The sequence below is a fragment of the Coregonus clupeaformis genome, chromosome 6 (genome assembly GCF_020615455.1).
Source record: "Coregonus clupeaformis isolate EN_2021a chromosome 6, ASM2061545v1, whole genome shotgun sequence".
In the NCBI taxonomy this organism is placed as follows: domain Eukaryota; kingdom Metazoa; phylum Chordata; class Actinopteri; order Salmoniformes; family Salmonidae; genus Coregonus; species Coregonus clupeaformis.
In genome coordinates, this window is record NC_059197.1 from 9840359 (window position 1) to 9972507 (window position 132149).

Below are 132149 nucleotides of genomic sequence, written 5' to 3' on the forward strand. Positions count from 1 at the left end.
TCAAACCATCGGTTATTGGCCCAACGCTCGAACCCCTAGGTTACCTGCCACCCTAATGATAATAATCCTGACTAGATTCCAGCCATTTTGAGTAAGTTGAAATGTTGATACATCGAGAGACCTAAGCCTTATTATAAGACATTATTAAGGATCATGCTTATAACAAGTTATAAGTGCGCCTGTGTGTCTGTCCACCTGTGTGTGCACGGCAACATACTTTGTGAGAAGGTTTGACAGCTGCTGAGTGATAGCTCTCTGCGTCTGGTCAAACAGCACCTAAAGACAGGAGAGAGCCACTAGGAGAGTAAAACCTGTGCTGACTAAAGCACATAACAAGTGGACAACAATCATCCGTCTCAAGTGGAACTCAACTCACTGTATGAAAGTTGATCATCTCCTGTAGTCCTTGGATGAATTGACTCATGCAGTTCTGGAGAACAGAAGAGTAGAACGTCAACAGACATCAATTTAGTGATAATAAAACACAACCAAACTCTAATTTTAGCCTAATGATTTGTGTCCCTTATCATTGCCCCAAACCCTTCTTTCCCACATTTTAACCCTCTCCCTGTCCATACATACCATGATGACACTGTCACGTTTGTGATATGTTGAGAACTCAGCCACTCCGGCGAGGAAATTCTGATTTGCTGTGTTGTATGCTTGCCCTGATTCAACCATCTTGCCACAGAGCTTCATCACCTGCGTGGGGAGGTATCCACACTCAGGTATTTATCACTTACAATTGACATGATTGCAGAAGCAAGATCATCATGCTGATACATTTTCAGAGCACAAATAACTTTGCACCTTTTCCACGTGACTCTGCAGCTCTGCAACATCGGTCTGACACTTATCCAGGGTAAGCCTGAAGAAAACCAATAAAAACGGATTATTCTCCAGTCTCCAGAAACTCAACATCAGAGCTATGAAATGCACCATACTGTCATATTGTTTAAAATCAACCAGACCAGTGTTGTGACAGGTATAGGGGCAATGAGTTTTTCCGTAAATACTGAGCAGGAAAAACTCCAGGCCCTAGTGAAGGTTACCAACCTGAATGCAGGTGAGTCCTTGATGCATTCTTTATAGTCCATGAATGTATCCATTTCGGCTATGATTTCTCTTCAGTAGAACGGTAGCTAGCTAATAGTTTTTACAAAATAATGAAATGCAATTGGAAACCCTAGATAGTATTAAGCTAGCTAATAACATTAAGCTAGCTATGTTTAAAAACTGTGTAGGCTATTCATGATACAGATTTAAAGCCACAACTTGCATCACCAACAGTGACAATAACATAACAAGTATTTTCAGTAGCTAGTGCATTAGTGGCATGCCTATCATTAGCCTTCGAGTAAGGGATAGCCTACAGCTAACCGGTTAGCTATCCTTCCTTGCAAGAGGATCGATGGGATCTCAAAGACTGTTGTTCTGAGCACGAGCGGCAATAAGCGCTTACAACAAGTTATGGAACGGATGAGTGTATAACAGCTAAACAGAATTTTTTGATTTGTCTCTTTGTAATAGCTAAGTATAAATTCCAGTCTCAACCAGCTTCCTCCGCATCCATGCAAAGTGTTGTCAACCGCTTCTTCTTCTAAATATCCGGATGATGACTACTATTCTGCTAGCGGCACTAACGATGACGTCATTTTCCTATGGTAATGAGAAAACCTTCAAAATAAAAGTCCCCACTTCGAAACATTGCAAGAAGGATAACTCGTTCAAAAGATACTACATTTTAATCAATGTAGATTTTTATTGTGCTTATAAGCAAATCCAAGAAGGAATATATGTTTTTAAAAACATTATTTTAAGACCACTATTGAAAAGTACAATGTTCAGACTGGTATGTGAAAATATTGCTCTTATAGTGTAAAAACGATTCTTTGTGCCAGTTTAAAAGTGGGGTTGGGAGTACTCAGTAGGGCAGGGTTCTTCAATTCCGGTCCTGGAGGGCCGAAACACCTCTGTTTTTCATCCTCTCCTTCTAATCAGGGGCTATTTCAGACCTGGGACACCAGGTGAGTGCAATTAACTACCAGTGGCTTGCGAAAGTATTCACCCCCCTTGGTATTTTTCCTATTTTGTTGCATTACAACCTGGAATTAAAATGGATTTTGGGGGGGGTTGTATCATTTGATTTACACAACATGCCTACCACTTTGAAGATGCAAAATATGTTTTATTGTGAAACAAACAAGAAATAAGACAAAAAAAACAGAAAACTTGACCGTGCATAACTATTCGCCCCGCCAAAGTCAATACTTTGTAGAGCCACCTTTTGCAGCAATTACAGCTGCAAGTCTCTTGTGGTATGTCTCTATAAGCTTGGCACATCTAGCCACTGGGATTTTTGCCCTTTCTTCAAGGCAAAACTGCTACAGCTCCTTCAAGTTGGATGGGTTCCGCTGGTGTACAGCAATCTTTAAGTCATACCACAGATTCTCAATTGGATTGAGGTCTGGGCTTTGACTAGGCCATTCCAAGACATTTAAATGTTTCCCCTTAAACCACTCGAGTGTTGCTTTAGCAGTATGCTTAGGGTCATTGTCCTGCTGTAAGGTGAACCTCCGTCCCAGTCTCAGATTTCTGGAAGACTGAAACAGGTTTCCTTCAAGAATTTCCCTGTATTTAGCGCCATCCATCATTCCTTCAATTCTGACCAGTTTCCCAGTCCCTACCGATGGAAAAACATCCCCACAGCATGATGCTGCCACCACCATGCTTCACTGTGGGGATGGTGTTCTCGGGTGATGAGAGGTGTTGGGTTTGCGCCAGACATAACATTTTCCTTGATGGCCAAATAGCTCAATTTTAGTCTCATCTGACCAGAGTACCTTCTTCCATATGTTTGGGGAGTCTCCCACATGCCTTTTGGCGAACACCAAACGTGTTTGCTTATTATTTTCTTTAAGCAATGGCTTTTTTCTGGCCACTCTTCCATAAAGCCCAGCTCTGTGGAGTGTACGGCTTAAAGTGGTCCTATGGACAGATACTCCAATCTCCGCTGTGGAGCTTTGCAGCTCCTTCAGGGTTGTCTTTGGTCTCTTTGTTGCCTCTGATGAATGCCCTCCTTGCCTGGTCCGTGAGTTTTGGTGGGAGGCCCTCTCTTGGCAGGTTTGTTGTGGTGCCATATTCTTTCAATTTTTTGATAATGGATTTAAAATGGTGCTCCGTGGGATGTTCAAAGTTTCAGATATTTTTTTATAACCCAACCCTGATCTGTACTTCTCCACAACTTTGTCCCTGACCTGTTTGGAGAGCTCCTTGGTCTTCATGGTGCCCCTTGCTTAGTGGTGTTGCAGACTCTGGGGCCTTTCAGAACAGATGTATATATACTGAGATCATGTGACACTTAAATATAGTCCACCTGTGTGCAATCTAACTAATTATGTGACTTCTGAAGGTAATTGGTTGCACCAGATCTTATTTAGGGGCTTCATAGCAAAGGGGGTGAATACATATGCACGCACCACTTTTCCGTTATTTATTGTTTTGAAGTATTTTTTTTCATTTCACTTCACCAATTTGGACTATTTTGTGTATGTCCATTACATGAAATCCAAATAAAAATCAATTTAAATTACAGGTTGTAATGCAACAAAATAGGAAAAAACGCCAAGGGGGATGAATACTTTTGCAAGGCACTGTAAATGCCTGTAAATGCCAACTGTAGCTCAGTTGGTAGAGCATGGCGCTTGCAACGCCAGGGTTGTGGGTTCGTTTCCCACGGGGTGCCAGTATGAAAATGTATGCACTCACTAACTGTAAGTCGCTCTGGATAAGAGCGTCTGCTAAATGACTAAAATGTAAAAAAAAAAAAAAAAAAGTAAATAGTCCGGGTGGCCATTTGATTCATTGTTCAGCAGTCGTGCGGTAGCAGAGAGAACAGTCTATGACTTGGGTGACTGGAGTCTTTGACAATTTTTGTCAATCAAAATTCAGTCGATGACCACCGGAATCTACAGTAAGGGAAAAAAGTATTTGATCCCCTGCTGATTTTGTACGTTTGCACACTGACATTATGGTAGGTTTATTTGAACAGTGAGAGACAGAATAACAACAACAAAATCCAGAAAAACGCATGTCAAAAATGTAATAAATTGATTTGCTTTTTAATGAGGGAAATAAGTATTTGACCCCCTCTCAATAAGAAAGATTTCTGGCTCCCAGGTGTCTTTTATACAGGTAACGAGCTGAGATTAGGAGCACACTCTTAAAGAGAGTATAAAAGACACCTGTCCACAGAAGCAATCAATCAATCAGATTCCAAACTCTCCACCATGGCCAAGACCAAAGAGCTCTCCAAGGATGTCAGGGACAAGATTGTAGACCTACACAAGGCTGGAATGGGCTACAAGACCATCGCCAAGCAGCTTGGTGAGAAGGTGACAACAGTTGGTGCGATTATTCGCAAATGGAAGAAACACAAAATAACTGTCCATCTCCCTCGGCCTGGGGCTCCATGCAAGATCTCACCTCGTGGAGTTGCAATGATCATGAGAACGGTGAAGAATCAGCCCAGAACTACACGGGAGGATCTTGTCAATGATCTCAAGGCAGCTGGGACCATAGTCACCAAGAAAACAATTGGTAACACACTACTCCGTGAAGGACTGAAATCCTGCAGCGCCCGCAAGGTCCCTCTGCTCAAGAAAGCACATATACAGGGCCGTCTGAAGTTTGCCAAAGAACATCTGAATGATTCAGAGGAGAACTGGGTGAAACTGTTGTGGTCAGATGAGACCAAAATTGAGCTCTTTGGCATCAACTCAACTCGCCATGTTTGGAGGAGGAGGAATGCTGCCTATGACCCCAAGAACACCATCCCCACCGTCAAACATGGAGGTGGAAACATTATGATTTGGGGGTGTTTTTCTGCTAAGGGGACAGGACAACTTCACCGCATCAAAGGGACGATGGATGGGGCCATGTACCGTCAAATCTTGGGTGAGAACCTCCAGGGCATTGAAAATGGGTCGTGGATGGGTATTCCAGCATGACAATGACCCAAAACACACGGCCAAGGCAACAAAGGAGTGGCTCAAGAAGAACCACATTAAGGTCCTGGAGTGGCCTAGCCAGTCTCCAGACCTTAATCCCATAGAAAATATGTAGAGGGAGCTGAAGGTTCGAGTTGCCAAATGTTAGCCTCAAAACCTTAATGACTTGGAGAAGATCTGCAAACAGGAGTGGGACAAAATCCCTCCTGAGATGTGTGCAAACCTGGTGGCCAACTACAAGAAACGTCTGACCTCTGTGATTGCCAACAAGGGTTTTGCCACCAAGTACTAAGTCATGTTTTGCAGAGGGGTCAAATACTTATTTCCCTCATAAATTGATTTGAATTTTAATAACATTTGTTACATGATTTTTTCTGGATTTTTTTGTTGTTATTCTGTCTCTCACTGTTCAAATAAACCTACCATTAAAATTATAGACTGATCATGTATTTGTCAGTGGGCAAACATACAAAATCAGCAGGGGATCAAATACTTTTTTTCCCCTCACTGTATGTTGACCTGATCTTAGGAATTATTATTTTCTTAGCCTGACTTCCATAAGATTCTATGAATAACCACTCATATATATCGCTATCCTCTTCTACGTCAATACTGTAAGCTGGAGGCTGAATAGAGTTCGCTAACTGTGGATAAATTCCTTTCATACTTTCAGATTCTGTAGTACCTACTCTTTTCATAAAGTACATTATGTTGAACCATTACCAAATTACGTAGTTTCCTAACCGACTTTTCCTCCTTCCTACTTATATTCACTCATTAAATCCCATGCTTTATACACCTCTTTCATATAATCTAAATCCCATTTCGGGTTGCTTATTGCTGTATTATCAATTATATACTGTTGTGCTACTTGTAATTTATCCCCATCTGCTCCCTCTGCTGGTTGTTTTGAGTAATTCACAAAATACTAATTCTCTCTTCATCACAGTACTCTACTTATGGCTTATTTTAACTGTAACCCTCTACCAAGGACTTTAACCTTAAACCAAGTACTACCAAGGATTTTAACTTTCAACCAAGTACTACCAAGGATTTTAACCTTCAATCTAGTACTACCAAGGATTTTAACCTTCAACCAAGTACTACCAAGTATTTTAACCTTCAATCAAGTACCACCAAGGATTTTAACCTTCAACCAAGTACTACCAAGGATTTTAACCTTCAATCAAGTACCACCAAGGATTTTAACCTTCAACCAAGTACTACCAAGGATTTTAACCTTCAACCTAGTACTACCAAGGATTTTAACCTTCAACCAAGTACTACCAAGTATTTTAACCTTCAATCAAGTACCACCAAGGATTTTAACCTTCAACCAAGCGGCAGGTAGCTTAGTGGGTAAGAGCGTTGTGCCAGTAACCGAAAGGTCGCTGGTTCTAATCCCCGAGCCGACTAGGTGAAAAAACTGTCTGTGCCCTTGAGCAAGGCACTTAACCCTAATTGCTCCTGTAAGTCGCTCTGGATAAGAGCGTCTGCTAAATGACCAATTTATTTTATTTTTTTATTTTTACCAAGGATTTAACCTTCAACCAAGGACTTGAACCTTAATATCTATATTCTTTCGTCACAGGACTTGAACCTATGAACAATGTTTATTCCTTCGTCACAGGACTTGAACCTATGAACAATGTTTATTCCTTCGTCACAGTACTTGATCTAGGACTTGAACCTACTTTGTCTACCTTATAATCTAGTCATTTTGAGGATTGAACCTATGACCAATTTTCGTACACATTAAAGGACCCTACGCCCAATCTTGTTAAACCCACTCTACTTCTTCTGTTTTGTGTTTTGGTCCTTACTCTGACCAAACCCTCTTTGAATAATAGCTTAAACGTTCGTCACAGTTTAGCTTTACCACAGATAAGCAGAATTTGACATAATAAAAAAAAAAAAAGTATGCTTACCTGTTAGTTCGGCTGTAAACTGCATCCATTTCGTGACGCCAGTTTCTGGCATTGAGAAGTTCAGAATGCAAGAGAGTATGTTACACAGATGGAGATTGGATTCAGTCATTATTTAATGGTCACAATATTGGATTCAATCACAGGGGGTACGTGCTTCCTCCTGCCATCTGAATGACTTCCATACCAAATCTCTCAGCTTATAAAATGCCCTTCCAATCTACTTTTATCATACCCAGCTAACTATTACTAAGTGTCTCTCATCAAACACCATATAATTCACCTCCTTGGTGTCGTGTGGCACCCTAGCCAGGCCATTCCATCACGCACCCATCCTAAGGTTAGCACCAGTGGCCCCCAATCTATCTTGGCACACTGACCTTCTGTTACTCACTCATGACACCACTAACACATGGCTTGTCCTTGTTCTCTATCCACATACAGATGATGATTTCTCCATACATTAATGAATGTTGTATCACAAATCATCATAACAAAGAGTCACTGACAATGACCAAAACGAGACCGGTGGGGTTCTAGGAGGGGTTCTTTAAGACACTCACGGGGGTGTCTACTGGAAGTTGACTAGAAACAACAACTGGGACCTAAAAGTCCCCACCATGAGCGCCCACTAAATTTGCCCAAGAGGCAAACAAAATTAAAACCTACACCAAACTTAAAGACAGGAAGCAAACCAGAAAGTGGAGCAAAATGAAAACAGGGAAGATCAGATAAAGGATTTATCCTAGAAATCAATATAGGGAGAGCCAACTAAAGGTGTTAACCCTTCACATCTCTCAAACCAACTCGAGCACTGGGCCAGCCGCTCTTAAATATAGGCGGAAACGCCTTCTGACTAACGAGATGACAAACCAGCACAGGTGCAAAAACATACTGACTAACAAGGTGACACCAATCGGTGCGGCTAACGTCCAATCTCGAAATACACTGCTCAAAAAAATAAAGGGAACACTTAAACAACACAATGTAACTCCAAGTCAATCACACTTCTGTGAAATCAAACTGTCCACTTAGGAAGCAACACTGATTGACAATACATTTCACATGCTGTTGTGCAAATGGAATAGACAACAGGTGGAAATTATAGGCAATTAGCAAGACACCCCCAATAAAGGACTGGTTTTGCAGGTGGTGACCACAGACCACTTCTCAGTTCCTATGCTTCCTGGCTGATGTTTTGGTCACTTTTGAATGCTGGCGGTGCTTTCACTCTAGTGGTAGCATGAGACGGAGTCTACAACCCACACAAGTAGCTCAGGTAGTGCAGCTCATCCAGGATGGCACATCAATGCGAGCTGTGGCAAGAAGGTTTGCTGTGTCTGTCAGCGTAGTGTCCAGAGCATGGAGGCGCTACCAGGAGACAGGCCAGTACATCAGGAGACGTGGAGGAGGCCGTAGGAGGGCAACAACCCAGCAGCAGGACTGCTACCTCCACCTTTGTGCAAGGAGGAGCACTGACAGAGCCCTGCAAAATGACCTCCAGCAGGCCACAAATGTGCATGTGTCTGCTCAAACGGTCAGAAACAGACTCCATGAGGGTGGTATGAGGGCCCGACGTCCACAGGTGGGGGTTGTGCTTACAGCCCAACACCGTGCAGGACGTTTGGCATTTGCCAGAGAACACCAAGATTGGCAAATTCGCCACTGGCGCCCTGTGCTCTTCACAGATGAAAGCAGGTTCACACTGAGCACACGTGACAGAGTCTGGAGACACCGTGGAGAACGTTCTGCTGCCTGCAACATCCTCCAGCATGACCGGTTTGGTGGTGGGTCAGTCATGGTGTGGGGTGGCATTTCTTTGGGGGGCCGCATAGCCCTCCATGGGCTCGCCAGAGGTAGCCTGACTGCCATTAGGTACCGAGATGAGATCCTCAGACCCCTTGTGAGACCATATGCTGGTGCGGTTGGCCCTGGGTTCCTCCTAATGCAAGACAATGCTAGACCTCATGTGGCTGGAGTGTCAGCAGTTCCTGCAAGAGGAAGGCATTGATGCTATGGACTGGCCCGCCCGTTCCCCAGACCTGAATCCAATTGAGCACATCTGGGACATCATGTCTCGCTCCATCCACCAACGCCATGTTGCACCACAGACTGTCCAGGAGTTGGCGGATGCTTTAGTCCAGGTCTGGGAGGAGATCCCTCAGGAGACCATCCGCCACCTCATCAGGAGCATGCCCAGGCGTTGTAGGGAGGTCATACAGGCACGTGGAGGCCACACACACTACTGAGCCTCATTTTGACTTGTTTTAAGGACATTACATCAAAGTTGGATCAGCCTGTAGTGTGGATTTCCACTTTAATTTTGAGGGTGACTCCAAATCCAGACCTCCATGGGTTGATACATTTGATTTCCATTGATAATTTGTGTGATTTTGTTGTCAGCACATTCAACTATGTAAAGAAAAAAGTATTTAATAGGATTATTTCATTCATTCAGATCTAGGATGTGTTATTTTAGTGTTCCCTTAATTTTTTTGAGCAGTGTATAAATGGAAAAACCAAAGCCTGATATTTATGCCTCTAACTTTCTCACTCATCATTATTCACGATTCATTCAGGATGATCCGTAATCATGGTAACATCCACATTAATGTAGAAGTGTTTAGAAACATTATATTCTTATTTACAATAAAAGTGACTCAAAAATGACAATACATTATTTAGCATTCATTTCTATTGGGAACAAAATAATCTGAAACACAACGAAAACAAACAGCAAATGCATCCAACAAATAGTGTCACAAGCTCAATGTAGTCATTGCGTGCTATTATTTTGGGATCAAATACTTAACCTTTTACTACACATAAGTGAATTTGTCCCATTACTTTTGGTCCCCTAAAATGGGGGGACTATGTACAAAGAGTGCTGTAATTTCTAAACGGTTCCCCTGAGTGGCGCAGCGGTCTAAGGCACTGCATCTCAGTGCTTGAGGTTACAGACCCCCTGGTTCGATTCCAGGCTGTATCACAACCGGCCGTGATTCGGAGTCCCATAGGGCGGTGCACAATTGGCCCAGCGTCGTCCGGGTTTGGCCGGTGTAGGCCGTCATTGTAAATAAGAATTTGTTCTTAACTGACTTGCCTAGTTAAATAAAGGTAAAAATATGGATGAAAATACTATCAAGCTGACAGTCTGCACTTTAACCTCAGTCATTGTATCATTTCAAGTGCTGGAGTACAGAGTCAAAACAACAACAAAAATGTCACTGTCCAAATACTTTTGAAGCTCACTGTATTTAGCATACCCCACCCTAACATCTATATATTCATCACTGAAAAAAATACTGTTGAGTTTGATATCATTTGAAAGTTTACAAACAGGGTTGTCAGTATGAAAAATGTATGCACTCACTAACTGTAAGTCGCTCTGGATAAGAGCGTCTGCTAAATAACTAACTTGTAATTGTAATTGTCAAACGGTTGTATAATTTCTTAAATTAGAAATATAAAATGTAATTTATTAACCTTTGACATCAATTATCTAAACGCGTAAATTACAATTATTTTCATTTTCCTGGTAAAAATTAGTGCACTATATAGGGAGCCATTTGGGACGCATCTGAGGAAAGGACGCATCCCTGGACATGAAACCGAATACATGTATAGTATTAAAGAGAATCATTGACTTGAGCAATGTCAGTTCTGAGGATAGGACGCATCCCTGGACATGAAACCGAATACATGTATAGTATTACAGAGAATCATTGACTTGAGCAATGTCAGTTCTGAGGATAGCCAGTGAGCTTAAAGGCATTATGCATTCCACGTTTTCTCCCACAATCAGTTTTAGTTTTTGCCCTAATGTAAAGGACGTCACGGTCAAGCCGCTTGCTTAGAGTACCGACTTCCCCCTAATCGGCTCATACCGAGACTAGAACAGGACCTATGTGACGCCCTCCTGAAGCGTTCAAACCCATTGCAAAGGGCCTTCTTCAATGGTGCAAGGGTCGACACTTCAGGCTGAGGAGTGAGTTTCACAGATCCCCATCTGCTACATTCACACCCCAAACTCACTCCACAGCGACTCAAGTAGTTGAGCGGAGTGTAGATCCGAGTCTAGCGGCACCATTGTAAAGGACGTTATGCTGCTTGCTTAGCGAGTAACCCTGATTCAGCTCATACCGAGACTCGGACTCAGGACCTCAGCCTCGCAAACACACATGACCGCCCTCCTAAAGCGTTCCAACCCATCGCGCTATAAAAAAATGAGGAGTGAATTTCACAGATCCCCAGCTACACTAGCACTAACACACTTGATTCAACTAATCAACTCAACATCAAGCCTTTATTTGAATCAGGTGTGTTAGTGCTAGTGTAAAAGTATTGCCCCAACTTGGGCTCGACCCAGGGACCTTCTGCACACATCGATAACTGCCTTCCCACAAAGCATCGTTACCTGTCGCTCCTCAAAAGCCATGGCCCTTGCAGAGCAAGAGAAAAAACTACTTCAAGGTCTCAGAGCGAGTGACTTCACCAATTGAAACGCTACTAGCACACACCACTAACTAGCTAGCCATTTCACACTGGTTACACTATTTTTATTTAACTAGGCAAGTCAGTTAAGAACAAAAATATGCACCTCTTTGGGTTACCATGACCAGGATTGGGAAACACTAAGTTAGATAAAACGAAAGAAATATAGAAAACGCACAATGGTGTGTAACATTTAATTTAACGGAAACATTGCTGTTCTGAACGACCAGTTGAAGAATGTTGTGATTATGGTCGGCCAGAGGGTGATTGTGTCCCTACGGAGTGCTGCATGAGTTTTGTGATTTCAAATGGTCACACCTATATTGATCAGGCCACACCCACCAAACGGGTGTAAATATACCTCAGACTGTTGAACTACTGTGTGCACCGATGTAGTCATTTAATGAACTGAACGCACCCCTGGTGTTCAATGCTGTTGTTTCTTTGACAGGTCTTTACAATAGGGACCTGTATGTGATGTACCTGTATGTGAAAGGCAGTGATGGACAGAGGTGTTCCGGTTATAGGAGAAGGCTATTCCAAAGAAGTCGACAAGTCAGCTACTCAGGTCAGACACTCGCTAGTCCAATAACCAGGTCAGACACTAGTCCACTACTCTGGTGATGAATTGTTTAGTCCACGGAGTACCTGAGACACTCCACTGTCCACTACCCAGGACAGCCACTAGTCCAGACAAGTATCAGAGCATATCTCTGACACTGAGTCCAAATGGTTAAACTACTGTTCCTTTCCTTTCAGTTATGGAGAGAACAGAGGATGTAACTCCATGGTTTTACCTGAGGCTCAAGAGAACCCAGAGAGCATTAATCTTCACTAGTTATGTTTATCAATGTAAGGACGTATACAATGCAAAGTATTTTTAATCACATTAATATCTTGTGTTTCAGGGCTACATTAAACGGATGCATCACTCGTGAATTACATCAATATTATAAACTATCAATAGTACAAATAGAACAACTTGGGGTGCAACAATGAAAACTACCTTGAATGGAAGTCTATATAAAGATTGCCATTTGTTTTCGTAATAAAGCATTCTTACATGCTACTGATTTGGGTCATTTTGGTAAAATCTTGCATGTGATGTAGACTAGGTTTAGCTACCTCACTCAACCCTTTTGAGCTGCGCCAAACTGAGCCAAGCCAATACTTCGCTAGCCTTGACCGCGATTCAATCCGACCGCGCTTGTAGAGAATACAGCTTTTAAAAAGGCAATTGCATTTAAGGTAATGTCGGCTCAGTTAGTGCGGTTTTGGATTGAATCCCGACACTTGAAACTGTACTGCAAAGGACAATGTGAAAGGAAAATATCCAAGCCACCACGATATTTTGCATCATTCCACTCTGAACTGTGGTATACTAAACTACATAACTGTAATGTATGTCGTTCCCTGGCTTGCCATAGGATGGCACTACCAGTATTATGTAGTGTAGTCTATTAAATGTCTGACAGACAGTAAATGTTGTTCTGTACCTGCATCCCTGGCCTCTGTGTATCAGGAGATTGAGTACATTGGTAGAATAAACATTTGATTAGGACCAGTAAATCAATCACAAGGAGGAGATTCATAAAAATTATTTATTAATGGGGTAAACAAAAACATACACTGACAAATTATTTTAAGAAATGTCCATTTTAAAAGTAAACCTTAAAACATTTTTTTACAAAAATAATGTAGCTAGGTGAGATATCAATCTCTATACCAGTAACAGTAGTGGGTCTAGACATGTTGCACTGCATTGACAGGCTTATGCAACCGCCCTGGTTCAATGACTACAGAAATGTTTCAAGTTTTCCGAGAGTTATTCATGTTCGAACCGCTGACATTCAGCAAGCAGCAACATACCTACAGTGCAACGTTTCACAGTATCATCTAGGATGTGTGTCTGTTCATTTGGCCCAAAAATTACATTGGTTTAGTTCAACCGGACAAAATATTAACACCAAATCACATACACAGCATTAAAATTATAGCACTTGCCTTAAGCGTTCTTAATAACAGCACATGGCTCCTTAGAACATGACCCATTATTCACAGGTGGTCCATAGAAAGGGATACCAACACATCACAGAACATTGCTGCAAGGTTGGTTCCTCTTATATATTGCGGAACATTTGAAGACAAATACAGGCAGAATTTGCATATGAGACCCATTCCACCACTAATGGTCAATGGTTAGTCTAAAGGGCTGATGGAAGGGGGGGGGGGGGGTATCCTATAAGTTCCTCTGTGGCTAAAAACAGAAAAGCAAAATCTAGAGGGGGAAAACTGAAATGACGCGACTCCTTAGCGGACATTTTTCATAGTTATTGGTGGTCCATTGACAGCAGCATTGGAACAGAGGATAGAAGTCTAGGGAATAGGGTGCCATTTGGGACACAGCCAGATATACCCTGGCCCTGGGTCCCTGGATACTGCTTATTAGGTGCTATTCATTTGCAAAACACAGTAACTCTTAAAACACTGTAAGAATGTGAACAGTACCTTCAACATCTCTCAACATTTTTTTCTATATATATTTGAAGCGCAAGATGAATAAATCATGATACAAAATAAAATAAAACTTGTTAAAACCAAGTCATACCTTCCAAACCTGGACCTTCTCGGCCACCACGCACCAGTTGGCGTGGTCAGAGCAGGAGTAAAGGACGTGGAGCTCCTCGACGTGGCTCTCGATCAGCTCCGCCAGCTCGCCCTCCCGGAACACGTGGTAATAGCGCAGACACGAGGCGGCCGCCGGCTCCCCTTCACTGTCCTGGGGGCACTGACTGCTGTTCTGTCCCTGTTTGAGGTCTCCTGGTGGGCCTGCATCCCTCTCCCCTGGCTGCCCTGGTCCCTCTGTGTGCTCCATCTGGTAGGAGGAGACCAGGTCAGGCAGGGCCACAGAGCCACACTCCTGGACCAAGGCGGTAGAGACACTGGTCATCTCTGTGGAGGGGGAGTGGTTGTCGTTGCTGCACACCCCATGATCTCTCTGGCTCTTGACTAAGTCTGTGGCCGAGTCAAAGACGTCTTCCTCCGAGCTGTTCCTAGATAAGCCAGAAAAGAGGCTGGAAACCTGCTTGATGAGGCCCGCTCCCCTGCCTCTGCGGCCGACCTTGCCTCCCTCCCCAAGCCGGGAGGAGAAGGTGCTGATGAGCTCCCTGGAGGTGGACCTGGAGATGGTCAGGCTGCCAAAGTCAAAGACCGAGTCCAGGGAGCGCGAGAAGAACCACAGCCTCTGGCTCTGCTGGGGACTACAGGCAATCTCCTCTTCGTCCAGCATGAACGATGTGCTTTTCACCTTCCTGTGCTCGTCTTTGTTGTCGCTGTAGAGGCATTCTTGGATAGATAAGAATAGAATAGTACTTGGTTAGTCCAAACACACACACGTGCGCATGCACACACATTCACACACACATTATTTTAGTGCCTTGCTCAAGGGCACAACAGCAGGAGATTGTATCTGGGATCAACAACATAAAACAGCAGCCTTCCAGATATTGCCAGCTTATCTCTTATATTGCCCTGCCTGGTATTTGAACCAGCAACCTTCTGGCACCTCCCTAACCCCTAAACAGCTACCTACCGCTTACACTCTGTGCTGCGCCCCTCCTCCGGGGTGTGGGCCTCTCCCTGTCCAGGGTGGGGGACGGGGGGTTGGGGTTCCAGGGCACGAAGATGTCCTGCTTCTGAAACTTCCGCCGTGTCTGCTCCATGGCCCACACGTAGATCATGATGCGCCCGCCCACACGCAGGGTCCTTGCCATTTCCTTTATTGCTCGAATACGACGCTCTTTGGTGGACAGATGATGGATGACTAGTAGGAGAAAAAAAACAGGACAGTGGTGGGCGTTGGAGCTTCTTGTACAAAATTGTGTCACATGTTCAACAGATCTTTCTGAATGGCCAGTTCAGAATAGGCCGGGGGGGGTGGTTGAGATAGTGAAGAGGGACAAGAGGGTTGCTAAAGGGCATAAGGCTACAAGGTTGGGTTCAATTCGAATTGAGGTAATCAACTCAGGAAGTCAACTGAAATTCCAGTTCAATAATAGCATAAGGGGCATCTATTTATTTATTTCAAAAGTTGATGGTCAATTTTAAATTCAAAATGGACTTCATGAGTTGACTTCTTTCAATTTGATTTGACCCCAACCCTGATGGGCTGGATTTAAACCCACGCCAACACCGCTCTACCTGTGCTCTGAAGGCAGCGGCAGTAACTGTTCGACCACCTGAGGCCACTGAAGGGCCAGTGTTTGTGTTTATTAATACTGTCCTAGGGCAAATGAGCACCCGAATCCTGCCTACTCACGCGTTGGTAATTAGACACCACTTTACCTTGCAATAAAACCACTGATTATTTCCCAACATACTCTTGTTACCTTGGTGACCCGGCTGCCTAGGCAACTAGGGCGGCTGTGCCAGGAAGTGCTTATCTCATGTCACCTGTATTGGGTATATGTTGTGAAATTGTTAGATATTACTGCACTGTCGGAGCTAGAAGCACATGCATTTCGCTACACCCGCAATAACATCTGCTAAACACGTTTATGTGACCAATCAAATTTGATTTGACCCGCTTGGTTTTCATCATTTCATTCATGTCACTCAACCACTTTGATTTGAAGTGAAGCACTGAACATGAACAGCTGCATGATACCCAAGCAGAGGCAGTTGCCAGTATGTTAAATGAGCAATCTGGGATTCAAACAACTAAATGGCACCAGACATTTCTTTGGGTAAAACAGCAGTGGGATGGGACTGGAGAAATGTAACCACTCAAATTCAGACAGAGCTATGGTTGCAAGGACTGACCAAAAATTAGATCAAAATGATTTTCAACCATGTTGTGAAGCTGTACAGTGTTTGTTTACAAATTACAACATTTACAAACAATGGAGTAAACCAGCTTATAAATATAAATGGGTGATGGGGTAAGACAGTTGAACTAAACTCATGAGGCATGCACATGTTATATTCATCAATAATCAATGGCTATATATCATTACATTTAAAAGTCCAAAAATGTATGTACCAATCCCACATTGCCCCCTTAATTGAAGAGAGATGGATAAATGTGTTGCATGTGAGCCTCATGCCAAAGAAAACGGTCTAATATAAATTGGATATACAAAGCTTTTTTAATTGAATTGAATCAAGTGCCCCGTCAGTCTAACACTTGGTCCCAATTCACTCCCTACACAGTGCTAGACTTGGGCCAGAGCTGTCTGGAGCGCTGTACCTACACTTCTACATTTGGGGGAAACGCTCATCAGCTCTTCTATAAAAGAAAGTAGCCTATCACACACCGAGGCAAAAAAGGTTGCTCAAACGGAATGAAGGCGGGATCTGCATTGAATAGCAAATGGCAAGTGGGCATTAATTTCCTGATTCCGTTTTGTTCAAGTTTATTTGCCCCTAGTCGGTGAATCTGCGTGACAATAGGCTGTCCGAGATTGTGCAGATTGAAAATGCGCCAGCCTGAATGAGCATGATGCTCTGTTCCAAATTGTCAAATTAGGGTTCGTAAAGTCATGGAAATTAGTTTCATAATTTTTGAAAATGTAATTCATGAACGCACACTATCACTATCTACATATCAGTCATTATCGTAATGACCCTTCAGTGCATGTATGTGTGTGCCAGGAACATAATTACAAATAATTTGTAGAAGAATCCCAAACAGATATATTTGACAAAAGCATGATCATTTCAAACCTTGCTTACATACAATCACGTGTCTCTCTATTATGCGTGGGATTACTTGGGAACATATTTCTTAAATTGAAATAACTGGTGTTTTTACAGTCTTTTATGTCCAACAATGTAAAACATATATTTTCTAGTTTTTTTGCTCCGAAAACTTGGGCCGCCAGTTGGGGAATCCTGGCCTAAATAAATCTGCACAGTTGGAATGCTGGGATTCCCCTCTATTAAACAGTATCCATGTAATTGCAACAATGTCAAAAAATATATTCTAAGAATAGCCTAATTGAAAAATATCTTTAAGTGCATAGATCTACCCCGAAACATGAATATTTGAGCCTCATACTGTAGGCTATGTAAACATGTCTAGTTAGATAAGGTAGGCTACTTCAAAGCAAGTTATCTATTTGATCCCTGATTCATTGAATGAGTTAATCATTTTATAAAAGACAAAAGTATTGTTGTAATGTTGCAATATTTTATATCAAGGGTGGCAACCATCCTCCAGGATAGCTACTGGGTGTGCAGGCTTTTGTTCAAGCCCTGGTCTAACCACATTGTAGCCTAAACATCAGCTGCTCAACAGGACCTTGATAAGCAGACTTGGGTGTTTCAAGGCTGGATCAAAAGCAAAGCCAGCACACCCAGGAGCTCTCCAGATGGCGTGTTGACCACATGTTGAACACATGTGACTAACAGTGCAGTTATACTTTGTGGGGGGTTAAGTGCCTTGATCTAGGGCACAATGGCAGGAGATGGTAGGCCTACATGGGATCAGACACAGCAACCTTCCAGTGTCAAATCAAATCAAATGTTATTTGCCACATGCGCCGAATACAATAGGTGTAGACCTTACAGTGAAATGCTTACTTACAAGCCCTTAACCAACAATGCAGTTAAGAAAAATAAGTGTTAAGTAAAAAAATAGATACAGTGAGGGGAAAAAGTATTTGATCCCCTGCTGATTTTGTACGTTTGCCCACTGACAAAGAAATTATCAGTCTATAATTTTAATGGTAGGTTTATTTGAACAGTGAGAGACAGAATAACAACAAAAAAATCCAGAAAAACGCATGTCAAAAATGTTATAAATTGATTTGCATTTTAATGAGGGAAATAAGTATTTGACCCCCTATTAATCAGAAAGATTTCTGGCTCCCAGGTGTCTTGTATACAGGTAATGAGCTGAGATTAGGAGCACACTCTTAAAGGGAGTGCTCCTAATCTCAGCTTGTTACCTGTATAAAAGACACCTGTCCACAGAAGCAATCAATCAATCAGATTCCAAACTCTCCACCATGGCCAAGACCAAAGAGCTCTCCAAGGATGTCAGGGACAAGATTGTAGACCTACACAAGGCTGGAATGGGCTACAAGACCATCGCCAAGCAGCTTGGTGAGAAGGTGACAACAGTTGGTGCGATTATTCGCAAATGGAAGAAACACAAAATATCTGTCAATCTTCCTCGGCCTGGGGCTCCATGCAAGATCTTACCTCGTGGAGTTGCAATGATCATGAGAACGGTGAGGAATCAGCCCAGAACTACACGGGAGGATCTTGTCAATGATCTCAAGGCAGCTGGGACCATAGTCACCAAGAAAACAATTGGTAACACACTACGCCGTGAAGGACTGAAATCCTGCAGCGCCCGCAAGGTCCACCTGCTCAAGAAAGCACATATACAGGCCCGTCTGAAGTTTGCCAATGAACATCTGAATGATTCAGAGGAGAACTGGGTGAAAGTGTTGTGGTCAGATGAGACCAAACTCGAGCTCTTTGGCATCAACTCAACTCGCCGTGTTTGGAGGAGGAGGAATGCTGCCTATGACCCCAAGAACACCATCCCAACCGTCAAACATGGAGGTGGAAACATTATGCTTTGGGGGTGTTTTTCTGCTAAGGGGACAGGAAAACTTCACCACATCAAAGGGACGATGGACGGGGCCATGTACCGTCAAATCTTGGGTGAGAACCTCCTTCCCTCAGCCAGGGCATTGAAAATGGGTTGTGGATGGGTATTCCAGCATGACAATGACCCAAAAAACACGGCCAAGGCAACAAAGGAGTGGCTCAAGAAGAAGCACATTAAGGTCCTGGAGTGGCCTAGCCAGTCTCCAGACCTTAATCCCATAGAAAATCTGTGGAGGGAGCTGAAGGTTCGAGTTGCCAAACGTCAGGCTCGAAACCTTAATGACTTGGAGAAGATCTGCAAAGAGGAGTGGGACAAAATCCCTCCTGAGGTGTGTGCAAACCTGGTGGCCAACTACAAGAAACGTCTGACCTCTGTGATTGCCAACAAGGGTTTTGCCACCAAGTACTAAGTCATGTTTTGCAGAGGGGTCAAATACTTATTTCCCTCATTAAAATTCAAATCAATTTATAACATTTTTGACATGCGTCTCTCACTGTTCAAATAAACCTACCATTAAAATTATAGACTGATCATGTCTTTGTCAGTGGGTTAAACGTACAAAATCAGCAGGGGATCAAATACTTTTTTCCCTCACTGTAAGTAAAAAATATAAACAACAAATAATTAAAGAGCAGCAGTAAAATAAAATAACAGTAGGAAGGCTATATACAGGTACAGAGTCAATGTGCGGGGGCACCAGTTAGTTGAGGTAATATGTACATGTGGGTAGAGTTAAAGTGACTAGGCATAGATAATAAACTGAGTAGCAGCAGCGTAAAAGAGGGGGTGGGGTGGGGGGTACAATGCAAATAGTCCGGGTAGCCATGATTAGCTGTTCAGGAGTCTTCTGGCTTGGGGGTAGAAGCTGTTAAGAAGCCTTTTGGACCTAGACTTGGCGCTCCAGTACCGCTTGCCGTGTGGTAGCAGAGAGAACAGTCTATGACTAGGGTGGCTGGAATCTGACAATATTAGGGCTTTCCTCTGACACCGCCTGGTATAGAGGTCCTGGATGGCAGGTAGCTTGGCCCCAGTGATGTACTGGGCCGTACGTACTACCCTCTGTAGTGCCTTGCGGTCAGAGGCAGAGCAGTTGCCATACCAGGCGGTGATGCAACCAGTCAGGATGCTCTCGATGGTGCAGCTGTAGAACTTTTTGAGGATCTGAGGACCCATGCAAAATCTTTTCAGTCTCCTGAGCAGGAATAGGCCTTGTCGTGCCTTCTTCACGGCTGTCTTGGTGTGTTTGAACCATGATAGTTTGTTGGTGATGTGGACACCAAGGAACTTGAAGCTCTCAACCTGTTCCACTACAACCCCGTCGATGCGATTGGGGGCGTGCTCAGTTGTCTTTTTTTTCCTGTAGTCCACAATCATCTCCTTTGTCTTGATCACGTTCAGGGAAAGGTTGTTATCCTGGTACAACACGGCCAGGTCTCTGACCTCTTCCCTATAGGCTGTTTCATCTTTGTCTGTGATCAGGACTACCACTGTTGTGTTGTCGGCAAGCTTAATGATGGTGTTGGAGTCATGCCTGGCCATGCAGTCATGGGTGAACAGGGAGTACAGGAAGGGACTGAGTACACACCCGTGTTGAGGATTAGCGTGGCAGATGTGTTGTTACCTAACCTTCCTGACGGGGCCGCCCGTCAGGAAGTCCAGGATCCAGTTGCAGAGGGAGGTGTTTAGTCCCAGGGTCCTTAGCTTAGTGATGAGCTTTGAGGGCACTATGGTGTTGAACGCTGAGCTGTAGTCCATGAATAGCATTCTCACATAGGTGTTCCTCTTGTCCAGGTGGGAAAGGGCAGTGTGGAGTGCAATAGAGATTGCATCATCTGTGGATCTGTTGGGGCGGTATGCAAATTGGAGTGGGTCTAGGGTTTCTGGGATAATGGTGTTGATGTGAGCCATGACCAGCCTTTCAAAGCAATAATGCTTACTTTTTCATGTAGGCTATAATAATAGTCATGAACGTTTGGTTTAAAGTCATGGAGAAGTCATGGAAAATGTGTATAAACCCTTAACAGTGAAAAATCAGATGTCTCTATAGCATAATGTCATTTGAGAATTTCAGTGAACATACAGTATTCTAATGGACCGACTTCGAAAAAGACAGCTCCTGCACTTCTTTCATCCCAAGTCAAGCACTGCTTATACCTATCCAGACCCTTCCGATATGCAAAAATCATAGGGTTAGGCCCGAGGGGGAGTGAGAGGGACAGTGAAAATAAGACCGTAATGGTAGCAGGAGTGTGAGTCAAAATGCAAGCCAGTTGGCCGGATTCAAATCCATTCCGATTGAACCGGGGTCAGACACACTAACCGCTAGACCACACAGGCCCCTACCCTCCCATGTTGAGTGAAATATAGGCCAACCTGCGATGGAGAGGACGCCGTCAAAGCAGCTGTCCCTGTAGGGCAGCCTGAGGCAGTCACACAGCTGCACCTCGTGGCCCTGGCTCCAGGCAGAGTCCACCAGGGGGCGACACACGTCACAGCCCAGCTTAAACACACTGCCGTTGATGTGCAAGTACTTGCCATTGCCACAGCCTGTGGTAGGGATGAGGGCACACAATCAACAACAAACACCAGGTCCCAGTCCCGATTCTTCACCATTCTCCCAGTGTGCACTTGCTCACTTGCCATCATGGATTTCAAATAATTGGATTGGTGTAAACATTGTCTGGAGGGAGTTTCCAACATTGTTTAATCCATGTGCACCCTTTGGGAGAAGGGCGGAGAATTAGGATGCAGATGTAAACCCCAGGAGGACAATACAAAATGGCACCCTATTAACTTGCCTCATGAAATCAATCAACAGCAGGTAGAAAACCTTTGGCAGAGTATGTTATTGGCCTTTTTGTTCGTTTCAATTAAACTCAGGCCACCACAGATAGTCAGTGGTAGGACAGAGAGGCCAGTAATAAGATAGAGACACATACCCACTTAATGCATGTCCATCAGTAGTAGAACAGACACAGTACATACCCACTTAATGCATGTCCATCAGCAGTAGAACAGACACAGCACATACCCACTTAATGCATGTCCAGCAGCAGTAGAACAGACACAGTACATACCCACTTAATGCATGTCCAGCAGCAGTAGAACAGACACAGTACATACCCACTTAATGCATGTCCATCAGCAGTAGAACAGACACAGCACATACCCACTTAATGCATGTCCAGCAGCAGTAGAACAGACACAGTACATACCCACTTAATGCATGTCCAGCAGCAGTAGAACAGACACAGTACATACCCACTTAATGCATGTCCAGCAGCAGTAGAACAGACACAGTACATACCCACTTAATGCATGTCCAGCAGCAGTAGTAAAGACACAGTACATACCCACTTAATGCATGTCCAGCAGCAGTAGAACAGACACAGTACATACCCACTTAATGCATGTCCAGCAGCAGTAGAACAGACACAGTACATACCCACTTAATGCATGTCCAGCAGCAGTAGAACAGACACAGTACATACCCACTTAATGCATGTCCATCATCAGTAGAACAGACACAGTACATACCCACTTAATGCATGTCCATCAGTAGTAGAACAGACACAGTACATACCCACTTAACGCATGTCCATCAGTAGTAGAACAGACACAGCACATACCCACTTAATGCATGTCCAGCAGCAGTAGAACAGACACAGTACATACCCACTTAATGCATGTCCAGCAGCAGTAGAACAGACATAGTACATACCCACTTAATGCATGTCCATCAGCAGTAGAACAGACACAGTACATACCCACTTAATGCATGTCCAGCAGCAGTAGAACAGACACAGTACATACCCACTTAATGCATGTCCAGCAGCAGTAGAACAGACACAGTACATACCCACTTAATGCATGTCCATCAGCAGTAGAACAGAGACAGTACATACCCACTTAATGCATGTCCATCAGCAGTAGAACAGACACAGTACATACCCACTTAATGCATGTCCAGCAGCAGTAGAACAGACACAGTACATACCCACTTAACGCATGTCCATCAGTAGTAGAACAGACACAGTACATACCCACTTAATGCATGTCCAGCAGCAGTAGAACAGACACAGTACATACCCACTTAACGCATGTCCATCAGTAGTAGAACAGACACAGTACATACCCACTTAATGCATGTCCAGCAGCAGTAGAACAGACACAGTACATACCCACTTAATGCATGTCCAGCAGCAGTAGAACAGACACAGTACATACCCACTTAATGCATGTCCAGCAGCAGTAGAACAGACACAGTATATACCCACTTAATGCATGTCCAGCAGCAGTAGAACAGACACAGTACATACCCACTTAATGCATGTCCAGCAGCAGTAGAACAGACACAGTACATACCCACTTAATGCATGTCCAGCAGCAGTAGAACAGACACAGTACATACCCACTTAATGCATGTCCATCAGCAGTAGAACAGAGACAGTACATACCCACTTAACGCATGTCCATCAGTAGTAGAACAGACACAGTACATACCCACTTAATGCATGTCCAGCAGCAGTAGAACAGACACAGTACATACCCACGTCAGCGATGATACTTCCAGGCTCATGCTCCAGTAGGAACTGGCGCACCTTGGGCCAGGCCTTGTAGCGGCTGTCGTTAAAATAGGGAGCAATCTTCTCGTAGACGCTGTGCACATGCTCCCTCTCCAGCCGAGTGGCAGCCTCCTCCATCACGGTCATCCAGGCTCGCTCATAAACCAGCACAGCTACAGGGAAGACAATAACAACCCGTTGGATTTTCAAGGCAGAGGCTAGCGCACTATATAGTAAATAAGGTGGCATTTGGGACACAACCAGTGTTCTTATGGGATAAGTACAGGACAGGTAGTCCCTTGTCCCATTTCACCCCCAAACCCTGGCCTTTTAGTACAGGACAGGTAGTCCCTTGTCCCATTTCACCCCCAAACCCTGGCCTTTTAGTACAGGACAGGTAGTCCCTTGTCCCATTTCCGCCCCCAAACACAACCCTGGCCTTTTAGTTAAGGACAGGTAGTCCCTTGTCCCATTTCCACCCCCAAAATCTGCTGTTTTGTGAACAAAACACAACCCTGGCCTTTTAGTTCAGGACAGGTAGTCACTTGTCCCATTTCCACCCCCAAAATCTGCTGTTTTGTGAACAAAACACAACCCTGGCCTTTTAGTTCAGGACAGGTAGTCCCTTGTTCCATTTCAAAACATTTTCTGCCATTTCTTTCCTACAGAACACGACCCTTGCCTTTTAATGTCTCTACATGATTAACAAAATTATTCTTAAATCATTCAATATAATGATCGGTGTGAGAATTACAATATCAGTACGGATGTCAAACCCAGCATCATCACAGCAGATTTAGCATGATTGCTAGAGGTCAAGCAAGGCTAAAGGACAACCAAAAGAGAGGATCCTTATGTCATTAGGGACAGATCGAAATTTACAGAATGGTTACCTGGAGGAAAATGGGGGAGGGTCATGCTTTTTCAATTTCAGTCAAGTGGAGGGTTTAGCATTCAAAAAATATATAATCTAGTCCAGGGGAGGGTCATGTAATTTGTAATTGATGACATTTCTATATTACTCAGTGTTTTAGAATTAGATGTTTATTAGGCTATACAGTGGGGGAAAAAAGTATTTAGTCAGCCACCAATTGTGCAAGTTCTCCCACTTAAAAAGATGAGAGAGGCCTGTAATTTTCATCATAGGTACACGTCAACTATGACAGACAAATTGAGGAAAAAAAATCCAGAAAATCACATTGTAGGATTTTTTATGAATTTATTTGCAAATTATGGTGGAAAATAAGTATTTGGTCACCTACAAACAAGCAAGATTTCTGGCAGACCTGTAACTTCTTCTTTAAGAGGCTCCTCTGTACTCCACTCGTTACCTGTATTAATGGCACCTGTTTGAACTTGTTATCAGTATAAAAGACACCTGTCCACAACCTCAAACAGTCACACTCCAAACTCCACTATGGCCAAGACCAAAGAGCTGTCAAAGGACACCAGAAACAAAATTGTAGACCTGCACCAGGCTGGGAAGACTGAATCTGCAATAGGTAAGCAGCTTGGTTTAAAGAAATCAACTGTGGGAGCAATTATTAGGAAATGGAAGACATACAAGACCACTGATAATCTCCCTCGATCTGGGGCTCCACGCAAGATCTCACCCCGTGGGGTCAAAATGATCACAAGAACGGTGAGCAAAAATCCCAGAACCACACGGGGGGACCTAATGAATGACCTACAGAGAGCTGGGACCAAAGTAACAAAGCCTACCATCAGTAACACACTACGCCGCCAGGGACTCAAATCCTGCAGTGCCAGACGTGTCCCCCTGCTTAAGCCAGTACATGTCCAGGCCCGTCTGAAGTTTGCTAGAGTGCATTTGGATGATCCAGAAGAGGATTGGGAGAATGTCATATGGTCAGATGAAACCAAAATATAACTTTTTGGTAAAAACTCAACTCGTCGTGTTTGGAGGACAAAGAATGCTGAGTTGCATCCAAAGAACACCATACCTACTGTGAAGCATGGGGGTGGAAACATCATGCTTTGGGGCTGTTTTTCTGCAAAGGGACCAGGACGACTGATCCGTGTAAAGGAAAGAATGAATGGGGCCATGTATTGTGAGATTTTGAGTGAAAACCTCCTTCCATCAGCAAGGGCATTGAAGATGAAACGTGGCTGGGTCTTTCAGCATGACAATGATCCCAAACACACCGCCCGGGCAACGAAGGAGTGGCTTCGTAAGAAGCATTTCAAGGTCCTGGAGTGGCCTAGCCAGTCTCCAGATCTCAACCCCATAGAAAATCTTTGGAGGGAGTTGAAAGTCCGTGTTGCCCAGCGACAGCCCCCAAAACATCACTGCTCTAGAGGAGATCTGCATGGAGGAATGGGCCAAAATACCAGCAACAGTGTGTGAAAACCTTGTGAAGACTTACAGAAAACGTTTGACCTGTGTCATTGCCAACAAAGGGTATATAACAAAGTATTGAGAAACTTTTGTTATTGACCAAATACTTATTTTCCACCATAATTTGCAAATAAATTCATTAAAAATCCTACAATGTGATTTTCTGGATTTTTTTTCCTCATTTTGTCTGTCATAGTTGACGTGTACCTATGATGAAAATTACAGGCCTCTCTCATCTTTTTAAGTGGGAGAACTTGCACAATTGGTGGCTGACTAAATACTTTTTTCCCCCACTGTATATCGCTGTGTGCCTGATGCTGCCCCACATCTCTGATGCTCCACAATATTTACATTTACATTTACGTCATTTAGCAGACGCTCTTATCCAGAGCGACTTACAATATCAAATGCGCCTGTAGGCTATTTAGTGTGGTCTCAAGCAAATGATCCATAGCCTATAGGCTATGAAGTACATGCTTGGAGAAGCACGGACAAAGTTATATTTCTAAGATAGCTGTTGGGAAGGTGTAAATAAAACTAGGTTGCATTACACACCGCAATAGATATTCCAACCCTGAGCCCCGGCCTGCTCTGCTCTTGCTGATCAAAAAACGTTTTGTGTGCTGCTTAACCAATGGTTGTGCTGTGTAGGGCTACAGTGGCAGTTCAGGAGGAGAGTCAAAGGTTTCTTCTGAAAATACATTTTGATTAGGCCTAGTCCAAAAAAATGCACTCTTGCAACTTTTGAATCTCAAGAGTTACCCGTTCACAGGATTGGTTTAGGCAACTCAGGTGTCTATACTTCAACAGCAAAGTTAGATAAGACGGAAGATTATGAAGTAGGGCCTTGTAAACAAAAAGGGAGTAATGTAGAGATCTATGGGTCTTTGGCGAAGTCCAGCCAACCTTTTGATACAGGATGCAGTGATGAGTATCCAAACTGTCACCTGTATCAAAACAAAGGGCACTATAGTAGATGGCATCCAGAAGTTTAAGAGTAGTAGCAGCTGCACTTTGATAAGTAATATCACCATAATCAAGAACTCATAAAAAGGTTGACTGAATAATCTGCTTCCCACTGCTTAGAGAAAGGCACAATCTTTCTGTAGAAAAAGCCAACTTTAAATCTTAGCTTCTTAACCTGCTCATCTATATGTTTTTTAAACGTCAAATCCATATCAATCCAAATTAGTTTTAATAGTGTGATTTCTGCAAATGGCGGACTGAAGACAGCGGTGCAGAATGCCTCAAGATAAAAACGTAATATTCAATATCAGTAAGTTTGACTAAATATTAGCACTTCACTCCACAAACTCGTGGGCAATAACCTTCAATCTGGATAACACCACAAAACAAATAAGGCTAGAGAAATGTACCGACCAATATCACCAATACAATCAACACCAAAACATGTCGGAGAGTAAGCATGGAGAACAAATCCCCAAAAGAAAACGAGATTCCGACGGACACGAACGATTTACGCTTTTCACCACCGGGAATGGTAAGTGTAGAAAGCGACTTGCTAAACTCGATAAATGATAAATTGGGCATACTTGAACTAGTCAGTAAAGATATAAAGGAGATGATGGCGCGCCTCGAGATGAGTGAGGAAAAAGCTGCCATAATGGAGAAAGAAACAAGCTAAAAAGGTAGACAACACTACTGAAACGGATGTTAAAGAACTTTAAAAGGATAACTTGTTTCTGAGAGAAGCCTTACTTGAAATACAGACTAGATCAATGATCAGACTAGATCTGGTACTTACCGGTATTAAAGAAAATTAAACTGAAGATCCTGAGAGTGTGGTGAATAAATTCCTTCTTAAAGTGCTACAGATCCCAGGTGATACTGTCGACAAAATCAAACTTTTGATTTGTTTAACACTTTTTTGGCTACTACATGAATCCATATGTGTTATTTCATAGTTTTGATTTCTTCACTATTATTCTACAATGTAAAAAAATAAAAAGAAAGAAAGAAAAACCCTTGAATGAGTAGGTGTTCTAAAACCTTTGACCGGTAGAGTCTGTGTGTGTATGTGTGTATGTGTGTACTGTGCCTTGCAAAAGTATTCATCCCCCTTCGAGTTTTTCCTATTTTGTTGCATTACAACCTGTAATTTAAATTGATTTTTATTTGAATTTCATGTAATGGACATACACAAAATAGTCAAAATTGGTGAAGTGAAATGAAAAAAAGAACTTGTTTTAATGGACATACACAAAATAGTCCAAAGTGGTGCGTGCATATGTATTCACCCCCTTTGCTATGAAGCCCCTAAATAAGATCTGGTGCTTATGCACGCTCAAGTTCGCAGTTTTTTTGTCTTATTTTTTGTTTGTTTCACAAGAAAAAAAAATTTTCATCTTCAAAGTGCTAGGCATGTTGTGTAAATCAAATGATTAAAAATAAAATAAAAAATCCAGGTTGTAAGGCAACAAAATAGGAAAAATGCCAAGGGGGGTGAATACTTTCGCAAGCCACTGTATGTATGTATGTATGTATATGTACACACACACGGTCCAACTTTTTAGAACACCTACTAATTCAAGGGTTTTTCTTTATTTTTACTATTTTCTACATTGTAGAATATAGTGAAGACATCAAAACTATGAAATAACACATATGGAATTATGTCGTAACCAAAAAAGTGTTAAACGAATCAAAATATATTTTATATTTGAGATTCTTCAAATAGCCACCCTTTGCCAATCAGTTGTGTTGTGACAAGGTAGGGGGGTGTATACAGAAGATAGCCCTATTTGGTAAAAGACCAAGTCCATATTATGGCAAGAACAGCTCAAATAAGCAAAGAGAAACGACAGTCCATCATTACTTTAAGACATGAAGGTCAGTCAATACGGAACATTAAGAACTTTGAAAGTTTCTTCAAGTGCAGTCGCAAAAACCATCAAGCGCTATGATGAAACTGGCTCTCATGAGGACCGCCACAGGAATGAAGACCCAAAGTTACCTCTGCTGCAGAGGATAAGTTCATTAGAGTTACCAGCCTCAGAAATTGCAGCCCAAATAAATGCTTCAGTGTTCAAGTAACAGATATCTCAACATCAACTGTTCAGAGGAGAATGTGTGAATCAGGCCATGGTCGAATTGCTGCAAAGAAACCACTACTAAAGGACACCAATAAGAAGAAGAGACTTGCTTGGGCCAAGAAACATGAGCAATGGACATTAGACTGGTGGAAATCTGTCCTTTGGTATGGAGTCCAATTTGGAGATGTTTGGTTCCAACCGCCGTGTCTTTGTGAGGCGGTGTGGGTGAATGTATGATCTCCGCATGTGTATTTCCCACCGTAAAGCATGGAGGAGGAGATGTTATGGGGGTGCTTTGCTGGTGACACTATCTGTGATTTATTTAGAATTCAAGGCACATTTAACCAGAATGGCTACCACAGCATTCTGTAGCGATACGCCATGCCATCTGGTTTGGGCTTAGTGGGACTATAATTTGTTTTACAACAGGACAATGACCCAACACACCTCCAGGCTGTGTAAGGGCTATTTTACCAAGAAGGAGAGTGATGGAGTGCTGCATCAGATGACCTGGCCTCCACAATCCCCTGATCTCAACCAAATTGTGATGGTTTGGGATGTGTCGGACCGCAGAGTGAAGGAAAAGCAGCCAACAAGTGCTCAGCATATGTGAGAACTCCTTCAAGACTGTTGGAAAAGTATTCCAGGTGAAACTGGTTGAGAGAATGCCAAGAGTGTGCAAAGCTGTCATCAAGGCAAAGGGTGGCTATTTGAAGAATCACAAATATAAAACATATTTTGATTTGTTGAGCACCTTTTTGGTTACTACATGATTCCATATATGTTATATCATAGTTTTGATGTCTTCACTATTATTCTACAATGTAGAAAATAGTAAAAATAAGAAAAACCCTTGAATGAGTAGGTGTACTAAAACTTCTGACCGGTAGTGTATATATATTTTAAATAACTGTATACAATACAATCAAGGTGAGGGCGTTGGAAATGCTTTGAGCAGTTAATCTGCTTCTGTTCTGTGGGTGGCACTGTGTGCTCTTTTTAAAGGGTTGATGATATTAATTAACAATATATCATTTTTATCAGAATTTGCAAAATTGTCCAAAACAGATATGCAAGGTAGATGGATTATTTTAAATATGTTATTGGACCATAAAACAGATTTGTCTCATTAATCTATACGTTCCAAATAATGATGATCCAAGCTTCTTTGAAAATATATATAATAATTTATCAAGCCTACAAGCAATACAATACTATTATGGTGGGAGATTATAATACGGTTTTAAATACCTCAATGGACCGTAAAGGAAATCACACAGCAAACTATCACCCCTATGCACTTAAGAAAATCACAAATATCATGGATATATTGGAACTAGTGGATATATGGAGGCTTAAATATCCTGACTTAGTGAGATATACAGTGCATTTGGAAAGAATTCAGACCCCTTGACTTCTTCCACATTTTGTTACGTTACAGCCTTATTCTAAAATGGATGAAATAAAAAAAACATCCTCATCAATCTACACACACAACACCCCATAATGACAAAGCAAAAACAGGTTTAGATATTTTCGCAAATTTATTAAAATTAAAACACTGTATTTACATAAGGAGTCTGACCCCTTGAGATGTCTGCAGCATTGAAGGTCCCCAAGAACACAGTGGTCTCCATCATTCTTAAAAATGGAAGAAGTTTGGAACCACCAAGACTTTTCCTAGAGCTGGCCGTCCGGCCAAACTGAGCAAACGGGGGAGAAGGGCCTTGGTCAGGGAGGTGACCAAGAATCCAATGGTCACTGACAGAGCTCTAGAGTTCCTCTGTGGAAATGGGAGAACCTTCCAGAATGACAACCATCTCTACAGCACTCCATCAATCAGGTGGAGTGGCCAGACAGAAGCCACTCCTCAATAAAAGGTACATGACAGCCCGCTTGGAGAATGCCAAAAGGCAACGCAGGAGTGGCTTCAGGACAAGTCTCTGAATGTCCTTGAGTGGCCCAGCCAGAGCCCGAACTTGAACCCGATCTAACATCTCTGGAGAGACCTGAAAATAGCTGTGCAGCGACGCTCCCCATCTAACCTGGGCTGGGCTACAGGACAATAGGCAAGCAGCTTGGTGAGAAGGCAACAACTGTCGGCGCAATGGGTATTATGTAAGCAGCTGTAAGATGTAAAGCTCCCGCCCGGCGCTCAACCTCTGAATGACAATAGAGACTAAAATTAGATCACAGGAAACACATTACAAAAAGATCAGCTCCAAAATGAATAACAAATGCAGCGACTTCTGTGTTTGGGAGAAACTGTGTTCTTCTTTCTTTTCTCTTTGGTAGTCAAGAGAATTTTAACAGTACTTCATGTTATGTTGCCCTCTCCCACTTGTTGCAATTCAATAATACAGGCAACAGGATTTTATATATAATGAAAATACACTCAAACACAAATTGTATAGTAATTAAGAACAAATGAGGTGACTCCAACTTTCCTGATAAGGCAATTTGAGAGAGTGATCTTGTGTAGCCCTATGGGTTGATTGATTGAACGACAGAGGGATTTTAGAACATAATGGTTGTAATTGAATTGACAAGATTCAACTGAACTGAAGGAAATAGGATACACATGCATGTCATAAGAAGATGCATTTCTGTAGCTATTAACACAACATGTGTGATATGGCTGTTCCAGGTCAGTGCTCTGATCAATTTCCCACATTTATTTTCCATTGAATGAATCTGCCATACAGAGACTGTTCAATGGGATTCTATGCAGTGTCAACTGTGGCCTGTGGTGGTCTAGCAGTTAGTGCCACCACCCCTAGTGTACACATGTAGTCTGCCGTGTTAGTGTGGGTAGCCTTCCAATCCTTCCCACTGCCTATTTGAGACAATGTCTTTTCCTGTCTTTCATGTAAACAATGAGCTGTAATCAACAGAGGTTTACTTCTAGGCCAGCGAGCCAACTGCATCACCATCCCCATCATCAACCCTACATCATCCAACTCTAGTAGGTCGCCACTACCAGCAGAAGCAGTATTCACCATGGGCACTAAGCAGACACACTCCGTTGTGAAGGAACCCTCTGAAGCTGGCTAGACCCTTCATCGCTGCCCTTTTCCCCCCTCTATCTGTAGGCCTATACCGTAATTCCACATTTAGCAGTGAATGTGCACAAGATTAAATAAACATTCAACCCCAACTCTCAGTACATACAGTTCCAAATATGATATGATATTCCTCTCAGAATCAAGGGTTTCATTATTTGAACAATAGAGAATGATAGAGGCCTCTAGTGACCAAAAGGCTATTTGAGCATGGGCAGTGTCATTGAGGGCTTCCGCCATGCTTCCACCATTTTAAAGTTGCCAAAATAGGTAACTGGGTGTGGATTCCTATGGGTTGTAACCTCAATGGCGCTGCCCAAGCTGTCACAGATGCTATAAGACTCCCGAGTGGCGCAGTGGTCTAAGGCACTGCATCGCAGTGCTAGCTGTGCCACTAGAGATCCTGGTTCGAGTCCAGGCTCTGTCGCAGCCGGCCGCGACCGGGAGACCCATGGGCGGCGCACAATTGGTCCAGCGTCATCCAAGGTAGGGGAGGGTTTGGCCGGCAGCGATGCGGGTTCGTTTCCCACGGGGAGCCAGTATGAAAAAAAACATGTATGCATTCACTAACTCTAAGTCGTTCTGGATAAGAGCGTCTGCTAAATGACTAAAATGTATAATGGTACAGATATAAAGATGAGCCCTCCATCAATCTCTATGATTTGAACAGACAGCCTACTGACCTTTAAATCTCAGCAGTTGCTAAAGGCTTTCTGCTGTGCGATGCGAGTCAGGTAGGCTAATGACGATACAAGGCCATTCACTGCCAGGTAGTGTTAATTTCCTGCAGAGTAGCGATTAAAGAGTTACAGCCGGAGCGGGGCTTGAGCCAGCAATCCTGCAGTTATAGGGAACATGCACAACATCTACCACCTGTGCTATAAGGGCTGGTTTCCTGGACACAGATTAAACCTAGTTCTGGACTAAAAGCTATGTCAATGGATATTCTCCATTGAGCATGCTTTTTAGTCCAGGACTAGATTTAATCTGTATCCAGGAAACCAACCCTAAATGTTCAGACCTTTTGGTAGAGGCTACACACTCACATTAGAGAGGCTACACAAATCCCTGGAAGCGGGAGAGCACAATACTAAGTCTCATGAACCACAACAGAACCGGTTTTTCAGTGAAGCATGCCACTTAGATACAGACAGTTGGTGACTCATTACTCAACAGTTGACCGTGGTCCCTAGAGTGCCATAGGGCAATTGCAAAGTTAAACAAACCATACAACTCTATGCAGGACAACTTTTAACAATTTTCACTGAACATTTTACAAAAATACATTTACTTGAACAGTGCAGATACAAAGTTTGGTAACAGAATGATGGTTTGTGCCATTATTTTCTTACCAAAATTTGCATCTGAGCAGAAAAATCTGAGTCTCAGTGTCACTGTTACCGTGGAATTTCCCCATACAGTACTTACAGACTGATTTTATTACTTATATTAGGCTGATAATGCTATAAAAAGGGCCTCAGGGGCCAGAATAGATATTATGCCGTTAGATCAGGGTTGATTACATTGACATACCCTACGAAAATATGCTTAATTCTTTTCCAAATGCCTAACCCCGTCAGAAATTTGTAAAAATGAAATAATAAATAAAACATTTAAATAGTGCTTTAACACAATAACGTATTAAGCCTAATATCTATTCTAGACAATACACATGCTCCAATACTTTGACCGGAAAGTTATACCACAAGGCACATAAGTAATTGTTGTCCTTTTTTAGACTAATAAAGGGGGAAACTTCCCTTTCTCAATAATAACGCATACATTAGTACAGTGGTACTAATCGATCATAACTCTCAGTTCCATTACACATTTGAGTCATTGCACTAAGGCGTCTTCTGTACGGGGCAGTTTTGTTAAGAGCCTTGATGCTCAGTCTTAACATTGATACGCATCGCTTGCGGTAAGGTTTTGGAAGCATAAGAACCTTATTTTTCAGATCAGCGAAAATAATCATAATTGTGATACACACCTTTATAGGATTAGTGTTCCCACAAGGCCATTTCTCCATGTTACAGCGCGTTTCCAGAAGACAGAGGGACCACCTCTGCTAATCAGCACGCGCTGAACACGCTCTGAACAGCTGTGTGTAATGGAACAATGCCGCCAGACACGTGTTGTCACTGAGAAATACTGTGATAAAGCCGGTTAAAACAGTGTACACAGTAAGTGCATATTTAGCATTTGTGAAATTATTTTCATGTAATATGAAAGTAAAGGGATTTATGTTTCTAGAACCATATCGCAATTGATAATTTGTTCACGTTTAGATGGAGTGTTTTGGCTGCCAGAGCCAGTCTACCTCTGAACATAACATACGGTCCTTGGACCTTAAATTAAAGACACATAAGAGTACATCTTGGCTAAGTGGTTCCTAACCTTTTTTGGTTACTGTACCACTGTTGGGTAACTGAATTTTGTTCTGTAACCCCTCAAGTGCATTTTACCAGTAGGCCTATGGTTTTATGAGACTTCTCAATTAACATCTGTGGCTGGGCCAAGTACCCCCAAGGGTCCTAGTACCCCTGGTTGGGAACCACTGCATTCGTACATATACCCTAGCTAGCCTAAAGAAACAGCTCTACTGAAAACCTATAACCACAAATTCAACAGAGAACGATTCTTCGCGTAGCATACTCCCTTAAATGTGTATCCCGTTCAATCGGCAACATTGTAACAACTTAACATGCATCATAATTACCGTATATACTTCTGCCGGCCAATTTTTCGTTTCGGCTACATGTCAGTAACAACAGCAAGATGTACAAATAGGTAGGCTACGTTGATAAACGCTGAGTGAAACCGGCGTTCTGATTCTGTCCCGTTTTCACTAGATGGGATACAGTTAGTCAGAATTGACTTTCTGTAGCTGGTTAGGATAATTTACGCCGCAGGTTAAGCGAAAGAAGATAGCAGGTTAGGACAAGGGTTCTGGTTAGCTAAAACGCAAACTACACCGGCGGCGTCTAATCCACGGTTGCCATTGGTTAACTGTCTCACATGACCAACACACAATAAACACACATACAGGGACGAAAGTCTACACCCCTTGAATTTTTTTCACATTTTCTTGCGTTACAAAATGGGATTGAAATAGATTTAATTGTAATTTCTTGTCATTGATCTACACAAAATACTCCATAATGTCAGAGTGAAAATAAAATCATACACATTTTTACAAATTAATATATAATATTCTGTGAACATGGCAACAATGTTCTGTGTATGTTTGGTGGGATGTTGATGGAATATTCTCCTAACTCTCAGAACTGGACACATGAATGTTCTTACAACATTCCCATGGAACATGTCTAAATCATTAATATTTATGTTCTGAGAACATGGCAAACATGTTCTGTGTATTGTTGGTGGGACGTTGATGGAATATTCTCAGAACACACAGAAAACTGGACACATGAATGTTCTTGCAACGTTCCCATGAAACTTGTCCAGAACATTAATATCTTAAATTCTGATAACAATGTAACCACGTTCTGGGTAAGTTCTAATTGACATTAAGGGGATGGTCTCTCTTGGAAACATTCCTTGCACATCACGGGAACATTCCTATGAAAACGATAGTTAATGACCTAATGAGACTCATAAATGAATGTTCTCTAAAGTTGTGGGAACATTTGTTAACTGGGCACTCACCTATAGTCCTGTCAGACAAAACTGTTCAAAGGAGCATGGTGCATGCTCTCGCTCTCTCTCAAATGCACACTGATCGGCATGCACAATCATCACAGTACTACAGGGCCAAAATACCAGCAACAGTGTGTGAAAACCTTGTGAAGACTTACAGAAAACGTTTGACCTGTGTCATTGCCAACAAAGGGTATATAACAAAGTATTGAGAAACTTTTGTTATTGACCAAATACTTATTTTCCACCATAATTTGCAAATAAATTCATAAAAAATCCTACAATGTGATTTTCTGGATTTTTTTTCCTCATTTTGTCTGTCATAGTTGACGTGTACCTATGATGAAAATTACAGGCCTCATCTTTTTAAGTGGGAGAACTTGCACAATTGGTGGCTGACTAAATACTTTTTTCCCCCACTGTACCTGGCTGGTTAAGGAGACTCCATTAAGATGTCCCAGAATTTGAGCTATGCACAGTCTGGGGTGTTAGTTTTATATTCAAGAAGGCAAGATATATCTGCAGCAACTGGGGCAGTGATTACATGTTGTGTCCCTTGTAAATTGCACCCTATATACACTGAGTATACCAAACATTTGGAACACATTTACATTTTAGTCATTTAGCAGACGCTCTTATCCAGAGCGACTTACAGTTAGTGAGTGCATACATTTTCATACTGGCCCCCCGTGAGAACACCTTCTTAATATTGAGTTGCACACCCGTCCCCTCCCCTCCCCCCTCTCTTTTGCCCTCAGAACAGCCTCAATTCGTCAGGGCATGGACTTTAGAAGGTGTCGAAAGCGTTCCACAGGGATGCTGACCCATTTTTACTCCAATGCTTCCCACAGTTGTGTCAAGTTGGCTGAATGTCCTTTGGGTGGTGGACTATTCTTGACACACACGGGAAACTGTTGAGCGTGAAAAACCCAGCAGCGTTGCAGTTCTTTACACAAACCGGTGAGTCTGGCACCTACTACCATACCCAGTTCAAAAAGACTTACGTTTTTTGTCTTCACCCTCTGAATGGCACACACACAATCCAAATACAGTGGGGAAAAAAAGTATTTAGTCAGCCACCAATTGTGCAAGTTCTCCCACTTAAAAAGATGAGAGAGGCCTGTAATTTTCATCATAGGTACACGTCAACTATGACAGACAAAATGAGAAAAATTTATCCAGAAAATCACATTATAGGATTTTTAATAAATTTATTTGCAAATTATGGTGGAAAATAAGTATTTGGTCACCTACAAACAAGCAAGATTTCTGGCTCTCAGAGACCTGTAACTGCTTCTTTAAGAGGCTCCTCTGTCCTCCACTCGTTACCTGTATTAATGACACCTGTTTGAACTTGTTATCAGTATAAAAGACACCTGTCCACAACCTCAAACAGTCACACTCCAAACTCCACTATGGCCAAGACCAAAGAGCTGTCAAAGGACACCAGAAACAAAATTGTAGACCTGCACCAGGCTGGGAAGACTGAATCTGCAATAGGTAAGCAGCTTGGTTTGAAGAAATCAACTGTGGGAGCAATTATTAGGAAATGGAAGACATACAAGACCACTGATAATCTCCCTCGATCTGGGGCTCCACGCAAGATCTCACCCCGTGGGGGTCAAAATGATCACAAGAACGGTGAGCAAAAATCCCAGAACCACACGGGGGGACCTAGTGAATGACCTGCAGAGAGCTGGGACCAAAGTAACAAAGCCTACCATCAGTAACACACTACGCCGCCAGGGACTCAAATCCTGCAGTGACAGACGTGTCCCCCTGCTTAAGCCAGTACATGTCCAGGCCCGTCTGAAGTTTGCTAGAGTGCATTTGGATGATCCAGAAGAGGATTGGGAGAATGTCATATGGTCAGATGAAATCAAAATATAACTTTTTGGTAAAAACTCAACTCGTCGTGTTTGGAGGACAAAGAATGCTGAGTTGCATCCAAAGAACACCATACCTACTGTGAAGCATGGGGGTGGAAATATCATGCTTTGGGGCTGTTTTACTGCAAAGGGACCAGGACGACTGATCCGTGTAAAGGAAAGAATGAATGGGGCCATGTATCGTGAGATTTTGAGTGAAAACCTCCTTCCATCAGCAAGGGCATTGAAGATGAAACGTGGCTGGGTCTTTCAGCATGACAATGATCCCAAACACACCGCCCGGGCAACGAAGGATTGGCTTCGTAAGAAGCATTTCAAGGTCCTGGAGTGGCCTAGCCAGTCTCCAGATCTCAACCCCATAGAAAATCTTTGGAGGGAGTTGAAAGTCCGTGTTGCCCTAGCGACAGCCCCAAAACATCACTGCTCTAGAGGAGACCTGCATGGAGGAATGGGCCAAAATACCAGCAACAGTGTGTGAAAACCTTGTGAAGACTTACAGAAAACGTTTGACCTGTGTCATTGCCAACAAAGGGTATATAACAAAGTATTGAGAAACTTTTGTTATTGACCAAATACTTATTTTCCACCATAATTTGCAAATAAATTCATTAAAAATCCTACAATGTGATTTTCTTGATTTTTTTTCCTCATTTTGTTTGTCATAGTTGACGTGTACCTATGATGAAAATCACAGGCCTCTCTCATCTTTTTAAGTGGGAGAACTTGCACAATTGGTGGCTGACTAAATACTTTTTTTCCCCACTGTATCAATCATCTCAAGGCTTAAAAATCCTTCTTTAACCTGTCGGCTCCCCTTCATCTACACTGATTGAAGTGGATTTAACAGGTAACATCAATAAGGGATCATAGCTTTCACCTGGATTCACCTGGCCAGTCTATGTCATGGAAAGAGTTCTTAATATTTTGTATACTCAGTGCACTACTTTTGACAGAGACCTGGCAGTGTGGTGCCAAGACAACCACCTCTCCCTCAACGTTAGCAAGACAAAGGAGCTGATCGTGGGCTACAAGAAATGGAGGGGCGAGCACACCCCCATCCACATCGATGGGGCTGTAGTGGAGCGGGTCGAGAGCTTCAAGTTCCTCGTTTCCACATCACTAAGGAATTAACTTCGTCCACACACACACTTGTGAAGAGGGCACGACAGCGCCACCCAAGCCATAGACTGTTCTCTCTGCTACCGCAAGGCAAGTGGTACCAGTGCACCAAGTCTGTGAACCAACAGGACACTGAACAGTTTCTACCCCCAAGCCATAAGACTGCTAAATAGCTAATGAAATAGCTACCCGGACTACTTGCATTGACCCTTTTTTGCACTAACTCTCTTGCACTGACTCTATGCACACACACTGGATTCTACTCACACACTCACACTGACACCCCCACACACACATAACATGCATACGGACACCACACACACTCACCACATACGCTGCTGCTACAGTCTTATCTATCCTGTACTGATATGTACTGTACATAGCTACCTCAATTACCTCATACCCCTGCACATCGACTTGGTACTGGTACTCCCTGTATATACAGTTGAAGTCGGAAGTTTACATACACCGTAGCCAAATACATTTAAACTCAGTTTTTCACAATTCCTGACATTTAATCCTAGTAAAAATTCCCTGTCTCAGGTCAGTTAGGATCACCACTTTATTTTAAGAATTTGAAATGTGAGAATAATTGTAGAGAGTGATTTATTTAAGCTTTTATTTCTTTCATCGGGTAACCTTCCACAAGCTTCCCACAATAAGTTGGGTGAATTTTGGCCCATTCCTCCCGACAGAGCTGGTGTAACTGAGTCAGGTTTGTAGGCCTCCTTGCTCGCACACGCTTTTTCAGTTTTGCCCACAAATTTGGAAGTATGCTTGGGGTCATTGTCCATTTGGAAGACCCATTTGCGACCAAGCTTTAACTTCCTGACTGATGTCTTGAGATGTTGCTTCAATATATCCACATAATTTTCCTTCCTCATGATGCCATCTATTTTGTGAAGTGCACCAGTCCCTCCTGCAGCAAAGCAAACCCCCACAGCATGATGCTGCCACCCCCGTGCTTCACGGTTGGGATGGTGTTCTTCGGCTTGCAAGCATCCCCCTTTTCCCTCCAAACACAACAATGGTCATTATGGCCAAACAGTTCTATTTTTGTTTAATCAGACCAAAGGACATTTCTCCAAAAAGTACGATCTTTGTCCCCATGTGCAGTTGCAAACCGTAGTCTGGCTTTTTTATGGCGGTTTTGGAGTAGTGGCTTCTTCCTTGCTGAGCGGCCTTTCAGGTTATGTCGATATAGGACTCATTTTACTGTGGATATAGATACTTTTGTACCTGTTTCCTCCAGCATCTTCACAAGGTCCTTTGCTGCTGTTCTGGGATTGATTTGCACTTTTCGCACCAAAGTACGTTCATCTCTAGGAGACAGAACACGTCTCCTTCCTGAGCGGTATGACGGCTGCGTGGTCCCATGGTGTTTATACTTATGAACGTGGTACCTTCAGGCATTTGGAAAGGATGAACCAGACTTGTGGAGGTCTACAATTATTTTTCTGAGGTCTTGGCTGATTTCTTTTGATTTTCCCATGATGTCAAGCAAAGAGGCACTGAGTTTGAAGGTAGGCCTTGAAATTCATCCACAGGTACACCTCCATATGATGTCAATTAGCCTATCAGAAGCTTCTAAAGCCATGACATCATTTTCTGGAATTTTCCAAGCTGTTTAAAGGCACAGTCAACTTAGTGTATGTAAACTTCTGACCCACTGGAATTGTGATACAGTTAATTATAAGTTAAATAATCTGTCTGTAAACAATTGTTGGAAAAATTACTTGTGTTATGCACAAAGTAGATGTCCTAACCGACTTGCCAAAACTATAGTTTGTTAACAAGAAATTTGTGGAGTGGTTGAAAAACAAGTTTTAATGACTCCAACCTAAGTGTATGTAAACTTCCGACTTCAACTGTACTTGGGTCATTTTACTGTGTTCTCCACACCACCTCAAACATTTTAATTAATCATTTGGCTGTATGTACCAATTATTTACGGAGATATGGCAATGTAAATCCTGTCCAATTAGAACCAATGTAGCTGGTTGGCGGTCATTTTGGAAAACTGGTATTTTAGAGTATAATAGGTTATTAAATCTGCAATGGCACAGTGGCTAGACATCTTTATGTAGTAGTTTACTCACTTTGTGTAAAGACTGAAAGGTCTCCTCATATTGGGTTAACCGTATCTCAGATGGACATTATGCATTCTTATTTCATTTTTTAAAAGTTAATTAATTATTTATTTTATTTGTATATATATTTTTTGTTGTTGTACTTTTTACCCCTTTTTCTCCCCAATTTCGTGATATCCAATTGGTAGTTACACTCTTATCCCATCGCTGCAACTCCCGTACAGACTCGGGAGATGCGAAGGTCGAGAGCCATGCGTCCTCTGAAACACAACCCTGCCAAGCCGCACTGCTTCTTGACACACTGCTCGCTTAACCCAGAAGCCAGCCGCACCAATGTGTCGGAGGAAACACCGTACAACTGGCGACCGTGTCAGCGTGCATGCGCCCAGCCCGCCACAAGGAGTCGCTAGAGCGCGATGGGACAAGGACATCCTTGCCGGCCAAACCCTCCCCTAACCCGGACGACGCTGGGACAATTGTGCACCGCCTCATGGGTCGCCCGGTCGCGACACAGCCTGGGATCGAACCTGGGTCTGTAGTGACGCCTCTATACAATGCATTCTTATGGGATTTTACCTAAAGTGACGTGTACAGGCAAGGTTTCCTGTCACATTTCTTAAAATTGACAACAGAATATCATATTATACAGTGGGGAGAACAAGTATTTGATACACCGACGATTTTGCTGTTTTTCCTACTTACAAAGCATGTAGAGGTCTGTAATTTTTATCATAGGTACACTTCAACTGTGAGAGACGGAATCTAAAACAAAAATCCAGAAAATCACATTGTATGATTTTTAAGTAATTCATTTGCATTTTATTGCATGACATAAGTATTTGATACATCAGAAAAGCAGAACTTAATATTTGGTACAGAAACCTTTGTTTGCAATTACTGAGATCATACGTTTCCTGTAGGTCTTGACCAAGTTTGCACACACTGCAGCAGGGATTTTGGCCCACTCCTCCATACAGACCTTCTCCAGATCCTTCAGGTTTCGGGGCTGTCGCTGGGCAATACGGACTTTCAGCTCCTTCCAAAGATTTTCTATTGGGTTCAGGTCTGGAGACTGGCTAGACCACTCCAGGACCTTGAGATGCTTCTTATGGAGCCACTCCTTAGTTGCCCTGGCTGTGTGTTTCGGGTCGTTGTCATGCTGGAAGACCCAGCCACGACCCATCTTCAATGCTCTTACTGAGGGAAGGAGGTTGTTGGCCAAGATCTCGCGATACGTAGCCCCATCCATCCTCCCCTCAATACGGTGCAGTCGTCCTTTCCCCTTTGCAGAAAAGCATCCCCAAAGAATGATGTTTCCACCACCATGCTTCACGGTTGGGATGGTGTTCTTGGGGTTGTACTCATTCTTCTTCTTCCTCCAAACACGGCGAGTGGAGTTTAGACCAAAAAGCTATATTTTTGTCTCATTACACCACATGACCTTCTCCCATTCCTCCTCTGGATCATCCAGATGGTCATTGGCAAACTTCAGACGGGCCTGGACATGCGCCGGCTTGAGCAGGGGGACCTTGCGTGCGCTGCAGGATTTTAATCCATGACGGCGTAGTGTGTTACTAATGGTTTTCTTTGAGACTGTGGTCCCAGCTCTCTTCAGGTCATTGACCAGGTCCTGCCGTGTAGTTCTGGGCTGATCCCTCACATTCCTTATGATCATTGATGCCCCACGAGGTGAGATCTTGCATGGAGCCCCAGACCAAGGTTGATTGACCGTCATCTTGAACTTCTTCCATTTTCTAATAATTGCGCCAACAGTTGTTGCCTTCTCACCAAGCTGCTTGCCTATTGTCCTGTAGCCCATCCCAGCCTTGTGCAGGTCTACAATTTTATCCCTGATGTCCTTACACAGCTCTCTGGTCTTGGCCATTGTGGAGAGGTTGGAGTCTGTTTGATTGAGTGTGTGGACAGGTGTCTTGTATACAGGTAACGAGTTCAAACAGGTGCAGTTAATACAGGCAATGAGTGGAGAACAGGAGGGCTTCTTAAAGAAAAACGAACAGGTCTGTGAGAGCCGGAATTCTTACTGGTTGGTAGGTGATCAAATACTTATGTCATGCAATAAAATGCAAATTAATTACTTAAAAATCATACAATGTGATTTTCTGGATTTTTGTTTTAGATTCCGTCTCTCACAGTTGAAGTGTACCTATGATAACAGACCTCTACATGCTTTGTAAGTAGGAAAACCTGCAAAATCGGCAGTGTATCAAATACTTGTTCTCCCCACTGTATATCACTGCAATCAGCATACGTCTGAGATGAACTTGATCAACCAAGTTGATTTCACACACTTGTCACTAATTATCAGGAATGCCCTGATAAGCTCATTCGCACCTTTAGTTTGTGTTTAAATCCTGTCAAGCCATTCTTCAGTTTCTTTCCAGTTAAGAGCAAGGGTTGGAACCGGTTCAAGGAACAGAAAAAAATAATTATTTGAGGAACAGAACCTGCTCTGTTATTTTAAAAGCTTGGAAACCGGTTAAAAGCGTTTTTTCTTGTCTCACATAATTGCAAAAAGGCACCTATGCAAAGGTGTCACTCAGAAGGCTACCTGCCCCTCCCCTCTGAAGCATAGGTTACTGTAGCCTACTGACGACGTTACAAGCGTAATTCAGAAATTAGGGAGAGATGTTTAATTAGAGAAGAATGGATTGACTTTTTCAATGCTAGTTAAGGACACTATAGTTATCACGTTTCACGTTGGATTTATTAACTACAAAAAGGTAAGATGTGTTTTTAATTATAGTGCTGCTCTGCACACACAAGCTTGTTAGCTAGCTAACGTTTGCTCTGGTCCTACGTTAAATCAACACGGTATTCCAAAGACATTCAAAGTTCCTCCATAGGTATGTGTTTGTATTTCATTATGTTTAAACCATGCTGTTACGGCAAAATACAATTTGCTCATAACGACTTTCCTATACAGATTAAATCGCTTACCCCCTCCACAGCAAGCTGCTCTATCCGCACTGATTGAAGTAAGAAAAGGAACGATATAAACCAGTACTTTTTTTGTTGTTCAAACCGGTTCAGAACTTTATTTTGCTGGTCAGAACAGTGGAACGGAACGAAAAAAATTATGGTTATGTTCAGAACGAAACGATTGGAAATAATTTCAGTTCCAACCCTGGTTAAGAGTACGTTTGTTTCCTATTTTCCATGTACACTCACCGGCCAGTTTTAGGTACACCACCCCGTTCACCAAAATGGATCGCTCTTACAGACAGTGAGTCACGTGGCCATGGCTTGCTACATAAAGCAGGCAGACAGCCATTGAGGCATTCAGTTACTGTTAGATTAAAAGCTAGAATGGGCAAAACGAGTGACCTAAGTGACTTTGAGTGTGATATGATCGTCAGTGTCAAGCACGCCGGATCCAGTATCTCAGAAATGGCCGCCCTCCTGGGCTTTTCACGCACAGCAGTGTCTAGGATTTCCTGAGAATGGTGCGACAAACAAAACACATCCAGTCAGCGGCAGTCCTGTGGGTGAAAACAGCTTGTTGATGAGAGAGGCCGAAGGATAATGGCAAGAATTGTGCAAGCTAACATGCGGGCCACAAACAGACAAATAATGGTGCAATACAACAGTGGTGTGCAGAATGGCATTTCAGAATGCACAACTTGTCCATCCTCGTCATGGATGGGCTATTGCAGCAGACGACCACACCGGGTTCCACTCCTATCAAATAAAAACAAGAAGAATCGGCTTCACCAACACTGGACAATTGCGAGTCAGGACTTGGCGTAAGCAGCATGAGTCCATGGACCCATCCTGCCTGGTGTCAACAGTACAGGCTGGTGGCGGTGGTGTACCGCTGTCCAATCTGCAGCAACTGCATGATGCCATCGCGTCAGCATGGACCAACATCCCTGTGGAACGTTTACAACTTGTAGAAGCCATGCCCTGAAGAATCCAGGCTATTCTGGAGGCAAAGGGGGGTCCGACTAGGGCTGGGCAATATGGCCTAAAAGTAATATCTCCATTTCTTTCAAAAATCTGGACAATTTACTATATATATATATATATATATTCATCTGTATTTTTCTTGTTTTTCTCTAAACAAACAAAAAAAGACTAAGACATAATTCAAATAAGTGTTTTCTTTATTAAAACAAACAAATGAACAACACCACTTGCCAGGCTGTCATCATTGTACATAAGATTTTTTAAAATAAGAATTAAAACATGCCTCATATATCCCTGAAAATGTGCAAAATAACAAAACAAATATTGAATTGCTGTCAAACAAAACAATGTTATTTTACTTTGCTCCTATAGGTTTCTGGAGAGGAACACAAGCCTGTCTACTGACCCTGCTACATATTACACCTGTGCTGAATACCCTCTCTGAAGGGGCACTTGTAGCAGGACTGCATAGGTACTTCAGTCTTGGGAAGACCGGCCTCATGGAGCTTCCACCACTCAAGTGGGTCTGTGTCTGTGTCAGGGGACATCAAGTACAGTAGCTTGGCAGCTCAGTTTTGATGGTGTCCTCCTCTGACTGGGAGGCAGACGGCACTGTCTTCTTGAAGAAGCTTGCGAAGTGTTTTCTTGCTCTTCTTAGCCACAGGTTCAGCTTCTTCTTCTTGGCGCATGCGCACAGCTGTGCCAGGCTGAGGTGTGCTTTTCTCAGCTATTAGAGACTGGAGCTCCAAAACAACTCTTTGTTTGATGCCCTCAACCTTGTCATCTGCTATGTATGTTGTCCTGAACCGGGGATCCATCAGTGAAGCCATATTCAGGAGGTCATCTGTGGCAGGGTCATCGTACTTGTCGTTTAGATACTCCAGTGTGACGCTTTTGATTTGTTTTGTGAGATCGTTCTCACCCTCTGGCTGCAGGAGGCTGGTGTTGGACAGATGTAGCACAGGCTTGAGGTAAGAGAAGCTAACGTAGTCCTCACCAGACAGAACATCAGTGAATTCTTGTAGTGGGCTTATGGCTTTAGTCACTGACTCCAAAACGTCTATCCAGCCAGCTGGGCACCAGGTGCCTGCTTTTCTTCTCGGAGCCCAGGACCTGGGCTATAGCCTTCTCCTGCTCCAGGACTCGTTCAACCATCTTCTGTCTTGAACCTCACCTGGTTGGGGCCTCTGTGATGAGCTGGTGAGTGGGTAGACTGAGCTCAGCCTGTGCCAAAACCATATCTCTCCTCTTCTTCCATCTGAAGGAGAAGCTGCTGACAACCTTCTTGCATACCCCGATGGCACGGTCTATCTGAGGTTCTTTCACACCATTCTCTGTAAAATAAAAAATAAATAAAAATGAATAAACAAAGAAAGGATATTTAGAATAGCACCATTTTCAGTAATATGACAAATACATCATTCCCACACATTTGCTATTGGATTAGTAGAATTACAACCAGCTACTAATGGTCTGAAGATTAATTTTTTTGAATGCATTTTCATTATCCAATGGCACACTTACCGATGGCGAGGTGAAGCCTGTGTCCAAAGCACTGAAGGCGGGTCTACTTGTTCAAGCGCAATGCTTTTATTATGTTGCTCCCGCTGACGGTTGTCATGCACACCTGTCTGTTATCGCTCAGCTTCCACGATGCCAGTGCGTCTTTGAGACCCTGGGCTATTATTTCACTCGTATGGTCATAAGGGAAGTGTGATGTCTGGAGGCATACATTTAGCAATGTCCATTCTTCATCTATATAGTGGACTGTCAAGCTTAGGTATGGCTCCGATGTTCTGCTCGACCATAGATTGGTTGTGGTAGAAAAGTAAGACACATTAGCCAGCTTCTCGGTGACTCTTTCGCGGGTAGCAATGTATAACCGTGGCATTGCTTCTTCCGCAAAATACTTGCAGCTTGATAGCTGATATTTGGGGTCAAGTGTGTTTAGCAGCTTGTTGCTATGTGATAGGTCACCGCATCTGTTTTCTCCTTCCACCTCAAACTTTTCTTGTCATATGGGATGAAGTTTGAAAATGATGCGGCTATGGTAAATTGTCTTTGGAATGATTGTAGACCATTTTCTTCCAACAGGAAATCCAGATGGCAGCCATTTTATTAAAATGGCCGCCCTGGTTGACTGACAGGCTTCCCAGACTGCCACCAATCTTAAATGTTCCTGAAGGTATTTTTTCTGCATTTTATTAGGACCCCCATTAGCTGTTGCGAAAGCAGCAGCTACCCTTCCTGGGGTCCACACAAAACATGAAACATGACATAATACAGAACATTAATAGACAAGAACAGCTCAAGGACAGAACTACATGGCACACGTAGCCTACATATCAATACATACACACAAACTATCTAGGTCAAATAGGGGAGAGGTGTTCATTTATCTGTTTGTTTTTTTAACCAGGTTTGCTGTTCATTTGAGCAATATGAGATGGAAGGGAGTTCCATGCAATACTGGCTCTATATAATACTGTACGCTTTCTTGAATTTGTTCTGGAATTGGGGGACTGTGAAAAGACCCTTGGTGGCATGTCTGGTGGGGTAAGTGTGTGTGTCAGAGCTGTGTGTAAGTTGACTATGCAAACTATTTGGAATTTTCAACACATTAATGTTTCTTAAATACTAGGTATCTAGTATTAGTGTACGAAGTCTGATACTTGTATCATAAAATGGAACAATTATTTAATCTATCCCCTAGACTATATGGCCTACTTTGTGAGAATGCTTAATGCTGCTTAATTGTATGAGCAATTGTATACTGTATCTGAAATACCAGTGACTTCAATTTTGTATTTTAATTAGTTAATTTATTTACTTACTTATATAGGCTTATGTATGCTATTTAGTTGCAAATTTTTTATGTCACCATTACAATTTGGCCTTCAATGTATGATATCAATTTGTTATCTCATGAAACCACACTGATCCTTTGTTTAAGGTAAACAATACATGCTTTTGCTCATTGGTGTGCCCCTTTTTGTGCAATGAAGTCATTTCTGAGCAATTTGTCTGTCCATTTTTCCATTTAGAAAATGGGCACCCCAGAGGAAAAAGTTCTGTATAGTCAGATTAGCCACTCACTCCTTTGAGCTGCTCGATGTCCTGCACCTTGACGTAGTCTGGGTCATGGACTAGAAGGTGGATGGCGTACGGCACCACGTACTCTGGCAGCAGCGAGAACAGCTTCTCTACAAGAAAAACACACACGAGCACAAACATGCACACAAACACATGAGGACCATACCACACAGCGCTATGGCAGACTGCTAACTACAGTGACAAGGCAATCAACAATTACGATGTTTGATCCATCCCTAGGGTCAAGAGTTTTTCCTGACAACATAACGAGTCCAGGAAAAACCCCAGGCCCTAGTTAGAGCCGTTTAAAGAGATAGTTAACTTTTTTTGTTGTTTACGTTTATTTAAATTTACCTAGGCTGTTCTCATTTCATTTGAACAGCTTTTAAGTTTGTTATTTAGCAATGTCCAGAATCTCCTGGCTAGCAATTTTTAAGTATGTAGCAATGCTTGTGGAAATGTAATGTGGTGCATTCATTTAAAAACTGTGAACTATCACTTTAAAACTCCAGGCCCTAAACTGTCATTTCTCCTGACCATGTCTTACCACTGATGGCGGCATGCTGTTTCAGGTACTCCCTCCTGAGGTTTATGTTTTTGACCAGACACTGACGTGAATGCGCCCGCCGCTCATTCATGGGGTCCATGGCACACAGAGTGAACAATGCCAGGTACTCCAGGGGCAGACGCAGACGACATAGACCCCGGTGGAGCTTCTGGGCAAAGGTCTGCCGCACCTGATAACACTCGTCCTGGAGGAACAAAAAGAGACGAGAACAGGATCATGTTCAGTACGCACGAAACAGGATAAAAAACTGTCCAAAACAGTGAAACAGGAAGATATTTTCTAAACTTTGAAAATAAGCAATTGTTTTCTGCTGCAAAACCTTTTGCCACAGTGTGCCCTAATAAACACAACCCAGATAAAGCATGGTCAACTGGCCCCGCTTAGAGGAGACAATGCTGCAAGCACTAAAATATACATTTATATAGACAATTAAATTAAGAACTAGGCCTAAACATGAACTGCAATACAGAGCTAAGTACAGAATGCACTACAAAGAACCAGGCTAGAATGACGGCAGCCAGGGGCTGCCCGTATGGTAATAATGTAAGCACAGAGTTGGTACTGTGTGTGTGTGTGTGTGTTCTTACGGCTGGTATTGCTCCAAGGTGATGATCTCATGGTAGCAGGAATCCTCTGTTACGTTGATGACCAGAGAATAGAGCTGGTATTGCTCTAAGGTGATGATATCGTGGTAGCAGGGCTCCTGAGCCAGCTTCAGGACAGCACACCCCGCGACAAGACGCAGCCGGGACATATCAGGCTTCCTACAACACACACACAAACACAAAACAAGGGGTTAGTTCACCTCACTCACAGAACATGGTCCTGAACATAGATTTCAAATAAAATGTTCATAGTGGTTACATGATACAGACAGAAAGCAAAGCAGTCAGCAAAGTTGACCCTACTGTAAACACACCCAGACGATCAGATTCAATAAAGAATGAGTGCCTATCTCTGGTCCAGGTCGTTACTCACTTAGTGAAGGCACGCGCACTAACGACATGGACCAGAGCTTATGAGTGCAGTCCCTGATCTTGCCCTGCTCTGTAAGGTCCCAGTCACTGTTCAGTATGGCTGTTAGCATCCTCAGAGTGGAGTTGCCCGATTTACTCTGGTTGTTCTTCACTCCGAGAAGCCACCGCACCATCAGCTTGATGCCCTGGATCTGCATGGACTCAGAGAAAGAGACAGACACACAGACAGACAGGTTTTGTTAAGTGTTGGGGGATGGTTTTACACTATTGTACAGTCTAGGTATGGCTTGCTATATAGCATTTGGAAAGTATTCAGACCAGTTGACTTTTTCCACATTTTGCTACAGCCTTATTCTAAAACGGATTCAATAAAAAAAAATCCTCATCAATTTACACACAATACCCCATAATGACAAAGCTAAAACAGGTTTTTAGAAATTTTAGCTAAATAAAATAAAATAAATACCTTATTTAGACAAGTATTCAGAGCCTTTGCAATGAGACTTGAAATTGAGTTCAGGTGCATCCTGTAAACGACAGCACCTGGGGGAGGAAGCGAGAAGGGTGAGTAAACGACCGCACCTGGGGGAGGAGGAAGAGAGGATGGTGAGTAAACGACAGCACCTGGGGGAGGAAGAAGAGAGGATGGTGAGTAAACGACAGCACCTGGGGGAGGAAGAGAGAAGGGTGAGTAAACGACAGCACCTGGGGGAGGAAGAAGAGAGGATGGTGAGTAAACGACCGCACCTGGGGAGGAAGAAGAGAGGATGGTGAGTAAACGACAGCACCTGGGGGAGGAAGAAGAGAGGATGGTGAGTAAATGACAGCACCTGGGGGAGGAAGAGAGGATGGTGAGTAAACGACAGCACCTGGGGGAGGAAGAAGAGAGAAGGGTGAGTAAACGACAGCACCTGGGGGAGGAAGAAGAGAGGATGGTGAGTAAACGACAGCACCTGGGGGAGGAAGAAGAGAGGATGGTGAGTAAACGACAGCACCTGGGGGAGGAAGAAGAGAGGATGGTGAGTAAACGACAGCACCTGGGGGAGGAAGAAGAGAGGATGGTGAGTAAACGACAGCACCTGGGGGAGGAAGAGAGAAAAAAGAGAGTATAGTGAGAAGTTACCTCATTGCTAAGACATGAGCAACATAGACAGCAATCCTTCTTCAGGGTCGTGTTCATTACGGAACACCGTAGAAATAAATGCTTGGAACGGAAAAAGAAAACAGGCATTTCTATGGGCATCCCCTGAGCAAGGCAGCAGCCAAAACTGCGGGGATGGCTTAGATATTGAATTCAATAAATGCAAAAATAAGCAATAAAAAACGTATTCTAATATTTGATCTACAGTTTACAATACTTTTTTGGGTAGGCACAGTAGCTCATTTAATTCTTTAACTCAACCTTTTGCTTGTTGCGGGGACTCCTGAACTGAATGGGTGACTATGGAAAAGTACAGATAGTACTAGGACTGGGAATTGCCTGGGACATCACAATACAATATTAGGTATAGGTATCACGATTCAATATGAATGCGATTCAATACTGCGATTTTATTCCGATTCGATGTTCCAAACATATTGCTCACTATATGTCTGCTGCAGAGGGACAAGAGAGAGCCATGAGAAAACGAGTTTTGATCAGTCATGGAAATAAAAGTGCTGAAAACATATTGGCTCACCATTTAAAAAGAAGATGGAAGCCATAGAAGGAAAAATACTTGAGTTTTGTCGCCGACTAAGTGGAAAAATAATATTGCGATATCGTAAAAATAATATTGCGATATATCGTCAAATTATGTCCCGATATCGATTTTCACCTCCATCACTACTAGATAGTACCTCCTTGTTTCACTACATTTCTGAGTGATTATTCCGATTCATGCCTAATGAACACAACCCAGATTTAACACAGCCTAGGGCAGGGGTATTCAACTCTTACCATAAGAGGTCTGGAGCCTGCTGGTTTTCAGTTCTACCTGATAATAATTGCACCCACCTGGTGTCCCAGGTCTAAATCAATCCCTGATTAGAGGGGAACAATGAAAAAGCGCAGTGGAACTGGCTTCGAGATCCAGAGTTGAGTTTGATGGGCCTAAGGGGTAGAACAATGTTCATTCACAACAGTGAGTTAGTCCAATTATCATAACACAAGACAGAGGATTCTCTAGGAGAAATGCCTCTACCAAGTTAAAAATGTATCTTGCGGTTTAGCCCTGGTGGGTTTGTGCCTGTGAGTGTGTGCTTTTTATTATGATTATTTTGACCCTTATTTTACCAAGTAAGCTCACTGAGAACACATTCTCATTTACAGCAACGACCTGGGGAAGACGTACAGGGGAGAGGTGTGTGTGTGTGCACGCAGGTATATGTCAGGGTTTCCATTAGGAAAATGTGGCACCGGACAACGTGACCAGGAAGATAAAAATTAACCTGCCATTTGAGAGATTTACCGGACCCATATGCATTGGGTGCATAACTCATCAGTGCGTCCACCCACGATATTCAGAATGACAGAAATCACATGTATTTTTTACTTTTAAACTCGAACAAAACAGAGATGCTAGTTCTAGGTCCCAAGAAACAAAGAGATCTTCTGTTGGATCTGACAATTAATCTTGATGGTTATACAGTCGTCTAAAAAAAAACTGAAGGACCTCGGTGTTACTCTGGACCCTGATCTCTCTTTTGACAAACATATCAAGAATATTTCAAGGACAGCTTTTTTTCATCTTCGTAACATTGCAAAAATGAGAAACGTTTTGTTAAAAAATGATGCAGAAAAGCTAATCCATGCTTTTGTCACTTCTAGATTAGACTACTGCAATGCTCTACTCTCCGGCTACCAGGATAAAGCACTAAATAAACTTCAGTTAGTGGTAAACATGGCTGCTAGAATCTTGACTAGAACCAAAAAACGTGATCATATTACTCCAGTGCTAGCCTCTGGCTTCCTGTTAAGGCTAGGGCTGATTTCAAGGTTTTTCTGCTAACCTACAAAGCATTACATGGGCTTGCTCCTACCTATCTCTCCGATTTGGTCCTGCCGTACATACCTACACGTACGCTACGGTCACAAAACGCAGGCCTCGAATTTCTAAGCAAACAGCTGGAGGCAGGGCTTTCTCCTATGGAGCTCAATTTTTATGGAATGGTCTGCCTATCCATGTGAGAGATGCAGACTCGGTCTCGACCTTTAAGTCTTTAATGAAACTCATCTCTTCAGTAGGTCCTATGATTGGGTGTAGTCTGGCCCATGGGAGCGAAGGTGAACGGAAAGGCACTGGAGCGACAAACCGCCCTTGCTGTCTCTGCCTGGTCGGTTCCTGTCTCTCCATTGGGATTCTCTGCCTCTGACCCTATTACGGGGGCTGAGTCACTGGCTTACTGGTGCTTTCCATGCCGTCCCTAGGAGGAGTGCGTCACTTGAGTGGGTTGAGTCACTGACGTGATCTTCCTGTCCGGTTTGTCGCCCCCTCGGGTTTGTGCAGTGGAGGAGATCTTTGTGGGCTATACTCAGCCTTGTCTCAGGGTAGTAGGTTGGTGGTCTGTTGATATCCCTCTGGTGGTGTGGGGGCTGTGCTTTGGCAAAGTGGGTGGGGTTATATCCTGCCTGGTTGGCCCTGTCCGGGGGTATCGTCGGACGAGGCCACAGTGTCTCCCGACCCTCCCCTGTCTCAGCCTCCAGTATCTATGCTGCAATAGTCTATGTGCCGGGGGGCTAGGGTCAGTCTGTTATATCTGATGTTATTCTCCTGTCTTATCCGGTGTCCTGTGTGAATTTAAGTATGCTCCCTCTAATTCTCTCTCTCTCCCTCTCTCCCTCCCCTCCCGGAGGACCTGAGCCCTAGAACCATGCCTCAGGACTACCTGGCCTGATGACTCCTAGCTGTCCCCAGTCCACCTGGTCGTGCTGCTGCTCCAGTTTCCACTCTTCTGCCAGCGGCTATGGAACCCTGACCTGTTCACCGGACGTGCTACCTTGTCCCAGACCTGCTGTTTTCAACTCTCTCTCTCTACCGCACCTGCTATTTCAACCTCTAAATGCCTGGCTATGAAAAGCCAAGTGACATTTACTCCTAATGTACTGACCTGTTGCAACCTCTACAACCGCTGTGATTATTATTTGACCCTGTTGGTCATCTATGAACATTTGAACATCTTGGAGAAAAATCTGGCCTTAATGGCCATGTACTGTTATAATCTCCAACTGGCACAGCCAGAAGGGGACTGGCCACCCCTCAGAGCCTGGTTCCTCTCTAGGTTTCTTCCTAGGTTTCTGCCTTTCTAGGGAGTTTTTCCTAGCCACCGTGCTTCTACATCTGCATTGCTTGCTGTTTGGGGTTTTAGGCTGGGTTTCTGTACAGCACTTTGTGACATCTGAAGATGTAAAAAGGGCTTTATAAATACATTTGATTGATTTAGATTATGGCAATGCATCTTAACAGAACATGCAACTCATGTAATGAAGCAGCCAATAAAACATCATTTTCAAACATTTGCCAAAATGCAATTAGCGGGAAAACACCATTCTAAACAGCGCACCTGATAGCGGTTCCCTATGTGACAGAGATTAAAATCTCTGTTAGAAATTTAGAAAGAGGGGGAATCTAAAGATGCAACATGGAATCTTTAAGATGTAACTGCCTTAATTTTGCAGGACCCCAGGAAGAGTAATGGGGATCCATAATAAATACAAATACAAACAACTAGGATGGGTTGCTAATATGACTAGGATTGTGCCTTTGGCTTCTGGACAACGAAATAAAGTTGATATGAAAACCAATAGAACAGGAGAGAAACGGCATAGCGGTGGGTCCAAAAGGGAAGTAAAGGGAAATACATTTTCCAAAATTATATACTTACTCCGGTCTATACAGAAATAAAATAATTCAAAATACTTCACCAGAAAGCATGACTTAGCCACAGAGGAATCGAGGATCATTCTTGAAAAATAATTGCTGTGGATTGTTTCAAATCACAAGCTCGCAATTTGGCCAGCACGAGTGGCCTGATTATTGAGTTGCGGCTGTCAGTGAAAAGCATCCAAAATACAGTGAGGGAAAGAAGTATTTGATCCCCTGCTGATTTTGTACGTTTGCCCACTGACAAACACATGATCAGTCTATAATTTTAATGGTAGGTTTATTTGAACAGTGAGAGACAGAATAACAACAAAAAAATCCAGAAAAACGCATGTCAAAAATGTTATAAATTGATTAGCATTTTAATGAGGGAAATAAGTATTTGACCCCTCTGCAAAACATGACATAGTACTTGGTGGCAAAACCCTTGTTGGCAATCACAGAGGTCAGACGTTTCTTGTAGTTGGCCACCAGGTTTGCACACATCTCAGGAGGGATTTTGTTCCACCCCTCTTTGCAGATCTTCTCCAAGTCATTAAGGTTTCGAGGCTGACGTTTGGCAACTCGAAACCTTCAGCTCCCCTCCACAGATTTTCTATGGGATTAAGGTCTGGAGACTGGCTAGGCCACTCCAGGACCTTAATGTGCTTCTTCTTGAGCCACTCCTTTGTTGCCTTTGCCGTGTGTTTTGGGTCATTGTCATGCTGGAATACCCATCCACGACCCATTTTCAATGCCCTGGCTGAGGGGAAGGAGGTTTTCACCCAAGATTTGACGGTACATGGCCCCGTCCATCGTCCCTTTGATGCGGTGAAGTTGTCCTGTCCCCTTAGCAGAAAAAACACCCCAAAGAATAATGTTTCCACCTCCATGTTTGACGGTGGGGATGGTGTTCTTGGGGTCATAGGCAGCATTCCTCCTCCTCCAAACACGGCGAGTTGAGTTGATGCCAAAGAGCTCGATTTTGGTCTCATCTGACCACAACACTTTCACCCAGTTCTCCTCTGAATCATTCAGATGTTCATTGGCAAACTTCAGACGGGCATGTATATGTGCTTTCTTGAGCAGGGGGACCTTGCAGGCGCTGCAGGATTTTAGTCCTTCACGGCGTAGTGTGTTACCAATTGTTTTCTTGGTGACTATGGTCCCAGCTGCCTTGTGATCATTGACAAGATCCTCCCGTGTAGTTCTGGGCTGATTCCTCACCGTTCTCATGATCATTGCAACTCCACGAGGTGAGATCTTGCATGGAGCCCCAGGCCGAGGGAGATTGACAGTTATTTTGTGTTTCTTCCATTTGCGAATAATCGCACCAACTGTTGTCACCTTCTCACCAAGCTGCTTGGCAATGGTCTTGTAGCCCATTTCAGTCTTGTGTAGGTCTACAATCTTGTCCCTTACATCCTTGGAGAGCTCTTTGGTCTTGGCCATGGTGGAGAGTTTGGAATGTGATTGATTGATTGCTTCTGTGGACAGGTGTCTTTTATACAGGTAATAAAATGAGATTAGGAGCACTCCCTTTAAGAGTGTGCTCCTAATCTCAGCTCGTTACCTGTATAAAAGACACCTGGGAGCCAGAAATCTTTCTGATTGAGAGGGGGTCAAATACTTATTTCCCTCATTAAAATGCAAATATATTTATAAAATTTTTGACATGCATTTTTCTGGATTTTTTTGTTATTCTGTCTATCACTGATCAAAGTATAATTTAAAATGTTGAGACAGGAAGGGGAGGGGTGTGTGGCGAAGATGTAGGAAAGTGTTTTTTCAAACATCCATTGCGAATGATAATATATTAAAACTATAGTTCCTCACAGTAAACTATTTGAAAAACCTTTCCAACAATCTCCCCCATCGATCATCACCAATCCTCGGTGTGAAAGAGCAATGGAAGTTCTAGTCCTACTGCTGCATTGGCCTATAGGCTATGAGTTCCATGCGCTCATTTCTTTATCCGACAATGGATCACGGTGTATCAATGTGTCCACATGGCAGAGGCTGGTGATCTCACATTAGTTTACTTTTAACTTAGAGACATTTTTTATCATTTGTAAAAAATATTTGTATTGTATTTTACCCCCTTTTTTCATCTTGTCTCATCGCTGCAACTCCCCAACGTGCTCGGGAGGTGAAGATCGAGTCATGCGTCCTCTGAAACATGACCAGCCAAACCGCGCTTCTTAACACCTGTCCGCTTAACCTGGAAGCCAGCCGCACCAATGTGTCAGAGGAAACACCGTTCACCTGACAACCGAGGTCAGCCGCCTGCAGGCGCCCAGCTTGCTACAAGGCGTCGCTAGAGCCCCCCGCCCAAACCCTCCCCTAACCCGGACGACGCTGGGCCAATTGTGCGCCGCCCTATGGGACTCTCGATCACGGCCGGTTGTGATATAGCCCGGGAACAAACCAGGGTCTGTAGTGATGCCTCTAGCACTGCGATTCAGTGCCTTAGACCGCTGCGCCACAATGGAGCCCAGATTTCTATCATTTTAATTCAGATTTGTATTATTAACCACGTGATTTTGAGAAACTAAAACGTTATTATTGAAATGAAATACTTCCACGAAAATGTGCATATGAAAATCATAACTGCCACACAGAACGGTAGAAATGGTAGGATAAATTGTAAGCTTCCCCAAACTTGAAACTCACACGCCGCCTATGAAATCTTTATAAAATAATTGCCTTCACGTTTCCATGGTCAGATTTTGCCTATAGGCTACTTTGAAGCAAGGTAAGACATGCCTCATAATATGTAATAAAACATTCAGGTTTGAAACAATTAAGTATGTTTTCAAAATGCATACTGCCTCCAGCTCACATTGTAAAGTGGTGTGTGACGCACTGATAGCCTGTTGCCTGCACTTGAATGGTGAATGGGAGGCATGCTTCAATTACCAGTTGAGAAAAAATAGTAGCTCTTTTTAATTGTGCACCAAAACTGCGATTGCATTTAGAATTGTTGCGCAATGAATGGGCTTTTAAAAGCACATGTTTTACTCCAGCAGCAACCAGCTGAGGAGCTTCAGGAGAAATCCTGCATAAAATAGGCTGTGTATGTGTGATAGTTCTGTTGGATATATAAGATACATGATTTTTTACTTTAGTTTATTGTATTTTGTATAAAAATTTTTAGCAAATGTTTTCTTTCTTACTTACTTAAAAATAAACTGCATTGTTGGTTAAGGGCTTGTAAGTAAGCATTTCACTGTAAGGTCTACTACACCTGTTGTATTCGGCGCATGTGACAAATAAAAATAGATTTGATTTTGACTGCTGAAAATACACACAGGCCAATTTAATTCCACTCAATTATTCCATTGAACCCGCGGTTTCACGCATTGGACAGTGGGAGGAGCTTAGGCTGCATTTCACAGTCACCAAGTCCAGTGAACACTGCTACATGGCTGAGGTTTCATACTCCATGTACAGTGATCCTCAAAACATATTGTATCTGACTTTTTTGAAGTCAGTGCTGGGTGAGGTACAGTTGGCCATCAAGGCTTTTAAGGGAGAGCAAGTAGATCCTCTTAAGCTACTTGACAGCTTGGTTAGCCTGATCAAGTCTGTGAGCAGCAGGGTGCTGAATCCACTGGCAAATGTTGATGTACTCAAAGGGCCAATAGATGGATACATCAGTCCCAAACCGTACCTTGGTTACCTTTTTGAGTCAAAGGCAGCTGAGCTCCACCTTGCGCCTGAGGATGAAAACAATGTCCAAAAGCGGTGTGTAGCCTTCACCATCTCCCTCACTAATGAGTTGAGTGTGAGACTGCCGGACAACATCGAAGCATTGCAGTACATGTCAGTTTTCAATGTGGAGGAAACTCTAAAGCACAATAAGAGCCCTGGAGAAATAGAAAAAATAGCCAAGCTCCTTGGCTACTCCCCTGCAGAGATAGACGAGATTGTCCAGCAATGGACAAAAAACACTCTGGGCCTCTGGAGTGAGATTTGGAAGTTCAGGGATGCAGCTGATATCAACCCGTTTCAAGAACTTGCCATGGCTGCTGTGTCTGTGTTGTCCTTGCCACACTTGAATGCTGAAGTCGAGAGAGTATTCAGCCAGATGAGTGTGGTAAAAAGCAAACTTACAAATCGGATGTCCTTGCAGAACCTTAACTCCATCCTGTACATTCGATATGGACTGCCTGATAATGTTTTGCAGCTTTTTGGCACATCAGCTGCTTACTAATTTCACTCAGCTCCCTCAGTTGCTGAACCTGCCATAGAGAGCCTTGACCAAAATGACGATGACCCACTCTTTCTGTGAGCCAGCACAGCCTGTGTGTGTGTGGAGGGGGGTCTGGAAACAATTAACCTGAATTAGGGCCAGACTAGTTACCATCATTTTCTCACATTGCCATTGACAGTTTTTTCTATTGTCTCTTTTTGGTCCATTTAGATTGTTAATGTAGATTGTATACCAATTTTCTTTTTTAAATGTTATGGTTAAAATTGTTCATGTTTTACTGTGACTTGTTGTAGGCTCCTAAGTGGACCATAAGGTTAAAAACCAAACCAAACTTAAGAAAAATAAAATAAAATAAATAAAATATGAAATATATATATAACAAAAAATAAAATAAATAACTAAGTAACTCCGCCAGAGTGTCTCTTTTGGGTCACTTTTGCCGGTCCCAAGCCCGGATAAAGGAGGAGGGTTGGAATTGTGACATAAAAAAACAAGAATCGACAGAAGAAAGTTCATTTGTAGTTCTAAACATATTTAGGGTGTTTTTTACTCACTTTTTGTCTCTCCCACGACGTTATTCCTCTCTCCTACAGCGTCCATCACAATTACAGTGAGGGAAAAAAGTATTTGATCCCCTGCTGATTTTGTACGTTTGCCCACTGACAAAGAAATTATCAGTCTATAATTTTAATGGTAGGTTTATTTGAACAGTGAGAGACAGAATAACAAAACAAAAATCCAGAAAAACGCATGTTATAAATTGATTTGCATTTTAATGAGGGAAATAATTATTTGACCCCCTCTCAATCAGAAAGATTTCTGGCTCCCAGGTGTCTTTTATACAGGAGGAACCACAGAGATAAAGTACATGCATACACACACATATAAAAGTGTTCTAATATTATTTATATGGGAACATAACTATTCTCCTGCATCAAGAGTGTCTGTACTGAGTGGGACAGTAAGACAGACTTACGTGTGATGATCATGACTTTGGCAAACACTGCTTTCTGGTAGGACTCGCTCTGAAAAGAAACATTTTACCTGTCATTTCAATCCACAATCCTGTAATTCAGCCCACTTTATACCATTTGGTTTGGTATACAGGTTGAGAATTGTAACCACTTTCAAATTCATAGACACAGCTTTGGATGCAAGGACTGACAGTCCGTAAGATCGACATAGTTTTAAACATATTTTGAAGCTATACACCAGTGTTTCCCAACCGGGGGTACGCGTACCCCTAGGGGTACTTGGGCATTCCCCACGGTGTACATGGGAAGATATTCAAAAATGTGAGCAAATAAAAAATATTGGGAAAAATATTACCCCCCCAAAATATATTCAATTTAATTCAAATTTAATAGGCAGGAAAACATTTACTGAGTCACTGGTGTGAAATCTGTAGTCATTTTATATTTATAGGCCTACTTTTTTACTTTAGTTTTGGTCTGTGCGCATTTCTCTGTCTACCTGGCCCACCCGTTGGCTCAATGTTTGATCCTCTGCTCATGCCAAGTGCACGTGATCCTTTGCTCCGCGCGCTAGAGTGCCTGCTGCTGTTATCCTTACAGAAACTATGAATGATAAGACAGCAGCTGATGCACTGAAGACTGTACCATTGTCAATTAACACGGTGTGCCGTAGGATCGATGACATGGTCATTGATATTGTTGATCAATTGGTGCAAAAAATCAAATAAAATATGGTCCATTTTCTCTGCAGTTGGACGAATCGACTTATGTCAGTGGACGAATCGACTTATGTCAGTTGAGTGCGTTTGTGAGATACAGCGACATTTCGGAAATTAACGAGCACATTCTGTTCTGCAAGAAGCTAACGGGGAGAACTACAGGTGAGGATGTGTTTCAGGTTATTGACAGCTTTTTCTCAGAGCACAATCTGGATCGGAAATCCTGTGTTCATGTGTGCACGGATCGTGGTGCATCAATGCCTGGGAGAGTGAAACGATTAATTGCCCACATAAAGAAGTTAAATCCCAATATATCATTCACAGGGAGGCATTGACCAGCAAGAGAATGAGTCCTGAGTTACATTATGTTTTGAATGACGCAGTGAAAGTTCTTCACTTTATCATGTCCAGGCCTCTGAATCGCCGACTGTTTGAAAGGCTTTGTGATGACAGTGGGACAGAGAACCAGCAGCTACGGCTTCACACCGATGTCCGGTTGCTATCCAGAGGGAAAACGCTACAGAGGCTTTTTGAGCTGCGTGCCGAAGTAAGTGATTTTCTGTCTGAGCACTCACACCCCCTTGCCTTGCCTATCTTGCTGATGTGTTCAGCAAACTGAACAACCTGAATCTAACTCTGCAAGGTAAAGACACACATTATAAAAATGTATGACAAAGTGTGTGGATTCATGAAGAAGATCAAACTCTTGGAGAGAAAATGTGAAGATTGGGAAAAAAGTTGTTTCCAGCAGCTCGAAGTGATGTTGACAGAGCTCCTATGGTGCAAATGGTAAGCTCACATTTATCCAAACTCAACAGTGAGTTCAACTCCTACTTCCCTGACATTGAAAACAAGTCTGCCAAACTTGACTGGGTGCGTAAAACACATTTTTGTCAAATTTACACCTAATCTAGGAATCACGCTGGTCGCACGCGCATGAGGGGGTACTTCAGCCAGGTCAAAGTGTTTTAGGGGTACAGTACCCAAAAAAGGTTGGGAACCACTGCTATACACTTTGTTTTCAATGGAGTAATACAACCTTATATTTGGGGTTATGATATGATAAAACAGCTCATGAGGCATTTATAAGTTATATTCTTCAAGAATAAATGGATATACATAATTATTAATTGAAATTACCCAGGAAATCTTGAGTGAAAGACAACTTATATACCATCTATAGTAAAAACTGTTGGATTCTAGCTTGAAATATACTTCTTCATGTTACCATACTAGAACTTATTGATTATTTTATGTATAAGGAATGTATTTGTTGGGGTCAATGGAGGGTGGATAAGAACTAGGTGTATGGAAAGTTACTGAGTGAGGAAGGGGGAGTAAAGAAAGTTTACATTCTGTCAAAACATGGTATTGTTAAATCTCATGGCTCCTAAGGAGGGAGACAAAGGGTAACATTCTGCTTTCAGTCACAGATAAGGTAGGACAGTTGTGGATTAGGGAGGAGCGAGAAATTCGACCCAATGTCAGATCAGATGAAGTGAGAAGGAACAGTCCTATCCCACACACATACATTTCCATGCCCACGAAGGTTCTAGCAGGAGGCAGGGCCATGACTACACCAGTGAGAGGAACCAATTAAGTTCCTGACTAGCAACAGAGATGCATTGGCTGTCTAGATGTGCAAGGAGTTGACTCAGCCTAGCAGGAAGGTATAAATATATGTGCTTGTGTAAACATGTCTTTGTCTTTGCAGCTGTTTGACCCAGTGGGTGAATAAACTTGGTTTGAGCTTTTTCTAGTTGTCCGTGAGTTTACTCTTTGTCAGAACCTAACAAAACAAAAATCGATGACACAAACATATTCCTTACTTTGTTCTGTTTGACCAGATCCAGGAGATATTTGACGTGATGCAGGATCATGTCCTGACACAGAGCTCTGGTAGATACACAGAAAACAGGTCAAAGGCACAATTCAAAACAACTCAGCAACTGTATAGCTGCAGCAAAAACTGGGTGCCAATTCAATGATCATACAAAATATGTAAGTCAAAATGTAATGCATATCATGGTTATGTTCATTAAGGACCAAATGGAGGAAAAGTTTGAAACAGGGAGGGACTACCTGGACTAATTAGAAATGCATTTTTTTTTTTTTAGCAAAACATTGAAAAATGTTTCCTGTTGCTTGTCCTAATGAGCACGGCCGTGATGTAGGTGTAGTGAACTCACTTCACAGCGTTGTCGTCCAACGTGGCGTAGAGGTAATACAGACAATTCATCCTCTCCGTTGTGTAGGTGTAGTGAACTCACTTCACAGCGTTGTCGTCCAACGTGGCGCGGAGGTAATACAGACACTTCATCCTCTCCGTTGTGTAGGTGTAGTGAACTCACTTCACAGCGTTGTCGTCCAACGTGGCGTAGAGGTAATACAGACAATTCATCCTCTCCGTTGTGTAGGTGTAGTGAACTCACTTCACAGCGTTGTCGTCCAACGTGGCGTAGAGGTAATACAGACACTTCATCCTCTCCGTTGTGTAGGTGTAGTGAACTCACTTCACAGCGTTGTCGTCCAACGTGGCGCGGAGGTAATACAGACAATTCATCCTCTCCGTTGTGTAGGTGTAGTGAACTCACTTCACAGCGTTGTCGTCCAACGTGGCGTAGAGGTAATACAGACAATTCATCCTCTCCGTTGTGTAGGTGTAGTGAACTCACTTCACAGCGTTGTCGTCCAACGTGGCATAGAGGTAATAGAGACAATTCATCCTCTCCGTTGTGTAGGTGTAGTGAACTCACTTCACAGCGTTGTCGTCCAACGTGGCATAGAGGTAATACAGACACTTCATCCTCTCCGTTGTGTAGGTGTAGTGAACTCACTTCACAGCGTTGTCGTCCAACGTGGCATAGAGGTAATACAGACAATTCATCCTCTCTGTGTTGTAGGTGCAATGACCTCACTTCACAGCGTTGTCGTCCAACGTGGCATAGAGGTAATACAGACACTTCATCCTATCCGTGGTGTCCAGGTTGTGAGAAATTATGTACTGGGCAAAGATACGCTCCACCAACAATCTGCGGCAGAAACACAGGAACAAAGAACGTTGTCTTGTCAAAATGAAGCTCAACCAACGTGTTGCTCTTTTGCAAGAAATACTCTTCATTTTGTTCTTTTAAGGACGCATTTCTGTTCTTCTTTTTGATTTTTACAACGTTTTTGTAAGAGGGAATGAAATGAGGAGACACATTCTCTACATTCCCTGTAGTCTAAGGCAAAATCGGGGCTTGAACCCCTGCCGCTGGTTGGCATTTGTAGTCTGGGGTCAGTAGTGCTACCACTACACCAGACTCAATCAATTACCTCAGAATGGCTGGTAAATCCAATTTGGCCCATCTGAAATTGACTCCTAAACGTGTCTGTGCTATGCTCTAATCAGATCCTCTCTCACTGGGAGGCTGTGGTCTCTCTCAGTAAGAGCTGTTTAATGAGCTTATCCATCTTTAGCTACTAACAGGCAAGAATTGTAAAAAAAAAAAAAAAAAAAACTCAAAAAGTCAGCTTGGATGTCTGACTACGAGATCTCATCAACCGTCTGTATTCTGCATCCAGACTGCCTGGCTGTGTAGTGCAGTCGATGGCAAAAGGGAGCAGGTCGAAAACATGTCCTTGAGATGAATGCAATCACAGCCTCTGCTCTCCCTGAGAAACAGCTACTTGAGGCGAGTGCATCGGAGCCATTTCACAGCACACTAGTAACGCCAGCCGATATTCCTTTTCCATTGGCATTGTCCTCAGGGATGGAGTATTATTTCAGTAATGCAAAATCAAACTGACCTTTCATCTATGCTGTTTTGGTAGTATATGTTTTATATATCAACCAGTCATTGATGCTGTTCTGGTAGTAGATGTGTTATAGAGATGTTATAAACCAACCTGTCATCGATGTTGTTCTGGTAGTAGATGTGTTATAGACATGTAATATACCAACTGACTTGTCATCGATGCTGTTCTGGTAGTAGATGTGTTATAGATGTGTTGTGGATGTGTTATAGATGGACATGTCGTCGATGCTGTTCTGGTAGTAGATGGGTTATAGATGTGTTGTGGATGTGTTATAGATGGACATGTCATCGATGCTGTTCTGGTAGTAGATGTGGAGAATTTTGTCCTTGATCCAGGAGATCTGTTTGGAGGCTTCCTTCCCTCCCTCTGCCTGGAAAGTGTACTTCTTGTAGATCTGAGCCAGACCCATCATGGCCTCTTTACGCACCCTCCACTGGAGAAGAACACAGGAAGTTGACTCACTGAGCACAGTGGACTGGCTAAGGCTACTATACAAGTCTAGGGTGAGTCTGAAATGGCACCTATTTTGGAGCGTTTAGAAAATGGAGGGGCCGTCCTGGAGGGCAGGGTGAACACAGGTCGCATATCCAATTAGTTCCCTATATAGTGCATTACTTTGGCCAAAAGTTGAACCCTATTCTCTTGTACCATACAGCCTACTCCCTATCTAGTGCACTATATTTGGCCAAAGTAATGCACTATATAGGGAATAGGGTGTCATGTCAGACACAGCCCTAATGTTACAGACAATAGATGGCATTCAACGATGTGTTAATAATCCCCCAGCAGACAGACAGAGAGTTGAAGAAGAGAAGGCTGGGTAATTCACACGTCGGGACAGAGTGAATCCTCTCGGGAGTGCTCTTTGGGAAATACATACGCTATGAGGAGATATGAGTTATGGTTTAACTTATTCATTTCTGCTCCAGCGTCTGCTTTGGCTAGCCGAATGATTTCAGTCAGTCTGGATTGTATTAGAGATAGAAATGGAGTGTGTCGATTGAGAAGACCTGAGGTAACATTAGTCTTTACATGCAAATGAAAGTCTGTGCTGCAAAATTCAAACATATCCAAAGAGGTGAACGTTTGCAGTGCTATAGGCCTTATCCCAAACAATCAGGCAAGAGACAATATACCGAAATACAGAATATTGCGAAAAGACAATGTACCGCAACACTATATATCACATGACTGCCCATATAATAGAATAGGACTTTATGATTTGCCCTTGTTGAGTAAACTTAGGAATGTTTTTAAATAAAATGTTTTTTTTTTGTGTCTTGTCTGAATATGATTTCTTATGTCAGGACAATACGGTTTAAAAAACGTAGCCAGGACACTGTAAAGTCCATGGAGAATAAGAGCACCTCCTCCCAGCTGCCCACTGTGCTGAGGCTAGGAAACACTGTCACCACTGATAAATCTACGATAATCGAGAATTTCAATAAGCATTTTGCTACGGCTGGCCATGCTTTCCACCTGGCTACCCCTACCCCGGCCACCAGCTCTGCCCCCCCGCTGAAACTTGCCCATAGCCCCCCCCCCGCATCTCCTTCACCATCTCAAATTCAGATAGCTGATGTTCTGAAAGAGCTGCAAAATCTGGACCCCGACAAATCAGCTGGGCTAGACAATCGGGACCCTTTCTTTCTAAAATTAGCCGTCGAAATTGTAGCAACCCCTATTACTAGCCTGTTCAACCTCTCTTTCGTATCATCTGAGAACCCCAGAGATTGGAAAGCTGGGGGTATACAGACCTATATCCATCCTGCCCTGCCTTTCGAAAGTATTTGAAAGCCAAGTTAACAAACAGATCACCGTCCATTTCGAATCCCACCGTACCTTCTCCGCTATGCAATCTGGTTTCCGAGCTGGTCATGGGTGCACCTCAGCCACGCTAAAGGTCCTAAACGATATTATAACCGCGATCGATAAATGACAGTACTGTGCAGCCATCTTCATGGATCTGGCCAAGGCTTTCGACTCTGTCAACCACCGCATTCTTATTGGCAGACTAAATAGCCTTGGTTTCTCAAATGACTGCCTCGCCTGGTTCACCAACTACTTCTCAGATAGAGTTCAATGTGTCAAATCGGAGGGCCTGTTGTCTGGACCTCTGGCAGTCGATGGGGGTGCCACAGGGTTCAATTCTCGGGCCGACTCTATTCTCTGTGTATATCAATGATGTCGCTCTTGCTGCTGGTGACTCTCAGATCCACCTCTATGCAGACGACACCATTTTGTATACATCTGGCCCTTCTTTGGACACTGTGTTAACAAACCTCCAAATGAGCTTCAATGCCATACAACACTCCTTCTGTAGCCTCCAACTGCTCTTAAACGCTAGTAAAACTAAATGCATACTCTTCAATCGAACGCTGCTTGCACCCGCCTGCCCGACTAGAATCACTACTCTCGGTGGGTCTGACATAGAATATGTGGACAACTACAAATACCTAGGTGTCTGGTTAGACCATAAACTCTCCTTCCAGACTCATATTAAGCATCTCCAATCCAAAGTTAAATCTAGAATCGGTTTCCTATTTCACAACAAAGCCTCCTTCACTCATGCTGCCAAACATGCCTTCGTAAAACTGACTATCCTACCAATCCTTGACTTCGGCGATGTCATTTACAAAATAGCCTCCAACACTCTACTCAGCAAATTGGATGTAGTATATCACAGTGCCATCCGTTTTGTCACCAAAGCCCCATATACTACCCACCATTGTGACCTGTACGCTCTCGTTGGCTGGCCCTCACTACATATTCGTCGCCAAACCCACTGGCTCCAGGTCATCTATAAATCACTGCTAGGCAAATCCCCGCCTTATCTTAGCTCATTGGTCACAATAGCAACACCCACCCGTAGTATACGCTCCATTAGGTATATCTCACTGGTCATCCCCAAAGCCAACACCTCCTTTGGCCGCCATTCCTTCCAGTTCTCCGCTGCTAATGACTGGAACGAACTGCAAAAGTCTCTGAAGCTGGAGACTCTTATCTCCCTCACTAACTTTAAGCATCAGTTGTCAGAGCATCTTACCGATCACTGCACCTGTACCTCATCCCCATATTGTTCTTTATTTTGCTAATTTGCACCCCAGTATCTCTATTTGCACATCTTCTTCTGCACATCTATCACTCCAGTGTTAATACTAAATTGTTATTATTTTGCACTATGGCCTCTTTATTGCCTTACCTCCATAACTTACTACATTTGCACACACTGTATGAATATTTTCTATTGTGTTATTGACTGTATGTTTTGTTTTATCCCATATGTAACTCTGTGTTGTTGTTGTTTTTAAATCGCACTGCTTTGCTTTATCTTGGCCAGGTCGCAGTTGTAAATGAGAACTTGTTCTCAACTGGCTTACCTGGTTAAATAAATTTGAAGAAAAAAAAAAACAATAAACATGTTTTGACCATGACAGTTTACAATCCAGGGTTACTACAAGCAACTTGCTCAATTTCCACATTATTTATTACAAGATTTAGTTGAGGTTTAGGGTTTAGTGAATGATTTGTCCCAAATACAATGCTTTTAGTTTTTGAAATATTTAGGACTAACTTATTCCTTGCCACCCATTCTGAAACTAACTGCAGCTGTTTGTTAAGTGTTGCAGTGGTTTCACTCGCTGTAGTAGCTGACATGTATAGTGTTGAGTCATCCACATACATAGAAACACTGGCTTTACTCAAAGCCAGTGGCATGTCATTAGTAAAGATAGAAAAAAGTAAGGGGCCTAGACAACTGCCTTGGGGAATTCCTGATTCTACCTGGATTATGTTGGAGTGGCTTCCATTAAAGAACACCCTCTGTGTTCTATTAAGACAGGTAACTCTTTATCCACAATATAGCAGGGGGTGTAAAGCCATAACGCATACATCTTTCCATCAGCAGACTATGATCGATAATGTCAAAAGCCGCACTGAAGTCTAACAAAACAGCTCCCACAATCTTTTTATCAATTTCTCTCAGCCAATCATCAGTCATTTGTGTAAAGTGCTGTGCTTGATGAATGTCCTTCCCTATAAGCGTGCTGAAAGTCTGTTGTCAATTGGTTTACAGTAAAATAGCATTGTATCTGGTCAAACACAATTTTTTCCAAAAATTTACTAAGGGTTGGTAACAGGCTGATTGGTCGGCTATTTGAGCCAGTAAAGGGGGCTTTACTTTTCTTGGGTAGCGGAATTACTTTCTCTTCCCTCCAGGCCTAACTTTCTAGTAGGCTTAGATTGAAGATGTGGCAATATTGTCCGCTATTATCCTCAGTAATTTTCCATCCAAGTTGTCAGACCCCGATGGCTTGTCATTGTTGATAGACAACACTTTTTTCACCTCTTCCACACTCACTTTACAGAATTCAAAATTACAATGCTTGTCTTTCATAATTTGATCAGTTATATTTGGATGTCTAGTGTCAGCGTTTGTTGCTGGCATGTCATGCCTAAGTTTGCTAATATTGCCAATGAAAAAATCATTAAAGTTATTGGCAGTATCAGTGGGTTTAGTGATGAATGAGCCATCTAGTTAAATGAATGATGGAACTGAGTTTGCCTTTTTGCCCAAAGTTAAATTTAAGGTGCTCTAAAGCTTTTTACAATCATTCTATATATAATTTGTTTTTGTTTCATAGTATAGTTCCTTCTTCTTTTTATTCAGTTTAGTCATATGTTTTCTCAATTTGCAGTACGTTTGCCAATCGGTTGTACAGCCAGACTTATTTGACATTATTTTTGCCTCATCCCTCTCAACCTCGATCTAGATACTGCTTTCAAGCAAATTTCTGCAGCATTAGTAAAGATGTGATCAATACATGTTGATGATTTCATTCCTGTGCTGTTTGCAACTACCCTGGTAGGTTGACTGATAACCTGAACCAGGTTGCAGGCACTGGTTACAGTTTGAAGCTTTTTCTTGAGTGGGCAGCTTGATGAAAGCCAGTCAGTATTTAAATCACCCAGAAAATATACCTCTCTGTTGATATCACAAACACTATCGGTCAAAGGTTTTAGAACACCTACTCATTCTAGGGTTTTTCTTTATTTTTTACTATTTTCTACATTGTAAAATAATAGTGAAGACATCAAAACTATGAAATAACACATATGGAATCATGTAGTAAACAAAAAAGTGTTAAACAAATCAAAATAAATATATTTTGTATTTGAGATTCTTCAAATAGCCAGCCTTTGCCTTGATGACAGCTTTGCACACTCTAAACATTCTCTCAACCAGCTTCCTGAGGTAGTTACCTGGAATGCAATTCAATTAACAGGTGTGCCTTCTTAAAAATTAATTTGTGGAATTTCTTTCCTTCTTAATGCTTTTGAGACAATCAGTTGTGTTGTGACAAGGTAGAGGTGGTATACAGAAGATAGCCCTATTTGGTAAAAGACCAAGTCCATATTATGGCAAGAACAGCTCAAATAATCAAAGAGAAACGACAATCCAACATTACTTTAAGACATGAAGATCAGTCAATACGGAAAATATCAAGAACTTTGAACGTTTCTTCAAGTGCAGTCGCAAAAACCATCAAGTGCTATGATGAAACTGGCGCTCATGAGGACCGCCACAGGAATGGAAGACCCAGAGTTACCTCTGCTGCAGAAGATAAGTTCATTAGAGTTACCAGCCTCAGAAATTGCAGCCCAAATAAATGCTTCACAGAGTTCAAGTAACAGACACATCTCAACATCAACTGTTCAGAGGAGACTGTGAATCAGGCCTTCATGGTCGAATTGCTGCAAAGAAACCACTACTAACGGACACCAATAAGACGACAAGACTTGCTTGGGCCAAGAAACACGAGCAATCTTCGTGAGACGCGGTGTGGGTGAACGGATGATCTCTGCATGTGTAGTTCCCACCGTAAAGCATGGAGGAGGAGGTGTAATGGTGTGGGGGTGCTTTGCTGGTGACACTGTCTGTGATTTATTTAGAATTCAAGGCACACTTAACCAGCATGCCTACCACAGCAATCTGCAGCGATACGCCATCCCATCTGGTTTGGGCTTAGTGGGACTATCATTTGTTTTTCAACAGGACAATGACCTAACACACCTCCAGGCTGTGTAAGGGCTATTTTACCAAGAAGGAGAGTGATGGAGTGCTGCATCAAATGACCTGGCTCCACAATCTGCCGACCTCAACCAAATTGAGATGGTTTGGGATGAGTCGGACGGCAGAGTGAAGGAAAAGCAGCCAACAAGTGCTCAGCATATGTGGGAACTCCTTCAAGACTGTTGGAAAAGCATTCAAATTGAAGCTGGTTGAGAGAATGCCAAGAGTGTGCAAAGCTGTAAATCAAGGCAAAGGGTGGCTATTTGTTTAACACTTTTTTGGTTACTACATGATTCCAAATGTGTTACTTCATAGTTTTGATGTCTTCACTATTATTCTACAATGTAGAAAATAGTAAAATAAAGAAAACCCTTGAATGAGTAGGTGTCCAAAACTTTTGACCGGTAGTGTACATTATAAAGCATTTCACACATGCTATCCAGATACTGACTGTTAGCACTTGGTGGTCTATAGCAGCTTCCCACAAGAATGGGCTTTAGGTGAGGCAGATGAACCTGTAGCCATATTACTTCAACAGTATTTAACAGGAGATCCTCTCTAAGCTTTACAGGAATGTGTTTCTGAATATAAACAGCAACACCTCCACCATTGGCAATTCTGTCTTTTCTGTAAATGTTATAACCTTGTATTGCTACCACTGTATCATCAAAGGTATTATCTGAGTGAGTTTCAGAGATAGTCAGAATATGAATGTCATCTGTTACTAGCAAGTTATTAATTTCATGAACCTTATTTCATAAGCTACATACAGTGCATTTGGAAAGTATTCAGACCCCTTTCTTACGTTACAGTCTTATTCTAAAATTGATAAAATTAATGTTTTTCCTCATCAATCTACACACAATACTCCATAATGACAAAGCGAAAACAGGTTAACACATTTTTGTATATTTATAAAAAATAAAAAACAGAAATACCTCATTTACATAAGTATTCAGACCCTTTGCTATGAGACTCGAAATTTAGCTCAGGTGCATCCTGTTTCTGGAGGTTCTGGATAAAAAGGTAAAAGAATGTTGATACAATCGTAGCTAAGATGGGGAGAAGTCTGTCCATAATAAAGCGCTACTCAGCCTTTTTAACAACACTATCAACAATGCAGGTCCTACAGGCCCTAGTTTTGTCTCACCTGGACTACTGTTCAGTTGTGTGGTCAGGTGCCAAAAAGAGGGACCCCGGAAAATGACAATTGGCTTAGAACAGGGCAGCACGTCTGGCCCTTAAAATGTGCACGGAGAGCTAACATTAATAATATGCATGTCAATCTCTCATGCCTCAAAGTGGAGGAGAGATTGACTTCATCACTACTTGTTTTTGTAAGAAGTGTTGACATGCTGAATGCACTGAGATGTCTGTTTAAACTACTAGCACAAGCTCAGAGACACATGCATACCCCACAAGACATGCCACCAGAGGTCTCTTCACAATCCCCAAGTCAAGAACAGACTATGGGAGGTGCACAGTACTACATAGAGCCATGTCTACATGGAACTCTATTCCACATCAGGTAACTGATGCAAACAGTAGAATCAGATTAAAAAAAACAGATAAAAATACACCTTAAGGAACAGTGAGGACTGTTAAGAGACACAGACACACATACACATGGATTTTGTATTGTAGATATGTGATAGTAGAGTAGTGGCCTGAGGGCACACACTTAATATGTTGTGAAAAGTGTTTTGAAATGTAATGTCATGTAATATTTTAAATTGTATATAACTGCCTTAATGTTGCTGAACCCCAGGAAGAGTAGCTGCTGCCTTGGGAGTAGCTAATCATGATCCTTAATAAATACAAATACATTTTTAAAAACGTATAATAAATCAATGTAATATACACCATCACAATAAATCCATTTTTTATTTTAGTCAGATCTAAAGAAGCATTGATATGAAGAAAATGTATTTCAGAAGAACAGAATATGAGTTGGCCTACTGGAGGCTTATGTTATCTGGCTATGCTCCATGCCATAGGCTGTAGGCTTGTTCATTTAGCTGACAAGATATGCTTATATGCTGTGCCATTATTTTATATGATTTTATAGTAAAAACAATATAATTTAACTTACCTGAATAAAATATAAAATATATTTTTCCCATTACGGAGCAACTGCGCATATGAAGTGGCTATGTTGAGCGTAAAAGTCCTACAGATCTTATCTTCGGAAAGTATTCAGACACCTTCACTTTTTCTAGATTTTGTTACATTACAGCCATATTCTGAAATTTATTAAATAAATAAAAATCCACATCAATCTACACACAATACCCCATAATGACAAAGCGAAAACAGGTTTTTAGAAATGTTTGCAAATGTATGAAAAATTAAGAACAGAAATACCTCATTTACATAAGTGTTCAGACCCTTTGCTATGAGACTCGAAATTTAGCTCAGGTGCATCCTGTTTCCATTGATCCATTGGAGTCCACCTGTGGTAAATTCAATTGATTGGACATGATTTGGAAAGGCACACACCTGTCTATATAAGGTCCCACAGTTGACAGTGCATGTCAAAGCAAAAACCAAGCCATGAGGTCGAAGGAATTGTCCGTAGAGCTCAGAGACCGGTTTGTGTCGAGGCACAGATATGGGGAAGGGTACCAAAACATTTCTGCAGCATTGAATGGCCCTAAGAACACAGTGGCCTCCATCATTCTTAAATGGAAGAAGTTTGGAACAGGAATGGCTTCGGGACAAGTCTCTGAATGTCCTTGAGTGGCCCAGCCAGAGCCCAGACTTGAACACAATCGAACACCTCTGGAGAGACCTGAAATTAGCTGTGCAGCGACGCTCCCCATCCAACCTGACAGAGCTTGAGAATATCTGCAGAGATATTCACACCTCCCCAAATACAGGTGTGCTAAACTTGTAGCGTCATACCCAAGAAGACTTGAGAATATAATCGCTGCCAAAGGTGCATCAACAAAGCACTGAGTAAAGGATCTGAATACTTATGTAAATGTCATTTCAGTTTTTTAATACATTTGCAAAAATTTTGAAAAACCTTTTTTGCTTTGTCATTATGGGGTACTGTGTGTAGATTGATGAGGGAAAAAAACAATTTAATCCATTTTAGAATAAGGCTGTAACGTAACAAAATGTGGAAAAAGTCAAGGGGTCTGAATACTTTCCGAATGCACTGTAAATTGGCCTGTTGTAAAATAAATATCATTAGCCTATTGCTGTCATTTGTTGGGTACGGTAGGCACTAGCCTTTCTTGGTAATTGCTGCAATATAGCCTGTTCAAAACTTTTGTGAAGGTTTAAACCAGTTCGCAAGTGTTTTGCTTTATTCTGTTGAGCCATTTTCTTTGGCCAAATTATGTTCCAACTGTAATGTTGTGTTTGCCGAGTTATAATATCCTGGTCATATTTTCTCTATAAACAGTGGCTTGACTTGCTTTTGATATTACTCTAATGAAGTTTAGAAATGTTTGTGAAGGTTTGGTGTGGCTATTAGCCTATCATACTGCAGGCCTATGATATGAAGGCAGTGTGGACCGGCGCTCCAACTCTACAAAAGTTGAACGTTTCAGGCCTACCAGAGTTACTCCTATAATCTAACAATATAATCCTCATCTTTATAAAAAATATTCAGATTGAAAATGTCACGCCCTGGCTCTGGGGGACTTTTAAATGTTGAGCCAGGGTGTGGATTTTTCTATGTTTAGTTTTCTATGTTTTTTGTTCTAGATCGTTTAGATCCATGTTGGCCAGGGTGGTTCCCAATCAGAGGCAGCTGTAGCTCGTTGTCTCTGATTGGGGACCATACTTAGGCAGCCTGTTGGCACCAGTTAGTTTGTGGGATCTTGTTCCGTAAAGGTTTGTGTTGTTGTAACCTCAGGACTTCACGTATCGTTCATTTTGTTCGTGTGTTGTGTACTAAATAAAATGTACGCTTATCACGCTGCGCCTTGGTTCCACGAGTCATCAGTCAACGTTCGTGACAGAAAATGAATGAATTAGCCTCTGTATAGCAGATGCAGTAGCCTATATGACAAGGATAAAGAAATGCATGTCAGAGTTAAAAAATAAAATAAAACATGAGACAAACCAGGGATCAACATTCACTCCCAACACACCCCTGTTCTGATAACTGTATCCTTTTTAGGATAACAGCATTCTGTTAGCTGATGGTGTACACCCGCCATGTGTTTGATCATATTTTCCTTCATGGCTGTTAAACGTATAGCCTGTTAGGGGTAAAGATTTTGGTTGTTTCTTGTGGGTCTTCTTTTGCAAAAGCCATCTGGTCTTTTTACAGTGAACAACATCAATAACGACACTAACACTAATAACACTTTAATAACACAATACTATTCACTGAGCTGGTTGGTCTCCCTCTGTCTGCATCTCCTTTTATCAACCATTTCATAGTACAGGATACTGAATCTATGGCATCATAGGTAAACTCTAGATAGAGAATGAATCAATCTCCTCATATTCACTGCCCAATTACCCTGTATTCCCAGTTATTTTGACCTGATTATTTGACGAATGAGGTACCATGTAGATTGTGTATTCCCCATGGTTTCTCCACTCACCTTGAGCCTGCGGACCATTTCCTCCTTGGAGATGTTGTCCGAGATCTCCTTCACCCCGGGCGGATAGGTGATCTTTCCCTTTGAGTGAGCCATGCTCTCCTCTGGCTGCTAGCTGGAATATAACCACACAAAACATATTGACTATCACTTGATGAGTGTTTTGAAATATTCAACCTCAAACTGGCAACGTGGGCATCCAATACATTATTAAATTACTAATATCTTGTACTTCCTGCAGGGCCTTTTTGGTGAACCTGCCAGTCTCTGGTGGATTAAAAAAGATATACCTATTCTTTACCTTGCTTCCTGTCAAAAAGAAATAGGCTATACAACTTAAATAGTTGTATAGCCTGATTAAGAGTTTCCAAACATGGTGAGTATGACAAAAACTGGCTTTATTAGTGAGTTACATTGCCAACAGAATGCCTGAGCGTAAAAAAATTAAATTAAATTAAAAATTAAAAAAATTGGGCCAAGCAGTTGACCCAGATAGAGACAAGTGTCAATGTAGCCTAGTGGTTAGAGCATTTGGCCTGTAACTGAAGGGTTGCTAGGCACTCAACTCTAATTTGCTCCAGGGGCAATGCACTACTATGGCTGACCCTGTAAAACAACACATTTCACTGGACCTACAGAAGTCGGAAGTTGCCTTTAAATTGTTTAACTTGGGTCAAACGTTTCGGATAGCCTTCCACAAGCTTTCCAGAATAAGTTGGGTGAATTTTGGCCCATTCCTCCTGACAGAGCTGGTGTAACTGAGTCAGGTTTGTAGGCCTCCTTGCTCGCACACACCTTTTCAGTTCTGCCCACAAATGTTCTATAGGATTGAGGTCAGGGCTTTGTGATGGCCACTCTAATACCTTGACTTTGTTGTCCTTAAGCCATTTTGCCACAACTTTAGAAGTATGCTTGGGGTCATTGTCCATTTGGAAGACCCATTTGCGCCAAGCTTTAACTTCCTGACTGATGTCTTGAGATGTTGCTTCAATATATCAACATAATGTTCCTTCCTCATGATGCCATCTATTTTGTGAAGTGCACCAGTCCCTTCTGCAGCAAAGCACCCCCACAGCATGATGCTGCCACCCCCATGCATCACGGTTGGGATGGTGTTCTTCAGCTTGCAAGCCTTCCCCTTTTTCCTCCAAACATAACGATGGTCATTATGGCCAAACAGTTCTATTTTTGTTTCATCAGACCAGAGGACATTTCTCCAAAAAGTATGATCTTTGTCCCCATGTGCAGTTGCAAACCGTAGTCTGGCTTTTTTATGGCAGTTTTGGAGCAGTGGCTTCTTCCTTGCTGAGCGGCCTTTCAGGTTATGACGATATAGGACTGTGGATATAGATACTTTTGTACCTGTTTCCTCCAGCATCTTCACAAGGTCCTTTGCTGTTGATTGATTTGCACTCATCTTTAGGAGACAGAACGCGTCTCTTTCCTGAGCGGTATGACGGCTGCGTGGTCCCATGGTGTTTATACTTGCGTAATATTGTTTGTACAGATGAACGTGGTACCTTCAGGCGTTTGGAAATTGCTCCCAAGGATGAACCAGACTTGTGGAGATCTACAATTTATTTTCTGAAGTCTTGGCTGATTTCTTTTGATTTTCCCATGATGTCAAGCAAAGAGGCACCGAGTTTGAAGGTAGGCCTTGAAATACATCCACAGGTACACCTCCAATTGACTCAAATTATGTCAATTAGCCTATCAGAAGCTTCTAAAGCCATGAATCATTTTCTGGAATTTTCCAAGCTGTTTAAAGGCAGAGTCAACTTAGTGTATGTAAACTTCTGACCCACTGGAATTGTGATACAGTGAATTATAAGTGAAATAATCTGTCTGTAAACAAATGTTGGAAAAATTACTTGTGCCATGCAAGTCCTAACTGACTTGCCAAAACTATAGTTTGTTAACAAGAAATTTGTGGAGTGGTTGAAAAATGAGTTGTAAACTTCCGACTTCAACGGTATCTGGTGTGTGACTATATTCCCATTGGCAATATTGATATGGTAGCAAATTCGACAGGGACACTAAGCCCAATTTGCTACATTGGTGTCAGAAATGGGATTTCCTTATATGAACTGTAACTCAGTAAAATTTTCGAAATTATTGCATGTTGCATTTATATTTATGTTCATAATAAATTGCTTCTGTGTATATGAAAAATGTATGCACTCACTAACTGTAAATCGCTCTGGATAAGAGCGTCTGCTAAATGACTAAAATGTAAAATGTAATACCTCTTGAAATAAGAAGAAACATTTAATTTCACAACTGTGAAACAACTTGGTCAGATTTTTGTCTAACATCAACGCAGTCAAAGTGCTGAAAGATCTGACAGAATGCTTGTCTTTATTGGGTATTTTCAAATGAATTATTTTCCATATTTCCAAATGTTTGTATTGAACTTTTATTTTTAGAGACAAAAATGTATGTTTTGATCAACTCCTTCAGTGGCTTGTCAACTCCGTCACCGATGGAGACAATATTGTTTGAGCAGTACTCTGGAAAAATATTTTTAAACACTGTTCTGCAACATATGCTTAAACAATTGAGGTATTTGCTGTGCTAGACCTAAGGGATAATGTTTGCTTTATAACATTTTATATGTTCTAAATACAATAAAAAATCATGCCAAAATGCTAATGAAATTAGCCCTGGAGCTTTTAATAGTGCTATAAAACAAAACAAAAATAAGTTTGTAGATTTGTATTACATACTTCAATAATATACTGTTAGAGTTAAACAATCAAGGCCTTTAAACAATTGTTGGAATGAAATGCCTTTTATGGTGTATGAAGGGGTTTAAATAAATCCAGTTAGTTGCATTTAATTAACAAAATTAAATTAGGTTGTTCCTTTACCTGGTGTGTTAGCTGATACTTTGGTCTATCAAAATATTTCAAATGTTGTTAATATTATAGGGTGTTCATCATTAAAATTATTTAATTCAATGTTTATGAAAATTTTCCTTCAATAGAGAAATGCACCAGAAAAACAAAAAGTCAAAACCCTATGTCTCTACCATATATAGTTCAAAAGTTAGACTATTTCCTCAGTGAATTTAGCATGATTAGAGTGAATGTCATGGTCTAAAAGTGGTCACTGCTCAATAGAACTCTGTCATTGCTTGGTGGGCAAAATGGCACCAATTTCAAACACCAACTGACAAGCTAGCTCGTGGCTGCAGGTTCGTGTGTGATAACATGGGCTTTTTCTAAATGAAATCCACAGAATAACAAAGCTAACAGACTGACTACCGTCGCCGAAAAAAAATATGTTCCTGTTCTGATTGTGAATTTCTGAGTCTTCCCCTTTAAACTGCCATAGAAATGGTCCCTCTCAACATTGATTGACCTTGATTAGAGGATCAGGAGATTAATGTATCAAGTTGATTTTGGTTGGTCCAAAGCGCGGAAATTGCCTCCTAATGTTACCACCTCCCAACGCCGAAATATGGAAGAGATACAACCAAGAGCTGCTTGGTCGAAACTAGCAAACTAACATTCTTATTTAATCAACACTGTTAAGTACAAGCATATTAAAGGTTGTAATATTGTAGAGAACAATCTAAATGACTAATTGTACGTCATTCATAATGACATAGGCTAAAGAAAACTAGGTTTAGACCTTCATTTAGTAGCACCCTCTTGAATTTACTGGTATTTAACTACATTCTAAAGCAGTGAGTGAATGCCCTAAATATTAAAGACAAATATTTGTGGGAAAAAAGTTCATTGTCCCATCTTTCAAGAATCCCTGAGCTCTAAAACAGCAACATTGTCTCTCAGCCACATGGCAAAATGTGTAAAATAGCATGAGATTAGCTATAATACGGCAGGTAGTTTAGTGGTTAAGAGCGTTGTGCCAGTAACCGAAAGGTCGCTGGTTCTAATCCCCGAGCCGACTAGGTGAAAAATCTGTCGATGTGCCCTTGAGCAAGGCACTTAACCCTAATTGCTCGTGTAAGTCGCTCTGGATAAGAGCGTCTGCTAAATGACTAAAATGTTAAATGTAATAATACAGCACATCTCTCTGGCCCATGGAATAAAAAATAAAAAAGGGGGCCCTTCTCTGTCTCTGCACCCATCCCTGGATTGAGGTACAGTGGGGAAAAAAGTATTTAGTCAGCCACCAATTGTGCAAGTTCTCCCACTTAAAAAGATGAGAGGCCTGTAATTTTCATCATAGGTACACGTCAACTATGACAGACAAATTGAGATTTTTTTTTCCAGAAAATCACATTGTAGGATTTTTAATGAATTTATTTGCAAATTATGGTGGAAAATAAGTATTTGGTCACCTACAAACAAGCAAGATTTCTGGCTCTCACAGACCTGTAACTTCTTCTTTAAGAGGCTCCTCTGTCCTCCATTCGTTACCTTTATTAATGACACCTGTTTGAACTTGTTATCAGTATAAAAGACACCTGTCCACAACCTCAAACAGTCACACTCCAAACTCCACTATGGCCAAGACCAAAGAGCTGTCAAAGGACACCAGAAACAAAATTGTAGACATGCACCAGGCTGGGAAGACTGAATCTGCAATAGGTAAGCAGCTTGGTTTGAAGAAATCAACTGTGGGAGCAATTATTAGGAAATGGAAGACATACAACACCACTGATAATCTCCCTCGATCTGGGGCTCCACGCAAGATCTCACCCCGTGGGGGTCAAAATGATCACAAGAACGGTGAGCAAAAATCCCAGAACCACACGGGGGGACCTAGTGAATGACCTGCAGAGAGCTGGGACCAAAGTAACAAAGCCTACCATCAGTAACACACTACGCCGCCAGAGACTCAAATCCTGCAGTGCCAGACGTGTCCCCCTGCTTAAGCCAGTACATGTCCAGGCCCGTCTGAAGATTGCTAGAGTGCATTTGGATGATCCAGAAGAGGATTGGGAGAATGTCATATGGTCAGATGAAACCAAAATATAACTTTTTGGTAAAAACTCAACTCGTCGTGTTTGGAGGACAAAGAATGCTGAGTTGCATCCAAAGAACACCATACCTACTGTGAAGCATGGGGGGTGGAAACATCATGCTTTGGGGCTGTTTTTCTGCAAAGGGACCAGGACGACTGATTCGTGTAAAGGAAAGAATGAATGGGGCCATGTATCGTGAGATTTTGAGTGAAAACCTCCTTCCATCAGCAAGGGCATTGAAGATGAAACGTGGCTGGGTCTTTCAGCATGACAATGATCCCAAACACACCGCCCGGGCAACGAAGGAGTGGCTTCGTAAGAAGCATTTCAAGGTCCTGGAGTGGTCTAGCCAGTCTCCAGATCTCAACCCCATAGAAAATCTTTGGAGGGAGTTGAAAGTCCGTGTTGCCCAGCGACAGCCCCAAAACATCACTGCTCTAGAGGAGATCTGCATGGAGGAATGGGCCAAAATACCAGCAACAGTGTGTGAAAACCTTGTGAAGACTTACAGAAAACGTTTGACCTGTGTCATTGCCAACAAAGGGTATATAACAAAGTTTTGAGAAACTTTTGTTATTGACCAAATACTTATTTTCCACCATAATTTGCAAATAAATTCATTAAAAATACTACAATGTGATTTTCTGGATTTTTTTTCCTCATTTTGTCTGTCATAGTTGACGTGTACCTATGATGAAAATTACAGGCCTCTCATCTTTTTAAGTGGGAGAACTTGCACAATTGGTGGCTGACTAAATACTTTTTTTCCCCACTGTACATTTTCCTAGACAGAGTTCTCGCGCAGGCTTCGCGGTGTCAACATTCTGGCATAGCACGGTTCCAACTAGAGACGTAATGAACGTCTTGTCTGATTATTATGGTTAGACAAACGCCATCCCATTGACCAGGCTATTCTTATTCAGCAAGCTAGCTGCTACCTAGCGACGCTTCAATGATTGCGTTGTATGTGGCGAGGAACTAGGCTAGCTGGCAAATCTGAAGCAATTCAATAATAACACTGCAGTCACACGCACGCTAGCTATCTGGCTGGACAGTGGGAGCAAGCAAGCAAGCTAGGCCTAGGCCGGCAAGCCACCGCAATCAGATGGATTACAAATCATTCCTTTGAATCATAGCAATTTAAATGTATCTGTCGCCTCTTCGTTGGAGTACAAAATCGACTTCATGCCTTGTTGGAATACAATACTCAAATTGATAAATCGGGTTTTAATTAAATACTACCTTATTTGATGAATTGTAGCCAATCGTATTTCCCTCTCCCACTGTGATCCTCCTCTAAGTTTCATAATGGCGCCAATTTGTCCATAGCTGCACCAATCCAGTGTTGAGTGGTTTGCCTGGCGACCCACACTGGAAAAGGCTATAAGGACACGCCTAACGCCCAAACCGATATTTCATTTCAGAATGTATTAAAATTAGGTTAGGGTTAAGTTTTTGATAGTCGGTTTTAAGCGTCAGCTGTGCCCTAAGTCTATCCCACCCACACTCCTTGCTCTGGCCAAACAATGCCACGCCCACGGACGTTAGTTTGTTCTCGACAGAGCAGCGGAATAATTCAGTTAGAGTCGTCAGGCTAGACAGTGGTGCCGAATGCCAAATTGAAGTGGTCTAATAGTGACCCCTGCAGGTGGGCCTACTTTGGTAAAAGCAAACATCCAATAATTTTCACAAATTGGAATGATCCTTGCATTTCACCATTGATAGATGCATACCACAAGAACTGTATTACATATGAATATGGTAAATCCTCCAACATGCAGAATTAGATTGGAAGAACACAATACCCATTAAATTTTTTATGACAAAAATGTACAAATATGAAGCAGAAACGGGAAGGGACTACTTAAACTTGTCCAATAAGAAACGTATTTTTGTTTTCCTTTGCAAAGCATTTTTCTACAGTGCAGAACGTTTTGCTACGGTGTGCACTGATGAATACAACCCCAGGACATAAGGACTAGTGGTCCTCCTGTGTCTCTGCTGCTGTTAGGGATGTCTTGTGGGTCTAAAAGGCTCCTGGGAGTTCATCACAATGTCCAGGGACATGGGCAGCTCAAACCGCTCCAGCATCTGCCCAATCTTCTCCCTAGACACACTGTGCTTGTTTCTCCTGGAGGGGAGGAGAAACATAGTATTTGTTGTTCTATAAATATGTCTTCATGCAAAAAATATCAAATACAGGCAATGTATTAGGGTGTTCACATATAAAATGAGTCTTTCATTGAAGGTTTATAAAAAATACACTACATGATCAAAAGTATGTGGACAGTTGGCACTATGCAGTCGGGCAGGTAGCGTTCTCCTGGCATCCGCCAAACCCAGATTCGTCCGTCAGACTGCCAGATGGTTAAGCATGATTCATCACGCCAGAGAACACGTTTCCACTGCTCCAGAGTCCAATGGCGGCAAGCTTTACACCACTCCAGCCGACGCTTTGCATTGCGCATGGTGATCTTAGGCTTGTCTGTGGCTGCTGGGCCATGGAAACCTATTTAATGAAGCTCCCGACTAACCGTTTTTGTGCTGATGTTGCTACCTGCCCGAATGCATAGTGCCAACTGTAAAGTTTGGTGGAGGAGGAATAATGGTCTGGTGCTGTTTTTCATGGTTCGGGCTATGCCCCTTAGTTCCAGTGATGGGACATATTAACGCTACAGCATACAGTGACATTCTAGACAATTCTGTGCTTCCAACTTTGTGGCAACAGTTTGGGGCAGGCCCTTTCCTGTTTCAGCATGATAATACCCCTATGCACAAAGCGAGGTCCATACAGAAATGGTTTGTCGAGATCAGTGTGGAAGAACTTGACTGGCCTGCACAGAGCCCTAACCTCAACCCCATTGAACACCTTTGGGATGAATTGAAACGCCGACTGCGTGCCTGGCCTAAACGCCCAACCTCACCAATGCTCTTGTGGCTGAATGGAAGCACTTCCTTGCAGCAATGTTCCAACATCTAGGGGAAAGCCTTCCCAGAAGGACGGAGGCTGTTATAGCAGAAAAGGGGGGGGACCAACTCCATATTAATGCCCATGATTTTGGAATTAGATGTTCGAGGAGCAGGTGTCCAAATACTTTTGGTCATGTAGTGTAGATAAACAAGTTCCTTGAATTTTCTTTCGCAGGTGGCTTTTCATTATAGGATAGACACAATCAAAGCAGTGGAACTGAGCATGTAGTGAAGCAAATCTTTAGTCATCAAAACCATTGGTCTTGGGGCGATGGGGGGAGCAAGGTTACAAAATTCAATCATATCACGCATTTACACCATTTATAAAATGGTCAGATATATATTTTTAAATCGTTGTACAACATCATGGGTAAATTCTGGCCATCGTCTTTCAGCTAGAAAATTGGATTTCTGCTGGTGTGGGCGTTTAAATCAACATAGAAACGGCCCCTCAATATAGATTGATCGTGGTTATAGCCAATGAAAGCCAATGATCTGGAGATGAAACTGACGAGGGTATCAAGTTGATTTTGATTGGTCCAAAGCGTGGAAACGCCTGCAAATGTTACGACCTCCCAACGCCGAAAATGAAAGCGACACAACCAAGAGCAGCACAGTCTAAAATGGCAACGGTCACAAAAAACTAACATTCTTATTTAATCACTGTTAAGTACAAGCATATTAAGGTTACAATATTGTAGAGAATAATCTAATGAATAATTGTTTATGATTTATGACGACATGGGGCAAAGATAACTACGTTGACATTAATTTAGTAGCACCCTCTTAAATTGACCCGTTTTCCCCTGCTTTCTAGAGCAGTGAGTGAACGCCCCTCGATGTACCTTATATAATTTGTACAACGTATATTCTCCAAATAAATGGGCATGGCATCTTACATGACATTAGTACAGGTATCTTTTAATGCAGACAATCATGGACAGACTTACTTCTCTAACTCGATGGGATCAAATTTCCAGCTGGTGTGAGGCTCATGAAAGTTGATACTGTATCCTCTCTCCAAGGCCTGCATGGTGAGAAATAAGTATTCGTCATATTCATGAAAATGTACATCAAATGGGTACATTTTTGATAAGTGAAAAATGCTGTCTGCAACCCAGACAATATAACAGGATAAAAACTTACCAGTTTAACATATGGCTTCATTTCCCAAGCTTGCATGTTTGTGTTATCAATAATGACAGGAGAACAGCGTTTATACATCGCTTCTTCGGCTGAAAGAATACAAAGCATTGAGGTAAAATTATTAATATATACTCCTTTTTACATGTTTACAAAACACTATATCCAATCAAAGAATATATAATATTAATAGCAACGATGGTGGCCTGGCTGGTCTAACAATGCCTCAGCTTCCAACATGCGTCAACAGTATTGGCATAGGTTTGAATCAGGGCTACTAACCTTTGACACAATCTCTTTCTAGCTTTCCTACTGTCATTCTCTCATTCTAGGTGTTCAATCAAATCAGAATATATTTTAAAACTATAGCAATGATGGACTTCATTTATAACTACTATCAAAATAAATAAAAAACTGGAATTTGTAAAGACACTGCTATGAGAGCCAACCTCTGTTCTGGTTCCAATAGTGTGCTGCCCCCAGCAGACTGGGGTCGTAGAGGTAGCCTTCCTCCTGGGAGAAGTAGTCATCTGTACTCAGAACCAGCCCACTGGAGCCTGTCGACAGCAGTTCCCTAGAGTAACACACATGCAATGGCTCAAAACAAATGCTTTAAAAATAGAGACAAATACATTCAAACATGAGCAGTAAATAGTTAACGTATGACTCATTGGTTGAAATTGTGCGATTGTCATTTTGATGCTTGTCAAACAGAAAATCACATAATTTCAACCAATTACAACTGTTTTATTACTGATTCATAAACTGTTCATATACTTGTTCTAAACCCTTTATAGCATGTTAGTTACCCAACCATGTTTCCCTGATAAAAACACACCTGGCCAGTGTTGATTTCCCAGATCCCGGGGCTCCCCTCATCAGAATGAGAACCAGAGAAGGACCATAGTCATATGTTGTATCTTCTGGTGGTTGATGCTGATCCTCTGGCTGAGGTGGCTCAGGTCCTCTGTCAAACCTCTGCTGCCAGTTAGAAGAACCTTGCTGGTCATTACCCTGCTGTTCATACTCGTCGTCACTCCAACCGTAGCCCCCTCTGTCTCGGTTGTTAGAGTGCTGTGGGGGAAAGCCATTGTCATCCATGTCTGGAGAGTTCCTGTACCCATCAGGGACAGGGAACCTGTGGAAAGGTAGGACCTGCTGGGAGCCCTCTCGTTGAGGGTGATATTGGTGGTCTGCGGGAGGTGGTGGTGGGAAGCGGTGGGGAGGTCTGTGGAACCTGGGGTATGGCTGAGTGCGGAAAGGTGGCGGAGGTTGCCAGTTATTGTGATCTGAGTTGGGACCAAAGCGGGGCCCCCTAGGCATCAGTCTCCTGGGCTGGTATGGCTTGTTGTCATACCAGTGTGGGCAAGGCGCGTTATTAGGTTGGTTATGGTCATGGCTTGCATTTGACCATTTTCTTGCAGGTGGTGGGTTATAAGCGTTGAGTAATTCAACTGAGCCTTCATTTTTGGCCTTGCTACCATCAACGCTGTCTTTTGGTTCAATCTCCTCAAGCTCTTTATAGAACTCATTCAGTGTCTCTTCAATGTTAGGTTTAGAAGGTCTCTTTACTTTTTTCGGCTTGGGAGGTCTCTGGACTGCCTTAGGACGACATACAGGTCCAATGAAGGCAGCGCTGCTGGTACCCAGCTTTTTGAGAACTGGTTCTCTGCCTCTTATGCCGGGACCTCCATTAATTCTCACTGGCAGCACTCTGTCTGTTGCAAAGGCTCCATTTGTCTCCGCTTTTGAACACTCCAGCAGTTCTCCAGTTCTTCCAGTGAGAGAAGTTGCAGAGTTCGCATTTCCATGAGACATCGAGATGGTGGGGTAAATCCTTTGAATAAACATGCTATGAAGGTAATAAGACAAGACCTCAATGACAAATCAAAAATCCCTCTACTGCACATCATAGTTAATGGGTGTGATTAGCAATCCTTAGCTAGCAAGTTAGCTTGGCAGTGAAGCTGAAATCAGTGCCAAAACGTTGATACTTTTTAAAGAAACAATATTGCTGCACTTCATTTACCAGCAGCAAGCTTTAACTATACCTGCTATTCTTTAAAACGAACTAAACAACGCTAAATAGATGGCTAGCAAGCCAACATTAGCAAACTTATTTTTGTATTATTATAAAGCAATTCAAAATATACAATCTAGATGAAACTAAGAGTATACAACGGAGTATAGCTACAAACATTAGCAAGCTAGCCAATGTCAAAGCAAGTCTTGCGAAGTTATCGCTTGGCAATATTTTGATAACTGATAACTTTGACGGCTGCCTATGGGTATTTTGCTAATAAATTAGCTACTTACCATAAAGTGATGAAGTTGAAGCATTACATGTTATCATAATACATTTTCATGATTTTGAATTAGCTAGCTAACATTTTGTTTACGGAAGTTAACAGGAAGTCCGACTGTCTGTGTGAAACAATGGAGGCAGTTTCGCAGCGACATCGCCACCTGCGGTTGCGGTTTAAGTGTTTTACCACACCAGTAAAATCCTGCTTATAAATTACACAACATCCTTATATTGACTAATAAATTAGAACATTTATTGTGAACATGCAGATGTCAGCGAAAAGAGGTCATAAACACAAGGACAACAATGTTACAGTATTTTTGCATTCATATTATACAGTTCGTGTCAGTTCTTCTAATGCCATTTCAGAAAACACTGAAGCAGCCTCACTAAAAAAGCTCAGGAGTTCGCCAAGACAAGTATTTTCTGTCCGATGCATTTTCTTGGGCTCCTTGATGGCGTCAATACTTTGGCCCAAAAAGGTAAGATGGACCAAATCCTAACTTGATTCAGCCTGATGTTACGAACACATCAACTCCATATGATCACTTTCCAACATTTTACTAGTGTTAACATTCACATGGCACCAATCACGTCTTGGTTAGCCTCTCTAAATGGAGCTTGTTCCCCCCCCTGTAGCTTACAAATGGCACTACATCTTTCCAGGTGGATTCCCAACACACAAATTCAACATGTGGACTGGAGAAACTAACCAGCCACCAATTTGTGCTGATGTTTTCTGAAACGTTCAAAATAATAGTCCAATACATTCTCTGTCACGTGTCTATCCCTATGCCATCGTGTAGGGCCTGAGTGTCAATCATGACCAGCTCTTCATCCTCCACCCACTCATCCTCCAGGGGCGGGTGGACATGCCGAGGAGCGGGGGCCAGATGTGTCTTTAGGATCCGGTGGGTCTCGGCCCTGCGAGGGGGGTTGAAGGTCTTGTTGATGCACGGCGAGGGTAAGGTCATGGTGCCCAGGGGGCAGAGTGGAGGGGGAGAGGGGATGCGACACAGGTAGTCTAGGCCCCTCTTCCTTTTTAGGCTCTTGGGGTCTTTGTCCTTGTTCAGCGGGGTGAAGGGGCCAACGCTTTGTACAGACTGCTGGGGTGTCATCTGGAAGACAACACACACTAAAGTTAGTACAGATAGTGGCAAGTCAAATTCAAGGACTTTCAAGTACTTTGTCAAGCACTAATATTTATTTTCAAGGACCATCAATTTGTAATAGTTAGTATTATGCAATTGTTTCTAGTTGCCACCAGATGGCAGTATATCGCCACAACCTCATGAAAAAATTAAAGTATTCATCACTACCTTACAAGTTCTACTCAATAATACATTGTTTCACTACATATATAGTTCCAGTCAAAAGTTTGGACACACCTACTCATTCAAGGGTTTTTCTTTATTTTTACTATTTTCTACATTGTAGAATAATAGTGAAGACATCAAAACTATGAAATAAGTGTTAAACAAATCAAAATATATTTTGCATTGATGACAGCTTTGCGCACTCTTGGCATTCTCTCAACCAGCTTCACCAGGAATGCTTTTCCAACAGTCTTGAAGGAGTTGCCACATATGCTTAGCACTTGTCGGATGCTTTTCCTTCACTCTGCCGTCCGACTCATCCCAAACCATCTCAATTGGGTTGAGGTCGGGGGATTGTGGAGGCCAGGTCATCTGATGCAGCACTCCATCACTCTCCTTCTTGGTCAGATAGCCCTTACACAGCCTGGAGGTGTGTTGAGTCATTGTCCTGTTGAAAAACAAATGATAGTTCTACTAAGCCCAAACCAGATGGGATGGCGTATCGATGCAGAATGCTGTGGTAGCCATGCTGGTTAAGTGTGCCTTGAATTCTAAATAAAATCACAGACAGCGTCACCAGCAAAGCACCCCCACACTATTACACCTCCTCCTCCATGCTTTACGGTGGGAATTACACATGCAGAGATCATCCGTTCACCCACGAAGACATGGCGGTTGGAACGAAAAATCTCAGATTTGTACTTCAGATCAAAGGACAGATTTCCACCGGTCTTATGTCCATTGCTCGTGTTTCTTGGCCCAAGCAGGTCTCTTCTTCTTATTGCTGTCCTTTAGTAGTGGTTTCTTTGCAGCAATTCGACCATGAAGGCCTGATTCACATAGTCCCCTCTGAACAGTTGATGTTGAGATGTGTCTGTGACTTGAACTCGGAAGCATTTATTTGGGCTGCAATTTCTGAGGCTGGTAACTCTAATGAACTTATCCTCTGCAGCAGAGGTCACTCTGGGTCTTCCATTCCTGTGGTGGTCCTCATGAGAGCCAGTTTCATCAAAGCGCTTGATGTTTTTGCAACTGCACTTGAAGAAACTTTCAAAGTTCTTGACATTTTCCGTATTGACTGACCTTCATGTCTTAAAGTAACGATGGACTGTCGTTTCTATTTGCAGATTTTAGCTGTTCTTGCCATAATATGGACTTGGTCTTTTACCAAATAGGGCTATATTCTGTATACCTTGTCACAACACAACTGATTGGCTCAAACGCATTAAGGAAAGAAATTCCACAAATTAACTTTTAAGAAGGCACACCTGTTAATTGAAATGCATTCCAGGTGACTACCTCATGAAGCTGGTTGAGAGAATTCCAAGAGTGTGCAAAGCTGTCATCAACGCAAAGGGTGGCTATTTGAAGAATCTCAAATATAAAATATATTTTGATTTGTTTAATACTTTTTTGGTTACTACATGATTCCATATGTGTTATTTCATAGTTTTGATGTCTTCACTATTATTCTACAATATGTGTGTCCAAACTTTTGACTGTTAGTGTACATGAGTGGAAAGTCAGTACTGATGATTTTGTAATTTGAGTAGTGATGAGCAGAGTTTTGGGAAATGCCTACTGGTGAACACATATTTCCCATTCGCATTACTACACAATTCCATCTTAATGATTTTATTGGGCATTTGGGAATCTACTACTTAATAGCTACGAAAAAGCATCATGCTTCCGACTGGCAGCTTTAGTGTCGCCGGTCGGGAGAAGGGCGGGTGGGCTGTGTGTGGAAAACGGCATGTGAACGGCCACCAGAACCCGCTTGATAAAGCGGAATATCGCGGGAGCCCCGTGAAGTCTATGGTGGTTGTTGAAGAGAAAAAGTCACACTGTAGAATTGGCGCCAGCGCAGGATGCAGCGTTGTGTCGTTCCCTCTTCAGGGTCGACCCATGCTCGCAAAACAAAAATATAAGAAGCAACATGTAAAGTGTCGGTCCCATGTTTCATGAGCTGAAATAAAAGATCCCAGACATTTTCCATACCCATAAAAGGCAGGATTGAATCTACCCGGCATTTTAGCTATTGATGTGACGTTTGGGGGCGCCTAATCAGTCAGTTCTGTCTGTACCTGCCTGGCTCAGTGGCAGTGTGAGTGGAATGAACGAGTTCGCCTGCGAACCACAGCACAAAATAAAACTTGGTAGTCTGCCTGGAAATTAATTCGCAAGACCAATACATTTTTCAAATATTTTTCATAAACATCTTTGATAATTATCTGTTCTCTCATTTTAATTAAAGTACCAACTTGAGAAAATGTCTGATTTTCAAGGTATTCCAGTATTTTAATTTCAGAGTGACAAATTCAAGTACTTTAAGCACCTCAAGCACCTTGTGTGAACCCTGACACACACTCTTTGTTAATTTAATGTACAATAGGCCATGTGTAGATGTGACTTGATGTGTAGTGGTGAATAACATTGATACAGACTTCCAGCTTCACCAGAATAGTTGTCTGATTGGGCAACCAACAAAAACTCACAGTAGTCCTTGCATCTGGTTTGGCATCTGCTTTCGAGCCTGGAGTCCTTGGCGGCGGAGCAGGACACGGGACAGAGCCCTGGACTAAGTTAGATAACCTCTCCTCTGCAGTCCTGAAGAAGTGTTCCTGGCCCTGCTCAAAACACACACATCAGTTTGTTGCAAATATCCTCAAATCAGTGGCAACGAGGAAGACAAATATTGACCTCACAGGAATAAGGTAGCCAATTTCCCTGTATAACATATTTTCTGTCACTATCCCACTCCAGGTTTGATTGTGACATTTCGAAACCTTCAAACGCCCTCAATCCCTAGCTACCTGGACAAGGGTCCTGAGTTCAGCGGCAGCCTCCTGTAGATGTGGCTCCTTAGGGTTGGTGGAAAACACGGCCAGATCTCCAGCGTATAGGCCAGGGATGGCGCTTCGGATGGGGGAGGAGGAGCGCTGGGCTCTGAGCTGAAGGTTACTGAGGGCCACCAGAGCCAGAGGCTTGACCAGCTCCTCCAAGCCCTGCTGGACCAGACTGCTGCAGCAGCGCACCTTGACAAAGTCCAGCCGGCCATCCACTAGATACACCACTGGAGAATGACCTGCAGGCACAGCATGTCAATGGAGTTAGTCCTATCCACAGCCTTGCCACATAGCTGGACTTCATTCCTGAAGTGTATATCTGTTCTGTCTTGTTCTTGATATGCCATATGTTGTTGGTTATGTATTTATCCCAGACCTCTGTTCAAATACTATTTATTTAAATTACCTTAAAATACATTTTGAAGTAAGTATTTAGACAAAGTTTATTTGAAAATACAAGTAGATGAACATTGGAATGTATTTGGAAAAAAACACATTGAAAGTATTGGCATGTATTTACAACTAATTCTATTCTAAACATTTTAAAATACTCAAATACACAGAAAAGTGCATTTAAAATACGTAAGTACGTAAAGGCCCAGTGCATTCAAAAACGTGATTTTCCTGTGTTTTACATATATTTCCACACTACGAGGTTGCAATAATACTAATTATATTATTATATTATATTATATTAACAATAACACTGTGAAATGATGACGATGCCTTTTTAGATTAAGAGTTGTTAGAAAAGACCGCCTGAAATTTTAGCCTGTCTTGGTGGGATGGAGTTTTGGCCGGCCTGCTGACATCACCAGGCAGTAAATTACTTAATAGTCCAATAAGAGAGTTCCAAACATCTCTGCCAATAACAGCTAGTTTTCAGTTTTCCCCTGCCCACTCAGACCACTCCTACCAAAATTCTTGCTTGAGAAATTGCTCTTTGCTAAAAAGCTATTTGTTGCTTTTGACCATTTTAATTCAAAACAATCACATTAAGGTACTTCATTGTTACCCAAAAATTATTTGATATAAAAAAAAGGGTGCATTTGGATCTTTAAATATGCATGCATTTGAACCCAGGTCTGATTTGTCATATTGTTATATTTAGTCTGCCTGTCACTTTTTAAGCCCAGCTATAATTGCCCCTTGGGGGATGAATAAAATCAATTGAACTGAATAACCCAGTTGAGAACTGAACAACTCTTTACAGACCAAACAGGGTCGTGTCCATCAGGAACCAGAAATAAGAAAACGGACTGAAACAGGGAGGGACTGGTGGGACTATAAGAAACGCTAATTTTCGTTGCAAAACATTTCAAAACATTTTCAGTTGTGTGCCCTAATGAACAGGACCCAGCCCACCTTGTCTGTCTGTGATGGAGATGACGTAGCCCACCAGATCCACCTCTCCACAGAGTGGCTGAAAGTCCAGGTTCAGGAGAACGCGAAAGCCGACCGCCTCTCGGGCTTGGAAACGCTCACACAACCACCCTGCAGAAGCCTGGGTGATGGAGACAATGACACGAAACAACCCATTCCAAATCTATCCCTAAAACCCTTGCCCCTAGGCACTTTTGAGGACCTCAAAGTATTCACACCCCTTTTTTGTGTGTTACAGGCTGAATTCAAAATGGATTAACTTGAGATTTTTTGTCACTGGCCTACACACAATACCCCATAATGTCAAAGTAGAATTATGTTTTTTTTTATATTTACAAATGAAAAGCTCAAATGCGTTGAGTCAATAAGTATTCAACCCCTTTGTTATGGCAAGCCTATATGAGTTCAGGAGTAAACATTTGCTTAACAAGTCACATAATAAGTTGCACGTTTAACATGATTTTTGAATGACTACCTCATCTCTGTACCCCCCACACATACAGTGAATTTCAAACACATATTCAACCACAAAGACCAGGGAGGTTTTCCAATGCCTCAAAAGGTCAACTATTGGTAGATTGGTAAAAAAAATAATTTTATATATATATATATATATTTTTTTTAAGACATTGAATATCCCTTTGCGCATGGTAAAATTATTAACTACAATTTGGATGGTGCATCAATACACCCAGTCACTAAAAAGATAGGTGTCCTTCCTAACTCCGTTGCTGGAAGAAACCGCTCAGGGATTTCACCATGAGGCCAATGGTGAGTTTAAAACAGAGTTTAATGGCTGTGATAGGGGAATAACTAGGATGGATTAACATTGTAGTTACTCCACAATATTAACCTAATTGACAGAGTGAAAAGGAAGCCTGTAAAGAATAAAAATATTCCAAAACATGCATCCTGTTTGCAACAAGGCACTGAAGTAATACTGCAAAAAATGTGGCAAAGATATTAACATTTTGTCCTGAAATTGAAAGTGTTGTGTTTCGGCCAAATCTAATACAACACAGTCAGTACCACTCTCCATATTTTCAAGCATAGTGGTGGCTGCATCATGTTATATATATGCTTGTAATCATTAAGGACTGGGGAGTTTGTCAGGATAAAAAAGGAACGGAATGGAGCTAAGCACAGGCAAAATCCTAGAGGAAAACCTGGTTGTCTGCTTTCCACCAGACACTGGGAGAGGAATTCACCTTTCAGCAGGACAATAACCTAAAACACAAGGCCAAATCTACACTGGAGTTGCTTACCAAGAAGACCGTGAATGTTCCTGAGTGGCCGAGTTACAGCTTTGACTTAAATCTGCTAGACTTCTACAATGTGTTTGACTTAAATCTATGGCAAGACCTGAAAATGTTGTCCAGAGCCTGGATTCGAACCAGGATCTCCCGAGTGGCGCAGTGATCTACTAGAGATCCTGGTTCGAATCTAGGCTCTGTCGTAGCCGGCCGCGACCGGGAGACCCATGGGGCGGCGCACAATTGGCCCAGCGTCGTCCAGGGTAGGGGAGGGAATGGCCGGCAGGGATGTAGCTCAGTTGGTAGAGCATGGCGTTTGCAACGCCAGGGTTGTGGGTTCGATTCCCACGGGGGGCCAGTATGAAAAAATAAAATAATGTATGCACTCACTAACTGTAAGTCGCTCTGGATAAGAGCGTCTGCTAAATGACTAAAATGTAAAATGTAAAAAAATGGAAAGCTTAGAGACTTACTCCCACTTTGGAACAACAAAATGTGGAAAAAGTCAAGGGGTGTGAATACTTCCTGGCCAGTTTATTACACTCACTGGCCAGTTTATTACATACACCACCCCGTTCACGACAGTGAGTCACGTGGCCTTGGCTTGCTATATAAAGCAGGCGGACAGGCATCGAGGATTCAGTTACTGTTCGATTGATCGTTAGAAATGGCCGCCCTCCTGGGCTTTTCACGCACGACCGTGTCTAGGGTTTACCGAGAATGGTGCAACAAACAAAAAACATTCAGTCAGTGGCAGTCCTGTGGGCAAAAACAGCTTGTTGATGAGAGGTCGAAGGAGAATGGCAAGACTCGTGCAAGTTAACAGGCGGGCCCCAAACAGACAGACAACAGTGGTGTGCAGAACGGCATCTCGGAAGACGCAACTCGTCAGTCCTTGTCACGGATGGACTACTGCAGCAGAAGACCACACCGGGTTCCACTCCTATCAGCTAAAAACAAGAAGCGGCTCCAGCGAGCACGCGATCACCAACACTGGCCAATTGAGGTGTGGAAAAACATCGCCTGGTCTGACGAATCGCGGTTCCTGTTCCATCATACTAACGGCAGAGTACGGATTTGGACCCATCCTGTCTGGTGCAGGCGGTGGTGTACTGGTGTGGGGAATGTTTTCCTGGCACAGGTTAGGTCCCTTGATACCAATTGAGCAACGAATGTTTCCAACACATTGTAGAATCCATGCCACAAAGAATTCAGGCTGTTCTGGAGGCAAAGGGGGGGTCCAACCCGATACTTGATGGGTGTACCTTCTAAAATGGCCGGTGAGTGTATACACAAGTGCCTAGGGTATAGTTTAGGGTTGATTTGAGATTGGGAAAGATCATTTTAGAATTTACATTCGTATTCACACACTTCTGTGTCGTATAAGTTCAGTGTTACCTGTAAATTCTGGAACTGGGTTTTCTTGGTGGCTGTGAGCTGAATGGAGGTGTTACCGGCTCGTTTCTTGCCCTCCGACGTGGAGAGTTGGTAGGCCTTGTATCGACAGCCCTCCTTCAGCAAGGACTGCAGATCCATGGAGGGGCGCCAGATATTCAACAGGTACACTGGGGGAAGGAGGAGGGTGTTGGGTGAGGAACCAAGAACTAAACAAGGACGGTCTACTACCCCTTCGGAGGGTTCAATCCCTCTGTCAACCTTCTAACTTTCCCTCTTGTCCCATCTCTGTATCCCTTGTACTTTCTCCTTTGTCTGAACAAAGTTTGAAAAAAAGGCTCCACAACATCCCTGATTGATATACAAAGATCCATACATACCATTGCTGCCCAGCTTGGCCCTGGAGTCAGCGACGCAGAGCTTCCAGATGGGTGTCACGTCTCTGTTGGGACAGCTCCCGCCCTCGCCCTCCTGGGCACCCTCCAGAGCCTGGCGGAACCGCTCCTGCAGCGCGGCCTGCCTCCTCTCACCAACACAACGCCTGTAGTTGTTCAACGCCTCCCATTGCTGCTCACTCAGACGGCCCTAGCACAAAACAATATGAAAGAGAGTAGGTCTACAAAGAAGGGCTCAAGTTCCCAGTTATTGTTTTTAACTGTATAAATAAATTAATGAAATTATTATGTTTTGCTCAACTGTTATGAGGATATAGACACAAGTTTTGTCAACATCAGACATCTTGTTAATGCACTCTAGAATCATGTCTGGTTGTCTGTTTTCACTAGTTTTTTTACACTTGTTTTGGACATCCATCAAACCAAATCAGTTTGATCAACATTGGTGGGATTTAAATAAAGCATCATATCAAATCAGTTATGTATAATCACTTTTACATGGTCAGTCATGTATCCTTAACCATAACTAAAACTCCTTCCTAGCAGCTGATGTGTCCCAAATGGCACCCTATTCTGTATTTAGTGCACTACTTTTAACCAGGGCCCATTAGGCTGATGCTTTACTTAAACCAATGTTGATCAAACTGATTTGGACAGGGTGATTATGGTCACCTCCAGATAAACTGGGTCATTCTCCACCGCGTCGTACAGCTCCTCCCCGTCCAGCAGTGTCTCAATGTCTCCACCACGCAGGGTCCGCCTTCGGCCTCTGGTTTTACCACAAACTGCTGGGTCATATTCAGTAGGCGGAAAAGGTTTTGAAACTGAGTAAAACGGGAGGCGTGACCTGAACTTACACAGATTTACATGGCTAAATGTTTTGCTATAGTGTGCCCTACTGAAAATGACTCTGGAAGATCAGTAGTAATAGTAGGAAGTACTAGTAGTAGCTGTTATTGATAGCACAGTCAGACAAAATTCTATAAGAATTTGCAATACATAATACATGCAGGAACATAAAAATAATTTGTAGTTGAAATATAGGAACCTGAACAAGTCTATAGGCTAAATCAAACCAAAAGGTTGCAGTAAATTGAACTGGTAATATGATTGACAGACCTTATCTAACCTCAACAAACCCTAATAGACAGTGACAGGGGCACCCTATTCCTTATGGACTAGGATTTCCTACCGTCCTCCTCCTTCTCAAACTGGGCCTGGATCTTGGCGAACAGGATCTCCATGGCTCGGTGTTTGGTGTCGCCATGCCGCCGCGCCTCCCTCTCCTCGGCACGGCCCGAGCGGAACACAAACCCTCCGTCCGGCTTCTTCGCCATCCACTGGAGGGACACACAACCTCTCTGAATAAACCTCTCATCAAGGGCCAGGAGTGTTACATGGGCCTAAGTTATACATATAAAACGCGCCCTCTCAAAATACACCACTCACAGCTAGGAGTCCAGAGTTTTTCCTGTTCAGGTTACGTGGTCTGGGGAAAACTCCTGGTCCTAGCAATGCCTGCTTAGGGGATTCATTAAGTGGATGATGTGTACCTAGCTCCGGTTCAGGTCGTAAGTGCATGTTCCTCCACTAAATGGTAAACGCACACACTGGACCAGAGCTAACGTGTACTGTGAAACGCACCTGGGTAGGGTAGCTCCTCAGCACCACAATGTCCACACAGCCCACGGGGCCTCCGTTGCTGTAGAGGGAGGAGAGCGGGAGGAGGAACGGTCTAGGGTCGCGGTAGAACCCTAGCCTGGTGTCCCAACGCGCTGCTCTGGTGCCGTTGGCCCCAATCTGAAACCAGATACATCAGGGTCGTGTTCATTAGGCACAAAACAGAAGAAATTGGTCCAAAACAGAGTGAAATGGGGAGGTACCATCGGAATTTATCCAATAAGAAACACTTCCAAACAGTTAAATTCATTATCTTATACAGTGAGGGAAAAAAGTATTTGATCCCCTGCTGATTTTGTACGTTTGCCCACTGACAAAGACATGATCAGTCTATAATTTTAATGGTAGGTTTATTTGAACAGTGAGAGACGGAATAACAACAAAAAAATCCAGAAAAACGCATGTCAAAAATGTTATAAATTGATTTGCATTTTAATGAGGGAAATAAGTATTCGACCCCTCTGCAAAACAAGACTTAGTACTTGGTGGCAAAACCCTTGTTGGCAATCACAGAGGTCAGACGTTTCTTGTAGTTGGCCACCAGGTTTGCACACATCTCAGGAGGGATCTTGTCCCACTCCTCTTTGCAGATCTTCTCCAAGTCATTAAGGTTTCGAGGCTGACGTTTGGCAACTCGAACCTTCAGCTCCCTCCACAGATTTTCTATGGGATTAAGGTCTGGAGACTGGCTAGGCCACTCCAGGACCTTAATGTGCTTCTTCTTGAGCCACTCCTTTGTTGCCTTGGCTGTGTGTTTTGGGTCATTGTCATGCTGGAACACCCATCCACGACCCATTTTCAATGCCCTGGCTGAGGGAAGGAGGTTCTCACCCAAGATTTGACGGTACATGGCCCCGTCCATCGTCCCTTTGATGCAGTGAGGTTGTCCTGTCCCCTTAGCAGAAAAACACCCCCAAAGCATAATGTTTCCACCTCCATGTTTGACGGTGGGGATGGTGTTCTTGGGGTCATAGGCAGCATTCCTCCTCCTCCAAACACGGCGAGTTGAGTTGATGCCAAAGAGCTCGAGTTTGGTCTCATCTGACCACAACACTTTCAACCCAGTTCTCCTCTGAATCATTCAGATGTTCATTGGCAAACATCAGAAGGCCCTGTATATGTGCTTTCTTGAGCAGGGGGACCTTGCGGGCGCAGCAGGATTTCAGTCCTTCACGGCGTAGTGTGTTACCAATTGTTTTCTTGGTGACTATGGTCCCAGCTGCCTTGAGATCATTGACAAGATCCTCCCGTGTAGTTCTGGGCTGATTCCTCACCGTTCTCTTGATCATTGCAACTCCACGAGGTGATATCTTGCATGGAGCCCCAGTCCAAGGGAGATTGACAGTTATTTTGTGTTTCTTCCATTTGCAAATAATCAACTGTTGTCACCTTCTCACCAAGCTGCTTGGCGATGGTCTTGTAGCCCATTCCAGCCTTGTGTAGGTCTACAATCTTGCCCCTGACATCCTTGGAGAGCTCTTTGGTCTTGGCCATGGTGGAGAGTTTGGAATCTGATTGATTGATTGCTTCTGTGGACAGGTGTCTTTTATACAGGTAACAAGCTGAGATTAGGAGCACTCCCTTTAAGAGTGTGCTCCTAATCTCAGCTCGTTACCTGTATAAAAGACTCCTGGGAGCCAGAAATCTTTCCAATTGAGAGGGGGTCAAATACTTATTTCCCTCATTAAAATGCAAATCAATTTATAACATTTATGACATGCGTTTTTCTGGATTTTGTTGTTGTTATTCTGTCTCTCACTGTTCAAATAAATCTACCATTAAAATTATAGACTGATCATTTCTTTGTCAGTGGGCAAACATACAAAATCAGCAGGGGATCAAATACTTTTTCCCCCTCACTGTAGCTGCCTCCTGTAGCCTATCAACTGCTTTCGTCCCCGGAGGTAGGTAGCTGCAGCCAATTGTTTACAAAATCGCTGCTCAAACAAAACAAAAATACAAAAATGTTTTGCTTTAGTTTACGCCCAATCCCAAATGAAACACTGTTCAAGGAAAATACAGGATGCGGAGGGTGGCTGCAACCTACAACCCAACTTGTTGCTAGACCATTGGGGTCTCTAGAGTGCATACGCCGATTGCAGTGGCAAAATGTTTTGCTACAGTATGCTCTAGAGCTCTGCTACTCAAACCGAGCCCGACATTATACATCGGGTTAAGGCCAGGTAGGGCCTGTTTTTTAATTAAGAACTAGGCAGGGCTCGGGTATCACTAAATTGATCACTAACGTTTTGCAGCGGAGCCATTTGCTCATGCTCTGCTGCACAGTACAGTCATATCTGACTAAGATCATAACATGGTGTCAGAAAGGCTTCAACCTCCTCAAATACATTATAAGACAGGAGAGATTATTTCACAGAAAATAATAACGCTCCTTGAGTTGTCAGATTTTAGAGTGAGGAAAGGTAGCTAACAGCTAACTGACGAGCCGTTGCTATGGATACTCAGACTCCAAGCCTCCATGAGCAGAGAGCATGTAGAGCGAGCTGCGTGGAGGGAGTGACAGACGAGCAGCTGCTAATGGATTTACTAATGGAGGAAGTTATTTCTGATTTCGGGCAAGGCCGGGCCTTAAATGTGGCAGAAGCAATTGGGCCTGGGTCGGGTCCTGAACGTTGCTGCCATGGGTAGGGCTCAGGCTTAAAAATCATGCATGTGCAGGGCTCTAGTGTGCCCTACTGAAAATGACCCTGGAAAATCCGTAGCATAATATATAATATGCCATTTAGCAGACGCTTTTATCCAAAGCGACTTACAGTCATAGTAGTAGTACTAGCTGTTACTGGTAGCTAGGGCTGTGACAGTTCTGGAATTTTGGATGACTTATTTGTCAGCTAAATGACCGTGGTCACCGTAATAAAATCGTTCAAATAGCAATTATTATTATTTATTTTTTATCAACAAAGTAAGCCTGGTTTACACACATTTTCTACTCTCCTCCGCTCCTGAAGGGAGGGGGTGTTGCCTAGGCAACCAAAGACTTGTTTGCTACAACACCTTGCTAAAACAAGGAGCAACAAAGATTCATCACGTTGTAAAGAAACCATGTTAGCGTGGAAACAGACAACCGCATGTGTCATCTTTTTGAATGCCTGGCCGTCCTGTCTTCAGTCAGCAGTTTCTTCACCAACACCTAATTCTAAAACTGGATAGTTTTGCCTCATCTCGTCTCGCCTTATAAAATCGTCTGTTAGATGTAAACCAGGCTCACTTTTAACTTTGCCGCTTTTGGGTAAAGTTTGTCGACTTGAATATGAAGTTGATAAAAACATTATTTATTTTTTGTTGAAGAAAAACGTTATGATGGTTGTTTTATTTTCATGACGTCTTCATCCATAATCGTCGGTTACACGATTAGACAATTACCATACCAGCCCTACTGGAAGCAGTCAGACTGAATTCTATACGAATTTACAGTGCATTTACATGCAGTAATATGTAGTTGAAATATATCAACCTGAATATTGAGTGTCTTCTAAGCCCATTTGGCTATATTGTCGTCATACATTTACATTTGAGTTAATTAGGGCACGCAATGGAAAACAGCGTTTCTTATTAGACAAGTGCAAGTAGTTCCTCCCAGTTTCAGTCCCCTTTCTTCCAGTTGGTGCCTAATGAACACGACCCAGTTCTTACCTTCAGCATGAGGGAGTCGGGAGCCTCTAGTGGGGAGCAGGCGTCCTGAGATCCCACCAGCTTGGCCCCGTGGACCAGCACCTTCCCCCCAATCGCCAGGCGGCCCCGGTGGAGCATGGTGGTCAGTGGGACGTCCAGCTGGGCCTTGATTGCGTACCAGCCGTCCGTCAGCCAGATCAAACCTACAGGGGACGGCTCCGCTTTAGACCCTGTGGCGCTCCCGGGTGTTTTGGTCTTGGTCTCACTCCAGGTCTGCCTGTGTGATGCACAAAGGGTTCTCTTTCAGTCGGCTTACTAAAATACAACACACTTATGGGGAAGCATGCTCCATAGCTGTGTGTTGCATTTCCTTCTCGACCTTAATAGAACTGAGGTTATAACCAATAAATAACAGAACAATTTCAACAGATCTATATGAAGTCAATCTTGAATAAGGAAATCGACTTATTTTGGCAAACTGAACATGTTGAACAAAGTATTTTATTTTTCTACTCTGATTCACCTTGTTGGGTTATGGCCTTTGGTGACAACACCACACACACAGAGCACCATGGTCTTGACTGAAGAGTCGTCTCTCTCCATGATCTTCCTCAGAGCTGACCTCCTGCTGTGGTCCACCTCCAAGTCGTACCTGACACACACACACACACGTTCTTCAATAACCTTGCTACTTGTTGCTGTGGTCCAGTGCCACATATGTGGCAAACACCCAAATACGTGTGTTACATTTAGTACACACAAGAATTTGTTTTGTCTGCAGTTTATGTATGCAAGTCTCTCTTTAACCTCACTGCACTGTACGTTATGTGTTCGCCATATAAAAACATTGAAATATCGCCATATAAAAAAATTGAAATATCCTGGTCACGAAAAAGGCTGAATAGGCATGTATATAACACAAAACACATACACAACCTTTATCCAACATCATTTTAATGTTCTTAGGCAGTAAGAGGTTACTTGCTGGTAGCTCTGGTCCAGGGCATTAGTGCGCGTTCCTCTACTACATTTACATTTTACATTTACGTCATTTAGCAGACGCTCTTATCCAGAGCGAATTACAGTTAGCACATACATTATTTTATCGAACCCACAACCCTGGCGTTGCAAACGCCATGCTCTACCAACTGAGCTACATCCCCTGCCGGCCATTCCCTCCCCTACCCTGGACGACGCTGGGCCAATTGTGCGCCGCCCCATGGGTCTCCCGGTCGCGGCCGGCTACGACAGAGCCTGGACTATCGCCCTGTATTGAAGGAAAGCGCACCAACGCCCTGGACCAGAGATAACTTGCTGGTTGCTGCCGTACCTGTATTTCAGTTGTAGGAGCACCTGTTCCGGTGTGAGACAGAGGCTGCCCATCACTTCTGGGAATGCCCTCTCCATGCAGGCCCGTTTCCACACCACCCAGCGGTAGTGGTTGAACACCCAGTCCTCAGTGATCAGCTTGGGGTCAACACCAGGGCTGTCACACAACGCTCTGGAGAAGAGGCGGTTTAATTAAACCTGAAAGGCCGCTCAACAAGGAAGAAGCCACTGCTCCAAAACCGCCATAAAAAAGACAAACTACAGATTGCAACTGCACATGGGGACAAAGATCGTACTTTTTGGAGAAATGTCCTCTGGTCTGATGAAACAAAAATATAACTGTTTGGCCACAATGACCATCGTAATGTTTGGAGGAAAAAGGGGGAATGCTTGTAAGCCGAAGAACACCATCCCAACCGTGAAGCACGGGGGTAGCAGCATCATGCTGTGGGGGTGCTTTGCTGCAGGAGGGACTGGTGCACTTCACAAAATAGATGGCATCATGAGGAAGGAAAATTATGTGGATATATTGAAGCAACATCTCAAGACATCAGTCAGGAAGTTAAAGCTTGGTCGCAAATGGGTCTTCCAAATGGACAATGACCCCAAGCATACTTCTAAAGTTGTGGCAAAATGGCTTAAGGACAACAAATTCAAGGTATTGGAGTGGCCATCACAAAGCCCTGACCTCAATCCTATATAAAATGTGTGGGCAGAACTGAAAAAGAGTGTGCGAGCAAGGAGGCCTACAAACCTGACTCAGTTACACCAGCTCTGTTAGGAGGAATGGGCCAAAATTCACCCAAATTATTGTGGGAAGCTTGTGGAAGGCTACCTGAAACGTTTGACCCACGTTAAACAATTTAAAGGCAATGTTACCAAATACTAATTGAGTGTATGTAAACTTCTGACCCACTGGGAATGTGATGAAAGAAATAAAAGCTGAAAGAAATCATTCTCTACTATTATTCTGACATTTCACATTCTTAAAATAAAGTGGTGATCCTAACTGACCTAAGACAGGGAATCTTTACTAGGATTAAATGTCAGGAATTGTATTTGGCTAAGGCGTATGTAAACTTCCAACTTCAACTGTACCTGTGATATACATACATTCATCCAAATTAATAATAACAACATGTGTTCAAGGGAATAAATGGCAAAGTTGAAAAATAACATCAGTTGGAATGAATGCTTTGTGTCCCAAACAATCAATAAAACCTTACCTGTGGAACTCCTGTTTCCCTGCAGTTCCATCGTTGTGAGGTATGAGCCAGCCCCCGTCGGCCAGCTGAACGCGCCCCTCTACAAACGCCTCGGGTCTGAAGAAGTGTCGGCAGACAAAGCGGAACGCCTCGGCACTCTCACTGCTGATCTCCGAAACATGCCGGTGCACTCCGTAGCCATACAGCTACGTCATATTATTATATTATTATATTATACAGCTGAGTGATATCCACAACGAGGATTGGACATCAGTCATTACCCCCCAAAAAACATCACACTTAACAAGTTCAACAGGAAAGCCCACAGCCCCCCACCACTGTTCATATTCTAAATCAGACTTCAAAAGCCCTGTTCCACCTCTACCAATCCAGTTTGTCTGTCTGTGTTACAGTATATGTCTGTGTGTGTGTGTAACAACACCTGTTTGTGTGTGTGTGTTCTAGGACCTGTTTGTCAGTCTGTGTTCGACTACCAGTTTATCTGTGTGTTTCAGTATATGTTTGTATGTGTAGGTTACAGTACCTGTGTGTTACAGTATATGTTTGTGTGTGTTAGTTACAGTACCTGATTGTGTGTGTGTTGTACAGGGTGCCAACCTCCAACGGCCTCCCTGAGGGTCAGCCTGGCCACCCCAGATGTCTTGGCGAGGTACAGGCTGCCAGGGAGAGGTCTAATGGTCTGCCGCTTCTTCTTCCTGATCCTCATGTCCTGCATGTCTCGGGCCAGCTGCAGGCACTCTGTATCTGCACACACACATTCTTTTTTCACATTAAGTCGACTCCTGATAAATGAACATCGGTTACAATTCATCAGTCCCGATTAAAATGCTTTCTTGTTAATTGCTTTCTGATTCAGTACACACATTTAGTCCCAAGCCATTGAATTGATTAGCATAAAAAAAATGTCACGTATTGTCACACCATGTTGAAACTTAATATTGTCTACAATATCCCAAAGATGCATTGGTTAAAAGGTCATACAAATGATGATATTTGTACCATAAACAACAGCTAGAAGGGTGCCCATGCTGTTAGGGCCTAGCTGACCTGCGGTATACTCCTCTGCAGTGGCATCCACTCCTCCTGTGGTGACAGGAAGGCTATGTCCACTATCATCGCATGGGTCTGTTTTGTCAATATCTTTTGGGCCCAGTTCCTGAATGGACTCCTTTGCGTTATCACTACCAGTGTCAGTGATGGGGATGTGGTTGTACTCAGGAAGTGGAACAGATGTGCTGGTCTTGAAGAGAAGAAGAGAATGATTCTCTTCTGAAGGCTTAAAGGAACCCTTACTGGTTACACAGTTGTATTTTCTAAACGGGGGAACGAACACACCAGGCGCTCTAGTCTTGTCCTGAGGCCCACTGCTCTTCTGTGGCTCAAGCTTGACATTCTTCCGGAATGGGGGGACGAATACAGCTGTCTTGGAGCCAACTGGTTTACGGTCTTCGGCGGTTGGATCTGATGTTGTCTTCTGTGGCTCGGTCTTATTCAGCCTTGTGTTCACACAACTCTGCTTAGCGCTGGAAAGACAAACATAGGAGATGAGAATCTATGACACACAGATTTCATGCTAGGTGAATGAATGAATGCATTTTATTTGATAAATAATTTCAAGATACATATGTTGTTTGAACTATGTGAAAACAACAATATATCCTCTAGTATTAAATGGATTACCTACCGATACGGCCTGGTGACATTAGGTTGAAGAGCCACATTATATTGGAAGACTCTCCTGTCTTTAAATATACCTGAAACAATCAAATATGCATTGATGAACCATCTTGTCAATGTTCATTTTCATTGTACTGGGAATTTTGTTACTTGTAGAAAAGGTCAACTGTCTTACCATCTGAACTGCTTTTAGCTGGAGTGAGTGTTGACCGTCTATTACAATCCACAGTTCTGTCGAATTCGGCCAAGAGTCTTCTTTTCAGAGGAGGTTGGTCTATTTAATATAATATCACATTAAGGACAACGTTGTAAATCAATTTCTTCATAATTATATTCTTATATTGGTAAACACACAACCCTGTAACTTTCATATGCAAGAAAAAACAGTTCTTATGTCTAACATTACTCCTCTAGGCTCATCCCAATCACAATATCTGATCATATTTCTGTTCTTTTACCTGTCATCCCTAAATCCTCTGCCAACCTTTTCCCGATTCCACTTCTCATCTCAAAACCCCCCTTAGCTTGGATTGGAGTTCCAGGACTCTGATCGGTCAAGTCTTCATCCTCTAAAAGAGCCTTGGTACAATCCATGGCCTCCTGGGCAAAGTACCTCTTCTGGGTCACAGAGCAGCCACTGAACCCCAGGGATTCAAAATTTAACAAGGAAGACTCCGCTTGACATGCTGCAGATGAAGACTGACATGCCATTCCGACAATGGTCTGGATAGCTTCGCGGTCCTCCAGTCCCACTGCTTTGACCGGCATACGGTGATCATGAATATGGGGAGTAGGGACCTTCAGTGGCCTTTTTTCTTCAGATCTTTTGTGAGGGTCAGTATCACTGGCAAGGGTATCATCACACGCTTTGAATTTGTCACATGCTACTTGAAGTGCCTTCTCTGAAACAGACACTCCTTTACCACTGGCTGTGCTAAAACCACAATGGCTTCCTATTTGATTACTGCCAACTGAATATTTTACATTACCAGTCTCACCCAGAACGTACACAGACTTCACATCTTGAAGAGCATTTTCTGAAATAGACACCCCTTTCCCGCTGGCTGTGCTACCATGAGAGATTTCATGCGTTTCCTTTGTTAGAATATTTTCCAGATCCACTTTGTGGCTATTCTCAGGTTGTGGATTTTCAATTACATCACATTCGTTCAGATTAGACTTTGCTTTCTGGAGTGCCCCATCGGACATATGCACAGTCTTGCCACTGGCAGTGCTGAAACCACAGCTATCTTCTTCACCGTTGAGGTCAGAAGAATTCGATTTGTTCCTTGCTCCTTCTTTGACACCTGTACCATCTTCAGTGAGTAATGGAAATCTACCATCTGAAAACCAAGCCTCCTCAATGGCATTTGAGTCTGTGCAGTTATCAAGGTTTTCATTCAGAATGCTCTTTGCCTTCAAAATACCTTTTTCAGAGACATGCACTTTCTTTCCACCAGCTGTCATGAAGGCACAATAGCTTTTCCCTGGATTGTTCATCAGACCATCAGTAGACTTTACGTCTATATTCCCTTGCTTTGCTTCGGCACTGATTAAGCTGTCCATATTGGAATCACAGTTGTTGAAAACAGCCTTTGCTTGCTTAAGGGCCTTAGTTGAAACGGTTACTTCTTTGACAATCGCAGTCTTAAATCCACCGTGCTTATGTGGTGGATTCTGAATGGTATGAAGATCTACTCGGATCTTGTTCTTTGATATAGAAAGTTCCTCTCCATCCACATTACATTCACTCAAAAGAGCCTGTGCTTTCAACAGTGCCCCTTCGGACACAGACACTCTCTTACCACTGGCAGTGCTAAAACCACATCCATTTCTCAAAGGATCTTTAGCATGGGTTTGAGAATTTTCAGGTTCAAGCATTTTGCCCTTTGCCCATAGAACATCATGTGAATTGCCACCTCCATCAGACTGAGTTTTTGCTGTCAAAGGGATCTTTGCTGATATGGAGGCTGCTTTACTACTGGGTTTCTTAAAATCAAAGTCACTTTCCTCCTGAATATTCTGACTTGGTATCTTTGCATTCAAGCTGGGGATTTTCCCTGGCTTAGAATTGTCCAATTCATCACAGTCATTAAGGAGAGTCCTTGCCTTCAGTAGAGATTTTGCAGAAACATCAACTCTCTTCCCCCGAGCAGTGCTGAAGCCACAATTGTTTCTCTCACAATTATTACTGCCAGTCTCTGATACAACACTTGTTTTGTTCAGCTTTTCTGATGCACAACCTGAACTTTCCATAACGTCACAATCTTTGAAGACTGCATTTGTTTTTTGAAGGGCCTTTGCCGACATGGTCACTCCTTTACCACCGTCTGTCTGGAAACCACCATCCCCATGTTTGTGAGAATGTGTAAAGTCCACTTTAATCTTGTCAATGTATTCATCACGTGGTTCTTTCAGGTCTACTTTATTGTCAGGGCCATGAAAATGTGTCACATTTGAATCAACATTTGTATCAACTTCGCCTCTATATTGAACAGGTGAGGTTTCAACTTGTTCCGTATTTTCTACTACACATTTGGGTGTGTTCATCTCACGATTTTCCTCCAAATCTGCAAACAAGGCCCTTGCTTTGCTCAGACACTTCTCTGAAACTCTCATAGCATTTCCTCCAGCAGTTTTAAAACCCACATCCAACTTGGGGAGATTTTTGCTTTCAGACTCCATTCCACTGATGTTCGTTTCCATATCAAGCAGATGGTTCTTGTTTGTGGTTTTTGTCAACAAACCAAAGGAACTCTCAGCTATGTTTTCAGAGCTATAACTGGGAATGTAAAGTACTCTTCTGTGGAGAACACGTTCTTTGGGTTTCTCTGTTGAACTGCTGGGTGATGCCCCACTAGATTTAATTTTGGTGGTTGTTACTTGGCAAATTTTCTTGCAATGAGGAATAGTTGTCTTTTTGTCAGGGGTGGCCATCATCACGGATTGCTTCTCAACATCAGAGTTAAAACTGTCATCGAAATCTATGCCTGTGAGAAATTCAGGATCCAACTCTTTCTCAGATGATTGACGAGGGGGGCTCCCATCTGGAACATAGCAGTTCCACTTTGCTGGTTTAAACTGTGTGAACTCAAATTGGCTGTCTGCAGCTTCCAAGAGACTGCACAATTCTGAAACATCAGCTCTCTGTGAGTCTGTCAACAGACCTTGGCTCTCAACAGACCTCTGGTGTGTATAGGGTAGAGGTTGTAAATGAGATCCATCAACAAGCTCCAATCCACATGACATGTTACCTTCCTCAGGAAGGCTTATCTCAGGAATATTGACTGCAGGTATTTCATCCTCAATCTCCTTGAACAAATCCTTGGCTTTCTCCAGATTTGCTGAATAATTTGTTATCTTCTTATTGGAGGCCATTTTGAAACCAGACCCAGGGAGTGAGGAAACAGAGACATTGACGCTGTGAGGGGTCTGAACAACTTGACCATTCAATTTTACGCTGGTTTGCTTTGACCTTTTGGCAACGTTGAGTGGACTGATGAACTTAATTTCTGTGGACAGTCGGCTCCCTGTTACACATGACAACACCGGTTTCACTTCACTGGCAGCAGTAACGACATCAGTCATATTTTCCTCAATTAAGTCATCTAATGATGCTTTTGCTTTCTTTATTGCTTCTGGAGGCAAAGAGATAATCCAGTTGTTACCAGTTTTAAACTCTCTAGATGATTGATTTCCAGAACTTTTTTCAGAGCTAGGGTGAACGTTGGATGATTCTGTTTGTGTGACATTAGAAAGGGTGGAGGGGGGTAAGCCACTCTCCATTCTAGACGTGCTTGCAGAGTTGCTAAACTGAGAACCAGGAATATGCATTTCATCACTGATGCCAGAGTTAAGATGTTCAGGTTTTTGGCCCCATTCTAGTTGAGTTAACAATTTTCTGTTCCTTAGTCTCATTGCTGAGAGACAAGCTGATGCAGAGAAGCCATTTTTAAGAGTCTGTTCTTTTGCTGCATGGTTTACTAGAGTCAACTACTTGGCTAAAATCTTGTGCAAATGCCCTGCAAAGCTGTGACATATCAAGATCAGGGTCTTTGGTTGGTGCTCGTGAAACAATATTTTCTTCAGTTGCACTTTCCTGCTGAACTAGCGGCTTTTTCCCATCCAAGGCAGTTTTGTTAAGATTATTAAACTCATCTTCATTGGTTTGTTTTACATTTGGATTTTCACCTAAAATGATAGAAGAGAATAGAAGCAAAATAATTTAATTGAACTGAGAAATATAAATAAATGACAATCTCTGGGAGCAGTTCCAGATTACAATCTTACCTCTGGGAGCAGTTCCAGATGATGCAGGTAACATCCAAGTAACATTATCTTTTCCTTGCACTGACGGAAGTGGATTTTGGACACAGTAAACAAATGTCCTTGTTTTCCTGGGGAAGGTGTGTTCTAGAGAGCTTTCGACTACAGACCCTGGTACTGTTCTTCTGGAAAGGGCAGACTCCACCTGGACAGTCTGCTTAGAGGAACCACGATCCGGCTGCTGGCTTCCAGTGAAGTCACAGAACATTTCACTTATATCATCTTGTGGAATTATGTGTTTAGTAGAGGAAGACCCCTCATGGTGAAATGAATCCATATCATAGTCTGAAATGTCAGGTACATTTATTGGAGTCCACTGAGAAATCCCCAAATCCCCAGACTTCATGTCAGTCCTGGACTCAAGGGGCTCAGAGGTTGCCCTGGTGTGTTGGTATTCTCCTGCTCTGTCACTGGATACTTTGTCATGTTCCATTGTAGAAGTAGGTACGTGTTCCTTAGTTGAGTTGCTTTGCTTCCTTTTGATTCTCTCCTTGGTCTTCACCCTTCGTAAAGCCAAACTGCTGTTGCTGAAGAATATGGAGAGGACATCCTCAGCTCCATCTAGAACACTGGCCATTGTGCTGCGGATTTCTCCGCCCTCAATAGCATCTGGTAAAGTCTGCATCCAATGGCTGCCACTGTCAACAGGTAACGTGTCTTGAGAGCCAGGGGAGATTTCAATCACACCAGGCAAGTGGCAATCCAGTCCTGTTGGTATTCCAGAGAAATGATCAGTACTTGTATCTGTTATACAGTGTTATTATGCAGAGTAACTTCTACAATATTTACTACTGTAGTTACCGTTCAACAAATACTCACCATTATGTTGACAGAGAGGTCTATCGTTCTGTTCTGGTGACAGCACTGTGCTTCCAGACTCCTTGGAGACCGAGGGGAAAAGCTTTCGCACAAACTATATGAGAGAGAGCAGACAAATCCTTTTCTACAAGTCTGATACACATAAATGCCTTGAGCATGGGCAGATTATCCAAGTGTAATCAAGGGGCCACCAATGTATTGGAGCAATATGGTACTATTTATCTAATACTGTTTTTTTAAATTCAAGCAAGGCAATATCATTAGACGTCATTAGAATAATAAAAATCTGTTTATGCTTAACCTGCGATGAGTTTTTCTAGGATTGTATGGAATACTCACCATAACCTGCTCTTCAGTAGAAAGTCTTACTGGGTACATAGGCCTATGCTCCTCACTTTTAGCTGAAAGAGTGAGGACATGCCATTTTAGACAACCAATGTAAAAATACCATTATAATAAAAACCCAAATTCATACAGTATCATACTTACTCAAAATGATGGTGGGCGACATGACAGGTGTGTTGAGAGAACTGGTCCAGGACATATTAGGGTCTAACTGTGCACCAAGACTTTCAGATATACGTTTGGAAGAGTGTGCCTGCTGAAATAAAATGATCTTAATTTAAAAAATGTATAATGGAACTTTTAATACACTAGTTTGGTTTTTAAAAGATTTCCCCAAGAACAGCTGCACCTACCGCAGAGTGTTGTGGTGTGTCAAGCAGCCCTGTAAACGTGACAGAAAATAAATGTGCAAATTTAAAATCAAAACAATAAATACCAATATAATAAATATCAACATCGATCAATACTGAAAAGTCACCAGTCAGCTTACCAAAACTGTCTCCATGCAGCCTTGTTCTACAGGATTTACTGGGGGTCTCGCTGAAAATAGAACCACTGATGTCATCAACCATCACAAGAGCAGGTGTTCTGACATCACATTGTGAGCCGTAGGTCAGAATATCAGGATCCAGGCATCAGCAAAGCAATGTGTACTTTTAGATTTGCACATTTGTGAAATACCAACGTATCAGCACAAACAGACAGACATTCTCACCTGTCTATTGATTTTCCAAATAAGCATGGGCTTGTGTCTGTTATTTCTGTTCCAGAGCTTCCTACGCAGCAAAACAGGAAATATCAGTGCACACATTCCGCAGGGAAGTAATCAGGGATAACATAGACAATCAGGAAAAAGGAGATAGGCCTACTAGTTAGAGGTAGGTCTAGCACTCGTTCAACAAAGAGGGGTTCTCAGTTGAAGAATTGACGACGGAGCAGGAATTTGTTCAACAGTCCCGACGCTGTCTCTACACGTTAATAATCCTAACTTGTGATACGGTTTTGGAAACCTTTGGAACTTTACTTTCATATCATTGAGAAATTATTTTCATAAATCGAATTGTAAAATTACTACACACCTTTTTAACACGATTCCCACACAGCAATATTTCCATGTTAAGGTTTACGGAAGAGAGGCGCCCACCAGTTCCAATTAGCTATCTAGCATCTCTGAACACCTGTGTGCAACGGAAGAAGGACGCCAGAAAAGTGTTGTAACTGAGAAATACTGTCGGCCGCAACTGTGTTAAAACAGTGTACACAGTAAGTGTATTTTATGCATTTGTAAAATTATTTTGATGTGATATGAAAGTAGAACGCTTATGTTTCTAGAACCGTATCGCAATTGAGAATCAATTAACATTTAGATGGAGTATTTGTCTGTTTTGGTTGCCAGAGCCACTTTACCTCTGAACATAACATGTAGGTCCTTGGATGTTAAAGGGCTAGGGTAGGTCATGGGCTAGGGTAGGTCATGTCAACGATAAAATTTACAATAGTCTATTTTAACAGTGCAAACATTACATTTATCTCTACCTTGATCAGGGAAAAAAATGTCTTCTGTCAATGTCTCAGCAGACTGTGGTCTTCTCTGCCTGAAGATCGTCGGGGTAGAGAACATATCACTATCCAGGGGACATTTTTCCAACGGTGATTTGAAACTGCCATCTTGTCCACAAGATATTGCAGTGCTGGGATCCTCTTTCTCTGTATCACCCCGATCCCCACTGGAAGCTTTAGCAGTGAGTTCCTCAAACCAGTTTGGGTTCAGAGGTCCCAACTCTTCATTGAGAGGATAGAAGAGAGTATAAATGACGACATTACCATTGCTAGTATGATTAATATGATTCAATATGATTTCATGGAGAAAAGCAGATGGCTAGCTACCTTCCCATATTTGATCCTTGAAAGCGTCAAACATGTTTCTCCTTGTGTACATGTCTTAGGTCATCTGTGGTATGCCTGAAACGAGTCGTTTATTAAAGTTTAGTTACCTAGATAAACAAATAGCTAGCCTGTATGCATCATTCACGACTGGCGAACCTACAGTGCAGCGGAAAGTATTCAGACCCATTGACTTTTTCCACATTGTTATATTACAGCCTTATTCTAAAATTGATTAAATTAAATGTTTTCCTCAATCTACACACATTACCCCATAATGACTAAATGAAAACAGGTTTAGACATTTTTGCACATTTATTAACAATAAAAACAGATTATTTACACTTTATTTACATAAGTATTCAGACTCTTTGCTATGAGACTCGAAATTGAGCTCAGGTGCATCCTGTTTCCATTGATCATCCTTGAGATGTTTCTACAACTTGATTGGAGTCCACCTGTGGTAAATTCAATTGATTTAGAAAAGGCACAAACCTGTCTATATAAGGTCCCACAGTTGACAGTGCATGTCAAAGCAAAAATCAAGCCATGAGGTCGAAGGAATTGTCCGTAGAGCTCCGAGACAGGATTGTGTCGAGGCACAGATCTGGGGAAGGGTTCCAAAAAATGTTTGCAGCATTGAAGGTCCCCAAGAACACAGTGGCCTCCATCATTCTTAAATGGAAGAAGTTTGGAACCACCAAGACTCTTCCTAGAGCTGGCCGCCCGGCCAAACTGAGCAATCAGGGGAGAAGGGCCTTGGTCAGGGAGGTGACCAAGAACCCGATGGTCACTCTGACAGAGCTCCAGAGTTCCTCTGTGGAGAACCTTTCAGAAGGACAACCATCTCTGCAGCACTCCACCAATTAGGGCTCTATGGTAGGAGTGGCCAGACAGAAGCCACTCCTCAGTAAAAGGCACATGACAGCCCGCTTGGAGTTTGCCAAAAGGCACCTAAAGGACCCTCAGACCATGAGAAACAAGATTCTCTGGTCTGATGAAACCAAGATTGAACTCTTTGGCCTGAATGCCAAGCGTCACCTCTGGAAGAAACCTGGCACCATCCCTACGGTGAAGCATGGTGGTGCCAGCATCATGCTGTGGGGATGTTTTTCAGCGGCAGGGACTGGGAGACTAGTCAGGATCGAGGGAAAGATGAACGGAGCAAAGTACTAAGAGATCCTTGATGAAAACCAGCTCCAGAGCGCTCAGGACCTCAGACTGGGGCGAAGGTTCACTTTCCAACAGGAAATTACCTTAAGAACACAGCCAAGACAATGCAGGAGTGGCTTTGGGACAATTCTCTGAATGTCCTTGAGTGGCCCAGCCAGAGCCTGGAGTTGAACCCGATGGAACACCTCTGGAGAGACCTGAAAATAGCTTAGCAGCGACACTCCCCATCCAACCTGACAGAGCTTGAGAGAATCTGCAGAGAAGAATGGGAGAAACTCCCCAAATACAGGTGTGCCAAGCTTGTAGCGTCATACCCAAGAAGACTCGAGGCTGTAATCGCTGCCAAAAGGTGCTTCAACAAAGTACTGTGTAAATGGTCTGAATACTTGTGTAAATGTGATCAGTTTTTTTATTTTTTATACATTTGCTAACACTTCTAAAAACCTGTTTTTGCTTTGTCATCACGGGGTATTGTGTGTAGATTGATGAGGGGAAAAAACGATTTAATCAATTTTAGAATAAGGCTGTAAAGTAACAAAATGTGGAAAAAGTTAAGGGGTCTGAATACTTTCTGAATGCACCGTATGTGGCAAGCCAGATGTTAGCTCAGCCTGGTCTCATAGACTAGACGTAACATAGTAAATATAAATCCGGGACACTCAAATTAGTTTGATATGTTACATTTGGTACGGTTACATAAGACATGATTACTTATTACACAATCACTCATATTTCATATGTCACAACGATTCACGATACGAATGCTACGATGCTGGTAAAGTTGTCTCGCGCACCTGCTGCTGCTGCAAGAGCACAGACACACTTCCCCAAGCTCTGGACAGTGCTGGTCATAAAAAAAGCTAGCTATCTGACATTGTTCTTCCCCAAAAACATAGCAAAATTGAAAATCTGTTTCAGTAGCTATAGTTAGATAGATAGGTAGATAGTTAGCTAGCTATCTATCTAGGTGTCATCATCTAAAATACCCCAAATTTATAAGACAGTTCGTATTTGATTAATGGTGGTCAGACCCACCTACGTGAAGCTAGCCACAATAGTGGAATTTGCAGTTCGCTTCAAAATAAGTCTCATTAAAAGTGATGAAATGAATACAAATAGTGGAATCATGCCATAATGGCATAGATCATGCTAAACGAGGTCGGAATGTTGTTATTTAAATTAAACAAAAGACAATTTGTTAATTTGACAAAAATCTGTTGAAATCACACTGGGTTTATTAGACTTTAGAATTGCATTGGGGCATACCTATTTCACTGTACAGCCTTACCTATGGATTGTGGATCAATGACATGGGGTATCAGTCTACTCAGTGACACCCAGAGAACATTAGCGTCGTAGCTCTTATTGCGGGACTCTGAAACCACTGTGAATTGAGCCACATTTATTGTACCAGTCAACCTACTATGTGTATTGAACACTATTCTAGAGGAAAAACAATACAACGTGGATGTTTTGGAGTCTGATAACTCTGAGGAGGCTTTTGGGAAAAAAGCACTTGGGTACTGAGTAGACCGATACATTTACATTTTAGTAATTTAGCAGACGCTCTTATCCAGAGCGACTTACAGTTAGTGAGTGCATACATTTTTCATTGATCCCCAATCCTTAGGTAAGGCTGTACAGTGCAATATGAATGTCAATACGCACAATAGGCTGACTGGGGAGGTGATTTCCCACAGTCAAAGTCCCGCAATAAGAGCTACGACGCTAATATTTGCGTAAACCATAAACTTTTATTTTGAAGGCGTAACGCAAATTCCACTATTGTGGCTAATCCTTATTGTGGCTAGCTTCACAACAAATAAACCGGTCAAGCCTCACTAGCCAGATCAAATAAAATACAATTGTATTTGTCACATCCACGTTTTTAGCAGATGTTATAGCGGGTGTAGCGAAAGCTTGTGCTTCTAGCTCCAACGGTGCAGTAATATCTAACAATTTCACAACATATACCCAATACGCACAAAAAAGTAAGGAAAGGGATTTAAGAATATATACATATCTGGACAAGCAATGACAGAGCGGCATGGACTAAGATACAGAAGAATATTATAGAATAGAATGCAGTATATACAGTGGTGTGAAAAAGTGTTTGCCCCCTTCCTGATTTCTTATTTGTTTGCATGTTTGTCACACTTAAATGTTTCAGATCAAACAAATGTAAATATTAGTCAAAGATAACACAAGTAAATACAAAATGCAGTTTTGAAATGAAGGTTGTTATTATTAAGGGAAAACAAAATCCAAACCCACATGGCCTGTGTGAAAAAGTGATTGCCCCCTACAACCTAATAACTGGTTGGGCCACCCTTAGCAGCAACAACTGCAATCAAGCGTTTGCGATAACTTGCAATGAGTCTTTTACAGCGCTGTGGAGGAATTTTGGCCCACTCATCTTTGCAGAATTGTTGTAATTCAGCCACATTGGAGGGTTTTCGAGCATGAACTGCCTTTTTAAGGTCATGCCACAGCATCTCAATAGGATTCAGGTCAGGACTTTGACTAGGCCACTCCAAAGTCTTCATTTTGTTTTTCTTCAGCCATTCAGAGGTGGACTTGCTGGTGTGTTTTGGATCATTGTCCTGCTGCAAAACCCAAGTTCGCTTTAGTGTTTACTTCTGTTATCTTTGACTAATATTTACATTTGTTTGATGATCTGAAACATTTAAATGTGACAAACATGCAAACAAATAACAAATCAGGAAGGGGGCAAACACTTTTTCACACCACTGTACATATGAGATGAGTACTGTAAGATATGTAAACATTATTAAAGTGACTAGTGTTCCATTTCTTAAAGTGGCCAGTGATTTCAATAGGCAGCAACAGCCTCTAATGTGCTAGTGATGGCTATTTAACAGTCTTATGGCTTTGAGATAGAAGCTGTTTTTCATTCTCTCGGTCCCAGCTTTGATGCACCTGTACTGACCTCGCCTTCTGGATGATAGCGGGGTGAACAGGCAGTGGCTCGGGTGGTTGATGTCCTTGATTATCTTTTTGGCCTTCCTGTGATATTGGGTGCTGTATGTGTCTTGGAGGGCGGGTAGTTTTCCCCCGGTAATGCGTTCGGCAGACCGCACCACCCTCTGGAGCCCTGTGGTTGCGGGCGGTGCAGTTGCTGTACCAAGCGGTGATACAGCCTGACAGGATGCTCTCAATTGTGCATCTGTAAAAGTTTGTGAGGGTTTTAGGTGATAAGCCAAATTTCTTCAGCCTCCTGAGGTTGAAGAGGCTCTGTTGCGCCTTCTTCACCACACTGTCTGCGTGGGTGGAGCATTTCAGTTTGTCGGTGATGTGTACGCCAAGGACCTTGAAGCTTTTCACCTTCTCCACTGCGGTCCCGTCGATGTGGATAGGGGGGTGCACCCTCTGCTGTTTCCTGAAGTCCACGATCATCTCCTTTGTTTTGTTGATGTTGAGTGAGAGGTTATTTTCCTGGCACCACACTCCCAGAGCCCTCACCTCCTCCCTGTAGGCGGTCTCGTCATTGTTGGTAATCAAGCCTACTACTGTTGTGTCATCTGCAAACTTGATGATTGAGTTGGAGTTGTGCTTGGCCACGCAGTCATGGGTGAACAGGGAGTACAGGAGGGGGCTGAGCACGCACCTTGTGGGGCCCCAGTGTTGAGGATCAGCGAAGTGGAGGTGTTGTTTCCTACCTTCACCACCTGGGGGCATCCCGTCAGGAAGTCCAGGACCCAGTTGCACAGGGCGGGGTTCAGACCCAGGGCCTCAAGCTTAATGATGAGCTTGGAGGGTACTATGGTGTTGAATGCTGAGCTATAGTCAATGAACAGCATTCTTACGTAGGTATTCCTCTTGTCCAGATGAGATAGGGCAGTGTGCAGTGTGATGGCAATTGCATCGTCTGTGGATCTATTGGGGCGGTAAGCAAATTGAAGTGGGTCTAGGGTGACAGGTAAGGTAGAGGTGATATGATCCTTGACTAGTCTCTCAAAGAACTTCATTATGACAGAGGTGAGTGCTACAGGGCGATAGTCATTTGGTTCAGTTACCTTTGCTTTCTTGGGTACAGGAACAAGGGTGGCCCTCTTGAAGCATGTGGGAACAGCAGACTGGGAAAGGGAGAGATTGAATATGTCAATGAACACACCAGCCAGCTGGTCTGCGCATGCTCTGAGGACGCGGCTAGGGATGCCGTCTGGGCCAGCAGCCTTGCGGGGGTTAACATGCTTAAATGTCTTAATCACGTCAGCCATGGAGAAGGAGAGGCCACAGTCCTTGGTAGTGGGCCTCGTCAGTGACACTGTGTTATCCTCAAAGTGGGCGAATAAGGTGTTTAGCTTGTCTGGAAGCGAGACGGTGTCAGTGACGTGGCTGGTTTTCTTTTTGTAGTCTGTGATTAGTCTGTAGACCCTGCCACATACGTCTTGTGTCTGAGCCGTTGAATTGCGACTCCACTTTGTCTCTATACTGATGTTTTGCCAGTTTAATTGCCTTGCGGAGTGAGTAGCTACACTGTTTGTATTCTGCCATATTCTGGTTAGGGTAGGTTTTAATAGTCACAGTGGGCACAACATCACCTATACACTTCCTGATAAACTCAGTCACTGTTTCAGTGTATATGTCTACATTATTTTCTGAAGCTACCCGGAACATATCCCAGTGCGCGTGATCAAAACAATCTTGAAGCGTGGACTCCGATTGGTCAGACCAGCGTTGAATAGTCCTTAGCACGGGTACTTCCTGTTTGAGTTTCTGCCTATAGGAAGGGAGAAGCAAAATGGAGTCGTGGTCAGATTTGCCAAAAGGAGGGCGGGGGAGGGCCTTATAACCATCCATGAAGTTTGAATAGCAATGGTCGAGGATTTTAGCAGCGCGAGTACAACAGTCGATATGTTGATAGAACTTCGGCAGCCTAGTCCTCAAATTTACTTTGTTAAAATCAACGGCTCCAATAAATGCAGCCTCAGGATATGCGGTTTCCAGTTTGCATAAGGTCCATTGAAGTTCGAGGGCCGTCGTGGTATCGGCTTGAGGGGGGATATACATGGCCGTGACTATAACCGAAGAAAATTATCTTGGGAGATAATACGGTCGGCATTTGATTGTGAGATATTCTAGGTCGGGTGAACAGAAGGACTCGAGTTCCTCTATGTTACTACAATTACACCACGAGTCGTTAATCATGAAACACACACCTCCGCCCTTCTGCTTCCCAGAGAGATATTTATTCATGTCTGCGCGATAAACTGAGAACTGTCGTAGTAAATATATAATGTTATAGCTTGGTCTGACTAAAATCTTGTGCATGACCCATCTTGTGTTGGGCCTTTGTATTTAATACAATGCACAAAAGACTTCTATCTTGTCAGCCTTATCAGCAGGTGGCTATGGACAACACCCACGCCATAGGTCTCTCAGTTCTTCCAACTCACGAGTTCTTGCTCTGAGGACACACACACACACACACACACACACACACACACACACATCATCACTGATAAACACACACACACACACACACACCACTGATAAACACACACACACACACACACCACTGTTATACACACACGCACACACACACATCATCATTGTTAAACACACACACGCACACACACACACACACACACATCATCATTGTTAAACACACACACACACACACACACCACTGATAAACACACACACACACACACACACACACCACTGATATACACACACACACACACACACACACACACACACATCATCATTGTTAAACACACACACGCACACACACACACACACACATCATCATTGTTAAACACACACACGCACACACACACACAAAAATCCCCTTCTCTTAGGCTGAACATCTGAAGACAGAGAACCCGACTCAGAGCCAATGCAACAGTGACACTAGCCTGGAGGTGACCTCGCCCAACTCATCAGGACCAATCAGAAGATCAGAACTACTAGAATCAACCTACTTCATTTTATTGTATAAAATGTCAGCACACAATGTTTAGGGGCTCTCTCTCAGATATCTCCCTACGAGATTGACGAACGGGTCCGTGCACGCTATTTACAGATATCTTTACCTCTGAATAAACTGCCTTATATTATACAATTATCCACCTTGTCCGAAAGTCTCTACTTGGTCTCCGTTCTCCAGTAAACTTGTGATCATCAACAAAATCCATCTGGCTGGACCGATTCTGACAGAATATCCCAAGAGAGCCATGTTTCCGTGAAACAGAGTATGTTACAGGCCTTGATGTCTCTCTGGAAAGATATCCTTGCCCGTAGTTCATCGACTTTGTTAACTAAAGATTGAAGATTAGCGAGTAGAATACTTGGAAGCGGTGGGTGGTGTGCGCGCCTCCTAAGTCGGACCAGCAGGCCGCTCCGAGTGCCTCTCCTCCACCGGCGATGTTTTGGGTCAGCCGCTGGAATCAGTTCAGTTGCCCTGGGGAGAGCAAACAAAGGATCTGCTTCGGGAAAGTCGTATTCCTGGTCATAATGCTGGTGAGTTACCGCCGCTTTGATATCCAATGGTTTTTCCCAGCTGTATGTAATGATGCAAAACACTTACTGAGCTAATAATGTAAAAAATAATACATAAAAAAAGAAAATACTGCAAAGTTTCCTAAGAGCTAGTCGCGAGGCCGCCATCTTCGTCGGCGCCAGGATCAGCTAGCTGGCTGTTTATAACATTAGCTTTGGGCTTTGGGCAACAGGGTTAAGTAACTGGCTAGCTTGTTATTTCATTAACTGAAGTTCGATTTCAATAGAACAACAAGTGGCTACCTAGCTAACACTTACTCACATGGATTCCTAAACCATTGATAAGAATATTGAAAATGACTGCAGTTTCTACTGGTCATTGTTTTCAAGCTGGTTGCATTGATACTGGCTAGGTACCAAGCTAAAGCTAGCTAGCTACTCCAGAAGTTGCTAATAACATTTTTATCAAAGATATTTGCACACAAAACAATCTCCTGATCGTGCTACTGATCGTAGTGGTGGCGCTTGGCTTGCACATGCAAATTCAGCACACACAACATTCTATAATAGAATTGTCTTATTTGACGTGTCAAATTGTGTTTTGAAGTGTATATTTTTTGACACGCAAAGACCCCAACGGCGTTCCATAGCCGGAAGTTAAATAAAATGTAATATCAACTTACTCTGCCGATTGTCCATAGGATTGGTCCTTATGAAGGGGGTAAATTGAGAAAAAGCATATAATACAACATAAATTAAACAGACTTTCCAAACATTGGTCTGTTGTAGACCCACTTCCTCTCTGCTTACCTCGTGTAAAAAAAAAGTCCTGCAAGTGCGCCATAACTGCACAAAAAAAGCAAGCAATTGTGGGGGGACTTTGACTTGAGGTAAACAGAGAGGAACTGAATGGGACTACAAGACCCACGTTATCCATTAGATGTATTTCTCAAATTCCCCCTGCATAATGATCAACTATACACACAATCGACAGAGTAAGTTAAAATTGAATTTTATTTAACTTCTGGTTTCCAGCAGACTTTTCAGTTTTTTTTGCAAGCTAATTCCCAGCAACGCTAGTGTGTAAATACTAGCGTTGCTAAAAGCAGCTAGCTTAGTAGCTAACTATTAAACTTGACAGAGTTGTCACAAGGAACAGACAGATAGCGAGTTACCACTGACTGTTAGTCCATATCTAACGTTAGCAAGCTGAAAAGTGAACGATATAAAGCTTTAACTAGCTTGGTACATAATGACAGCTAACGTTAACTAACTAGATAGCTAGCTAACAACAAACATACACCGATAAAAAGTGATGGACCCTGCTGGACAGCTAGCAAGCTACGCTAGGTGCAAGAGATAGAAAAACAATACCATAAAAAAGATGGTGCTCCTTTCCACAGCAGATGATCAACATGACAGTGTAAACTATAGCTAGCAGTTCTTACACAGAAAACAGACCGATAGCGATTACTTTCTTTGACTGCTTAATGTGGTCAAATGTTTGTCAGACAGACTATCAGTTAGAACCTTCTTCTTCTATGGTATAATGGCGGTCCGCAAACATACGTTTAAGGTGCATGCCGCCACCTACTGTGCTGGAGTGTGGGTGTCAATTACAATTTACAACATTGGCTCCACATTTCTAAATCCTCCTACCTAACTCAGTACCTCTGATAAAATAAAATAAGAGCCCTGCTCTTCTAAAATACCCTTCCCCCATTACCCAAATTCCCTTCCACACCCATCCAACCTCAGGGACACTACACTTCAATCTTTCCCTCTCTTCAACATACTCCACCGTTTCATCGACCATACACTCCAGACATAAACCATTCACAAAGATTTTTATAACTAAACCAAGATAGACCACCGCCTGTCGTTTCCAATGGGAACAGAAGAGTCATAGTGGTCAGAACAAGCAAGGAGGTGGGCAGAGCAAAGCACGAGCTAGCGAGATCCTATTTGCCCGTTCTAGCATACATTTGCATATTTCCGTTAGGGACCGCCTAACCTGTGAAATGCGCGTGTGCAATGACTCAATTCGCCTTTGCACTCCTAAACAACGCGATTTTTTAAAACATTTTAGTCATTTAGCAGACGCTCTTATCCAGAGCGACTTACAGTTAGTGAGTGCACACCTTTATCAAACTGGCCCCCCGTGGGAATCGAACCCACAACCCTGGCGTTGCAAGCGGCATGCTCTACCAACTGAGCTACAGGATTCCTTCCTAAACTGACCTTTGAATGTTGGTCTGGAGGGCATAGAAATGCCGTCCCTTGGGCTCAGAGTCCTATCTCTCCTGCCACATCTATCAAAAAGGCTCTGATCTTACATTTAGCCTCACCTCTAGTCATAACGGTCTTCATCTTCTTCTTCTTTAAGGTTTTATTGACGGACTACATCCAGAAAGGTGTATTGCCGCCACCAACTGGGTGGGGTAAAAACTGAGCTATTTGAACGAATAAAATATATCGTTTAACCACCGTTTCTAAACCAGAGGCGTAACATCGCGAGACCAAGCAGACCAGGCCTGGATTTGGGAAGTCAATAAGAGAAGAGAAAAATGATTCCTTAGTTGTTAATTTTCTTGAAATCTAAAGGCAAATCCTAGATTCGAGCCAATGTCTTAAGTAGTTGAACATGTTTTTACTCCAACCTTGTGAAAGTAACAAACTGACACGTTTTAATCTTAATCAAAAACAACTTTATATCGAAGGAGTACAGTTGAGTTGATTTGACAGCCGTGCAGGCTGTCAAATCAACTCAACTGTACTCCTTCGATATAAAGTTGTTTTTGGTTTTTAGAATAAATAAATACGCAGTTCGGCGCGAGACGACCGTTAGACCCAATGACGTGTTTGCTGGTTCGAATCCCTAAGCCTTCAAGGTGGAAAAATCTGCCATTCTGCCCTTGAGCAAGGCAGTTAACCCCCAACAACTGTTCCATGTGCACTGATGTCGATTAAAGCAACTGCCAGATGTGTATAGCCGTAACAGAAATTGTTGTTACCTTTTCTACTGCTTTTGAGACATGGTTCGATCCAACTTTGGGGCACTACTTGTTGAGTAATTAAAACACTAAACAATCACAATACAGTAACTATTGGTCACTCTATGATGTATTATTATTATATGTATTCATTATAGAATTGTGTCAGTTATTAATGATATTAATGATAAACCTTTTTTACTGCACTCTAGAGAGTTGTAGGCTTAGATATCTTAAATGTATTTACATATTTACAGACTGTGTGAGAGAGATAGGAGTGTGTGTGTGTGTGCATGTTGTATTTAATTTTTTCCTCGTCAGCCACCCATCTCTGCTTTTCTGCTTCATAAAAAGCTGATGTCTGGAACTCCCTCCAGGTCATCTCTCTCTCTCCATTCCTTGGCCTTGGTTGCCTGATGACTCACACTGAATTTTAATCGCTACATACATTCATTGTGGAGAATAAACGTCAGTTTGGCCGGAGCGATGTGGATGGGTAGCCAGGGAATGGCCTTGGTACATTATAAATACTTTTGCAGGACAATAAACATATTTGCTTACCACTCCTGGGAACCCTGTACATACAATGCCTTCGGAAAGTATTCAGACCCGTTGACATTTTCCACATTTTGTTAGGTTACAGCCTTATTCTAAAATTGATTAAATTGTTTTTTTTCCCTCATCAATCTACACACAATACCCCATAATGACAAAGCAAAAACAGGTTTCTAGACATTTTTGCTAATTTATTAAAAAGAAAAAACGGAAATATGACATTTACATAAGTATTCAGACCCTTTACTCAGTACTTTGTTGAAGCACCTTTGGCAGCGATTACAGCCTCAAGTCTTCTTGGGTATGACGCTACAAGCTTAGCACACCTGTATTTGGGGAGTTTCTCCCATTCTACTCTGCAGATCCTCTCAAGCTCTGTCAGGTTGGATGGGGAGCGTTGCTGCACAGCTATTTTTAGGTCTCTCCAGAGATGTTCGATCAGGTTTAAGTCCTGGCTCTGGCTGGGCCACTCAAGGACATTCAGAGACTTGTCCAGAAGCCAGTCCTGCGTTGTCTTGGCTGTGTGCTTAGGGTCGTTGTCCTGTTGGAAGGTGAACCTTCGCCCGTGTCTGAGGTCCTGAGAGCTCTGGAGCAGGTTTTCATCAAGGATCTCTCTGTACTTTGCTTGGTGGTTCCAAACTTCTTCCATTTAAGAATGATGGAGGCCACCGTGTTCTTGGGGACCTTCAATGCTGGGGTCTGATTACTTATCTAAATAAGGTATTTCTGTTTTTTTATTTATTCTAAAAACCTATATTCACTTTGTCATTATGGGGTATTGTGTGTAGATTGCTGAGGATTATTATTTTTTAATCCATTTTTAGAATAAGGCTGTAACGTAACAAAAAGTTAAGGGGTCTGAATACTTTCCGAATGCACTGTATGTTAGAGCTGTTGGGGCCCTGTTTCAGCTCCAGATGACAGAACCTGCACACACTCCCAGAGGGTTGCACTGCCGACTTCCTTTTGGTCATTCATTTTAATCAGAGAAATATCCAATAAACCAAACTGTTGCTTTAACTGTGAATGTACTTTATTGCACACGATTCTAAAATAACATGGAGCATACATAAAATAAACAATGTGTGTGAGAGAGTGAGAGTGAGGCATTTCTCAACTCAGAAAAAAGCACACAGAATTTCCTGAAACTGTACACATTAAGCAATACAATTTTACAATATTATCAATCACACTTTGATTTGATATATATTTAGAGTAATTATGTAGATATTGATAATGGATATGTAGGCGTAGATATCTCCAATCTTAAAATAAAGTATTGTTTTTTTATTTCACCTTTATTTAACCAGGTAAGCCAGTTGAGAACAAGTTCTCATTTACAACTGCGACCTGGCCTGTTGGAGCATACAAGTAATTACAATGTATTTACATTGGGGATAATGTGTGTGTGTGAGACAGAGACAGAGAGAGAGAGTGTGTGTGCATGTTGTGTTATATTTTTCCTTGTCAGCCACCCATCTCTGCTTTGTCAGTCTTGATAGGCCCAGTGTATACACTTCTGGGTGAGGCTGTCAGGCAGTGGTGTAGTGCATGGCAGAGCTGAAAGAGAGATACACAAAGTGACAGTAAGTATACAGCTCAACAACATGTTTGTGTGTGCACATCTGTTGGTGTGAGTGAGTGAGCGTATGTAATATAATTCTGAATGACCTGTATCCATCTGGGAATCCTCAAAAGTTTCTCCCTTCACGGCCAGTGTGGTAGGAACTGGTGCAGCCGGTAAATTAAATACCACAGCAGAGGACTGCTGTGACTGCAGCTGAGCTGATGGGGGTGGCAGATCTAAAAGAGAGAGGCCCAATCTTCTTAACTGACAATAATCATGTTTTGGCAGTGTCTGAGGTATAACTGCGTTGGATCTGTCAAATCGGTAAGCAGCTGCTCTTGATCATTGTGACGAAGTCACACCCATGCTACTCACGTTACAAGTTCAGAATTAGAAAGTGTAGGCTATATAGAAATAATGACGCTCAAATTCAAAATCCTTCAACGATATAATGAGGATTTATATCAGCCTAATCAAGGTGTAGATTACATCTCACATTCCAGTGTTCAAACTTGTAAACAGGGCTGCATGAGATTTCTGTTAATGCGACTCTGTGCAGTCAATGGCAATGTCCGCTTTAGGTATAATGTCAGGAGCCGCTTGTGGATGCAGGTGCAGGGGCAGATGACTGTTGAGCTAATAGGGGTGTCAGATCTAAAAGAGAATGCCAAGACTGTGCAAAGCTGTCATCAAGGCAAAGGGTGGCTATTTGAAGAATCTCAAATATAACATATATTTTGATTTGTTTAATTTTTTGGGGGGGTTACTACATGATTCCATATGTGTTATTTAAAAGTTTTGATGTCTTCACTATTATTCTACAATGTAGAAAATAGTAAAAATAAAGAAAAACCATTGAATGAGTAGGTGTGTCCAAACTTTTGACTGGTACTGTATCTATCTATCAATATATATATTTTAAATATATTTTCCTTTATTATTTTCCACTAACCCTACCACCCCTCCCCTAATTGGAGTAAACTAATGAACAACAACACTTAGGCTTCTACTTCCAGCTTATACATACTATATACATTTACGGACACAATCTATTTTACAATAGTTATATTTTGTTTGTTTTTAGTCCTGTCCTTCCTCTACCCTCATTTTTAACTGTGCTGTTTCACAAAAGTTCGGAATCTATATATATTTTACGGACACAGTATATTTTACATTAGATATCTTAATGTTATTAGTCCCACCCTTCAGCTCCATTCAACCCCTCCCATCTATCTCTTAACACCATCCATATTGGATTTCTATTTGCCATATATTTCTCAACTGTGCTGTGATGTTTCACAAAAGTTCTGAACCTTTCTATTCTCATAGTTTCTACAGATTGTAAATTAAAGATAAACATTTTTGCTAAAAGTATTATTATATAATTGATCGATTGACTATGACTTTTCAAATCACCCAGTAGTGCCATCTGCAGAGTTAGCTCCAGGTAAATATTGCTATTCTTCAGCCATTCCTGGACCTGTGACCAAAAACAAGCTACATATGGACAGTACCAAAATAAATGATCTAATGACTCTGTGTCTTCGCAGCAAAATCTGCAGAGCTGGGAAGGTTGTATCCCCCATATATATAACATTCTATTGGTTGCAAGAATTTTGTATAATAATTTAAATAGAAAAACTAAGTTTTGAATACAGTGTTGTTTTGTGTATCAGTTCATAAACCATGTGCCATGGATTCTGTACATCAAAAATCCCTTCCCAACTATTTTGCAATCTATATGGCACAGCTGTACATTGTTTGTCCTTAAATGAAACTGGTATACTTTTTTATTTATCACAATTTTCTTTAACAAATGTTGGTCTTTAATGCAGGGCCAACAGAAAAGTTCCTTACTTTCTCCCCCTTCCACTTGCCTCTTCCATTTTTGCGGTAATGCTGCAATTATTTGGTTGTAATTTTGGATAGAGCAGACATTTCCATATATTTTTGCATGCGTGTCATAACTTCACCAGTCCTATTGATGATATAATTTACAAAGATTATATATTTTTTAAACCTTTCATTGAAAATGTATGTTTTTTAAAATAAATTAGTATATTTGAGTTTAACCACAATATTTAATGTATTATTTGTTCTGTCTTTTCTGGTTGATTAAACTGAAATTGCAACCAACTTTCTATGGCTTGTTTTAAAAATAGCTATATTTTGGAGATTATTTCATTTTCAAATAACCGAAAGTGAGAGGTTGTAATCTGAAAAAAGGGAAAAAGGCCATTCTTGAACATGGGGTGAGACGTTCTTACTAATTTGCTAGAATCTCTGGTCTGATGAAACCAAGATTGAACTCTCTGTACTTTGCTACATTCATCTTTCCCTTGATCCTGACTAGTCTCCCAGCCGCTGAAAAACATCCCACAATATGATGCTGCCACCACCATGCTTCACCGTAGGGATGGTGCCAGGTTTCCTCCAGACGCTTGGCATTCAGGCCAAAGAGTTCAATCTTGGTTTCATCAGACCAGATAATCTTGTTTCTCATGGTCTGAGAGTCCTTTAGGGGCCTTTTGGCAAACTCCAAGCGGGCTGTCATGTGCCTTTTACTGAGGAGTGGCTTCCGTCTGGCCACTCTACCATAAAGGCCTGATTGGTGGAGTGCTGTGGAGATGGTTGTCCTTCTGGAAGGTTCTCCCATCTCCACAGAGGAACTCTCGAGCCCTGTCAGAGAGACCATCAGGTTCTTGGTCACCTCCCTGACCAAGGCCCTTCTCCCCTGATTGCTCAGTTTGGCCGGGCGGCCAGCTCTAGGAAGAGTCTTGGTGGTTCCAAACTTCTTCCATTTAAGAATGATGGAGGCCACTGTGTTCTTGGGGACCTTCAATGCTGCAGACATTTTTTGGTACCCTTCCCCAGATCTGTGCCTCGACACAATCCTGTCTCTGCGCTCTATGGACAATTCCTTCGAACTCATGGCTTGGTTTTTGCTCTGACATGCACTGTCAACTATAGGACCTTATATAGACAGAATCAATTACTTGATGAAAACCTGCTCCAGAGCTCTTCCTAGAGCTGGCCTCCTGGCCAAACTGAGCAATCAGTGGAGGAGGGCCTTGGTCAGGGAGGTGACCAAGAACCCGATGGTCTCTCTGACAGAGCTCCAGAGTTTGTCTGTGGCCATGGGAGAACCTTCCAGTAGGACAACCATCTCTGCAGCACTCCACCAATCAGGCCTTAATGGTAGAGTGGCCAGACGGAAGCCACTCCTCAGTAAAAGGCACATGACAGCCCGCTTGGAGTTTGCCAAAAGGCACCTAAAGGACTCAGACCATGAGAAACAACATTCTCTGGTCTGATGAAACCAAGATTGAACTCTTTGGCCTGAATGCCAAGAGTCACGTCTGGAGGAAACCTGGCACCATCCCTACTTTGAATCATGGTGGTGGCAGCATCATGCTGTGGGAATGTTTTTCAACGGCAGGGACTGGGAGACTAGTCAGGATCGAGGGAAAGATGAACGGACTAAAGTACAGAGAGATCCTCGATGAAAACCTGCTCCAGAGCGCTCAGGACCTCAGACTGGGGCGAAGGTTCACCTTCCAACAGGACAACGACCCTAAGCACACAGCCAAGATAACGCAGGAGTGGCTTCGGGACAAGTCTCTGAATGTGCTTGAGTGGCCCAGCCAGAGCCCGGAGTTGAACCCGATCGACCATCTCTGGAGAGACCTGAAAATAGCTGTGCAGCGACGCTCCCCATCCAATCTGACAGAGCTTGTGAAGAGCTGCAGAGAATAATGGGAGAAACTCCCCAAATACAGGTGTGCCAGGCTTGTAGCGTCATACCCAAGAAGACTCAAGGCTGTAATTGCTGCCAAAGGTGCTTCAACAAAGTACTGAGTAAAGGGTCTGAATACTTATGTAAATGTCATATAAAAAAATATAAAAAATTATAATATTGCACACATTTCTAAAAACCTGTTTTTGCTTTGTCGTAATGGGGTATTGTGTGTAGATTGATGGGGAAAAACACAATTTAATCCATTTTAGAATAAGGCTGTAACGTAACAAAATGTGAAAAACGTCAAGGGGTCTGAATTATTTCCAAATGCATTGTATATGTAAAATTATATTCGTATTCATGGATTAACTAATTTATACACAATGCCTTTTATGAAGGTTTTCGATTATGAAAAAGAAAATCACAATCGAAAACCTTCATGAAAGGCATCAGGTACATATGTGACCCACTGCCTCGATACGGTCTCATGTAGCAACATTTTAAATTGTGTTTTTTACATTGGATAACATTTTAGACTCAGAGCTAAAAAATTGTATATCATACACTGCAGTTGAGGAACAATGGGAAAGTAATTCTGCTTTGAAAGTTGATAAACTTTTGAGAAAATGGGCCTTAAATGTTTTGGTACACCTACTAGAGAGCTCTTCTTTTTCTACACACATTCAGCATCGTTCACACCCTCTTAAGCCTTAAGAGTCCATGGGTAACATTATAGCTTTCAAAAAAGCTGCGGTAGCAAGGATTATCTTCACGTACTGAGCAGCTCACGTTATAGACAGAAGCATGCTACATGGCAGACCAATCCGAACTCATCTCTCAGCATGTCCAACCCATCCATTATCTCAGCCAATCATGACAGGCGGGAAGGTTCCTGTCTTTTTTCCGTGGCCAAACCAACTAGATTAGTAATTTTTAACAATTTTTTTCGTATTTACAGATGGCATACAAGTTTGATATTAAGGCACATGAATGTTCACATGTTCCAGAAGGCATTTCGGCCCAATAAACGTTCAAGCATGGTGCTTGCAACGCCAGGGTTGTGGGTTCGATTCCCACGGGGGACCAGTATGGAAAAAAATTATGCACTCACTACTGGAAGTCGCTCTGAATAAGAGCGTCTGCTAAATGACTAAAATGTAAAAATTTAAAAGTAAATGCCTCTCCTGTGAAGTGTGGTCCTTCAGTTGAAGCAAACAGTGGATCAGGTTGATGCATCTCTCTGGAGAGAGATCCCGCTGGGCAAAAAATAGTTGAATCATCGTTGTTTCCACGTAATTTCAACAAAATAATTAAATGTGTGTCACGATCGTCATAATGAACGGACCAAGGCGCAGCGTGATATGCGTACATCTCTTTTAATAGTGTACTAGCAACACGATACAAAATACAAAAACAACAAAACGAAAAGTCCTCGGTCATACACAAACCTACACGGAACAAGATCCCACAAAACACAAGAGCACAACAGGCTGCCTAAGTATGGTTCCCAATCAGAGACAACAAGCAACAGCTGATTCTCGTTGCCTCTGATTGAGAACCACCCCGGCCAACCTAGAAAACACATTAACTAGAAACTGAACATAGAACACAAAACATAGACCCTACACACCCTGGCTCAACATATAAGAGTTCCCAGAGCCAGGGCGTGACAATGTGATGACTTTGAATCAATGTGGTCAACTGATTGGATTTGTAAAAAGTCAACATAAGGGAATTGTGTCTTTTTTTCCACACAATATTTAATCTAAATCCAATGACAATTACTTTTTTCATGATTTCAGGTAAAATTCACGTTAGTTGACAACTCAACCAAATGTAAATCAAAACTAGACGTTGAACTGACATATGTGCCCAGTGGGGTCCTTCCTTTTCAACATCTTGATATATCCGATCAACTTTTTGTTGCATTCTCAACTAATGGGTGTCTTTCCCAGAATGTGTTGAAGGAGGTCCAGGCTAGAGTTGTGAGAGATCCCAAAAAGGAAGCGTGTGAAAAGGTCCAGGTGTCAATTTTTACTATCTAATAAACTATTGAGAGCACCTTTGAGAAGATCTTACAATTCAAATTACAAATCAATTGATATGCTCACTTTTTTCTTTTTGATAAAGGCTTTCACTGAGTCAATCTTGCCGTTAACAAATTCATGAAATGCATACAGAGCAGCGAAGAATTCCTGAACACTTAAAGGGTGACTGCACTTCCTGCACTTCCTGATTTGTCCTCATTTTAAATCAGGCCCGTTAAGAAATGCTAGCGGCCATGAATAAATTCAAACGTGAGTTGGTTTCAGGGTTTGATGTGTGTGTCTCTTGTGTGTGTTCGCAGGTGGGAAAAGTTAGCCAAATTATTTCTCCAATTAACTTCAACAAGTTGGTGTGCGACTGTGGCAAAGTTAGTTTGACTTTGGATAATTACACAATGTAAATGAGACAATATTTTCATGCTGCACACCTTTTAGTTTTCTAATTAAATGCTTTCAATATTTGTATGTGAATTTCTACAATTTATAGTTGTTTTGAGGTTAAGTAATTGACATTTAGAGCTATTGGAATTTTAACATATTGTCCCATGTACATTGTGTAATTTACCAATGGTCCCTAACTAGCCCCATAGGAATGTCTAAAGTCAACCCAAATCCAACAGAACACCGGAAACGGCACATGATATAGAAGCTCCAGGTTGCTTTAATGTCTACTGGACAGGAGGATATCCAGAGGAGAGCATCAGAGAGGAGGCGGCCAGTAATGAGGTTTGTAAGCAAACATCCAGTGTAGCAGACTCTGACACATCAGATATTTGCTCTCATCCAGACTGTCTCTGATGCAAAGGATATCTTCAAACAGAGCAACAAAAAATAACTACAGCAATTATGTTATTTTGGGTGAAATTAGTATATTTTATTCCTCTGTGACTGAATTTGACTGACTTTATATATCCTTGCTCTGGTCTTAGTGGCACCGGTCTTGATTGTGGCTCCTACAGGAATTAACAAGATAGAAATGTACATTTAAAATAAAGTTTCAAATACAGTTTAAAAAACAATCTATCCCAGGGTTAGGTTTTCAGAAGATTGTGTTCCTCTAACTTTTTACCTGGTCTTTGCTCCTTTCATAATACTTGTTCTGATCCTGAGGCAGGGCAGTGACCTGGCAATTTTTCAGACAACTGAGAAACAGATGTACTATCTCGATTAAGAAAGCTAAATCAAGCTACTTTTTAAGCTCTATCTGAATCTTCTGGTGATCTTTCAAAATTGTGGAAAAATGTAAATGCACTGAAGCGTACAAATTCCTCTTCTTCCCTGCCTAAGCAAGTTCTTTCTTACTCTGGCATCATAACTGAGAATGGGATAAGTGATGCTTTTAATCATCATTTTATCTCTGCAGGCTTTTTATTTGACAGAAACGGTGGTATATTAACCCTGGTCAGTCAATCTGTGACAAGGTGTGAAAGAAGGAGTCAGGCGCAGGAGGTAAAATACCGAAGTCCAGAGTTTAATCCGTTTGCATAATTCAAACGCCCCCAAGCGTCAAACGAAACTATACAAGGGAAACGGACGAGTACGCCGGGGCCCCCTCAATGTCCGTACCTCAGACTCCTGGAGCGGACTAGCTACCTACGGCCTAAGGAGAGACACATGAAACGAGGGGTTAATACGGTAATCAGGGGGGAGTAACAACCTGTATGTCACCTCGTTTATTCTCCTCAGGACTTTAAACAGCCCCACAAACCGCAGGCTCAGCTTCCGGCAGGGCAGGCGGAGGGGCAGATTCCGGGTCGAGAGCCAGACCCGATCCCCCGGTACGAACACCGGGGCCTCCCTGCGGTGGTGGTCAGTGTTGGCCTTCTGACGACGCATGGCGCGCTGGAGGCGAACGTGGGCAGCGTCCCAAGTCTCCTCCGCACGCCGAAACCAGTCATCCACCGCGGGAGCCTCGGTCTGGCTCTGGGGCCATGGTGCCAGGACCGGTTGGTAACCCAAAACACATTGGAAGGGTGTTAGGTTAGTGGAGGAGTGGCGGAGAGAGTTCTGAGCATATTCTGCCCATGGCAGGAACACCGACCACTCCCCCGGCTGGTCCTGACAGTAGGTCCGCAGGAACCTACCCACATCTTGATTCACCCTTTCCACCTGCCCATTTCTCTCGGGGTGAAAACCAGAGGT

The 132149-nt window shown here is 42.5% G+C and overlaps 4 protein-coding genes across 7 annotated transcripts in view; all 4 read right to left on the reverse strand.

Moving 5' to 3' along the window:
* zgc:162872 (BAR_ACAPs and ArfGap_ACAP domain-containing protein) overlaps positions 1-1594 on the reverse strand; it is a 16869-nt gene extending 15275 nt beyond the window's left edge. Inside the window, exons 1-5 of the mRNA XM_041877205.1 lie at positions 1057-1594; positions 811-868; positions 583-702; positions 377-430; positions 218-276 (exon numbers count right to left, since the gene is read on the reverse strand). Of these exons, the coding sequence (XP_041733139.1) occupies positions 218-276; positions 377-430; positions 583-702; positions 811-868; positions 1057-1109 (344 nt within the window). The 5' untranslated portion in view covers positions 1110-1594. The remainder of the gene's footprint in view (positions 1-217; positions 277-376; positions 431-582; positions 703-810; positions 869-1056) is intronic.
* An 11417-nt stretch (positions 1595-13011) lies between these two features.
* LOC121567289 (probable tRNA methyltransferase 9B) lies at positions 13012-49602 on the reverse strand. 4 transcript variants are annotated; one of them, XM_041877207.2, is made up of 8 exons: positions 49419-49602; positions 49028-49204; positions 48420-48624; positions 47876-47982; positions 23602-23790; positions 21426-21599; positions 15021-15251; positions 13012-14773 (listed from the first exon to the last, which is right to left on the reverse strand). In XM_041877207.2, exons 5-8 carry the CDS (start codon positions 23762-23764, stop codon positions 14031-14033), a joined length of 1311 nt encoding a protein of 436 aa, XP_041733141.2. In that variant the 5' UTR covers positions 23765-23790; positions 47876-47982; positions 48420-48624; positions 49028-49204; positions 49419-49602; the 3' UTR covers positions 13012-14030. The 4 variants fall into 4 exon arrangements, with proteins under 4 accessions (XP_041733141.2, XP_041733140.2, XP_041733142.2 ...); XM_041877206.2 differs by lacking the exons at positions 47876-47982; positions 48420-48624; positions 49028-49204; positions 49419-49602 and adding an exon at positions 34811-35065; XM_041877208.2 differs by lacking the exons at positions 47876-47982; positions 48420-48624; positions 49028-49204; positions 49419-49602 and adding an exon at positions 34082-34165.
* Positions 49603-81344: 31742 nt separating this feature from the next.
* LOC121567291 (NEDD4-binding protein 2-like 2) lies at positions 81345-86096 on the reverse strand. Its single transcript, XM_041877210.2, has 6 exons — positions 85972-86096; positions 84494-85507; positions 84105-84229; positions 83659-83747; positions 83463-83539; positions 81345-81673 (listed from the first exon to the last, which is right to left on the reverse strand). The coding sequence occupies exons 2-6, from the start codon at positions 85504-85506 to the stop codon at positions 81550-81552; spliced, it is 1428 nt and encodes a 475-aa protein (XP_041733144.1). The 5' UTR covers position 85507; positions 85972-86096; the 3' UTR covers positions 81345-81549.
* A 90-nt stretch (positions 86097-86186) lies between these two features.
* Positions 86187-120643, reverse strand: brca2 (BRCA2 DNA repair associated). Its single transcript, XM_041877216.2, is given in 29 exon segments — positions 86187-87078; positions 89772-89903; positions 90090-90361; positions 91488-91626; positions 94157-94323; positions 94534-94738; positions 95221-95336; positions 95741-95888; positions 96193-96348; positions 99883-100138; positions 100385-100513; positions 101192-101362; positions 102417-102601; positions 102982-103160; positions 103416-103939; positions 104101-104170; positions 104269-104367; positions 104552-108065; positions 108067-108284; positions 108384-109127; positions 109239-109332; positions 109578-109639; positions 109728-109836; positions 109937-109965; positions 110074-110123; positions 110299-110359; positions 111120-111365; positions 111471-111545; positions 120483-120643. Coding segments are annotated over 28 exon segments (8469 nt in total). The 5' UTR covers positions 111523-111545; positions 120483-120643; the 3' UTR covers positions 86187-86736.
* Between the last annotated feature and the right edge of the window lie 11506 nt (positions 120644-132149).

What these genes read in the sequence shown, in the direction of transcription:
- LOC121567289 (XM_041877207.2), bottom strand. Translation starts at nt 23,764, where the DNA reads ATGACCGTGATGGAGGAGGCTGCCACTCGGCTGGAGAGGGAGCATGTG. An exon ending in AAGTATCATCGCTGACGTGG is followed by an intron (nt 21,600 to 23,601) that starts GTATGTACTGTG and finishes TCCCTACCACAG; the next exon opens with GCTGTGGCAATGGCAAGTAC. An exon ending in CGGCGTCCTCTCCATCGCAG is followed by an intron (nt 15,252 to 21,425) that starts GTTGGCCTATAT and finishes TTCTCCTACTAG; the next exon opens with TCATCCATCATCTGTCCACC.
- LOC121567291 (XM_041877210.2), bottom strand. Translation starts at nt 85,506, where the DNA reads ATGTTTATTCAAAGGATTTACCCCACCATCTCGATGTCTCATGGAAAT. An exon ending in GGGAAATCAACACTGGCCAG is followed by an intron (nt 84,230 to 84,493) that starts GTGTGTTTTTAT and finishes GTGTTACTCTAG; the next exon opens with GGAACTGCTGTCGACAGGCT. An exon ending in GATCCCATCGAGTTAGAGAA is followed by an intron (nt 81,674 to 83,462) that starts GTAAGTCTGTCC and finishes CCTCCCCTCCAG; the next exon opens with GAGAAACAAGCACAGTGTGT.